General features: G+C 40.8%; 1 protein-coding gene across 2 annotated transcripts; it reads right to left on the reverse strand.

Moving 5' to 3' along the window:
- Positions 1-7093: 7093 nt before the first annotated feature.
- Positions 7094-111582, reverse strand: FYB2 (FYN binding protein 2). 2 transcript variants are annotated; one of them, XM_060206269.1, is made up of 20 exons: positions 111272-111582; positions 70857-71574; positions 64090-64251; positions 61365-61398; positions 48928-49028; positions 41809-41843; positions 41055-41086; positions 37699-37801; positions 34095-34251; positions 27196-27301; positions 27068-27108; positions 25102-25165; positions 22787-22885; positions 19566-19594; positions 17715-17775; positions 14740-14823; positions 10634-10727; positions 8603-8759; positions 8491-8524; positions 7094-7722 (listed from the first exon to the last, which is right to left on the reverse strand). In XM_060206269.1, exons 1-20 carry the CDS (start codon positions 111491-111493, stop codon positions 7701-7703), a joined length of 2355 nt encoding a protein of 784 aa, XP_060062252.1. In that variant the 5' UTR covers positions 111494-111582; the 3' UTR covers positions 7094-7700. The 2 variants fall into 2 exon arrangements, with proteins under 2 accessions (XP_060062252.1, XP_060062251.1); XM_060206268.1 differs by having other exon boundaries at positions 19566-19597.
- Between the last annotated feature and the right edge of the window lie 32597 nt (positions 111583-144179).

Here is a 144179-nt window from a genome sequence, read left to right on the forward strand (position 1 = left end):
AACCTCATTAACTTTCTCATTTACGAAGTGTGTATATTAACCTACCTCACAGATATGTGTGAGAAACTGTTTGATGGCCCCCGTTTAAATATAGGGTTTATTAGTGTCATACTTAGTGTAAATAAATCTCTTCCCTTTAAGTAATAAGCGTCTTTGATACTGATGAGTATCTTGATTTTAATAAGTCTTATGTTGGTAAGCTATAGTAATTAAATGTTTAAAATCATGGTTTCAAAATTTCAGTGACTTTAAATTTTGAAAATAGATATGATTTGCCTCGTGACAGATATTCAGAACTTAAGTGTTGGCTGAAGCTGCCTTAATGTACCAAAATGCAGATCTCTTTCAAGACTGTCCAAAGTAGCTTTGATTGTACAGTATTTTGGATATTAAATGTAAAGTTGTTGTGGAGCTGTGAACTCTAAAATCATAATGATCTTGATAGTTTTTTTGAAGTAATACTCAGCAAATAAAACTGAAAGTTTTAACAACAAGGAGTTTTTAACTATGATAATCAAACACAATGTAATGATGACTATTCCTTTTTTTTTTAATGTTCTGCACCATCCCTTTTTATCCTATCTTTGTTTGTTTGCTATATTAACCCATTTAAAGAAATTAATTAAATATCAATTTGGAATTTTATTTTATTTTTGCCTCCAGTTGCTAGGGCTTGGTGCCTACACTCTCAAGTCCACTGCTCCTGACGGCGGCCATTTTTTTTTTTTTTTTTTAAGAACAGAGATGTTGAGTGGAGGGACAAAAACACCTGCAAATCTGCTTCACCACATGTGAACTGTCCTTTCTGCAGGTAGAGAGCAGGGCTCAAACCGGGATTCTTGCGCAGGTCCTTACAATTATGTGCACTTAACTGGCTGTGCCACTGCCCAGCCCCTCAATTTGGAATTTCACTTCAAGTTGATGAGATTGGGATTTGTTTCAGGGAGGAGAAAAAAAAAATCCAGACTTCCAAGTGTTTTTATGTTTTAAATGACCATAGATTCAAATTTCAGTTTTGTTAGATATTTTTTGTGAGTGTTAAATGATGGGTATTTGATCTTTTGGCTATTGTGTGGTGAATATGTCTTCTTGAATCACTAACATTTGTAGTTATATGTTTTTCCTTGTACTTTGCACTGTGAAAAACCATAGATAATAAACACAAAAGAGAAAAAAGCAGCTTATTTGAATGCTTATAAGCTTTTTTTTTTTTTCTTTCACAAATTAAAGTCTCTGGTTAATTTGAAAACTGTCTTTGTCTCCAGTCATAAAGCTAACAACACGCACTTTTATACTTACAGAGAAAGCTTTTGTATTGAATAACTGCCCACGATTCTTTGGATATTTCATACGATCTCTGTTCACATTTGCCTTTGTTGTAATTTATAATTTATAACCCAAGGCACAGGTGCTGGCCGATTTTTCTGTAGCTGCCATGAATTAACTACCAAGTTAGTGAAATTTACTTTATTCAGTACAAATTTATTACGTATCAGCCATCTAAATTAGAAGTGCACTGGTGAGCTTCGCTGGCATTTCTGCTCTGAGTCACATAAGACTGAAAACCAAAGTGTTAGTAGGATGGGGTCTGGAAGTAATCTACTCAAAGCTCATTCATGTTGTTGGTAGAATTTTGCTCCATGCTCCTGTTGGACTGAAGCCCTGTTTCTTTTCTGGCTGTTGACTAGGAGTCATTTGTAACTTCTAGAGGACACAGTCATGCACTGCTTCTTTAATGGAAGTATCATGTGTTTATGCTTAAGCTCTCCCCTGTGTCTTGTACCCCTCCATCTGATTGGCTAAGTGCCGTCTTCTGCTTCAGATTTAAAAGAGCTGTGAGATTAAATTGGGTTCACCTGGATAATCTTTATTTCAGGCCAGCTGGTTAGCAACCCTTATCTGTGAAATGTTTTGCCAATTATATTAACATCTCCAGGTATATAACACAAGAGTATGACGATCATGGATTCTGACATGCTGGTTACCAGACTCACAAAATAAGGGCAGACTGAGAAGATCTCTGGTAACTACAGAATTTTACACTGGAGTTTACTAACAGTACAGGATCAGTAAGCAACATACAGGTAACCCTTTGGACTTACAGTGGTTGCTTTTAATGAACTTTTTTAATGTTCTTTTATTTTTCTTTTCTAACTCATTTTATTAGCGGAAATAATGATTTCTGAGACGTGTTATGAGTACAATTTCTTAACTCCCTATGATAGTTTGCGAACCAGTCCCACCACAAACTCAGGCTTTGCTTCACCATTGTGTGCTGGGTCCTCAATGCCTTTTCAACTCCCTCCCACCTCCTTGCTTTGGAATCCATTGCTATATTGCAATAGACCACAATCACTGTTAAGTTTCACATCTGTTTTCCCTTTAAATTTCATCTACTAGTGAGGTCATCCAGCAGTCATCTTCTCCTGGCTTACCTCATTTAACATGAGTCCTATAAGTTTCATCAAAGGTGTAGCAAGAGAGAAAAGCTCATAATTTCTTACATCTGCGTAGTACTCCATTGTGTATAAATGACATAATCATCTTAATCATTCATGTTGTTGGACACTTAGGTTGTTTCCAATTTACGCCATTACAGATTGTGTTGCTGTGAACATAGGTGTACACAGATCTCTTCAGATAGCTAGTTCTGTGTTACTTGGATAAATCCTAGGAGAGAAGTAGCTAATCACATGGTGGGTTAATTTCTAAAATGTTCCAAAGAATCTCCAGGGTGTTTTCCATAAAGGCTGAGCCAATTTACATTCCCACCAACAATAAGAAGGGTTCTTATTCCCCTGTATCCTCACCAACACTTTTGTCTTTTTTTTTTTATTTCTTTATTGGGGGATTGTTTTACAGTTGACAGTAAATACAGTAGTTTATACATGTATAACATTTCTCAGTTTTCCACACAACAGTACAACCCCCACTAGGTCCTCTGTCATCCTATTCCAGGACCTGAATCCCCCACCACCACCCCAGAGTCTTTTACTTTGATGCAGTACACCAACTTTCTCATTTTTTAAAAATATTTATTTATTCCCTTTTGTTGCCCTTGTTGTTTCATTGTTGTAGTTGTTATTGATGTCGTCATTGTTGGACAGGACAGAGAGAAATGAAGAGAGGAGGGGAAAATAGAGGGGGTAGAGAAAGATAGATACCTGCAGACCTGCTTCACTGCTTGTGAAGTGACTCCCCTGCAGGAGGGGAGCTGGAGGGGAGCCGGGGGCTCAAACCAGAATCCTTACACTGGCCCTTGTGCTTTGTGCCACGTGTGCTTAACCGGCTGCTACCGCCTGACTCCTGTCTCACTTCTGTAATGATTTCACGTGGGCATTCTCACAGGTGTGAAGTGGTATCTCCTTGTCTTGCATTTCTTTGATAACCAGTGAATGAGCATTTTTTTTTCATACATCTGTTAGCCATCTGCAAATTCTGTTCATGTCTTCACTCTTTTTTTTAATGAGGTGGTTTGGTTTTTGCTGGCTGAGTTTTGTGATATATATGTTATTAACCCTTTGTATAATGCATGACATGTAAAGGTATTGTCCCATTCATTTTTGTTTTGTTGATGTTCCCTTTGGCTGTGAAGCAGCTTTTCAGTTTGATGAGGCTCCATTTGTTTTGTTTTTGTTTTCCTTGCTGTTGGACTTAAGTCTTTGAAGATGCTCCCAAAGCAAATGTCATGGAGTGTTCTGCCAATGTTTCTTCTGAGTATTTGATGGGTTTTGAGTTACTATCTTATTTTTGAAGAGGTCTTTTGTGCCTAGTGATGTAGTCCTGTTCCAAATTTTCCTAGCAAAAGTTATTGAGTTATTATCCTTTCTTCATTTAATGTGTGGGCCCTCATCATAAATTAGTTGTTTATAGATAAGGATTTATTTCTGGACTCTCAATTCTATCCCATTGATCTGTTTATTTTTGTTCAAATATCACACTTTAAAAAAAAAGATTTATTTATTCCCGTTTGTTGCCCTTGTTTTATTGTCATATTGTTGTTGTCATCATTGTTGGATAGGACAGAGAGAAATGGAGAGAGGAGGGGAAGACAGAGAGGGGGAGAGAAAGAGAGACACCTGCAGACCTGCTTTACGGCTTGTGAAGCGACTCCCCTGCAGGTGGGGGATCCAGGGGCTTGAACCAGGATCCTTACGCCGGTTCTGGTGCTTTGTGCCACCTGTGCTTAACCCACTGCACTCCCCCCCCCCTTTTTAAAGAGAAGCAAACACAGTGAGTGAGAGAAACCACAACATTAAAGTTTCCTTTAGTGTGGTGGACACCAGGCTCAAACCTGGGTTGTACACATGGCCAAGAAGCAAACTGATAGTAAGTAAACTAAGGACCTCCCATGTTTTTTTAAAAAAATTATCATTATTATTATTTTGTGGGGGGTAAAGATAGAAAGTGAGAAGGGGAGAGTCACTTGCTGCATTATTTGACCACTTGTGAAACCTCCCCCCTGCAGGTGGGGACCAGGGGCTTAAACCTGGAAGTTGGCACACTATAAAGTGCACCAGCTTTGCACTTTACCATGTGTACCAACACCCCCTCAAAGTTTTGATTATAATAAGACTTGCATTAAGTGTGTATATTGTACTGGGTAGGATGGCCATTGTCAACATGCTAATCCTTCTAGCCGTGAAATATCTTTGTTTCTTTGCATCATGTCAAAATTTCCTTTTGTAGTGACTCAAGATTTTCAGTGTACAAGTCCTTCACCTCCCTTGCCAAGTTTATTTCTAGATATCCAATTGTTTTCACTGCTGTTTGTAAATGGGATTTATTTATTCTTGTTGTTTAATATTTGCCACTGAATTTCATATATTAATTTTATAGCTTGCCACCTTATGATATTGCTTATCTTCCAGGAGAATTCTGGATTCTTTTGGTTTTCTATATTCCTTTCTTTTAATTGCTTTGACTAAGACTTTCAAGACTTTGCTGAATAGTAATGGTGATGGAGGATAGTCCTATCTTATACCTGGGCTAAGAAGGAAAGTTGTTAGTTTCTCTCCATGGAGTGTGATGTTGGCTCTGGGTTCGTGGTACATAGACTTAGGTAGATTGATTAAGTTTTGATCATGAAAGGATGTTGTAACTTGTCAAATCTTTCTCTCCAGCTACTAAAATAATCATGGTTTTTAGTTTCTGATTGTTGACTATTTATTGACTTAGGCATACTGAAACATACTTATATCTCTGGAATAAACCCTACTAGGTCATGATATGCAATGTTTTTCATACCTTAGCATCTGTGTTCAGAGATATTGGTCTGTCATTTTTCTTTTGTGTTCCTGCTTGCTTTTCATGTCAGGAGTACTCCTATGTCCTCAATTCTTTTGAAAGACCTTGAAAAATATAGATAGTAGCTCCTCCTTATAGCTTTAGAAGAATTCATTTGTAAAACTGTCTGAGCCTGGATTGTTGTTGTTAGGAAGACTTTGTATACACACACACACACACCTATTATTGCTGGAGCTTGGTACATGTACAATGAACCTACCACTCCTGCTGTCCATTTTTCCCTTTTATTTGATAGGATAGAGGAATTGAGAGGAGAGAGAGAAACACCTGCAGCACCACTTGTAAAAGTTCTTTCCTGGAACAGGTGGGGCCAGGTCCTTGAGCATGGTAACAAGTATGCTACTACCAGGCCTCTCGTTTCATTTCTTTGGTCTATTCATATCTTCTAGTGCCTCATGGTTCCTGGGAGATGTATGTTTCTAAGAATTTCCCAGGGGCCGGGTGGTGGCATGCCTGGTTGAGTGCACATCTTACTGTACAAGGTTGGTCCCAGGTTCAAGACCCCAGCCCCTACCTGTGGTGAAGCAGTGTTGCAGGTGTATCTCTCTCCCTTACCCCCTTCCTCTCTATTCTGGCGATCACTATTCAATAAATAAAGATAGTGTAATGATTATGTAAAGAGACTCTCATGCCTGAGGCTCCAAAGTCCCCTGCACTACCAAAGCCAGAGCTGAGCAGTGTTCTGGTATAGAGAAAAAATTTTGCATGTTGGATGACTGTGGTACCTGTTATATCTTCCCTTTCCTGCAACTTAAAAGAAAAATTCACTGTAACTCCATTAAAATATATCAAAGTCAAAACAGAAGATCTCAAAGCACCACTCCTGTACATGATGGGGATCAAATCCAGAGCCTTAGGCATTGCTAGTTCCTACACTCTACCACAAAATCTGCTTTATCTACATTCTAAAGAATTTTCCCCCTTCATTTTCTAAACTGCACAGGCACTGAATGCTTACTGTAGAGAACTTGAAAAGTTCAATGGGGAACATATCTTTCTACCCTGTTGCCCAGAAACAACCATGTCTTAGTCTCCTAGAATCTGTGAAGTGTTGAAGATGTGCAGGAGAGGGTTTGGTCAAGAGAATGCACTGTCATCCTGGAAGGCCAAGTGTTTGACAGAAGAACTCAAAGGGAGGGAAGGAAGGTATTGCTGGAGACTTGGCCTATAAATGAATTTGAATAGGCTGGTGTTAGCCTCAAGTACTTCAAGATTAAAAAGTAGGAACAGTCCTATGCTTGAAATATCACTATGTTTTTAGTCTTTTCATGAAGCTTTACAAATCAGCAATGTGAGAAATTTAGTTTGTATGCTGTGGCTTAAAGGGTGGAAGAAATGTGACTGGTATTAGTGAACTACTTATCCTAAGAACTTAGTCCATATCAATTAATAGTGATTAAGTACTAGTAGACCAAATACCTTGTAATTTAAGGGGGGGGGGCACTGGAGTTTAAAAGCTGAATATGAGACTTGAATTTTAAAAGCAGTGTTTTAAACATCTTCCCAAATGGCCAGATCTTAAAACAACATTTTTTGTAGGAGCTTTTATTTCTACTACATTTCAGATAGATGGTCCTGTGATGCTTCTAATGGGGCTGTAGGTTTAACTTTGTCCACCTGAAATCCTTTGGAAGACTAACTGGAGGGATAATCCCTGGTGAACTCTGTTGGATTCTAACCCAAAAGACATTCTACACACCATTGTTTTGACTCTGGAATCCATTTATTCACAAGTGCCATTTGGAACATTAAGACTGTTTTTTAAAGGACGAGAGCATGAAAGAGCTAAATGTAAATATAATTTATTTGGCAGTGTACATTATAAATTAAATTTTTATTAAATACATATAAATTGTTCAGATAAACTTTCATGTGTAAACAAAATAATCTTATTATGGACAATGGGATTTCTTAAAGTGATTCTAGATGATTTTTAAGAACAAATTTACTTTTCTGAAAACAATTCACAGATGAAACCAATTTTAAAGCACTTGTCTGATTTTTTTTTGAGACTGAACCATAATTAAGACCACCTTAAATCTGAGTGTTTGAAAGGCTTTGGCTACATTATTTACTTTCAGAATTAAATTACACACACTCACACACTAATATTAGATGCGAACCATCTGCACAACCCACTGGGTGCCATGAGGCATGATTTCTTCAGATATGGCTCATTAAATAAGTACTTGAATGCTAACACAGTTTCATCTTCTCTTGAGCTAGCAGAGAAACAGGCATTGAAAGATAACCATTCAGATGTAAAACTAACACCTCAGTGTGGATCTTCTAAATTCCTAAGGAAAGTTTGTTTCCACTATCTCCTTTTGACATGTAAACTAATGTGAGACAGGACTGTTTCTCACTTGTGAATCAGATACCATTTAATCTTCCTAAGGTGACCAACCTTGGTGCCTGAGAAAAAAAAAGAAAAAAAAAGTATATATATATATATATATATATATATATATTCTGAAATACAGAAAAGTACTTTTCTGAGAAATTGGTCCACTAATCACTTTGATGAAATACTGCTGTATAAGCTTTTATGTTAAGACTCCTCCTTAAGGTATCAAAAACAAGCAGAGAGCAGGTTGGTAACTGCCAGGGACAGAAGGAAGGGGAAACACATTTGAAAAAGTTTTTTATTAGGTTATCACTGCTCAGTTTTGCTTATGGTGAGGCAAGGGGTTGGTTGAACCTGGGGCTTTAGAACCTCAGACATGACAGACTTCTTGCCTAACTGTTGTGCTATCTTCTCTGACATTTTTTTTTCCTTTTTATGATAGACACTTGCAGTCCTACTTCACAACTCGTGAAACATCCCCCACTGCAGGAAATGGGAGCACAAACTTGAGTCTTTGTACATGGTAACCTGTGCACTACCACCTGGTCCCTAAATTTCACTTTCTCTAAATCTCAATCCGCTGGCATAAGTTAAGATTTTTTTTTATTATTAACATGAGTGAACCAAAGCACTACTTTGGCATATTTGATGCTAGGGATCAGACTCAGGACGTCATGCAAGTCTGGTGCTATGCTCATATACCACCCATCTAACAAACTTATGTATACCCAAGAGACAACATTTAAAGTATTGCAAATCTAATTTTTAAAACTTTACATGAGGATTATGTATTGAAGAATTCAAATTCATTATTTGAAATATAAAAAGCTACTTACTTGAAATTTAGATGTTCAATTAGCACATATCCATCTGTTGAAACAAAGTTGACTATTACTAATCTGAAGATAGAGAACACTGAAACAAGTGATAGATAAGCAATTAACTTACATTTGCCTTTTGAATTTCGACATATCACTTGATTTTCTTCAGTGACATCAATGACTTGTAGCTGTTCGCCAGTGGTGATTGGCAAATCAAACATTCCATTTCTTGAATTACTAGAACATGTCACTGCTGTGTTGATGACTGTAATCTCTTTGTCATACTGAAATGTGAAGTTATGAATCAGATTTTTTTGCTTCCATTGTTTATCTTACTATACAAACAAGTTATATATTAGTTAAATGATAATTGTTTCAAAATCTTTTATGTATTTATTCGTGGATGAGAAGACGACTGTAACATGGGTCAAAATCAAATAACATAGATGGTAAGTTAAACTTTTCTACCACCAAATCCAGGAGGGAGAAATCACTGCCTAACAGTTCTAAAAAAATGTAGATGTAATGTACTATGTCGTCAGAGAAGTCATGACTTTTTTTTTTTTTAATATTTTCATTTATTTTATATTAATGAGAAAGAGTAGATACAGAGGGAAAGATACTGAGAGAAACAGACCAGAATACTGCTCAGTTCTGGCTTATGGTGGTGCTGGGAATTGGACCTGAGACCTCAGAGCCTCAGGCTTGAAAGGTTTTTGCATAACCATTATTCTATCTCCCCGGCCTGAGAAGTCATGACTTTTCTGACAACCCAATAGTTATTTTTTCCACATCACAATTTCTAAATATCATAACCCTATTCCGGAGTTAGTAGTGATTATGAGACTTACACATATTCAATCCATCTTTTTAACTGAAAACAAACAGATTTGCTAATGAAAGAGTGAGACCCAGAGTATCACATACTGTCAGGGATTGAACTCCAAATCGAAGTCTCTTACATGGGCTGCCACTTTTTGGGTCACACAACTTTGGATGTTTATGGAATGTTAAGTACTCTCACTCTGCTTTCCCAATTGATATGAAGATAATGCTAGCCTCTGGGAGCTCATTAACATGAAGTCTTATGGTAAGCTAAAGGTTTGTTCAGGTATATGTAGAGGAAGAGTAATTTCTTGCTTTTTTGCCTCAAGTGTCATCACTGAGGCTCAGTGCTAGCACTATGAATCCACTGCTCCTGATGGCCATTTTTACATTGTTGTTGGATAGGACAGAGAGAAAGATAGATACCTGCAGACCTGCTTAACTGCTTGTGAAGTGACCCCCCTGGTAGCAGCCAGGGGCTTGAACTGGGAATCTTGTGCTGGTCCTTGCACTTGGTACTATGTGTGCTTAACCCACTGTGCTAATGCCTGACCCCCAGAAGAGTAATTTCTTTAATCATCAAGTCTAACTAGAGAACATGCCAACTCGGTCTTGTGCAAGAAGCCTAACCTTTAGCAATAAAGAATTTTTGAATGAGTAGAATGCATACTTTTTCTTAAACCACTGTTGAGAAAATGGAAGATGCTACTAATAAATTCACAAGGACTCATTCTGTTTCAGGATAAATTCAGATGTAATTGTATTCATGTTTATAATTTTAATAAAGTTAGAAGGGTTGTCCATGCTTTGAAATCAGGGGCAATATTCCATGGACTCTTTTGGACAGCATAAGAAGTTTCAGATGTGCGCCACTTAATCATTCAGTTACTGTTATTTTTTTTCCTTAGTGATTCATTCACTCACTTAACATTAAGGTCCAATTTTATATTAAGAACTGAGAGGTAAGACAAAGTCTCCCCTTTCAAAGGGGGCTGCAGAAGACGGGGCCCTGGCTCACCCAGTAGAGCAAAGAGGTGGATTTGCTATGCAGGCACTGTACCTCAATGGGCTTGAAAGCTTAGTTCCTTCATGTACTAATGGAGTGATTTCTACCTTAAAGGCTTAGAGAAGAATGGATCGCGTTTTAACAGCCTTAAAGAACAAACTAGGAGTTTTCAGAGGGAAGAACATGAACAAAGGCATGACACTATAGACATTCGTTAAAGATCTTGTCTTCATCCCAGAAAGGCAGAGGTACACAGAGTGAAATCTTCAAATACCAAATCCTAACCTTTAGTAGTAGTATATTTTTTTTAATCTTCAGACAACATACCTCAAACCTTTCTCTAAAAAGTTTTTCTTCTCTTTCCATTCTGTTCTTTTTAAGGTTTTGCTTTTTGATTCTGAAGAAGTTCCTAGGAGATAAACTGGAAAGAGAGAAGCAAGTTTGATTAAATGTGCCATAATCAGATTAAGTTTCCAAGTCTGAAAAAAGCATTCTATTTTTAGGATAAACTGAAGTATAATTTCATGCATGGCTATAATTCTATTTCAAACCATAAACACACTTTCATTAGAGCAAGTTATCAAAGCAACTGAACAAACTTTTCTCCATAACAGAAAAAAACATAGAAGCAAGATAACAATTTAGAAAAAATATCATTGGCTAAACAGTTTAACTTAAACAAGAAACTTCTTACTTAGAGGCATACTTAAGGCTTTACCATACAGGTAGCCCAGGTTCAAGCCTGGCCCCTGCCACATTGCAAAAAAGCTTTGGTGCTGTGCTATTTCTGCCTTCCTGTCAAAAACAAACAAAACCAATATGACAAATTAGTGTCATTAATTTGACAAGATCCAACATCCATTTTTGATAAAGCCCTTCAAAATAAAGTCCATATATATATAAGAAAAAAACCCACAACTAATATTGTCCTCAATGGGGAAAAACTGAAAGCTCCCCCCCTAAAATCTGGAACTAGATAAGGATACTCATTCACTATTACCGTTATTATTCAGCATAGTCCTGGAGGCCCTCACCATTGCAATCAAGCAAGAAAGAGCTATGAAAGACTTATCAGTAAGGAAGAAATCAAGCTACCACTATTTGCTGATGAGATGGTAATATGCCTAGAGGATCACAATGACTCCATTAAAACAAACAAAAAACTATAGGAAATAATAAGTTCAGTAAGGTAACAGGATTTACAAAATTAACACCCATACATCTGTGGCATTTCTATATAGAAATGATGACCTAGAGTAAAAGGAATTAAAGAATTTAATCAGATGTACAATCATCTCACAGAGGAGGTGAAAGATCTTCATAGTGACAACTACAGGCTACTCTTAAAAGAAATCAGAAATCACATAAGGAAACGAAAGGGCATTCCTTGTTCTTTGATCAGGAGAATAAACATTCTAAAAATGACCATTCTACCAAAAACAATTACAATTTTAACACCTATCAAGATCCCAATGGCTTTTTCATGGAATTTGAACAACTTGTGCAAAAAATGGTGTGGAACCACAAAAAAACCATCAATAGCCAAAGTAGTTCTGAGAAAAAATGGAGGCATCATGTTCCCCAACTTGAGTTTACACAACCAAGCAACAGTAATTGGAAGTGTGCTACTAGAATAAAAATAGATACTTGGATCAATGGAGCAGAACTGAAAGCCCAGAGATAAGCCCACATATATGACAAAGGGACCAAATCCATTCAGTGAGGGAAAAGAAGGTCTCTTCAGCAAATGCTGCTGGGCATGTAATAAAAAACTAGATCATCATTTAACATCATGCTCCCATCAGATAAAAAATCTGGATACTAGACCAGAAACTCTAAAATACATAGAAGAAAGTATGGGCAAAACGTTGGAGGATCTTAAAGATGTATTGGAAACTCGAGTCCTTGGGCATGTGAAATAAAAATGAGTAAATAAATGTATTAAAACTAAAAAGCCTCTCCACATCAAAAGTATACTACACAAGGATAACTAGGCAGCCCAATAATCAGAACAAATTACATATTAGAGAAGCAACTGATAGCAAACATCTACAAAGAACTAGTACAGCTCAACAAAAGGAAAAAATAAATATCCCAGTAAAACAGTCGGTCAAAGAACTGAATTGACACTTTTGTAAAAAAAAAAAAAAAGAGAGAGAGAAAGAAATATACATATGGCCCACGGACATATGAAGAAATGCTCCACTTAAACATTAAAGAAATTCTAGTTAAAACTGCACTGAGATTCCATCTCACACCTGTGAGAATGGCTTACATCAACAAAACAGGAAATGGTAAATATTGCTGAGGTTGTGGAGAAAAGCAAAACTATTTCTCTGCTGGTGGAAATGCAAACTGATACAGCCACTTTGCGAGACTATATAGAGAGTTCTTAAATAAAAAAAATAGAATTACTTTATTATCCAGCAATACCGCTCTTAGTTATTTACCCAAAGGACATGCAAACTTATCCAAAGGGTCATATGCACCCCTATGTTCATAGCTGCATTATTCCCAATAACCAAAGACTGGAAACAGCCTAAATGCTCATCAACAGCTGACTGACTAAAGAAATTATAGGATATATATATATATTCATATTCTATGGACAACACCACCACCAAGAAAGAAAGAAAGAAATTAGGGAAGAAAGAAAATGGTGATGCTATGTATGGTTTCACTCGTGGAATCTAGAGAAGTAGAATACATCATCCTAAAAAAAAAACCAGTTTGTGAAAACTGGTATTTAGCACTGAGAGCATAAGTGCACAGAACTGGTGGTGGATGAGGTGTGGAAATAACCCTCTAACAGTCTTTTAACCTACTATTAATCACAAAAAGGTTAATTTATAACAATAAGGAAATCAGTATAGCTACTGAAAACAATAATTTGGGGACAAAGCATAATTAACTTCTCACTTTATTGGGGGGTGTTTAATGACATAGTATAGCTCACATTTTATTTTCAAAAATAAACTTTATAAATATTCTCACTTATCTTGGGTTTGTCATTCAAGAGAGATTAGAGCATTGCTCAGCTCTGACATAACATGTTCCTGTTGGGAATTGAATCTGAGGCCTCAGGCTCTAGCACTGAATTCTTTCCTTGGCTGCTAATTTGCTTGTAAGATAAAATCCATTTCCCTGGCATGTGAAGGCTATTTAGAATATGTTAGGGGTTGGTTTCTATGGGATACCCTTCCCCAACATTTATAAAGTTTCTTAGTTATTTAATAAAGGCAACATATCCTTCTGACCTGGTTAAAAAAAAAAAATATATATATATATATCATGTATAAAAACATTAAGGGAAGGGCCATTCTATGCCATGTGAAATTAAAGTTATTAATGACTGATGTCTGATTTCTTTTGGGGTGCTTTGGTAGACTTTGCTAGGCAAGTTGCCAAAAACATTTCAACCCCACAGTGTTCCCAGTTCAGTGACTATTTAGATAAGAGATTTTGTTAAAATATCATATCTCGCACAGGTTCTAGCAGTTGAGAATAGTGGAGCAAACAGCACTAAGCAACCAGCTGGAGACGTGAGTCACATGGGTGATGGTTAGATTTTGAGTTGGAAAACATGTTTTAAGTGTTAACATGAGGGACTAGGTTGTGGTACACAGGCAGCTATGTTTAAGCTCCTGGGCCCTATTTAGGCAAGAGAGAAAGCATAATGATTATGCAAAATGTTCATGTCTGAGGCTCCGAAGTTTCAGGTTCGATCCCCTGTATGACTATAAGTCAGAGCCGAGCAATGCTCTGGTATAGAAAAACAAAAACAAAAAAAGGTGTGGAGGGGGAGCAAAAAAAAAAAAAATGCCTCCAGGAACGAACAATAGAACCATATAGACAGAGCTCCAGTGATAACATTGGTGGGGCTGGTGGTGGTGGAAATTCTGACATGAATGTAGTTGTAATGAACTATATTATACTTTAGGGAAGTAAGCTGATGGCACTTAGTTTATCTTTTCTGTGAAGTTACGATGTGTCATCCAAATTCTATCTTAAAATTCTCATAGTCTAAAAGAACGTGAACATCATCATTTGGAAAGGGCTGAACTGAAATCTCCTTGTTCCATGTACCAAAAAGCAGGGAGACAGTAATGATAACTTTGTACTGCATTATACTTAAAAAAAAATTATTAGAGAATAAACCAAAGTATTACTCTGGTATGTGGAATGCTGAGGGTTAAACTTGAGATCCTGTGTTTGAGAGCTTTATTCACTGTATCATCACCACCGCCAATGCCCCAATATTCATATTCTTTATCTTAATTAATCTGTATAATTGTAATATGATGCAGGTGCTGTTACTCTCATTTTGTTAATAAGGAACCTGAATATAAATTTGATGATTTGCCTAATTCCACACACCTAATAAGAGGTATAAACTGCAGCAAGTAAGTAAGGGATAATGTAGTGTCTCCTACCTTTCTGATTCCTCACTGTTTTTCTCCTTACTTTCTTTTGGTATCAAAAACTTGGATTTCCATGTTTTCAGTTTATCTTCATCTCTGAAGAGGAAAAAAAAATTATAAACAAGTCAAGACTGAAGTACTTCTTCAGTCATCAGTACTTTCTGGGACATTGTTTTATAAGTATTAAATTCATCTAGAAGAATATATTTGTGATAATCTGTGATGTGTTGGGCTAGCATCACGGGAGGGAGAGATAACCCAGGAACCAGGTTCGTGGTGGTAGCCATACAAATCTTTATCCATGTGGGTGTCCCAGAGGAGGGCGTGTAGGCACCTGGTTAAAACCACGTGGAGCCAAAAACCAGTGGGTATCCGCCTCCTCCTGCATGCCCCCTCCTCCTCCCCTGGGACCCAGAAAAGCCAAGCCTGCCCTGGAAGTGGCTTCACCATCCATACATAGGAGAGGGGTGGAGAAAAATGGGAGGGGCTGGAAAGGTAAGAGCCTCCCCTAGCAACCTTTGCTAAGGATTCAACTGGCAGGCATTAGCAATACCCTGAGAGGACTTAGGAAGGAGACCTTTAATCATTTGTAAGACAAGGCAGGAGACTGATATGTAAATAAAGGGATGGGCCATTAGCATGGAATGTAGGGTCCTTTGGGGGCCAGGGAGAGGATAGATGTTCCCTCAAGCCCTCCCAAGCTCAACCACATGCTCACAATTTCCCAACATGATGAGGCCTGATAGTAAACATTTTAGATTCTGCAAGTCATGCTATTTCTGTGGCAACAGTTCAATTCTCCTGTTGGGTCTGTATCTATAAAAACCAGCATCAGTCCAAACATAAATGTATATGTATTCCAAATCTATCCAGCACCATACAATCCCTACCGTAGACAGAGTATACAAATAAGCCAGGTTTACAAGAACTTAAATATCTCCCTTTTCTAATTCAGTTCTGCAACTTTACATCAAGACTGCATGTGCTATAGATGTCTTTAGTAGTTGACTGTCCCTCGAGCTAAACTGTGAAAAATTACTCTATCACATGTAAATTGGTCAGATGTTTATAGTTCTGATTAGGTAAATATAAAATACTCTTGCATTAGTTAACTAATTTCATTCAAATATTGATGGATCAAATATCTAAAAATTTATAGAGAAATGTAGCAAGTGAGTTAATGTGTTTGAAGGGCATAAATTGATTCCTGTGTCAAACATTAGAAAATTCATATTTTTATAAAGTATAAATGGAACTTTTATAAAAATTTATTAAATTTGACACGAATGATATTTCAGAACATGTCAAGGCAGAGATATCAGCTATTTTCTCTGACTAGCAAGTAGAAGATAGAAGTGACACTAGAATACAGAATACTAAAACAGACTTCCAGATAGGTACATGACTTAACGATGCCATTGTAGAATGATAGGGAAATAAGGACTTTTATTGTTACTTTTTGAGTAGAAAATAGAAACTGAAAGGGAAGGTAGTGGATAGAAAGGGAGAGAGTATGTGAGACACCTTTACCACTACTTCACTGCTTGTGAAACTTTCCAGATGCAGGTGAAAACTAGGGGCTTGAACGTAGGTCCTTGAGCATTGTAAGACGTATGTTCTCCCAGGTGTACCACCACAGGGCCCCAAAGGCAAAGACTTTTAATCATATGAGGACATTCTTCCATATGGAAGAAATACATAGTTGGAACTCTTAAGTACAAAAATCTCTTACTAACAGACCTAAGTTTCAAGTGCAAAATGTAAAATGTATATAGTTTTAGACAAAAATATGGGAGAGTATCATCTGTTCTTCAGACAAAGAATTTTATGAAAGATAGAGCAATGATCACAAAGAGTAAATTGGTAAGTTCAAATATATTAAAATTAAGAATCTACTCACATGATCCCTAGAGAGAAAGGGAAAGGGGAGATACACGGTGGGCAAAGATATCTGCAATAAATCTAAGTGACACAGGTGTGGTGCATAGAATATATAAGAAGACATGAGCCAGTAAGAAAAGGGACTACTCACTTATTAGAAGAAGAGGCAAAATCTACTCCTACTTTATGGTTCCTGTTTATTAAACATTTTTTTCCTGTTTTCCATCTTACTGCTTTTCAGGCCACCAAGTTGCAGATGTTACTATGATTCCATCCTGACTTCCTTGGGTAGATGCCCTCATCAGTGCTTCCTGGAATCTCACCTTCCCAGAACCCTTCCCCACTAGGGAAAGATAGAAACAGGCTGGGGGTATGGATTGACCTGCCAATGCCCATGTCCAGCGGAGAAGCAATTACAGAAATCAGACCTCCCACTTTCTTCACAACAAAAAGGATTTTGGTTCATACTCCCACAGGGGTCAATGATAGGGGAAGTAAACCAGAGGTCCCCATACCCTATTCCACCAGGACCTGAAGCATTTGTCACCAGGAATCTTGTTTTTATACCATGACTTAAAGGGAAATGAATTTGGAAAACACCAGGGGAATCCAGGAATGGGTCTGCTTATCTCAGAAAGAAGAGGGAAAAAAAAAAAGGAAAATACTTGGAAACAGGAATAGGTATAGGGCTCAACTAGAAAGAATGTGAAGGCACGACCATTGAAAAAATGGGAATATATACATAGATACAGTTATAGAATCAATCTGTATCAGTGACCTTGGGAGAACTGCAGTTTCCAGTGGAATGGATGGGAGACAGAACATTGATGGAAGGAATTGTGTGAAATTAGACCCCTATTATCTTACACTTTTGTAAATCAGTATTAAATCACTAATAAAAAATTTAAATGACTCAAAAGATAGGAACAGACCTCACAAAATGACACCATTTTTAATGTTAAATCCCAAATGAAAGAGCATTTTCACATCTGTGTCAGATGATACTTTTTATAGAAGTATTAGTACGTTCTTCTGCCATATTTAACAGTATATTAGGATAAGGGTTAAATATCAACAGGAATAACTAGTGAGATGTATTGACTTACTTTGACTCTTTTTCATTTGTGTCAACATCATCATAGATAGTAACATCCTGAGACCTAAGATCTAGGGTCAAAAAAAAAAAAAAGGTAGATATGCTTCATGCAATTATTGGCTTTACAAATCACACACATTTACATAACTATCCAAGTATAATCCCAAACCAGTTTTTTAAAGATTTAATTATTGTGACAGAGAGAAAAACAGAAGCCGGAGCACTAATCCACTCTGGAATATGGGGATGCCAGAACTAAACTTAGGGCCTTCTGGCATAAAAGCTAAACAGACTTTTATCACAATCTGATCATGAAATACAAATCAATTGAAAGGATTGGGGAAAAAATGTAAAGTTGCTCCATTTGGGAAGAAATTAAGCCTAAGAGTTAAAAAAAAATGAGGTAGAGGCATAATCACTAAGGCACTGGACTCTGAAGCACGTGGTTTGAACCCTCGCATCACATGTTCGAGAGTGATGCTCTCATACTCTCTCTTCCCCTTTTGTTAATACTGGGTTGTTGAAAAAGTCATATTTTTCTGTTCTATGCAAAATTCATCATGATATTTCTGATGACCCAATAGATAAATCAAAACATGACAAACTAGCACAATGACCTAGTATCTCAAACATGTATATTTTTTATCAATTAAATTTCATTCAGGTTTTTCAAAATATATAAATTGCTAACATGATCATTTTAAGGCTAGATTTGTATCATTACTGTAGATTTGTGTAATTCAACTATGATAAGTGACAACTTTTTACTTCTAGGGGAAAAATAGTAAAACTATTAATTTTGATTTTTCTACTATGTTCACACCATTGGTAACAATACTCGTACACTAGATTGAATCTCATTTATTGCATAACTATAATTACACACTTTCAGTTTAGGACGGTAACATTCCTTGGGACTTACTCAATCCAACTTCAATTCAGAAATTTGAGTAGGAGGTCAATGCATTGCCTATTCTAAGTAGGTATTTAAATTTTTTTATTTTGCATAGATCACAGATACCTTGAGATCTGTGATTTTACCAAGTTTACATAATCTTTATTATTTAATTAAACAAACCCATGTTTGTGGAATATAAGGCTCACATAAACTGCTGAGTCACTGAAATCAAAGCAGTCACCATGGTTAGGGCCCATAAAAACCAACAAACATCAAAACACATAGCCTTATACTCTCACTTAACTGAATATGTAGTGAGTGCAGACTGTGTCTGATGCTCTGCTCATTTGTAGACAATTGCTTTTACAGCAAAGAAAACAGTATTTCAATGATCTATCCTTGGTGTAGCTAGTATGTGGGCTACAACATGATCATCTTCAGCTTATTATAATTTAATTGTGACTGGACAGTCAAGTATACCAAGTGACCAAGCAGTATAGTGTAGAATGCCCATGCTTCATAATCAGAGACTTGAATACAAATGCCAGCTCAGTAAAGCATGGATAGGGGTCCTAGAATCTTCTTAAAAATAGCTATCATTTCTCTTAAGATTTTTTAAGAGATCTGACACAATAGTAGGCACATGTGAAATGCTACTCTACTACTCAGTTTTGCCAAACTAATACAGTTGTATAAAAATGTCTTCTTTGAATAACAATAATAATAGTAACAACAACAACAACAACAACTATAAGCAAATAAGGGCAACAAAAGGGGAAAAAAGAGCCTCCAGGAGCAGTGGATTCATAGTGCAGGCAATGAGCCCCAGCAATAATCATGGAGGCAAAAAAAAAAAGTCTTTAATTTTGATGTGTGATTAAATGTGAAATGTATGAAGGATTACACCTCTTTCTCTGAAAAATGTCCATGGTGAGTGAGTGTGTGCCAGCAATAATCACTTACCTAAATTGGGCAGCGAAATGGAAAATCCACTGCTGATTGACAAAAGGACATAAAAGGGTTAACATATTTTGAAAGATTATCCAGTACTTCTCAAATAACACATGACTAATATCGTGAGATATATGCCTCTAGGTAAAGGTAGGAAATTTTTGCATTTTTGTTGGTAATCACTTTCTGTTAACCTTTTCAAAGTGAACTTACTGGGGGCTGTGTGGTAGTGCATTGGGTTAAGCACATATGGTATGAAGCTCATCCTGGTTTAAGCCCCTGGCTCCACACCTGCAGAGGGGGTTGCTTGAAATGGTGAAGTGGTGAAGCAGGTCTGTAGGTGTCTATCTTTCTCCCCCTGCCTCAATCTATCTTCCCATCCTCTCTGTCCTAGCCAATAAAAAAAACGGAAAAAATGAATGGTCTCCAGGAGCAGTGGATTAATAATACTGGCACCAAGCTCCAGCAATAGCCCTGGAGGCAAATTAACAACAACAACAAAAACTCTGTCTCCAGGGATTACACATACACTGTCTTCTTCCTAGAAAGTCTCAGAGCTTCCCAGGTTTCAAGGATGCCAATTGATACATTTAGTAGGGGATGAGCATTGTGAAGAGAATGACCCTCTGGAGATACTGTCACCTGCCTGTGTATATCTTTAAGCCTAAGGTATGACTTGTGGGTAAAAATGGAAGATAACCAAGTTGCTAAGAGAGAATTCGTTTGGTTCAGGTAGAATTGGCTTTCTCATTATACAGTTAGGAGGATCATATGGGAAGTATAGTGTATAATAAAATATCTAAAATATGCAAATAATGTTATGGGAATACAGAGGAGAAACATATTTCAATTTTGGGTAGGGAGATTAAAAGTTTCCCATAAGGGGAAATAATTGGTAAACTTAAAAATTATATATATATAATATATAAATTATATATATATAACTATATATATAATATATAAATATATATATATATATTTACAATTGTATGTTTTGGGTGTACAGAAGCAGATCTGCAGGTGTCTTTTTCTCTTCCTCAGCTCTCAATTTCTGTTCTACCCAAACCATTGCTAAACCAATAAAAATAAATAAATAAATGTAAAAAAAAAAGCCATCAGAAGTGGTGGATCCTTAATGCCAGCACTGAGCCCCAGACATACAGAGATAACCCTGGTGGCAGTAAAAGAAAAAAAACAAAGTTTACTTGTCATGGAAAATTAATGATTATAAAAGTCATAGAGTCATTAAATGTAAGGAAGAACAATAAAACCAAATTTTTCATTTAAGAGCACCTACCTCCTAAATCTGGACATTTTAAAGGAACTGTAGATAGCTTAGCATGTGTGTTTCTTTTTCTTTTTTCTTCCTCAGAAGTATCTAGCATATGAAATGCACAGTCTGCCTTTGTACAGAGAGAGGTTTTGTTGACTGTTTGGCTAAACTCCCCCTTCCTCCGTTTTAAGACTACAATTGTAAATATATTCTGTGGGACCTCTTGGTAGATCTATTAATAATCCAACACACATCTGTTGGTATGCTTCTAGTTCTGCTTCTGGGATCTAGTTCTGCTTCTGTTACATTGTTTGACGTTTTTGTCTATTTACATGATCTTTCTGTTACATTGGTTTGGTCTCACTCCCCCCGCCTCCAGGAGATTTGGTTTAGCCCTTGCTAGTTTCCCACTCCTCCTTTCTCCCCACCCCCATCCTATGTATTTTCTGAGTTCCTGCTGCTGCTGCCTGAGGATAAAGACGGAGGAACACATTGCCCGCCCGTAGGAGCCGGCTCGCTGCTGCGTGATGAGGGGCGTTGGGCGTGGGCTCCCTCCACGCTGCTTGGCCACCAGGAGCAGGGTGGCAGACATGGCTGCACCTTCTGCATGGCCAGCCCACCCACCCTCCTGCTATGAAGTCTGGGCAGATCCCAGACCACCTGGAGACCGTGGGCTCCCTGCCAGGACTGGGCCCCCTGGCCAAGATCCCCAGCTCGGCTCTGAAGGCAGAGAGAGGAGCTAGAATACACAGAGATCCCTGCAGAGATCACAACCTGCAATTCCTGGAGCTGAAGTTGGGCAAGAAGCTACTGCCGGACAACTCACTCCCCATATGGCTAAGACAGTACAGATCTCAACTCGTGTTTAAAATGACATGTCTTCGTAACAAAAGTTTTTCTCATTGTGTATTGAAGACCATGTTTGTGTGTTTGAAGTTTGGCAAACATTAACTTTAAGTAAGTTAATTACAGCTGTCAAGTTCTCTACAGAAGAACAGAATTCCAGCGGCTGACCTTCCTCATGCAACAATTCACTCCCCGGCAATTCTTCAATGGACATCTGCTTTGAACTGGCACTTCTATCGGACTTAATGGTACACAACCCTACAGTAGCTTTCCTTTATGCTGCTGGGTTTCTCAAAGACTGACTGCAGCCAGCTGCCTTGGGACTCTATAGGCCATACCCTCCCTCCATGCTAGGTAATGCCCACAGAGGTAGGAAAGGCTCGACAAGGCAAGAAAAGCCCACAGAGGCAGGAAAGTTCCTTTAGCTTGATAAAGCCTTGCCCACAGAGGCAAGAAACGCCCCCCTCAGGCCTTCCCTTGGCAGCACACTGGTTCTTGTTGCTCGCTTACTTGTTCCTCCATGTTTGTGCCAGTTTCTTTTTTGAAAATGCCTGTATGATATAGGTTTCTGTTCACCCCATGCTCCTGATACTATGGTCAATTAGTTAAAAAGAAAAGGGCCTGATGCTGCCGCTGGAGGAGAAAGATGGAGGAGCACATTGTGTGGTGATTAGGTGTTGGACTGTTTGCCTGCTCGTGAAAAAGATTAAACTGTGTTCTCAGCTCAGCCGTGTATTTCTGGTCATCTGTTACCCTCCTGTGAAGCTAGCCCATGGCGAAAACAACACACATCTGTACTTAAACTCACATAATTGACATTTTATAATTGAAAAGAAAGAAGAACACAATTCCACACATGGGCAAGTTGGTATACTACTCCCCTGCCATCACAAAATGCAGATCTGTAGCTGTCTGTTATAGAGAAGTATCTCCAGAGACATTGTAAACAAGAGGAAATTGATCTAACAGGTGTAAAAAGGAAATGACTTGCTCATGGATTTAGTCCCTATCCTGTTCACTATTTCTGAGAGTCAGATAAAGAGCATCTAACTGCATAACTACTGGATCCTCATTGTTAATCCTCTTTGGGGGAAAGCAAAAAGTGGCCTTATACCTTATATTTTCTTTTGACTTGGTTTTCTTCACTTTAAATTTATCCTTTTCTTTCTTGAAGAATCTGTGCAATCTGTTTAGTGCTTCTTTTCCATCTAAACTGAGAGAAATCAGAAGATATAAATAACATGATACTCAAGAAAGCATCATTGATAGAAGGGTATTGTAATAAACAGGATCAGAATATCTGGCTTTTTTTTTTTTTCTAGAGGGTTTCCAAAACACTCTCAGTGAACAAGAAAAATGCCTTATCAGTTTATGTTTTCTTCTTTTGGTGTTGCTAGGACGTTGAGCATACAAGTTCTTCAATAGTAATGAATAATGCCCATTTGAACAAAAACATTTTTTTCAATTTCATATCATATTTTCTTAGAGGGTCTTACAAAAGTTGACATAAGACAAAGTGCATGTCAGAAGGTAACAGGAAGAAGACACATGGATAGCATCAGGTGAAAGAAAAGCAAAACAATGAAAAACAGTCACATGCTGAAATGTCCTTCTAGTCTAAAAATTAAAATAATGATTCTCCCCACTAGGGAAAGAGAAAGGCAGGCTGGGAGTATGGATTGACTTGCCAACACCTATGTTTAGTGGGGAAGTAATTACTGAAGCCAGACCTTCCACCTTCTGCATCTCATAATGACCCTGGGTCCATACTCCCAGAGGGTTAAAAAACAGGAAAGCTTTCAAAGGGCGTGGGGGGGATGGGATAGGGAGTTCTGGTGGTGGGAACTATGTGGAATTGTACCCCTCTTATCCTATGGTCTTGTCAATTATCTCCATTTTATAAATTAAAAAAAAATTAAAATAATGATTCTACTGAAAAAGTCCCAACTCACTGGACCTACAGTTAGTAATATTCTAATATTCCATCAACTCTATATTTCTATCAAATGCAAACTTAAGCAATCTTAAGATTTATCTCTAACCCATTATCTCACACACAGCACCCAATATATGAGCTAGATATATATGATCAGCAGTGTTAAGCCCCCATTTTTTTTCATAAAAGGAGTCTTTAAAAAAGACTATCACTTTATTGGAGAAATGGTGACTTAAAAGACTAATATCACAAGTGTACTATCTCACTTCTCCCCCATGATAAGTGTTAATACTTGTGGACCTTCCACCAATTAGTCTGGGTCCCTCCACCCAGAACACTGGCTTCTCCACCCCCCACCCCCACACCCACTTCACTCAGAGCCCTTTGATGTGCTCTAACAGACCATATCAAATTGAATTTTACCCTGTATATTCCCTTTGTTCTGAAGTCTCACCTGTATGTGAGATAATCTGGTACTTGCTCTCTTTCTAACTTATTCAAGGGTGCTATTTTAGGGGAAATTACCAGAAAATGTTATTGGAAGAATATTATAAAGTGTTCATGACAGAAGCCTTCTTCTGTTCCTATAATGATTTCTAGTTCTGGAAAATTCATCCTTCTTACTCATGTTGATTTGAGGCAAATATGCCTCTGAATGGTCCCTTTCACCCATACTCTTATAAGAGGTTAGTATTCTTTAATCAGGTAGGAGAGGGCTTACTACCTACTGCTTCATGCTTTGTTGCTATTGTTGTTGTTGAGACATAATTAACATATTACTTACGAGTACACAATACAATGCTTTGATATTTATACATATTGTAGAATGATGACTATAACAGATATTGTTCTTTTATTAATTTTATTTTTTTGTTATTGGATAGAGAGAGAAATTGAGAGAGAAGGGGGAGATAGAGAGGAAGGAAGAAAGACTAAGAGACGCCTGCAGACCTGCTTTACCACCTGTGAAATGACTCCCCTGCAGGTGGGGAGCCGGGGGCTCAAACCGGGATCCTAACTGGTCCTTGGGCTTTGCACCACCTGCGCTTAACCCACTGCGCTACCGCCCGACTCCCAACACATATTATTCTTGATCACACACTGAATTATTAGATACTAGATTAAACTCAAGTATTAGACACTATCTTATTAACTGTCAAAGATACAGAATAAATCACCCCTATTGATTTCTTCTTGGAAAAGCAATTACAGAACTGAGGCCAGTTTACTTAATGTTTACATCTCATTTCTCACTTATTCCCTAACATCATATCCAAATCCTCTATTCTGGGAAATGGACATTTTCTCAAAAGAGAAAGTGATGTGACTTCACATGGTTAGTACATGATGGCTCACAATCACAAGTATTCTGTTGCTGACAATGTATCATTACAACAGCTGATCTCTGCTCTCTGCAAATTCTTCGGAGATGGGAGCAAAGAGAGGCATTATTTCCTAGACTAACAGAAAACATCATTGAGAGAGAGACTCACTCTATCTTTGGGTAGTTGCCTTTTGTTTTGTAGACATCTTCATACATCTCTCCACTATTTTCTTCTGAAATTAAAAAAAAAATTCAAAAGTGAGTGAGGCGGGCAGTGGTGTACCGTGTTAAACACACATAGTACTATGCACAAGGACCTGGGTTCCAGCCTCCTTCTCCTACTTGCAGGGGGTACACTTCACACATGGTGAAGTATATGTGCTGTTGAAGTGAGCATGACAAATGGTGAAGTGGGTCTGCTGGTCTCTTTCTCCTCCCTCCCCTCTCAATTTCCTTCTGTCCTATCCAATAAAATGGGGAAAAATGTCCACCAGGAGTAGTGGATTTGTAGTGCTGGCACCAAGCCCCAGTGATAACCCTAGAGTAAAAAAAAAAATTTTTTTTTTTTAGCTAAGTAAATTGCTCTTTTGTTCAGTAAGTAACTTTAACTGAAACATATGCATGTGCTTTACATGATAAAAGTAGCATTCTGGGGTCGGGCGGTGGCGCAGTGGGTTAAGCACATGTAGCGCAAAGCGCAAGGACCGGCGTAAGGATCCCGGTTCGAGCCCCCGGCTCCCCACCTGCAAGGGAGTCGCTTCACGAGCGGTGAAGCAGGTCTGCAGGTGTCTATCTTTCTCTCCCCTTCTCTGTCTTCCCCTCCTCTCTCCATTTCTCTCTGTCCTATCCAACAACGAATTGCGTCAACAAGGGCAATAATAATAGCCACAACGAAGCTACAACAAGGGCAACAAAAGGGGGGAAAAATGGCCTCCAGGAGCGGTGGATTCATGGTGCAGGCACCGAGCCCAGCAATAACCCTGGAGGAGAAAAAAAAAAAAGTAGCATTCACGGCGCTTTCTCTTAGTGTTGCACTTGGTGCTCCTATGTGATGCCAAGGACTCAAATCTGCATCCTCACACATGGTAAGGTCTGCACTCTAACTGGTGAGCTGTCTGCCAGCCTCAGAAGACTAGGTTTAATAATCTCTAGGCTTGTTGCTATACCTAAAATCTGCCTTTCTAAAAAAAAAAAAAAGGCAAAAAGCAACCAGTAACAGCATTTCATTATCCCACTGCCATTATTTTTTTATTCACTGATTCAACAAATATTTTTGAGTAAGATGTATCTGGCACTATACTACATAAATAGAAAAATCATAAGCATAAAACAGGTGACAATCAAGAAGGGAGGATGCTTATTAAAGAATTATAAACAAAGCCACAGTTGGAAGAAGTGCTATGCATGGGGGGGGGGTTGTGATGGCACTGTGAGGTTGTACACCAAGAGAAACCTTCTCTGGGGGAGCGCTGAGTGGCTGAGAATCAAGGTTTAAGAGTCACTTAGGCAAAGCTGCACAGGGCAGGAAAGACCCTTCCATAGGAGTAACACCTGCAAATGCCTTGCAATGGGAGTTTGGCAAGTCAGATAAGCTACAAGTCAAAAAGATCTCCAAGGTGGTGGTTGAGTCTAGGGTGAAGAAACCGAAATGCTTTTAAGTAAAAATATTCATAGAATCAAACTTGCATGGGAAGAGAACAGGGAATTAAAAAAAAAAAAAGCAATTTCACAGTGAAGTTGCTTTCCTGCCACTTTTATCAACGTTTTCACCCACACAACTCTAGGTGCTTTGATTAGCACAGACTTGGGAGCACTTCTCATCGCTCACTGTCACCCCACCCAGTGAGTATCAGAAATATACCCACATTCTGCCTGAGGAAATGATTCATCTGGACTTGTCCATCTGACATTCCTGGTTCGATTCCTGGCAGGCATTGCATGTACCAGAGTTGTGCTGTGTGTGTGTGTGTGTGTGTGTGTGTGTGTGTGTGTGTGTGTGTAAATTCCTATTTAATAAATCTTTAATACACACACACACACACACAGAGGCGGGGGAGAGAATGTTACCACTAAACCAGCCACAGAAGCATGAAGTATTATGACTGACAGCATCAGGAATGTCTTCCTATGCTTACCATTATCTGAGGTGAGTGAATGAGAGAAGTCTGACTTGGATCTGTGGGGAGAAAAGAGAAAGACCATGAACCTGCTCTGGCGTTCTTTCTAGTAAAGGTTACTGCTAACGGGCTAGAGAGGCACTTACCCTTCTCTCCCAGGGTAGTCTACATCATCATAAGTCTCCTCTGAGATGGGACTTGGCTTACAAGGCCCTTGACCCCCAGTTACTGCCAGGGCATCTGCATACCCACCTGTAGGGAAGACAGAGAATCCTCCGATGAGCATCTCACAAACTGCTGTCAGACATTTAAACATAACTGCTGAGGGAGGTAAGAGCAGGAAAAAGGCAGCTTAAATATGCTAGAACAGGATCATAATCTTTGTGTGTTTGATGCATTGGCAAGCCACTTCATCTCAGAACTGGGGTTCTTGGGAGTTGCAGTGATGATAGTAACAACTACTTTTATGTGTGACAAAGATTAATATCTTCAATGAAGGGCACTAGTTACCTAGTTAACCTCTCTCTGTTCTAATGGTTCTTACTCTTCTTTTCTGAAGTCAAATGCTGAAGTTCCTCAGGGTACAGTCCCAAGGAATCTTTCTTCACATCTGGATGACTTTACTCAGATTTTTTTTCCATTTAAGTAATTTTTTGTTGTTGTTCGTTTTTTGCCTCCAGGGTTATTGCTAGGGCTCAGTGCCTGCACTACAATTCCACTGCTCCTGGAGGCTGTTTTCCCCATTTTGTTGCCTTTGCTGTTTATCATTTTATTATTATTATTATTATCATTATTATTATTATTACAGTTGTTGGATAGGATGGAGAGAGGAGGAGAAGACAGAAAGGGGGAGAGAAAGACACCTGCAGACCTGCTTCACTGCCTGTGTGTGACCCCCCCCTGCAGGTGGGGAGCCTGGGGCTCGAACTGGGATCATTACACTGGTCCTTGTGCTTCATGTGTGCTTAACCTGTTGTGTTACCACCAGACCCCCCTTTTTAAATTTTTTAATGTCATCTTTATTTATTTGATAAAGACAGCCAAAAATCCAAAGGGGAGATAAAGAGGGAGAGAGACACCTGCAGCACTGCTTCACCACTAGCAAAGTTTTCCTCCTGCAGGTAGGGACTGGGGCTTGAACCTGGGTCCTTGTGCATTGTAACAGCCATCACTCAGCTCCCACTAAATTTTATTAAAAAAGATTCAGGCTAGGGAGACAGGGTAGAGGTTAGCACACAAGGTTTTTGTACCGCTGAGGTCCCAGAGGATATACTAGAAATGAACAGTACCCACATTTCTCTCATGAAAATAAATAATAAAATCTATGTTTAAAATATTTTTATGAGAGAATGAAACTTCCAAAACAAATCACTGCTTAGCTCTGGAATGTGACGTGCTGGGGATCAAACCTGATAGCTGGTGCTTGCAAGTCCTGTGTTCTATCATCTCTGGCCCTTAAATGAAACTTTTAAATCAAATTGACTGAGCAAATGCATTCATTATTTGCAAATGACTAAATTAAAGGATGGTCAGGGAAGCAGTTCTGCTGCAGAATGGCTACTTAACATGCATGAGATCTTGGATTCAATTCAAGTACTACATGGAAACAGCAAGAAGAATTTCATGGATGGTGAAGCTGCACTTTCTTCCCTCTCTTACTTTTTGATCTTCCTCACTATTTCATCCTCAAAAAAAAAAAAAAAAAAAGTTGGACCAGGTAGGTAACTCAGTGTAATACATATGCTTGAGACCTCTCAACAGTACAGTGATGGCAAACGCAGGAGAGACAGTGATATTTTGAAAATGCAGAGGGGTTGTTTGCACAAGTACCTCGCCTGCTAAATAAACCAGCAGGTGCTGGTCTCTCTCTTTTTCTTTAAGTATTTTATTTATTTTTGAGAGAGATGCAGAGAGAGAAAGACACAGAGAAACACCAAAGCACTGCTCAGTTCTGGCTTATGGTGGTGCGGGGGACTGAACCTGGGATTTTGGAGCCTCAGGTATGACAGTCTCTTTGCATAACCACTATGCTATCTACCCCCACCCAACTGGTCTCTTCCATAGAGCTGTATAACTATGCTTGTCATAACTATCTACTGACTGACCATCTTTCTACTGGTTGGCACAGATTAGTATTTAGAGTGTGGGTAATTCAGAATGCTATTTTAGACATGAACTTTAGAAATAAGTAGCTATATATCTGAGGAATAGACAGTAATCAAACTGAGTTGTGAAAAAGTACAGGCAAGCAATAAAAGTTTAATAACTTTAATAAGAAGTCAGTTAGTATGGAGGCCCCAAACATCTCAGTGAATTCCATCTCCTAGATGCACAAGGCCTACTTTTGTCTATGGAGTTATTAGTCAATTTATCTAGCAGAAAATAAACTTGCTGGATAGATAGTTGCTTCATTCTTAGGCCAGGAAAAATTTTTCTTTCTTAATCCTTCCTCTTGGCTAAGGAAAATGTAAATGCTTCTGACTTTATTTAAAAAGCATAGACAGCTTCCAGATGTACATCTCTCACTTAGGAAGTCTCTCATAAAGTTGTGATAATCTCTCAGACTTCATACCATTTTCACTCGGTTGTCTAAACATAACGTGTTCCACAACTCACAATTTCTCTTTGGAAGCATGCTCTCTGTGGTCTTCCCCTCTCAATAAAAGGCAGCAACTCTGTTCTTTTCCTCACTCTGGTCCAAAAACCATGACTCCATTCTTATATCTGACCTCCAGTCTATAGCCACTTATCAGCTCTACTCTGAAATTATATCCCAAACCCAAACACATCTTGACAACTCTGCTGCTAACCTACCATCATCTCTCATGGAGAGTACTATAACAAGCTCTTCACAGGTCTCCTCATTCATCTTTCTGCAATCTTTTTTCAAGACAACAGTTGGAATGATTCTTTAAAACGGAAGTCAGATCACTGTTCTCCAATTCCCTCGTTGATTTTCAAGTCTCTAAATGCTAAATCCCTTGCAGTGGTGTACGAGAACTCCTGCACCGTGTCTAGTCTCTTATTATCTCTCCAGTTCACCTTCTAGTAGTACACTGGCCTTTAGTCACCCCCCTCCAGCCACACTGGCCCCTTGCTATTCCACCAATACATTCAGTAGGCAGCATGCTGCCTTAAGCTACTTCTACTTTTCTTCTTGCCCTAGGATATTCTTTTCTTTCTTTCTTTCTTTCTTTCTTTCTTTCTTTCTTTCTTTCTTTCTTTATTTCTTTCTTTCTTTTTTTTTTTTGCCTCCAGGTTTATGGCTGGGGCTCAGTGCCTGCACTATGAATCCACTGCTCCTGGAGGCAACCTCTTCCCCTTTTTTGTGGCTCTTGTTTATTGTTGCTGTTATTATTGCTGCCATTATTGTTGGATAGGACAGAGAGAAATTGAGAGAGGAGGGGAAGACAGAGAGGGGGAGAGAAAGATACCTGCAGACCTGCTTCATTGGTTATGAAGTGATTCCCTGCAGGTGGGGAGCCGGGGGCTTGAACAAGGATCACCATGCTGGTCCTAGTGTTTCATGCCATGTGTGCTTAATCCTCTGTACTACCGCCTGGCCCCCTGCACTATGACATTCTTACCTTTCATGTACATATGAACTTTCCCCTCAACTTACTTTGATCGTTGAGGTCATCTATGAACACTCCACTCACTCCACCTGCCTTCTTGATCGTCTTTCCTCGCTTTGTATCTTTTCAATGACTAACATTTTTACATAAATGTCACTGCTTATATCTGTAGCCATTTAGTTAAAAAGAAAAGGGGGAATTGTCGTATGCTTTACATTGGTTTGTTCTAGCCCTCCCCCGCCAAGAGAATTGGATGAGTCCTGTTAATTTCGCGGGCCTGCTTGGCCCCGCCCCAAAAGGAACCCCAGGAGAGGGTTCCTGAGTTCGAGAGTGACAGAGTTCCTGAGTTCGAGAGTTTCAGGGTTACAGAGTAAGAGAGAGTTCCAGTGTGCCAGAGTTTCAGAGGGTTCCCGAGTACGAGAGTTCGAGAGTTCCTGAGTTCGAGAGTAAGGGAGAGGGTTCCTGAGTTCCAGAGAAAAAGAAAGAGTGCTTGCGCCGCCGCCAAGAGACAGCCGAGTTCTGTTTGGTGATTAGTTTGTCTTAGTTTGTGAATCGTTGTTCCTGAATAAAGAAATACAGCTGCCCTGCCCAGCCGTTGTCTCCGCGTCTCTGTTACCCGCCGTGAAGCAAGCCAGCCCGGCCAGAGCCTCCCGAAATTTTAACAACATTTCATGTACATATGAACTTTCCCCTCAACTTACTTTGATCGTTGAGGTCATCTATGAACACTCCACTCACTCCACCTGCCTTCTTGATTGTCTTTCCTCGCTTTGTATCTTTTCAATGACTAACATTTTACATAAATGTCACTGCTTATATACTGTCTCTCTCTGATTAGAATGTATCCTTCACAAGGACACTAGTTATTGCATTTCATTTAGCTAGAACAGTACTGGACACATAATAGACACTGGAATGTATTTTGATTTTGAATGAGTCTCTGAAAGTCTATATCCTATGTCTTACCAATCATCCTACTAGATTGTAAATTTTAATTGAAGTTATAAGAAAACACCAGAGTACAGCTCAATAAATATTCCAAATTTAACATTTTATGTTTACTAGTAGTTTTATTTCCAATTAAAATGCCTTGTATATAAATAAAAATAAATTGAACATAAAAATCCTAGTATATTTCCATTTTGATCATCTCCCCAAAGTATGTGTTATAATGTCCAATTTTAGTTCCCTTGCTCAGGATTTGACATTACTATTGCTTATTCAGCGGATACTTTCTCCAGTCATCTGCCCAAAGTTCTGTGTTTGGGAATTTTTTTTTTTTTTACATCAAACTGAAAAGCTTCTGCTTGATCAAGGAAACAGTAACTAGGGATAAGAGCCAAGATACACACACACACACACACACACACACACACACACACACACACACACACACACACTACATTCAACTAAATAAATGACCCCATCAAAAAAAAATGGGGAGAAGAACTGAACACACTTCACTAAAGAGAACTTACAGATGGCTGCGAAGGATATGAAAAAGATATTTCTTTATCAGGTAAATGCAATCTGAGTCAACTCTGGGCATAGTAAATCATTATCAGGTACATGCAGACTGTGAGAGTAGCATATATGAGAAAGGCCAGAAAGGGGAGGCTGAGCCAAGATGGCGACTTGCAAGCAGCAGCTGGTGTGAGCTCCAATAAGCAGCAGCTTGTGACCAGGGATTTTCTGGAAAGGGTAGGATACTAGGCATCAGCAGGAGGGTGAATAAGGGGTCTTAAGGGTGAGACCACTCTTGGGTTAGAAAACAGAGGCAAGGCGGGGGGGGGGGAGAGAAAGGAAATCTTTTGATTATTTCTGAAGCTCACCCCTTCCCACCACCCCAGAACCAGCCCCCAGGGGCTGGACAGCCACTCCTGGAAGGCTCCCCAATGAGCTATTTTCTTTACGAAGATTCCTGGCTCACCAGGGGTGTCATTCCAAGCCTTTTCCTTCTTGTTTTCCTTCTCTCTTTAAGTGGCTGGAGCTCTGTTTGAGTGACAAAATACCTGACCAATCAGAGCCTCACCCCTGCCTGAGAAAGACTACCTGGAGGGATTTTTTTTTTTTTTTTGGATACTTCTTACAATTGGCTGTTTTTGCTCAGGCTGCCTGCAGCCAATCCAGTCCAAGCTGCAGACTGTCAGGGCTTTTTACTCTATTCTATTTTATTATTGCTATTATTATATTCGTGTGTCCCTTTTGCCCCCTTCTTCTTCAGGTTGACCAAAATTAACTGTTGTTTTCTCCATTGCAGGTGACCAACTGTCCTCTCCAGTGAGAGGAACTTGTTTCTCTCTACCTCTTCCCTATACTCTTCTTTCTCCCTTCTCCTAGCTAATTAAAAAAACAAAACAACAACAAAAAAAACCTCTTTCCTTTCACTGCTCTTTTTTTTCCTTGTTCTTGTCTTCTTTTCTTTTTCCTTCTTTTGATTTCTTTTTTTTAATATTTATTTTATTTATTTATTCTCTTTTGTTGCCCTTGTTGTTTTATTGTTGTAGTTATTATTGTTGTTGTTGTTGTTGGATAGGACAGAGAGAAATGGAGAGAGGAGGGGAAGACAGAGAGGAGGAGAGAAAGCTAGACACCTGCAGACCTGCTTCACCGCCTGTGAAGCGACTCCCCTGCAGGTGGGGAGCCGGGGTTCGAACTGGGATCCTTATGCCAGTCCTTGTGCTTTGCGCCACCTGCGCTTAACCCGCTGCGCTACAGCCCGACTGCCCCTTCTTTTGATTTCTGAATTCACTGCTACTCATTTGTAAATTATTTGGGGGAAGAAATCTGACTGAGTGGACTTTCTCTCTCTCTCTCTCTGTGTGTGTCTTCTCTCCTCTTGCTATCCCCAGAATTTACAGTGGACAGTAGATTTGCATAATTGTCTATTCTTGCTTTTTCCTTTTTTCCTTTCTCTTTCTTTTTCCTTTGGATTTGGTTGCTATTTTGTCTTGGACTGGAGGTGTAGTTTGGCTAACTGGTATTGGCTGAACTGTACCAATCCTTGCTTAAGTTACTACTGTTGTAATTTCTGAGGCTGGGTGACTACATTTGTCATAAAGGTATTTAATACAGTGTGGCTTGTACTCAAAACAGAACAAATGAAGAACGACAGAAAAGAAAAATAAAAAACACATGGAGTTGTGCTGGCACTGAGATGTCCCAACTATTATCCTGAAAGTAGGGGGTAGGGAGAAGGAATAAAGATATTACAAGCAGAGGAAAGAGATCAAACAAATTTCTAGGGGACCTTAAGTATATAACCCACTTTGCAAACAGATTCAAGCAGGAAAAGATAGGGATAAATACTTAAATAGACTGGAAATGTATGAAAGAGGTCTTGAGACTCACCTATGATTGCAAGTGTCTTCTTCCCATCACTGTGATTGTAACATATGTGACATCACTGGTTTGTCCGATAGTTTTGAAATAGTTTGAATGGTAAAAAGATCCAGAAAGTAACAACTTACAGTGGCCTTGGGAGTGCTTGGCCATCTTGGGGTCCTGGGGGCAGGCCCTTGTGTGGATGGCTTTCGTCACAGCATCCTGCTTCCCATCCAACGTATGGCTGCCTCCATGGATATTGGTCATCTGGTCTTTTCCAGGTGTTTCTTCAGAGACACTGACCTAAACACATGCAATAGGGACAACACTGCAGGCCCTGATTGTGTTGTTGAGTATTTTACTTACTTATGCTGCTCCTCAATCATTCTTGGTGGACTGCAACTTATTTTCCTTCACACTGTCTTACTAGACACCATGTCTTTTGTCCACCTCCTCATGATCTGTGAATGCTCAGCATAGAGTCAGACCCACAGTAAGCAGTTAGGGCATAGTGGATGGAGCACTAACAACAGGGAGGGCTCATCAGACCTTTTTTCTTGTTTCATCTTCATGACAACCCAGCTAGGAAAATATCAAGTTTTCTTGATAAAAAAAAAAAAAAGTTTGGAAAAGTTAAGCTACTGACTTCTGGCTACACATTTAGTAATCTGAGAAGCAGGACTTGAACCCAGAGATCTGTGCTCTTGGCCGCCAAGGGATGGTGTATTCCTTTTGTCTGATATTTTGTCTTCCTGCATGCCTTCCCGCCCTCCCTCCCTCTCTCTCTCCCCCTCCATTCCTTCCTCTTCTTTCTTTTATTGCCATCAGGGTTAATGTTGGGGCTTAGTGCCAACACTACAAATCCCAGTGGTGATTTTTCCCTTTTTCCCCTTTCTATTTTTACTTAATAGGACAAATAGAAATTGAGAGGGTGAGGGAAATAGAGGAGAGAGAAAGACACCTGCATACCTGCTTCATCACTCATGAAGCCCTCCCCCAACCCACACAGGTGGGGAATGAAGGCTTGAACCCAGGTCCCTATGTCTGGTAATGTGTACACTCAGCTGGGTGCAAACCCCCCCCCCCCCAGCTTCTGTTTCCTCTCACTTCTTTCCATACTCCCTCCAGAATTTGCCAAGCATATACCACAAGTGAGAGATATAGCATTTTAAGATTTGGAAATAGATGTGGCTTATACATAAGCTATTCATGGAAGCTATGTACACAAATAATTAGATATGATTTGTGGAGAGTTACTTACAGCAGTGAATTCTGCTTATTGTATAGAAACAAGAGGTCAGTTCTTGACTAGGAGACCAGGGTGGGGAAGATTTCAAAAGTAGGTTTAACAAAACTGTATTTTAATAAGTAAAAGATGGATAGAGACTATAAGAAAGAGTATCTGGTGGTCCTGGAGGTGGTACAGTGGATAAAGCATTGGAATCTCAAGCATGAGGTCCTGAGTTCAATTCACATGTACCGGAGTGATGTCTGGTTTCCTATCTCTCTCTCTCTCTCTCTCTTCCTATCCCTCTCATTGATAAATAAAATATTTAAAAAAAGAAAGAGAATATGGTAGACAAATCAGCATGATCAAAGTCATGGAATATTTGCAGAAGTGTTAATGTTAAGAGCAACATGGAAATTATGCACAAGGGAAGAAGTGAGGGAAGGAAGGAAAGGAAACTAAAGATGAGGCTGAATAAATGTCCTATCATAGAGACGACATGTTAGTGTGCTCACACTTATAACAGGGGCATGGGAAACTGTGCACCTGTGACAATTTTTAAACCAAGAAAGTGGTCTAAAAAATAGGACTCTTCTTTAGAAAGAGTCTTGCAGGCAAGGTAGAGTATGAGTCAGTTTTCATAGTCACAGGGGGCTCTGTAGGAGAGACAGCTCATCAGATTTGTATTTTAGAAAGACTGGAATAAAAGAGATAATTAGCAGATAATTAGAACCCTTCTGAGCATGTAAGTGTTTCATCAAATGACATCAGGAGAGGAGTGTACTGTTTTTTCCCCTCAACAGAGGGGACATTAGGGTTGACTTTAATGATATATTTGAAAGTATTTGGAAAAACAACAACAACATTATTATAGAAAAGGCATGGATCATCCTGATTCTTGATAGGATACGGGCAAAGAAGAACAAGAGGAGTGGAATCCTTTTAAGTCCCACAGCAAAGAATAAAGTAAACAGGGTGGGGGGATTCTAAGAAAAGTAATAAAGCCAGTGTCTCACACAAATGCCCAAGGAGCCACCTTCCTTTAGCGTAATTCCTGATGAAGTAGAACATTGCTTCACGAAGGGCTGACTTACAGGTCTAGATTGACTCACAATGGATTCTATATCCACTAATCTATACTTGACATTTGAACCCCAAAGCACTGCCCAGATAAGCCAGTCACCCCATTTACTGAACATAGTCCATATTGGAAAGCAGACTATGCTTCTCTGGTGGTAACTTGGCACCATGCCTAATTCTTACCAGACTGCCAGCATTGAGACAGTGCACATGACTGCTTGCAGCTATGTAGTCAATATCTTTAACCACGTTCCTCTGCTGCTTTTGTTTTAAGCCCTTGAATAATCCTTTGACCTCATCATACCCATTTTTGGCCTTACACTGCCCCCTCCCGACTTTACTTAACGGCTGCTTTCCTGACTCTGGTTTTTGTCTTTCTTAATAACCTCATCTCTGGAATTATAATGCATCATGAATACACTGGAAACACCCAGCCTTATCCAGTTTACTGGTTGGATTACCACAGACATATTGTTTGGTGTATCCAAGTCCAGCAGATGGCACTGGTACAATCTGATTCAGGACAGGCACATCTCAAACCAGTATCTACAACATTTTTTTTCTTTTATGCATGGATGGTATCTATAAAGCCTCAGCCACACCAACTGTTTTGAAGAAGAAAGGATCAGATAGATGTGAACACACACATACAGCAGACATGCCACATATCAATAAGTGGCAACAGTACATTGCATTTTTATGGTAGCACAAAACTTATGCACCATTTGCTTGAACTTTAACTGATCTTTATCATCCCAACTGAGATAGAATTAGGATAGAGGTGTGAATGGTAACTGGATAAAGACCATTATTCTGACTTTGCTGATAAGATGAGGGAGCTCAGGAATGTAGAATATTCTAAGCAAGGCTTAAGAGCACATACTTTAAGGAGACCCACCCTCAGGGTCATACAAGTGTGGATTTAGCATCTGAGTAAGAGTTTCTTTTTTTAATTTTTTAATAAATATTTTTATTTATTTATTATTGGCTAGAGACAGAGAGAAACTGAGAGAGGAGGGGGAGGTTGAGAGGGAGACACAGAGAGACACCTGTAGTCCTGCTTCAGCATTCTTGAAGCTTCCCCTCTGCATGTGGGGCCCAGGGGCTTCAACCTGGGTCCCTGCACATTGTAATGTGTGTGCTTAACCAAGTGCACCACCACATAGCCTCAGTAAAAGTTTCTTTATTGTTTCTCCTGGGTGCCTAGCTGAATTCATGCCAGTCCCAACCTTGCCTCTGAGGCCTACACTTCATGATTAATAAATGGAAAACTTGAAGTGAGTTCAGTGTGATCACAATGTTCATACCTTTGGTAAAATACCCAGCATCCACTGCAACCTCTGATTCTGGAGTACCTGTTTCAATCTCTAAAAATTCATTTCATGAGCTGATCCTTGAACTCTACTTAGTTGTTTCTGTAAGTAACTTTAAGACGCAGGTACCTTGGTAGGATGCTTTGAATGTGAATCCTTTTCCATTTTTTGAAGTTTCCAGTCATGTGACTCCTTTTCCTTCATTCTTTTATCTTTATCTTCATGTTTAAAGCTAAAAGAAAAAAAAAGAAAATATACCAGGGGCAAAGTGAAGCTTAAAGTAATTATAAAAAAAAATTAAATAGAGGTACACACACACACACACACACACACACACACACACACACACACACACACACACACACAGATGTGGTGGCCAGAATTAGGTTAACCATTATGGTTTTTCCAAGTTTCTATCTTAACAATTCTCATTTGTCCCCATTTCCTGTAGAAAAAAAAACATAAGTTCTATCATGATCTGGAATATACCTTTCTTTCCAACCATCACCCTCTGCTCCTTTCCTCAACATTTGTTCTAGAGTTTCATAATTCTCCACATCTATCATTCTATATGAAGTAATCCCTAACTTACTTAACATTTTATCTGCCAGACATAGTTTTCATATAATTGGTGAAAAATCATGATTTGTATAAACTATCTTACTTCTGAGAACTCCATGGACTCTTCCAAAAAAATTATACTTTCTTATCTGCTTCCCAAATACTTTTATGTTTTACTCTAAGGAACTGTCTATAAGTGTATCTCTAGTTCCACGCTTTCATCTTGCCAAGAGGCAGCCCTTTCTCATATGTGTATCCCAGTGCTAACGCCGAGGCGTTCATGGTAGCAACAGCACAGTACCTGGCACAGAATGGTTCTTAGCCAGTACTATCTGAGGAAATGAATGAATGGCATGAACCGGTAGAAGACAATGATTACAGCGAAGGAATAGAAGTGAGAGGCAAGGCGAATAGTGTCATGAAAAAACCTACAACCAAGGACAGAGTGCTGAGCAGTATCAATATCCGTGTGAAAATGTCTGTTCCTGGCACTGTTATGGGCTGGATAAATCGATAGCCACATTTCTATGGAAGAACCAAGGAGAAAGAGTTCTCAGAGAAAAACAGAAGAGATGGGTCATAAGGGAAGGAGAAAATGCTGTTCTGAACTAATTTAGAAAGAGTTTTAAGGAATTTCATAATTCATCTAATGACGGAGCACTCTTGTCCATGATGAAGGCTGTATACTGGTTCCTCGGTGTAATGACTGCTGGGTTCAAATCCCCATTCTTGTTTCTTCTAAAATTCCAACGTGAATCCTTCTAAAAATCACAGTTTGGGGGGCCAGGTGGTGGTGCACCTGGTTGAGTACACCTGTTATTATACACATGGGCCCAGTTTTGAGCCCCTAGTCCCCACCTGCAGGGGAAAGCTTCACAAGTGGTGAAGCAGTGTTGCAAGTATCTCTCTGTCTCTCTTCCTCTCTATCTCCACACCCTCTCAATTTCTGGCTGTCTCTATCCAATAATTAAATAAAATAATAAAAATTTTAACAAAAGAAAATGAAAAAAAAACCCCACATTTTCTATAATGAAAACAACAATTACAGAGGGTTCACTATGTAAACTCTCATTTAAAAAAATGTTTAGTTTTATTAGAGACCAAAACACCAGCAGTTCAGCATATGTGGTAACAGGGAAGGAGCACAGTGTTCCTACAAGTCCTACACTCTGCTCACTGAGCTACCTTCTTTCTGCATCAACATTTTTCATTACATTTAATGTTCATGGTGACTATAGAGGTTAGTATGGTGATATATATTTTTAGTTACTCAATGCATGACTTCCCCATCACTACCCTGTAGCATTTAAAACAATACTAGGCACACAGCAGTCACATGCCAAATATTCAACTCAACGTGCAGTGAGTATTTATTCTACTCATATACTTCTAGAGTCTGAGGTATGAAAAATCATGGAATATATTGCCTGCTTTTGATTCAAGATGGGAGTAAAGGTCAGAATGATTTGGAAAGAGGGATGGAGAATGAACAGGGAATTAACAGTATAATCATTGTTTCATAACCATGCAATAAAAAACAAAAAGGCAAGGCTCCAGTCATGCCTCTTTGAAGAGTAAAACTTGAACTGAATCTGGAAAGACAAGAAGTAGGAATTAATCAGGAGGAAATGGCAGAATGTTTGTCCCAGGTATAAGGAATAAAGGACAAACAGGAATTTGAGCAGAGGGACAAAGGAAACCCACTTAGCTAAAGTAGGATTTCCCCTGGAATACAGTACTTATAATTTTGGTCTCTTCTAGACAATTTTAATATGTGGTGTTTCAAAGCTTGCTGGCCATGTTCATTCTACTGCATTAATAATTTGGGGAGGGGGGCAGAGATATTTATAAGCTATGGATGCAAGAAGTATGGGAGGTACTAGGAAAATGAGGAAGACAAAGTGAACCCTGCCCACAGGAACTTAAAGATAAGAAGGTGGAGAGCAAGGTGAGGATGAACTGATATGTTGCAAACATGGCATGCAGAGACATTAGTCTAATCATGTCTATCTTGCACTGGTACCACAGAGAAGGGATTGGTCACTTCTCTATGAAAGAGGAGAATCAAGGTAAGCTTCTCAGAGGAGGGGATATTTGATGGTCAGTAGAAGTTGACTAGAATTCACCTCAAGTTGAGGTGAATTAAATGAGCAAAGACACAGAGACTTGAAATAACATAGCACATTGCAGGAACCAAATTCTTCGAGGACTCACGGGATTGCTTTATGCTTGTTTGAGTGTGTGACCCTTAACAATCCAGGAAGCCTTCAAGGTAGTGGCCAGACCTCCACCACTGTAATAGACCAGTGGTTAGCCAATGGTGGCACATGTTGAGAGCTCAGTGTTTACCGAATGCAATATGGGCTACAATGAGGGCAGATGAAAACATGGTACAGGGTCTCAGACACCATTTCTGTACAAGTACCTTGCAAGGTGCCAGGAGACTGAAGCAGGTCAAACATGAACATATTTGGCTCATAAGGAAAAACCGTTATTTTTTAATTAATTAATTTGATACAGACAAAAAGAAGCAGGAAATAAGGCAAGAAAAAGAGATACTTGTAGCACTACTTCATTTTTATTATTGCCAGCAGGATTATTGCTGGTGCTCAGTGCCAGCAATACACATCTGGTGGCTATTTGTTCCTTTTTTTAAATACTTATTTCTATTACAACAGAGAGAAATAGAGAGTGGAGGAGGAGACAAAGACGGGGAGAGAGAAGGACAGATACCTACAGGCCTACTTCATCACTCATGAAGTGCCCCCTTGTATGTTGGGAGGGGGAGGCTTAACAGGTCCTTGCATGTGGGGACAAGTGTGCTCAACCAGGTAGGCCACCACCCAGCCCCACTTTAGTTTTCTATCAGTATTTTTATTAGAAGGCTAGTGGTTAAAGATCTTAATTTTGAAGATAAAACTCACCTATGTTCTTGGTGAAGAAAACTCTTCCAAGGCTGAAAGAGAAAAATAGACATTGGGGGAAAAAAAAAACAGAAAACAATCCCTGTGCTCTGAACACTGAGCTACATCTTTTGACCCAGTGTCTAGAAGTACTATTTATATTTGCCTACTTTCAATGCTCACAATGTCAGATGTGGTTACTTCTATTATCTCTGCTTTACAGGTGAGGATCGAAATTACACAAGTAGGAGTTAGGACAGAGGCCAGCAGTGATTCTGCCTAGGTCCTGAGTTGCTATGCTGTTTCCAAGTTGGTGCCTAGCAAATGTTTCCATCAGAAACCTAGACAACTGCCTGGCCTCATGAAAGCCCCGGCTACAAAAAATCAACTTGTACTAAGAACTCCTCTCTCTGAAGGGACAGCTATTGGAGGCCAGTTGATGCATCTGTGGACAGATTAGGAATACATTCATCACTCCATCCTCATACTATTTTCTATCTCAGAAACTTAGCAGCTAAAGACTGGTAAAGCCTCAGAAATCAAGAGAAACGAAACACAAATGGCCTCTCTCCAACTTTTGTTTTCATTATTTACTGTGTTTATTTAAATAGGGATAGATTAAATCTTGGTGGACTGATTTTTAATTTTTGTATGTTTTATAGTTTAAAAGTTTTCTGTCTTTTCTATTTTTTTAAATATATACATTTCTTTGAAATCACTTTACATTCAGCTCTGTACACAATCCTAAAGATGATAAAAAGGGAATACACAGTACCTTCTGGGGTTCATCGATTTCAACTTCATAAATTGCTAAAGGAAACAGAAAAAAATATTTCAAGGCAGCGTATCCACTCATTTTTCATAGTAGCCAAGATTAAAACAATTATGCAAAATTAGTTTTCTTTCTCTTGAGAGCACTGATCTTTATGAGGTTCTGTCTATGTGGTTTGGGAAATTGTTGGGTCACTGATCAAGGTTTTAGTTTCTGTGGGGATTTCCAGGATGGAATGTACAGTCAGTGAAAACATATGAGACAGCTTTCAGTTTTGGTAAACAAATCCAGACTTTGCACTTGAGAAAAAGCCTTGGAATTTAGTGGTAGCCATGAGGGGGCAAACTGAAAAGAACAGAGAAAGGGGGGGGGAAAAAGTCATCGAAAACCTAACTCCTACTTCAGCAAAATGAACTACATGTGTCATGCTTAGAAGTGTTTTGTTCCACAAGTATTTCCTTAAATACAGCTTGAAAAGAAGAGACCATCAACCCTTCCAATATCAATTTCTTTTTCAACTGAAAATCAGAGTCTCTTCCATTTGAGGTTTTTAAAGAATTAGCAAACATATCTCTCTCTCTCTCTCTCTCTTTTCCTTGCCATAGGTAGAAGGAGGGTATATTATTCTTTCTTAGAAATGGAGGGAAAAAGCCAGTAAACTGTGATCACACATACAACTGATAATGTATTCATGGTTTGATTTTTTTTTTTTTTAAAGTCAAACTCAGGGGAGTCAGGCAGTAGCGCAGCGGGTTAAGTGAAGGTGGCGCAAAGTGCAAGGAGTTGGGTAAGGATCGCAGTTCAAGCCCCCGGCTCCCCACCTGGCAGGAAATCACTTCACAAGTGGTGAAGCAGGTCTGCATATGTCTATCTTTCTCTCCCCGTTTCTGTCTTCCCCATCTCTCTACATTTCTTTCTGTCCAATCCAACAACAATGACATTAATAACAACAACAATAATAACAACAACAATAAAATAACAAGGGAAACAAAAGGGAATAAATAAATAAATATTTTAAAAATATATTTTAAAAAAACTCAGGTAGTCTTCAGTGATCTTCAGATACTAATATGAAGACACGATCACTTTCTGCAGCCCCTCACCTTTTACCATATACTGACTGTGTGAACTCGGATATGTCATTTCTTCTACACCAGAAGTTAGATGATTATATTAACATTATATTAAAAAGTAGTTAACCCTCTTATACTTAAAGATAGCAGACACTATAGTAAGTCCTTCCCCCACCCAATGAGCAGGGGAAGGGAGAGAGTTCAAAATCTTGCTCTGCTATTTATGATATTCCATTTGTTTTCACCTTTCTTAACTTAATGTGGTACTGTGGAATTAAACCTATAACATTAGACATGTAAAATACAGACTCTAACTGCAATATCTCACTGGCCCAATATGTGAAGCAAAAGAAAAAAAAGAAAAAAAATCACTTCCATGGCCTCAGCGCTATATGACTCCCCAGTTTCTGGACTAATTTTTTTTCATTTATTCCAGATAGAGCAAGACAGAGAGACAATATAGCACCGCTCTAGCACCCATGAAGTTTCTGCTAGGTGCAGTGGCTGCTCCCATGTGGTGTCAGGATTTGAACTCAGGACCTCAAGCTTGGTAAGCAGTATACCTTGCAAGTAACCATCTCCTGGTCCTTGATGTTTAAATGCATAACCTCAGTTCTTTTTTTTTTTTTTTTTTTTTTTTCTTCTTATTGTCAGTACAGGTACACAGACAGGTATGGGCTTGATTTGACTGACAGCTCTTAGGAAGTCCTGGCCCAGCATTTTAAGTGAGATAAAGTTTGCATTTAGCATGAAGTCATACTATCTGTCCTATACAAATCTGTCCTTTTACAGTCAGGAGTTTTGACTCACCTGAGGAAAGCTGACATCTCTCAATACTTCTGTTGCACTGCTGACACATTTTCCCCGTCTTTATATTTTACTTTATTTTATTTATTTTTGACTAGTGGCAACTGCAAGCATTTTTCAGCTGGGATATGACTGAGCTGAGTCATTTGCTGAGTAGGGGATTAGCAACCATCTCCATGAAATAGGAAGGCTAGTTTTCTTTTTTTTTCATTTTTTTATTAGTGATTTAATCATTATTAACAACACTGTAAGATAACAGGGGTGCAATTCCATATAGTTCCCACCATCAGAGTTCTATGTCTCATCCCCTGCATTGGAAGCTCAGTTCTTAAACTGATTGCCACTCATAACCAGAGAAATAAAGTAACATACTCAAGGTAACTCAATTGGAAAATGAGTCTTACACTTCATTTAGACATGAGTGCACTCATTTAAATGGAATATTACCTAGGGGCACAGATGGACCTCCTCAGCTTGAAGGTTATTTCCTAGGCTGCCCAGCCCCCCTTAGGCAAGTCCTTGGCTTAGCAAACACAATTTCAAAGGCATTATGTCTATTTTAGGTATATTCCAAGGGGCCCATGACTTTCCTAATTACTGCCTGAGCACGACAGCTAACAAGCAGGTCCTAGAACCCCACCTCTCCAGAGCCCTGTCCCACTAGGGAAAGATAGACACAGGCTGTGAGTATGGACTAACCTGCCAATGCCCATGTAATTGTGGAGAAGCAATTACAGAAGCAAGACTTTCTACCTTCTGTACCCCATAATGATCCTGAGTCCATGCTCCCAGAGGGATAAAGAATAGGAAAGTTTCCAATGGTGGGGATGGGATACAGAACTGTAGTGGTGGGAACTGTAGCCCTCTTATCCTTTGGTGTTATCAATATATCAAACATTTTTATTTATAAAATGGTAATATGGACAAAACCATAGGATAAGAGGGGTACAATTTCATACAGTTCCCACCATCAAAACTGCATCTGTGGTCCGGAAGGTGGCACAGTGGATGGAGCTTGGACTCTTAAGCATGAGGTTCTGGGGTTGATCCTGGGTAGCACATGTGCCAGGGTGATGTCTGGTTCTTTCTTTCTCTCCTCCTATCTTTCTCATAAATAAATAAAATATTTTTAAAAATCCACATCCCATCCCCTTGTTATTGGTAGAAACAGAGGGTGTGTGTGGAAAGAGAGAGAAAGAGAGAGAGAGAGAGAGAGAGAACTGCAGCTCTACTTGCGAAGCTTTCCCCTGGGGACCAGGGACTTGAACCCAAGTCCTTGCACATTATAGTGTATATGCTTAACCAGATGTGCCACCACCTGGCCCTGGTTAACTAATTTTTTAAAAATATCAAGTTAACTTTATAGCCTTGAATTAAATAATGCTTGGTCGTGCCATATAGTTCTTTTACCTACCTGAGTCCTATTTGTTAAGATTTTTGTCTGGGTTTGGTACTGGGGTAAAGGCTAGCTTCATAAAATGTAGGTTTCCTCCCTCTCTCAATTTTCTAGAGGATATTATTTAGAACTGGTATTGAATCTTTTGTGAACACCTGGTATAATTCTCCAGTGAAATCACTAAATCTTAAATAAAGGTTTGTTTTTTTAGTTTTAAATTATGCATTCAATTTCCTTAATAGTTATGGTTAGTCAAGTGATTTCTATTGAGTGAGTTGCCCTAGTCTGTGCTTTTGGAGGAACTGTTCTATTTTTATCTAGGTTGTCAGAATTAGATATATAGAATTGTTCATAATATATTCCCTAATTATCCTTTTGATGTCTTCAGGATTTGTGATGATCTATTTCACTCTTGTTATTGTTAGTGTGTATCTTCTTTGTCAGTCTGTCAAGAGAGTTGTCATTTTATTAATCTTTTCAATATTAAACTCTTGGTTTCTATTTTCTCTATTGTTTCTATTTCAAATTATTTCTATTGTTTATTTGGTTCTATTTTTTCTGGTTTCAATTTCATTTATTTCATTTCTAATCTTTATTATTTATTTTCTTCTTTTTATTTTGGACCTACTTGGCTCTCTTATTTCTATGTGCTTCAGATAGATAAGATCTTAGATATGAAACTCTTCTTTTTTTTAATGGAAGAAACTAGTGCTCAATATTTCTTAAGCTCTGTACCAAAATGTCTGATGAAATTTCGTTCAGTTCAATATATTCTTTTATTTCCCTTGAAACTTGACCCATGGACAAGCGATTTAGAAATACATTTCATTTCTAAGTGTTTAGAGAGTTTCCTGTTAACTTCTGGTTACTGATTTCTAATTTGATTACACTGTGACCAGAAAACATTTAGTATGACTCTATATCTTTAAAGTTTGTTGATGTCTGTCTTTCTGGGGCAATGGGAAGAAACTACAGCATTAAAGCTTCCTTCAGTAAGGTTGGGCCAAGCTGGGACCAAAGCAGCACATAATATGGCAAAATAATACACTATCCAAATGAGCTGTGTTACTTGCCCCACAAGCTCTCTCTTCACAGTGTGGCCTATAGCAGCACCAGCATCTCCAAGAACTTGCAGTAAATGAAAAATATCAGACCTCACCCCAGAGTTACTGAATCATGGAGGGAAATTTGACAGACTCCTAACTCAGCCCATGAACTTCCCAAGTATGTTTTTCTAGGTAAGTGATTTATCTCAGCCTTGGGTTCCTTGCCTATACAGTAAAGAGGTCAGACTAGATAATCTCTCTCCACTTCCTTTCAGGAAGTGAAACATCTTTGAATAAAAAGCAGCAAAATATTGTGGAACGATCATGGTTCCTAGAGACAAAGTTTATTTCACATTATAGTTTTATCAAGTTGTGTGACATGTGACTGTGCAACTTAATCTCTCTGATGTTCAGTTTCCTGTCTCTAAAAGTGGGTTAGTTGCATGTGGGGGGAAGAGGGTCGCTTCACAGGCGGTGAAGCAGGTCTGTAGGTGTCTATCTTTCTCTCCCCCGTCTTCCCCTCCTCTCTAGATTTCTCTCTGTCCTATCCAACAAAAAGTAACATCAACAACAACAATAATAACCACAGCAAGGCTACAACAACAAGGGCAACAGAAGGGGGGAAGATGGCCTCCAGGAGCAGTGGATTCATGGTGTGGGAACTGAGCCCCAACAATAACCCAGGAGGCAAAAATAAAAAAAAATACTATGTGAAAGGAGCTGGTTCAAGTCCCCAACCCCTACCTCCTGTGGGAACTTCACAAGCACTGAAGAAATACTGCAAGTGTTTCTATTTCTCCCTCCCTCTTTATCTCCCCTTTCACTTTTAATTTCACTGTCTACCCAATAAAATAAAAAGTAAATAAAGTATTTTAAAAATTACTGGTGTATTGCACCAAATTTAAAGGCTCTGGGGTGAGGGAAGAGGGCTCAGGTCCTCGAACATGATGGCAGAGGAGGACCTAGTGGGGGTTGAATTGTAATATGAAAAACTGAGAAATGTTACTCATGTACAAACTATTGTATTTTACTGTTGACTGTAAACCATTAATCCCCCAATAAAGAAATTAAAAAAAAACATTAGGGGCTAGCAATGGTACACCTGGCAGAACAGATGTTACCATGCCTAGGGATCCAAGGTATCAAACCCCAGGTCCTCACCTGAGCGGACAAGGATGCTTCATGAGCAGTGGAGCAGAGCTACTGCAGGTGTCTCCATCCCTCTATTTCTGTCTTTATCAAAAAAGCACAAATTTTCATTCCACATTCATCCCTGTTTCTGACTTAATTTCACTTAATATGATTTCTTCAAGCTCCGAGATGGGCTGAAAATAGTAAAAGTGCCATTTTTAATACCCAAGTAGTATTCCACTGTGTATATAGACCACAACTTGCTCAGCCGCTCATCTGTTGTTGGACACCTGAGTTGCTTTCAGGTTTTGGCTATTACAAATATGGGATGAATATGGGATGGTCTCACTCACAGGCAGAAGTTGAAAAACAAGATCAGAAGAGAAAACACTAAGCAGAACTTGGACTGGAGTTGGTGCATTGCACCCAAGTAAAAGACTCTGGGTTGGTTGAAGGCTCCCGAGGGTTCAGGTCCTGGAACAGGATGGCAGAGGACCTAGTGGGGGTTGTATTGTTGTGTGGAAAACTGTGAAATATTATGCAATTACAAACTATTATATTTATTATTGCCCGGAAAACGTTAATCCCCAATAAAGAAAATATTTTTTAAAAGTACAATTTTTGGTATATTGCACCCAAGTAAAAGACTCTGGGGTTGGGGGGGTAGGGTCCAGGTCCTGGAACGTAATGGCAGAGGAGGAAGCAGTAGGGAGTTAAATTGTTATGTGGAAAACTGGGAAATGTTATGTATGTACAAACTACTGTATTTTACTGTCGACTGTAAACCATTAATCCCCCAATAAAGAAATTGTATTTTAAAAAAAGAACAATTAAAGGCCACTAGTAGGGGTGGATTTGTTGTGCAGGCAACAAACCTCAGCTATAATCTTAGTGGCAAAGTAATAAAATGAAATGAATAAAAAAAATCAAAACTTATATCAACAAAGTTGTACACAGAGGATCTGATATCGAACTCTCAGCTTAGTAAATCCAAGAGCTTGTCTCAGTACTACTATTCATGCCTTTTCAAGAAAATTGACAGATCTCACAGAAAGAACCAAAGTCACAGACATTTGCAGAAATGCTATGAGTCTTAGTTTCTTTATCTTCTCCCTGATGGGGTAGGGAGCTCTCTTTTTCACAGAAGGTTTGAATTTCATCAGCAATGCCAGAGACAGGGAGACTTAGCTGTGAACCAGTGGTCAGATCTCTTAAATGAATTCTCTGCTGTTATTCAGGCCAAACACAGGGACCTAACTGGCTTGGTCTGTTATCTCCCTCTCCACACACAGTTACCCACAGTTACCAGGGGACTTCAAGAAAGACACCACAAGGAAGGAGATGAAGTTTCTATAGGAGGAAAAAGAAGAACAGTGAATTGCCATATCTTTATTTTTCTCCTCCACCTATCTACAAAAGTCAAAGAAGCTCAGTAGATCTGTAAAGGGAAGAATAGAAGTAACAGAAAGAAGGCAGCATGAGTAGTTGTGAGAGACCTTTGATGCCCAACTGGATTTGTACTTTTAAGAGACCAGACAAGAAGCAATAAGATGGAAGAAATGCAGAGCTGTGAATTTTTAAACTTACAGCTAGCTAGAGGGAAAATGCCATTTTTGAACATTTTTCATTCCACACAGGGATACAGTATTAATTGGCTTAGCAGACTTACACTCTGCAATTTCTTCTGTGGCACACAGGTTAATGGAGTTGCCAGAGTGTCTCAGATATGAAATTGTTGCCTCATAATTATGTGGTTCTTCAGATTCAGCACTGAGAAGCAAGGAGAATAAAGGTGACTTAAAATATTTCTTTAAAAACTTCTAAACATTTTATAACTTAAACATTTTTTTAATTTATTTTCTCTTTTGTTGCCCTTTTTTATTGTTGTAGTAGTTATTGTTGTTGATGTCATCATTGTTGGATAGGACACAGAAAAATGGAGAGAGGAGGGGAAGACAGAGAGGGGGAGAGAACAGGAGTCACCTGCAGACCTGCTTCATCAGCTGTGAAGCGACTCTCCTGCAGGTGGGGAGCCAGGGGCTCAAACCTGGATCCTTCCGCTGGTCCTTGTGCTTCGCGCCACGTGCGCTTAACCTGCTGCACTACCACCCAACTCCCAAAACTTTTTTTTTAATTTTTAAATTAAAATTTAAAATTATTTTTTAAAACCTTTTAATTAAAAAGTTTAAAAAAAATTTTTCCCTCACTAGAGAAGAGATGTAAGTAGACTTGACCAACGTGGTAACCTAAACATTTATAAAAGACATGCAATCTCCTGCTCTGAAGACATAGGGATTCTGGATGACATAGAACGAGGTAGGAAAGTATACAAAGAACATATAACTCATCTAGAAATCTGTAAGGTAAAATCCCTGAGTGCCATTACAGACAAGACTCACAAATGAAACTGTAACAACTGCAGTCAAGGGAATAAAACAGAAATTGGGGGCAGATCAAGAACGATATTAACTGGGCAGCTGAGGATTTAATATGAGACAGAAGTAAAGTTTGAGCCATAGCCTCTGGAATGAGAAGGTGGAATGGAGCCATCAGCATAATTTTCAAAGTCACAAATCACTACCCCATTAGAAAACCAAATAATAAAAAATACAGGGCTAGTCAACCTGACTTCACTGGGCACACAACCCCACCAATGTGTCCTGGAGCCCTGCTTCCCCAGAGCCCACCCCACTAGTCAAAGAGAGAGACAGGCTGGGAGTATGCATCTATCTGTCAACACCCATCTTTAGCGGGGAAGCAATTACAGAAGCCAGACCTTCCACCTTCTGCACTCCATAATGACCCTGGGTCCATATTCCCAGAGGGATAAAGAATAGGAAAGCTACCAAGGGAAGGGATTGGATACAGAATTCTGGTGGTAGGGAGTCGGGCGGTAGTGCAGTGGGTTAAGCACAGAGTTCTGGTGTTGGGAATTGTGTGGGATTGTACCCCTATTATTATATAGTCACATCAATATTTCCATTTTATAAATAAAAATAAAAAATAGGGGTCTGGTAAGGTGGTGCACCTAGTTGAGTGCTCGTGTTACAATGCATAAGGACCCATGTTCGAGCTCCAACTCCTCACCTCAGGGGAAAAGGCTTTACAAGCAGTGAAGCAATGCTGCGGGTGTCTCTTGGTCTTGTTCCCTATCTTCCCCTTCTCTCTTGATTTCTGTCTCTATCAAATAAGTAAATAAACGCAGTATTTAAAAAAAAAAAGTATCTGTGTCCTCTGTCAGGGGACAAAGAAGTAGGGTTTTTTGTTTGTTTGTTTGTTACAAAGACCCTTATTTCCATCTGTTCTATTCTGACCTTTAGGTTCCTGATTATTGAATACTTTGTCATGCTTTAGATCTTACTACTTTTCAGCCACCAAGTTGCAGATGCTACCATGATGCCATCCTGGCTTCCCTGGGCAGATGATCTCACTAATGTGTCTGTCCCGATGCCTCACTCCCCCCACAGTCCTGCCTCACTAAGGAAAGCCCATGGTTCTCATCTGGACTGGCATGAGTGAAGCTTCATGACTGGTGAAGCAGTATTGCAGGTATCTCTTTCCTATCTGTCTGTCTATCTATCTATCTATCTCACCTTTCCTTTTCAATTTCTGTCCTAGCAAAATTAAAATAATCATCACATTGAGACAGTAAAAAAATTAATAGATAAAAAAGCATAGCATGTAGATGATCTCTTAACTAGATTAACCTCCAACAACATCATGCATACAGATGATGAGTAACAAAGAGTTAATATCTAATACTAAGTACCCATCCAAAAGGAAAAAAAAAAGTCCACAGAACAAAAGGAAATGCTAAACATCATAGAAAAGAAAAACGAATTGAATATCCTATAAAATTTAACTTGACACCTCACAGTAAACAAGGAAATGGAATTAAGACACTGAGAATTTGGCTCACACTCATTAGCTTAACAAGAAATCCCAATGATGTCTCAGTTGGCAAGAATATGGCAAGAACACTTTAAACCAGTTTGAGAGTATAAATTAGGTCAAACATTTTGGAGGATAATTTTTCTATAATTAATAAATTAAACTTGCTGATTGTTTAGCAACTCTACTTCTACATAAAAATCCTAAGGAAAAAAATTCTTATATTCATTTGTAAGTACCTGAGAATGGTTTCTATGTAATTATTTCAAAGACTGAACATTTAAAACAACCTATTTGTCCCTCCATACTTGAATAAGCTGACAGGTTCATAGGATAAAATACAACATGTAATATAAGTAGCTAAAATTACTTCTACACAACCACATAGAAAATAATATCAGTTTTGAAAAAAAAGACAAGTTGTAAAAGGATAATGTAAGATGTCCTTTATACAAAAATGGAAAGCCTTGTTTAACAGATACATGATATTTAGTTAGAGTGTAAGAAATGAACTAAAAAGACACAGTCCGACATTCATAGCAGTTGCCTCTGGAAAGGGACAAAAGAGAAATGGGATTGGGGAGTGAAATAAAGAGAACTCAAACTCTATCTATATTAAAAAGAAGATCACTACTTCATAGGAATTGCAACTAGGCAAAATGAGATCAATTCACCCATAATCTTCCCACCTTACTGTAACTGAGGTTTTCCTGGTTTTCTTCATTTGTACGTGCATTTATATCATTATTATAGACAAAGAAAAGGGTGGGTATTATATCTTCCCCACTGTATTTACTGTCATATAAGCACATTCCACTCAACTGTTTTTCTTCCTTTGACCACTGTAGATATTTTGAACCCTCTCCCCATTCTCTTCAATATTTCAAAAGAATATAAATAACTCATTTTACTGAAAAGGGGGGGAGAAGTCTAATGCATCAATAATCTCTCTCAGTATTTTGTTCACCTCCCACTGTATGAAGTAATTGAGAGAAACTTTCTTAAATTATAGACTGTCATTTATCTCACGCTCCAGTAGCCTAACAATCTCATTGAGTCTATGGTAAATTAACTTTATTAATAAGAAATAATTTGTGGAAAAATTGAAAGAAGATGTCTAATCAATTTCTTGGACAACTTTTGACAAAAATGAATAAATATCTACTTTAGATGATCAGAAAGAATTTCAACTAACAGTAATAAAAGATATCTTTCAGATCAATTGTCTTTGTAGAGAGGAAGTTACAGGATTAATATTAAAAGAGAAAAAAGATACTGTAGATATATTTAAACTTTTTTCTTTTTCTACCTGAGAATGTCTTTTATTTTTTCCTGGTCTATTTAAAACCTGATATGAGATCCAACTTGATTTAATACAGTAGGAATCAATACAGAGAACTGGGATTACAAGGAAGAGGTAGTTATGATTTAAATATATCTATCCTTCAATTTCTGTTCCCACGCTTATTAATTGGTCTACTCTCTGTCTCAAAGACTGTAGACATTATTAAGAAGCAACACAAAACTGCAGACAGAATTGGAGCTTCAGGTCAAACATATTCGAATTTGAACCCTTTATCTTCTAATTTCTAATTTAAAGTATTGGGTACTTTAATCTCTAGCTTCTTTTGAGAATTTTACTCTATAATATGGTAATAATAAAATTTACTTTAAGAGGACCTCATGTATATTAAATGAAATATTTTCCCTCTGCATATAGGCACTTCAGAAAGCATGCTAGTGATATTAGTATTCTAAGAAGGTAGAAATTATAATATTTTCACATTTTATTTGGGGGGCTTTACAGTATAGCTGTCTATAGAAGGGCATGATTTCCCAGCTTCCAGTGACAGGTATCTGTTAAATACTCTCACCCCCAACCTAGGACACCAACCCCCTGCCAAGTCCCTCTCTTCCAGTCCTTCCTAGAATCCCATACTTTGGATACCAAAATATACTGCTTTGCAGTATACCAAAGCCAGTCCAAGATCCATCCTATGTTCTCCCTTTCTAACACTTGCCTCCCAAGTTCCACCTACATGTGGGGTCATCCAGTATTCATCCCTCAATTCCTGACTCATCCACCCAACACTTTTTCTGCAAGTTCCATCCAAGGTAAGGCAGATACAGAGATTTTAGAGACTTTGGTCTATTACCAACATTGGTCATATGCAGTAGTGAATCTGGCAGAGCTTAACCTATGGGATGAGTTCTCCTGGTAAGTCTCTCCCTCTCCAGAGAGATTTAGCATAATAGGGGAATGCATAAATCTCACAAGGTTAGCGGCCATGTGAGTCTTCCCTGCCCCACAAAATTCATCTTCCTGCCTGAGCTGCCTGCTCCACACTATATCCCTGCAGGGTATTACTAATTCTGCCAGTTGAATCCTTAGCAATGGTTGCTAGAGAGGACCCACCTTTCCAGCCCCTCCCATTTTTCTCCACCCCTCTCCTATCTATGTATGGATTGTGAAACCACTTCCAGGGCAGGCTTGGCTCTTCAGGTTGGGGACAGAAAAGGCGGGGGGCATGCAGGGGAGGCAGACCTGGCCATTGTGTTTTTTGGCTACATGTGGTTTTAACCAGGTGCCTACACACCCAACTCTGGGGTGCCCACATGAATAAAGATTTGCATTGCTACTGCCATGAACTGGTTTCTGGGTTATCTCTCCCTCTGGAAACGCTAGCCCGACAGTCATATTGTTCTGTCCATTTTTCTCTCACTTTTCCTATGTATTTTCTTTCTTCTTTTGCTGCGGTTTGCATTACTTGTTCTACAACTACAGATCACCTCATTTAGAGATGGAGTTCCTTTGCTTTTTTTTTTTTTTTTCAAGTAGGACTTTTTTTTTTCAGTAATTCTTGCAAGGCAGAATTGTTGATAGTTTATTTCTTTAATTTCTGTATGATTGGGAAGATTTTAGTTTCACTTCCATACATGAAGGATAGTTTGGCAGGATACAGTATTTTTGGCTGGAAATTTTTTTTTTTTAAATGTGAATATGTTGTTCCTCTCCCTTCTTGCCCCTAGGACTTGTGATGAAAAATCTAATAAAAACCTGATGGTTCTCTCTCTGTATGTCAAATTAAACCTGCAATATTTTTTCTTGTCCTTGCTTTTGGATAGTTTTATTATGTGTCATGGTGTGGGCCATTCTGGATTTTGAAATTTGGGTATTCAGTTAGCTTTTTAAAAGTCTATATTTTGCATTTACCCAGGTATGGAAATATTTTTGCTGTGATTTCTTTGAGTATGTTTTCTGCTCTCTTCTTTGTACTCACACATCCCAATAACTTTCACATTAGTTTTTGTGATGGAGTCTGATATTCTGCATAAAACTGCTTCATTTTTCATTTTTCATGAACTTTTCCTCTCCAACAGATTTTTGCACTCAGACAGTGTGGGTTTTTTTTTTAATCTTCTAGCCCTGATATTGTCTTGATAAGCTGATTTATTATACTTACTAGGCCTCTGATGTAAGCCTCAATTACATCCCAAGCATCCTTCATATCCTGTAGCTCTATTTGGAGTTTTCTCTGTGAATTTTGTAGCAATTAGATGAAATGATCTCTAAGATCCTGAATTTGGGTGTTTGTTATGTTTAGATTCTTGAATTGACTTCATAATGAGTTTTCTGAATTCAAACTCACATTGTCATCAAATCTCTGTGTCATCTATGAACAGTTGAATTTTTTTTCATCCATGGTTTGGCTAAGTGTGGTTTCTGCTATTCAATCAGCAGGTGGTGCTGTGGTTATGTTGTTTATATGTTGTGTGTGTGGGGGGGGGTAGGGGGTATGGGGAGGAATCTCCCATATAACCCTGGGTAGGTTTAGATAGAGTAAGTTCTTGATGCCTTGTTTCAGAATGTACTAGGTCTTTGGCAGTCCTCTGCCACAGTCTGGGTAGGCCACTCAGTTTTAATTTGTGACTGGTTTTCTAACCTTCTTGGATCTAGCCTATGTTCTGCTGTATGTTTGTACCAAAATGGTGTTGGCTGCCAATTGCTGGCTGCTAACTCCCAGTTCAAGCTGTTTTTGTCTTAAGAGTTTGTCCCATATCCCTTACCACATTCACCAGCACCCACCTCTGGCTCAGTGAATTCCTTCATGATACACATTTACATGTATGTATTTATATGCATATACATGTGTATATATGCATGTATCTATGTGCAAGCCTAGCCGTATTACCATGTTTCATAACTTTACTAAATCTACAATGGCTTCTAAACAATAATAAACACAATGCCTCCGATGTTGTTCAACAATGAGTATTAGGAATATATATTTTTTTGATTCATAAATTTAGAAGCTGATATTTCTAAACAGGAACACAAAACTAAGATGATTAATTTTATGTGTTATGTCCAATTTAAATATCGTTTCTGGGTGTATCTGTGATGCTATTTTTGGATGATGTTAACATTTGAGTCAGCACAATTAGTAGACTTCAATGTTAGCAGGCATTATACAAGTCCATGAGAACTGAATAGTACTAAACATAGTGGTGGGAAGACTTCTCTGCTACTTTCCTCTCTCACAAATTTAACTGGGGCATCTGATCTTGGATTCCCTGCTCTTGGGTCAAGATTTACACATTCCTCTCATGCCAATGGATTTGAATTAAATTATACTTCTGACTTTCTTGGTTATCTGATGGCACAAGATTCAGCTTCTCAGTCTCCATAATCAATTGAGTCAACAGTCTTTATACAAATATTATATAACCCAACAACTATGGACAATTACAGTTTGACAGAGGGACCCAGAACATTAAAAAAGTGCTCAGTTGGGTTTAAATGTATAGAAAAATGAAAGTAAGTACTACATATTGCCATGCACAAAAGTAAACTACAGATGGGTTAAAAACTTGAACATTAGACCAGAGAACATTAAATACATAGCAAAAAATGCTGGTGGAACCCTCAGTAACATTTACTTCAGAAGTGGTTTTTAAGAATTGAGTCCAACAGCAAGGAAACAAAGCAAAACATACAAACAACATCAACAAACCAACAGGATTGCATAAAATCTACTCCAAAATATCCAACAGATGAGTGGCTAAGAAAGTTGTCATATATATACACGATGGAATAATACTCAGCTATTGAGAATGATAAAGTCACCTTCTTCACATCATCTTGGATGGAGCTTAAAAGAACCATGTTAAGTGAGATGAGTCAGAAGGCAAAGAATGAATATGGGATGGTCTCACTTATAGGCAGAACTTAAAAACAAGAACAGAAAGGGGAAACACAAAATAAAACTTGGGCTCGGTTTGGTATATTACACAAAGCAAATGATTCAAGGGAAGAAGGAAAGAAGAGAGGAGTGGGAGTAAGGGGGCTTTCAGGACCTGGAACATGATGATGTAAAAGGTCCTAAGTCGGTGAGAATGTTTTACAGACACTTATCATGATAAGATAAAAAAACTGTACCCATATATCCACAACTATACTAAAAGCCATTAATCTCCCAATAAAAAATTATTTCAAGACACCAAGGACAGCTCAAAATCAGAAAGACCGTTATTGTAATTAATTACCTGGAGACAATAAGAGGGGAAATAGTATTGTAATAGGTGCTAAAAACGTGCTATGCATACAAAATTTTAACTAGATTAACCTCCAGCAATATACTTACAGATGAACTATAACAAAGAGTTAATATCTCAACTATACAGGGTACTCCTCCAATAGGAAGAAGACAAACCCACGGAAAGCTTAACAAAAAGATTTGCTAGACATCACAGAAGAGAAAAATCGAATATCTTGCAAAAGTTAACTCAATGCTTCACAATAAACATGGAAATTGAATAAAAAGTGAAAGGAACCAAGGATTAACAAAAGTATATGATGAGCTAAAAGAACTCAGCAGAACAACTAAAAACATGGGGAGAGGCTATGAACAGAATCTTTATCAAAGAGGATATACAGATGACTGAAACAGAAAATGAAAGATTCATATGAAAAAAATTCTATGAATTTATTTCAGATAATTGCAAATAAAGCCAACAAGATGCTATTCGGCACCTGTGAGAATGTCACATATCAGAAAGAACAGAAACAATAAATAGCGGTGAGAATGTGGGGAAAAGAAACACTTCTACACAGCTGGTAGGAATGTAAATTGATTCAACTCCTGTGGAGAGTGCCTGGAGATAGCTCATAATATTAAAATTACATCTATCATTCAATGGACCTAGTCCCTGTCATAGGGTCTGTTATAAAGAACACAAGATAACTGATCCAAAAAGATCTGGTAACTTCTAAGTTCACAGCAGCACATTTTGTAATAGTGCAAAGATGGAAGCAACCCAGATTCTCAGTGAGAAATGAATGGTTAAGAGAGTTGTGTTATATATATCTTCTAATATATATATTAGAATACTTACTCAGCTATTAAAACTGAAACCATCTCCTTTGACCCAACACACCTTGGGTAAGACTTGAAGGAATCATCTTTAGTGAAATCAACCAGAAAAGGAAAATGAATACCAGACAATCTTACTTATAGGTGGAACTTAAACAAGGAATGAAAAGCAAAACACAGGATGAAAAGTTGGACTAGATGTAAGGGGAAGTTGCATGACCAGTGAAGTAGGGCTGCAGCTGTCTCTCTCCCTCTGTCACTCCCTTCCTCTCAATTTTTCTCTGTCTATCCAATTAAAAAGAAAATGGATCAGTGGATTCATCATGTAGGCACCAAGTCCCAGGAATAATACTTGAGCTAAAACTTCCTATTGCAGAAGTTTCAGGAAAAAAAATTCCTTCTCTTTTCCCTTATTTAGGGAGATTCAGTTCAGCACAGTAGAACTTCAGGGTCACCATCATGAGGATCCTGCTTTGCTACTTACTGGTCAGTCAAAACAGGTCTGTGCCAGTCTTCCTGATCTGAAACATGTTGACTCAAGGAATTTAAAAAGTAATCTCTAATGGTTTTGGTCTGAAGGATAGATGAACAATTAAAAGCATGTGTTGGTTTTTGTTATTTAGAACTCAGCCTTAACTTTAGGAAGTTGTACTCTTTTTTTTTTTTTTTTTTCCTCCAGGGTTATTGCTGGGCTCGGTGCCTGCACCATGAATCCACCGCTCCTGGAGGCCATTTTTCCCCCTTTTTGTTGCCCTAGTTGTTGCAGCCTCGTTGTGGTTATTATTGCCATTGTTGACGTTGCTTTGTTGTTGGATAGGACAGAGAGAAATGGAGAGCGGAGGGGAAGACAGAGAGAGAGGGGAGAGAAAGATAGACACGTGCAGACCTGCTTCACCGCCGAACGGGGATCCTTACGCCGGTCCCTGCACTTTGCGCCACGCACGTGCGCTTAACCCACTGCGCCACCGCCCGACTCCCAGGAAGTTGTACTCTTGTACTGAAAACCAATAATGTCCCAACCACTGAAAATATCTTAATATTAGTGATGATAGAAATAACAAATCATCTAGAAGTTGCCTTAAATTATTTTCTCATTTTCACATTCCATGCTTTACATTGACTGCTGGCTTTCCTACCAAATCTGTCTTGATATATCATATCATATCATATCATATCATATCACATTATACCAGAACACTTCTCAGCCCTGATTTATGGTAGTACAGGAGACTGAACCTGGGACTTTGGAGCCCCAGGCATGAGAGTCTCTTTACATAAACATTATGGTATCTACCCCTGCTTGAATAAATTTATTTATCCTTATTTTCACCACCTCGTCTATGTCAAGTTAGTTAACTTCTCTGTGACTTGGTTTCCTTACCTATAAAATGGACTATCCTCTACTACTAAGGATTTTTTTTACAAATGGAATCATACAAAGAGCTTACAACTCACCCAACAGGAATGCGGGATGATCATCTACTGGCTACGGAAGAAGGGCAAACGCTAGAAGAAGAATCTACCACTTACCTAGGTATTTATCGGGACCACTGACAAATGTGTGGCCCACTGCAGATTAAAAACAAACTCAATCAAGGATCTTGTATACCAATACTGTAAAATTTGATTGCCATCCTACTCTGCTCTCAGCCTGGGCTTGTGGCTTCCTTTGATAAATAGGTTGTTAGCAAACAAGACATAGCAGAGACTTGAAGAATGCTTGTGCCATCCACCTTGCTTTGCTTGACTGCTGTTATTGCAAAGAGGACTTCCTGGGTTAGCTTGCTCAAAAATGATTGATAGTGCTAACTCAATTCTTCCTATTTGTCCCGGACATGGCAATCCTGTTTTAACCAACTGAAAACTGACTCTCAGATACATAAGCAACCCCAGTCAATATTAGCAAAACTGCCTAGATAGTATTTGGTTAACTGCTAACATATGAGCAAGCTCAGCCCAGTCCCCATCAGCTGAACCACATACTCATTCATGGAGAATGTTGTGAAGTTTTGCTATTTGTTATACAGTATTAATGGAGCAATAGACACTAGTGAATTTTCTGCGAAGACTTCTCTAACCTTATTTAGAAAAACAACCACTACCTCAATCATGTAATCTGTGAATCTTGTATTTTCCTCTATTCTAATATAATCTATAGTTATAAACATTTAGTGAATACATAGGCTGTATAGTTAATGGTTTTCATATTTGACTCTCAATCAAATATTGACCATTTTGAAGACAGGAACATCTTTGTGAGAAAGGTGAGACTTCACAGTCAATATAGTTTGGATATACTTATTGGTACTACCACTATGGAAAACAACATGGCAGTTCCCCTACTATACTCTCCATCAATCCCACCAATAGCTATTGGTGTGAAGGAATTGAACAAGATCACAGAGAAGTATCCGTAGACTGAAGCAGTTGTTTAGAATATCCAAGATGGGAAGAACCTAAATGTTGACCCTTTAATGAGTGGAAAAACAGTCTGACATATATCTCAGCATTACACAGCCACCATGTAGAAGGAAGCACTGCTGTTCATGAAAACATGGATTGACATTTAGAGCAATCTAAGATAAATCAGACAATAGACAAATACTGAATGATCTCAGTTACATGGGGAATCCACAGACTGAACTTAGAATATATAATGGTGTTTTTTAGGGGGTGAAGGATGGTGGCATGGGGCAATTTTTGTTTAAAAGTACCAGGTTTCAATTAATTGATACATTCTGGAAATCTACTGTGCATTATAGTGCATAGAGTGAAAAATATTGTATGCGAAACTTCAAAGTTTCTTTTTTTGCCACTAGTGTTATTGCTGAAGCTGGGTGCCCACCCTGATGAACCCACCACTATTCCCTCCCCAAGGTGGTTTTCCTTTTTTTTTTTTTTTATTTTTTTATCCTTTTCTTTCTTTTCTTAAATAGGACAGGGAGAAATCAAGAGGGGAAAGGGAGACAGAAAAAGAGACACCTGCAGACCTGCTTCATCACTTGTGAGGCATATACCCTGCAGGTGCAGAGCAGGGGCTCAAACCCAGATTCTTATGTATGATAACTGGATGTGCTACTGCCTGGCTTCCTAATTTCAAAATTTCTAAGAAACTCGACCTTAACTATTTTAAGCACAGACAATAATATGAAGTGATAATGGTGTTAGCTTACCTATTGTCATAGTCATACTGCAATGTATAGATGTATTAAATCAAAATATGCACATGTCATACACACATATTACATGTATATCAATTATACATTAACTAAAAAAATAAGTTTGGGAAAACCTGGGTTGGAATTATGGGTTTTCAAGTAATTCTGAAATCAAGCTATAAAATGAGGACAGTGGTAACGACTTTGCAGCTTTTTGGAGCCAATTGACAACCACTAGCTCAATGATGGTAGCCCAAAGCCTCAGTATTTGACTGACTGAATTAATGAACTGGCATTTCATGGCTGACTGCTATATTCGGTGTATCCCACAAAGAAGGCTCTTTGTTTCATTACCAATTCCTAACACCACCGCAACTGAACAGGGCATTCCATAGCTTCTCATTCAACACATTACCATGGAAATGGATGCTTCCCTTTAGTGAAACCACCTGTATAAGGAATAAAAGTATCTCTGAGGATCATCTTTGCAATTTAACAGCATAGTAGCCAAGTGCAGTTTATGTAATCTCTGGATTAAAACAAAAGCTGCACTTCGTTACTGATGAATCTATTCTTCTTGCAATCCTGAGGAATTCACATTCTTGAGCTTACTGCCTACATTTGAGCAGACTTAGCAGTCTTGTTGATGGGGTACATTCCCTCACAAGTAAACACACACTCACCTCTCTGGAGGCAGGGAAGACTTTTCCACAGCAGCTGCAAAAGCAAGAAGCAGAGTGATAGAAGCAGCATTAGTAGCAGTGGTAGTAGTTTGAGAAGGTAAGTCATGCTCATGCAAGAATCTAGCCCCCAAGACAAAATATGGAGCAACGACTGTGACCCAACCTCGCCCCTCCTCCATGCTCACTCCTGGTACCCAGGGAAATGGCCCCTGCATTGCTACACCCACCCAGATTTTATGACTCTTATATATGAACACAACCTCTTGTTTTAGACTTTGAGCTCTTCAGGGACAGGAATTTATATGGAGTTAGCTCTTAATATTACATACCTGTTACAGAGCTAAACAAAGAGTACAGCTCTCAATGCATGTTTGGAAAATAATATTGCCTTTGCTTAACAACACCTAGTGGTGTTCCAAGCACTATATTTTTTTATAATTTTTATTTGCTATTCATAGCTTGTTACAAGATTGTAAGATTACACTGTATGATTTTATACCACACCTATCACCAAAGTTCTGTATCCCCCCACCTTCCCAAAAATAATCACCACAGTTCTCACAAGCCTTACATGTAGTTTGTTTGCTTGTATATATATTTTGCTAAGTTCATGTAAATCAAATATCTAGATTCCACCTGAGTGAAACCACCTGGTAGTTGTCTTTCTTCTCTTGCCTTATTCTCTAAACATAATGATCTCCAGCTCCACCCATCTTGTCCCAAAGGACACAATATCATCTTTTTTTTTATTGCAGGGCGGTATTCCATGGAATATATATCCCATAACTTTTTCTTTTTCTTCCTTTTTTTTTAACCAGAGCACTACTCAGCTCTGGCTTATGGTGGTGCGAGGGATTGAACCTGGGACTTTGGAGCCTCAGGCATGAGAGTCTCTTTGCGTAACCATTATGTTATCTACCCTACCCTATCATAACTTCTTTAGACAGTCATCTGATGATGGACATTTAGGATGCTTCTAGTTTTTGGCTACTATCAAGCACTGTTCAAACTTTCTTCCTGCCACATCTCATTTATTCTCACAATAGTCCTATCTGGTTAAGTGGAAGCCCCATTTGCAGGTAAGGAGACTGAGGCAGAGAGAATAACATCCCCAAAGTTCAATAGCTACTGAGTGGACAACCTAAGACATTTTATTGTGACTTTCATTTTATTGTGAAAGATTTTCATTTTATTGTGAAAGATTTTCACTGTGGGGGCCGAGTGGTGGCACACCTGGCTGAGTGCACATGTTACAAGGCGCCAAGGAACCAGGTTTGAGCCCCTGGTCCCCATCTGCAGAGGGAAGGCTTTGCCAGTGGTGAAGTAGTGTTGCAGGTGTCTCTCAGTCTTTCTCCCTCTCTGTCACACCCTTCCCTCTTGGATTTCTGGATGTCTCATCCAGTAAATAAAGATAATTAAAAAATCAAATATCTTTAAAAAACAAAGATTTGCACTGTGCTCTCTGACAATCATTTTCTTCAGAAAGATGGCTTGAGATCTCTGTTATTTACTGCTTATGAAAGTCATTCTTCACCTTCTCTGATATGGATGCGGTGGTTATACTATTGATGTGACCTTGATTTATTCATGTTCACTTTTCTTTCAGAATAAACTTTCAGACTTACTGTAGTGGTTCTTAAAAAGAAAAAAAAAAAAAAACTAAACAGGAACTAAACAGGTAAAATCTCAGCCCTTCAACCAGCAAGCTGTTCTAACAAGTTCTCTAGGCAATTCCAACACACATTTACTTTTAAGAACCAATTGGACATTTAACCGTGAGGTTTTTCTGAAGCTATTAAATGAATAGTTGAAGATTCAATTAGTTCTCTTAGGCAGGTACTCATGATCTACAGGTGCTTGTGGCTACAGGAAAGTAGAAGTTAGCACAGCACCACACGGCATCACAAAGTGCATGCTCACCTCCTGTTTCTATAGAGCAAATAAGTAAACGTGTTTAAATATCAACAATATCAGATTGAGGTGGACATAGAGAGGAGGGGGGCATTCCTTAACAGAGAAGAAGGCTCTGGGGATGTATCTCAGTGGTAAAATACACGGTTTAAAATGTAGGAAGTCCTACCTTTGATGCCCCACACCCAGAAAGAAAAAAAATAAAAAATAAAAAGGAGAGTTAGAAGACACAGAACAGCCCAAATGAAGCCTGCAAGGATGTTTCAGTTACTGGTAGGATAGGGTGGGGGTGGGGCAGAGTGGGAGACTTTCAATTAATCATGGAAGGCAGATCAGAGTCCTGAGGGACACCCATAAAGATCCATAGTTCAAGTTTACACTGACTTTCCTCCCTGTGCATTGCCCCTCCCCCACCCCCAGCCTCCTGCCCATCTACTGCAGTGGTTGTGTTGACAGCACATGTTTTGTAAGAAGCACAAAGGCTTTACTGCCTTCCCTGCTAGGCTGCTTTTCATTTTCTTCCTCTTGGACAGATTCCCAGTGATCAAATGCAGTGCTCTCAGGGGAAGTGGGCTGGCCCAGGAGAGATAAGGGGCCAATGCTCGTAGATCTGTCATTTCATGGGCAAGCTGCCACAGCCCTTGTGTGAGAATAAGCAGTGATGGCTGTCCAGCCCAATGGAAAGGCAGTTCTGCATTGTCACCTGGGAGAGGAAGGAGATATGGGAGAGGAGGGGCATGGGGCATGCAGGCACTCCTTCCCCAAGGCCTAAGGGGCCAGTTGAGATGGGGGTGGGGACTGGGCATTCCCTTACCTTCTCTGGGAGTCTTGGGAAGAGTAGCCCACTGCCTCTGGAAGGCACAGAGGTTCACCACTGGGGGCTTGGGTGGCTTGGCAGGAGGAGGACCCAGGGATTCCACAGAAGGCAATGGCTTTGTTTTGGGAAGCTGATGATGCCTGACAGCTGGCTGCTTTTCTAAACACAAAGAGTTCAAAAATTAGATTATTACAACCCTCCCCTCCCCCTTTTTTCCCCTAAGCATTAATCACAGAGCCTATTTGCAAGGAAATGAATGGTGACTATTTTCCAAAATGATTCTTGAAATAATTATGATGGGCAAATAAAAATGGAGTTTGAGGACTTGAATTGGTACCTGGGCACCTGCGAATATAGTATCCAAAAATTTCTCAGGAGAATCTCAACTTTATACATTTTACCCTTTTCTATGCATAAGCTAAAAGTCAAAGATTACATATGGCAATCATGTCTCCTACGCTTAAAAACAAGTACACTATCTAATAGAGTTCCTTGATTTTTGGATTCTATTATACAGTTGATTCCTTGGTGTAAAGAAGTGTTCAGAATAGTCATTTAGTCAATAGCCAAACCCACTGGAGACTTAAAACCTAATGTAACTGCAGTTTCACTTTCAAAAGTTAAAAAGTGTTAAGGATTAATCTTGAATTTCTTGGTCATTGTCATTGAGATAATGTGTATGATAAGATCTCCCTGCCTTCCCATGATATAGGTGGTTTTACTTGAAAAAAAAACTTTCAATTTTATTATTGATTTAATATTGATTTACAAAATTACATGTCAGCAAGAGTATAATTCCACACCACCAGAGTTCTGAATCCCCAATCCCTTCACTGCAAGCCACATCAGTTCTCCTAAGGTTGCAGACAGGGGTTAACTATAATCTCTACAACTATCTGTCTACATTTGTACGTAACTTCTCCCCTTTTCTTCCAGGTTCAGTCCTCTCTTCCCCTCCAAGACACTCATGACACCACATCCAAATGTCCCTCCCATTTCCTCCTCTCTCCCTGGTTCCTGATGGAGCCAGGGTTCAGAACCCTCTTACCCTCTTCCTCCTATCACTTCTCCCCCACTGGAGTTATAGATCAAAATTCTTTTTGGGGATGCAGAAGATAGGAGTTCTGGCTTCTGTAATTGCTTCTCTGCTGGACATGGGCATTGGCAGGTTGATCCATACCCCTGGCCTGTTTCTACCTTTCCCAAGTGGAATAGAGGACTCTCTTTTTCTGACTATAAAAACTTTCCCTTGTATACAATTCCTGGGTACCCCTTTCTACTTGCTAGATTAGATGCTTTCCAATTCATTAACTGCTTGAGAAAGTAAATTAAAAGTTCAAATTTATATTGATGTACCTGGTTTTTTTTTTAAAAAAATTATGTATTTATTTAGGATAAAGATAATGAAGTTGAGAGGAAGAGGGAGTAGGGAGAGAGGTAAGAAGTGAGACACTTTCAGTCCTGTGTCACCATTTGTGAAGCTTCCCTGCAGATGGAGACTAGGGGCTTGAACCTGGGTCTTTGAACACCATAATATGTGTATTGAGCCAGGTGCACCACTGCCAAGGCCCAAGACTTAGTTTTTTATGAATGATAAAATTGAAGAACTTGGCTTGTGTCTCAGATATATCTGTGAGATGTTCCTCAAACTCTGCTGACTTCTGCAAACAAGGAGGGGGTTTTCCCTCTTACCCTATTCTCAGGGTTTATGCCATTAAGTTCCAAAGTCTCAGGGTTGGGTGGTGGCACATCTGATTGAGTGCACTTGTAGCAATGTAAAAGGACCCAGGTTTGAGACCCTGGTCCCCATCTGCAGTGAGAAGGCATTACAAGTGGTAAAGTAGTGTTGCAGGCGTCTTTCTGTCTCTTTCCTTCTGTATTTTTCCCTTCCCTATTTATTTCTGGCTGTCTCTATCCAATAAATAAATAAAGATAATAAAAAAATCAAAAACGAAGATCCAAAGTTTCTCTCTACTAAGGTTTTAAGCTGAAAGAGTAGAAATTGCTGTCTTTAATTAATGAGGAGATCGACAAATCCCTGATTAAGGAGGAGAATGACAAATCCCTGATTAAGTTCCTAATATTTATCAGGCCCTATGATACAGAATTCACAGTTTTTCTCATTTAATCCTCTGATTTCTAGGTAGGTATTTTGACTTTTCTCCTTTCCATCTATCTTTCTCCCACTCATCTTTCCTTCCTTCCTTCCCTGTTCCTTTATTGGCAACTTTACTATATTCCAGGAATTTAGCTGAGGACAGATTTAAGAATGAGAACTCTTCTGGCCTCAGGAGTTTTCATTCTAATAGTAGCAGCTTTTAGATAAACACGAAAATAGTTATAGAGGTCTAGGTGGAAGAAAACCGGATAAAAAGTATATGAATTGCAGGTGGTGAAATAGTAGTTTTCAAAAGAAGAGAAAGAAAAGATTTATCAGGGAACAATACCTTTGAACTTATAAAACAGCTTTCTAGGGAAAAGGACAAGTATAATATCCCCCCAAAATAACAGTCTGTTAAAAACAAACAAACAAAAAACCCCAGAAGTCCAGTTATCTGCTGGCTAAGGATTATTTAGCTGGGAAAGAGAATCAGGAGATGGGCCAGGTGGTGGTGCACCTGGTTAAGCACACACACTACACTGCAAAGCCCCAGGTTCAAGCCCATGGTCCCCACTTATAGGGTGGGAGCTTCATGAGAGGTGAAGCAGAGCTGAACATGTCTCTGTCTCTCTCTCTCACTCCCTCTTTGCCCCCCCCCAATTACTCTCTATCTCTATCCAATAATAAATAAATAAATATAGAAAGGAGTTAAGTCAAAATATAAGGAGGGGGCAGGAGAAGCAAGTCATGAAATAATAGTAAGTAGTTTAGGTGCTATTCTAAATGCAAAGAGAAATTGTATGGATTGTCATTAGGGGATCCAAGCATCCCCTCATATATTCATTCATTCATTCACTCATTCATCACTCATTCATTCATTCTATATTTTTTGGACCTATACAATCTGGCCTTGTTGTTCTAGGTGCTAGTGACATAGTGGTAAAGAAGAAAAGTTCTATACTTCTGTGATTCATATTACACTGAAGCAAACAAATAAATGGAAGAGGATAAAGAGTGATGAGATATGTGTGTGGCTTCTGTAGACAGTGGTCCACCAGGTCCACTGAGACAGAACATGTGACACTGAGCAGACTCTAAAGTGAGAAAGTGAGACACCAAGACCTGAGGAAGTGTTTTCCATGCAGAGATTACCTAGGGCAAAGACCCCTGGGTGGGTGGAACCAACTTAGTATTTTTAAGGTACACCAAAGAAGACTGGTGTGATGAAAGAAAGGGTAAGACAGATAGATCAAGACCAAATCACATGAGTCATGGGAATATTGTTGGAGATGAAAATGAGCACAGGCAGTGATGTGGTCTGGTTTACACTTTAGACGACCATTCTGCATCCTGGGGCTGGGGCTAGGGAGGAAACAACCCAGGTGCCCAACAACAGATGGATGGCTGAAAAAGCTGTTGTATATATATACAACGGAATACTACACAGCTATTAAGAATAATGAACCTACCTTCTCTGATCCATCTTGAATGGAGCTAGAAGGAATTATGTTAAGTGAGCTAAGTCAGAAAGACAAAGACAAATATGGATGATCCCACTCATAAACAGAAGTTGAGAAAGAAGAACAGAAAGGGAAACTCAAAGCAAGATATGACTGAGTTTGGAGTAGGGCACCAAAGTAAAAATCTCTGAGTTGAGGGTGAGGGAAGATGTACTGTTTCACTGGGACAGGGCGGGGGGGATGATGGGATGGGCCACAGTCTTTTGGTGGTGGGAATGGTGTTTATGTACAAACTTATTAACTTATAGTCATATAAAATCACTATTTTATTAGTATGAGAGGGGGTGAAAATTCATTGATGTCTCAAACTTTTTAATGCACAGACTATAGCCTGAGTCTTTGAAATGTTGATTCTCTTAAAGCTTAGACTAGGGAGAACAGACACAACTGGTGGTGTCTATAAGACACAGCTATATACAAATAATGTCAAAGAACATAAATTATGGTGTTGTTGTGTATGATACAGCAAATCCTAACAAAGGGATTTTCAAAGTTAACCCAATTGCCAAATAATTTGATTACAGCAATAATTATATCTATTGCCTTCTTAAACCCTAAGACAGCAAGAACCTCCCACTTCCTCTATAGAGCCTATATTTCCCCCAGTCCTGGAACCTCTAGGGTAGGGTTCACTTTTCTGCATGTCTCTCTCAATTCATACCAAATAATATTGCATCTCCTGATCCCAACCTAATCAACGCAACAAGTACCACCTCAGCATACTTCACTTCTGTGTCCAGAGACATCAGGCGTGGAATGTCAACCCTTCAGCCTCATTACTCGGGTGAGACCTTTCCTTTAATAGGATTCTCTAATTCCATTTCAGGTGGTTAACTTCCTAACAAAGTTACAAAACCTACATATAGATCAGGTCCCATGAGATAGAGCTGATGTTCACATGTATCCATAAATTAGGCAAAATATATACCTGAAAGCAAAAGTACACAATACTATGCAGTGAGTCAGTATATGCAGCAAGCAAGTAGAAAGGCCTAAAAAAAAAAAAAAACCACCATAAAGTTCATAATGAAATAGTATCTGCTTAGACTTAGATACCCTCCTCATCTACTTCCTATTATACTTCCCTCAGTCACTCCAAAGCTACTCTTATCAAAGTTAAGGACTGAAAAAACTGAAGGGAGGCTGGACAACATACTCTATGTTCCACCTGAGGAAGATGGGTCCTGAAATTGGGGCAGCTTGGAATGTTCCTACTCATGACCACAGAATGTGAGCTCAGATCTACAGGGATGCAGAGGTCACATAGGCTCCTAAGCTGAATATGGACTCCAGATCAGATCAAATCAATAGGGTTTATAGTGAACAATATTTATACACCTTTCCCATATTTGGGAGTTACTCTCTTCCCTGACCCAGATTTCTGGGCCTTTTTCCAGCCATGACATCATCTTTCCAGACAATAAATCAGATCCACCTGTATATCAGATGTCAGGCTCAGAAATAAACAAAAAACTAGTATAGCCACAGGCTCTTTGAATGTAGCTAAAATAGGCCAACTAATTATGTATAAAACAGACCCCAAAATTTTCATCTGCAATATTCTAGCCTTTAGGTTCATGGTTAGTCAACAATTTGTTTGGCTTTATATGTTAACTCGTTTTTCAGCCACCAGGTTTCAGATGCTAACATGATGCCAACCAGACTTCCCTGGGCAGGCGACCCGACCAATGTGTCCTGGAGCCTCGCTTACCCAGAGCCCCACCCCACTAGGGAATGAGAGAGACAGGCTGGGAGTATGGATTGACTTGTCAATGACCATGTTCAGCAGGGAAGCAATTACAGAACCCAGACCGTCCACCTTCTGTATTCCATAATGACCCTGGGTCCATACTTCCAGAAGGATAAAGAATAGGAAAGCTATCAGGGGAGGGGATGGGATAGAGAGTTCTGGTGGTGGGAACTGTGTGGAGTTGTACCCCTCTTATCCAATGGTTTTTGTCAGTGTTTCCTTTTTATAAATAAAAATTTAAAAAATGAAAAATATATAAGAGGGTCAGAAGGTGGAAGCAGGACAACAGTTGGGTCATATTGGTTAAAGCAAGGAATGATTGTAGGATGAATAAGGGCAGAATGCATAGTAGACAAAAGTGAAAGGATTCCAAACACATTCTGGGGCTAGAAACAAAGAGTTTTCTGATGGATTGGATGCAGAGAGCGAGGACAAAGGAGTAAAGCATACATCTAAACATATTTATTTCTTTTTTTCTTTCTTTCTTTCTTCTTTTCTTTTCTTTTTTTTTTTATCTTGAAATGGGGCCTTGCACATGTGTAATCTTACTGCCCTTGGTTGGTTTTTCACTCAAACATATGGAGAGACACTGCAGCATCAGAGCAACTTCTAATGCCACAGAACCTCCCATGATGCTGGGTAGGGGCTGAGCCTAGGCTACGTGCTCAGGGGCAAGGCTTACGACCGACTTGGTCAACTCTCTCTCTGGTCCAAACGGAATTCTTAGATTTGGAGGATAAACCACTAGAAAGATGACTGTGCTATTTACCAAGATAGAGAAAAATTAGTAGTGGATCTGATTTATAGGAGGACTAGACTTTAATAAATTAAGCAAATTGCTCCAATCCATGCTTTTTGAAAGAAATAGACTTAGTATTCAAATCCAACTTTCCTCATACTGCTTAACATAATTCCAGGAGATTAACATGTAATCCAAATGAGAAATTACAATTTGGCAGATGGGACTAGAATACCTATTTATTTATTTTTAAATTATTATTTATTTTCCGTTTTGTTGTCCTTGTTGTTTTGTTGTTGTAGTTATTGTTGTTATTGATGTCATCATTGTTGGATAGGACAGAAAGAAATCAAGAGAGGAGGGGAAGACAGAGAGGGGGAGAGAAAGACAGATAGATACCTGCAGACCTGCTTCACCACCTGTGAAGTGACTTCCCCTGCAGATGGGGTGCCAGGGGCTCAAACCAGGATGCTTACACTGGTCCTTGCGCCGGTCCTTAACCCACTGTGCTACTGCCTGACTCCCTAGAAAACCTATTTATATTAGTCTGAAGCAAATGTTCATTTGATCCTACGTGACCATACCCTATCAGCAGGCTCTAAATCAGAAAAAGAAAGTGACTTTCCTCAGGCCTGTGGAGAGCCTATTTCTTACCAGGGACTTCAATGATGAGCTCACTCTCATAGATAGGTTGACAGATCCTTGCATCTGAGTTCTTATCAGGACCAAGGTGAGAAAGCAGAGAAGTGGAATCTTCAGAGGGAACAAGTGATTTTTGTTTGGCCATCCAAGGCCTCTGGGAAGAAAGGGTCTGGGCTCCTTTTATTTCCCAATGTTTCCTGGGCTCCTCTGCAATAACCCCCACATTTTTTTGCTCTTCCAGATGAAATGCCTTCCTTCCACCACTGGCCACAAGAAAGACTGAAGACACCTCACTTTTCTGAGATGAAACCTTCTCCCAGTTCCAGAGTTTATCTCTGAAGTCGTTGGCCACTATTACTTTCTCCTCATCTCCTGTCTTAGCATTTGACTGATTTACACTCAACAGCAGAGAAGTCTTCTGTGAATTCCCTGCAGGATCCAGAGATATTCCTGGAGGTTCTGAGGAATTAGAACATTTCTGCCTCTCACTTTGTTGGGTCACCTTCATTTTCTGAGATGTAAGAGACTGAGACATCTTGCTAGGACAATATGGCAGGCGCCAATGGTTGGATGAGAGGGGTGTCCCACTGACCAAGGTTCCGGTTGATTGTGTGCTTCCAGTGTTACCCTTTGCAGAAATGCCTGCTGGGAATTTAATAGGTCTTGAAAGAGATGGTACATCCAGGTGTTGAAATTTGGCTCGAAGTTCCTGGAAATTTCTTAACCCTTCCTAAAGCAGAAAACAAAAATATTAATAGGGATAAACATTGTGATTAGCTGACTTTTCTGTGCATTGTCAGGGGCTTTTGGCATTGATTTTAAACCATCTTCATCTACTGGGTACAATTAGACAGCAGTCCTATTGCCTATGTGAGATGGAATGTAATCAGTTATTTCCTCTGCGATACTCTCCATTTGTGATTAATTTCTCCACAGCATATAAAGTCTTAACAGATGCTGATATCCTTTGATATAAACATTTGATGACTCCTCTCTCCCAATATAAATAAATTCTATATCCTTTATTTTGATATTCTTTAGTATGGTATTCAAGGTTCTTAATAATATGGTGCAATCATGACCTTAAAGAAAATGGAGTCATGATCTCCCAGCCCAACTACCTTTGAACCAAACTGATTTATTGAAGAGTCTTTCTACAACTATGTACTTAACCACCACCCCAACTTTGTCTATGTACTTGCCCTCAACTGCTTGCAAGCTGCTCTCTTGTAATATTAACACTCAGTTTCTCTACCAGGAGTTCCCCCCATATGACAGCTAGAGCTCATTTCTTCTCTTTCTCCTTAAGTAGCTTTTTGTAACTTGACTGTTGAACCCATGGATCTCTAAACCCTGGTATATTTAAAAGGGTAGTCTGTAGAACCAGACAGACCTGTGTTCAGATTCCAACTCTTCTCTCTTACCTAGGCAAAAACTTTGGGAAACTGAAATGATCTCTAAGTAGATAAAAATAATTGGCCAAGTGGTAGAATTGTAAGTTACCACATGTGAAGTGTCTGTCACAGTTCCTGATATATAGTAAGTCTATGCCTGGGGCCAGGGGGTGGCACGCCTAGTTGTACACACATGTTACAATGTGCAAGGACTGGGTTTGAACCTCTGATCCCCACCTGCAGGGGGAAAGCTTTGCAAGTGGTGAAGCAGGGCTGCAGGTGTCTCTCTGTCTCTCTCCCTCTCTATCTCCCCCTTCCCTCTTGATTTCTGGCTGCTTATATCCAATAACTAAAGATAATAAAATTTAAAAAACACTATAAGATTAAATGATTCTATTACATGTTTACACTGTTTTGCACGTCTTGTTCTTCCTTCTAAAATCACATAAAATCCAGGATATGAAAACAGTGGAACCTGAGCCTTGGCATATGCTCAGGATTATGTGTTGGGTTGTGCTGAGCAGGTAGGATTACCCTTGACTGTAGTTCAAGTCTCTTCCCTCAGCTTCCACCCCATTTTTCCCCCCACTAGATCTAATTTATTTTCCTAGGAGGCAGGAAGAGTTGCAGTTGAGTTCAGCTAAACACCCAATGGGGCCATTTCAAAATTAAGAACCACTATCTTCTGATAATGTTGAAGGTTTACATTTTGTGTGTAACTCCATGATGGTGACTTCCCATTTTGCCTGCTGAGTGGTGAGCTTACCGTATTTATAGTTGACTCACACCTGCCAGCTGAAGATTGAGGAGGGAAGTGAAACTGAACAAATACTGAAACAGGTGTCTGGGAGATTTTTTTTTTTTTTTGGAAGCATGCTCTCCTTTCATCTCATCACCACCCCTTGTCTCCCTTCCTCACAAATATATACATATACACACCACCCACTGATTTCTCTACAAATTGCTAAGGTTACCTTTTACATTACAAATAGCACAATTCAACATAATTTCTCCTTCCCTTAATATGGGTGGGGGCACAGGGATATGGGAGGCAGTGGTACAGGTGTAGGGGATGGGCAGAGGTGCTCAGTAGACCAAGGCATGGCTTTTTAGATAGTGGCTTCCTTTATAGATGTGTGGGAGCTAGTAGTTAGTAGTTTTTGAGGAATATGATGCTTACTTTTAGCTCCCCACTATCTAAAAATCACACAAACTCCAGTGTTAGCACTTGATAGACTTAGACAGACTCTGTAGAGAAGACTACATAAGTAAACCCTCACAGGAAATGACAGACTGACGACCTCCAAATCAAAGTCCTGTGCAAAGATCATTCTTTCAGTAGGAAGCAAACCCGATTGTAATCAGAACACTACTTTCAACTGTGTCTACTGTATGTGCTAAACACATGTTTTAGGTAGTCAGGGGCTCTGATATTTACTATATTCTAATGTCAAATAAGTAATTAAGCAGATACACTTGAAAATATTAGACAAGTGTTTGGCAAGTGTTAAAGATCTAATAAGTAACTAGGTACCTTTCCTTGAATTTTAGAGGTACCCTTATTTCTTTGGTTTCAGTCACCTATCAAATGAAGGGGGGGGTTTGGTCTAGGTAATTTTTAAAGCCCCTAATAGTACTAGCATTTGGGCTTTATTTTTATTCCTATGGGAAACAGATATGATATGTTCTAATTCACCAACCATACCTGACTGTTGAGGTATAAGGCAAGTTGCATTCGAATGAGCCGAGAGGTCTCTACAGAGACATAACAGTATAGCCATGCCTCATTTTCCTTGAACCTACTGCTATTCAGTATCTACATGCTACTGATCTAAAACCTTTAAAACACCACATATTGGTTTGTCAGAAAAGACATGACATATTTTTCTATGCAAAAATGCACCATGACTTACCTGACAACTGAGTGTGTGTGGAGATAGGAGAGAGAAAGAGAGAGGGGGAGGGGGAGGGGAAGGGGAGAGAGAGGGAGAGGGGAGGGAGGGAGAGGCGGGGGGGACTAGAGCACTGCTAGGCTCTGACATATGGTGGTGGTGATGACTGAACTTAAGACTTGAAGGTCCTCAAGCCTGCAAGTCTGATATACTACCACTGCACAACCTCCAGTGACTTGATCATGTCCTAAGTTCACACTCATCTATTCATTTTTTTATTTAGTTAATTTATTTATTTTCCCTTTTGTTGCCCTTGTTTTATTGTTGTAGTTGTTATTGATATTATTGATGTCGCTGTTAGATAGGACAGAGAGAAATGGAGAGAGGAAGGGAAGACAGAGAGGGGAGAAAAATATAGATACCTGCAGACCTGCTTCACTGCTTGTGAAGTGACTCCCCTGCAGGTGGGGATCCAGGGGCTCAAGCCGGGATCCTTGCGATGGTCCTTGCACTTTGCACCACCTGCGCTTAACCCGCTGCGCTACTGCCCGACTCCTCACTCATCTCTTCTTTATGACACTGCCTCTCCCTTCAAGTCTTCCTCACTTGTAGTGTGTTTGTTGTCCTTCTGTATATACTCTGGGCCCTTCTAATCCACCACTTACCCAGCTATTAGATAAATTTGATTTAAAACACAAATCTGGTAATAATAAGCATGTGCTTAAAATACTTAAGCTTGGCTTCCCCAAAGCTTTTGAATTAAGATAAAACTTGTTCGCACAACACATAAGGCCCTTCCCAAACCCAGCCCTGGTAATTTCCTGACACAATATTGTTCCTCTCCCTAATAAGCTTTCTTCTTTCTGATCTCCCTGTATGTCTTACATTTCCCCAAATCTATTTTGTTCTTCCATGTCTCTGTGCCTTTGGATGTGCTGTTTCCTCTACTTGAAATCCCTGTCCTTCTTGGCAATTTCAAGCAACAGCAAATTCCTGCTTGTTATTTTGTATCACCTCAAAATATTTCCCATTATGTGTCAGGAACTAGGGTGTCCAAGACAATTCCTCATGGTTGGGTGCTCACAGAACAAGCAAGGTAGACACAAACTGTTCACTTACAAATTTTATTTTGGATGGATACAGAAAGAAGTTAAGAGGGAAGGAGGAGATAGACAGGAGTAGCGAGAAACACACCTGCCAACACTGCTTCACCACTAATAAAGTTTTCCCCTTGCAGGTAGGGACTGGAGGCTTGAACCCATGTCCTTATGCACTGTAATGTGTATATTCAATCAGATACATAACCACCTGCCCCCTCATTTCATGCCTTATAGGAAGTAGTGAAGTATACATCCTGATGTCAGCTACGAGGACAGAGTTAAGAGGCTCAAGGTACAAACCAGTCTTGCCAGAGACTCTTCACCTCAGATGGTTAGAGTAAAGAACAGTTGAAAAGGCTGTTCCAAGAGAAAGAAGGTAAGAAAGAAGGCATGGCGATATGAGACAGCATGATGGATATGGAAGGAATGAGTAATTCTGTATTTGTGAAGAGTCTTGATGGTCAGTATGTGATGCTAGAGGTAAAATTAGAAGTCTCCTTAAAGTAGCTGGGTTTAATCTTCAGAGTGGATGAGGAACTGCTGATGAGTTCTGCACAAGGCAATTTCATGAAAATTAAAGACCAGAAAGTGGGGTCAGATAGTGGCTCACCCAGTTGAGCATGCAAATTAGCATGGACAAAGAGTCTGGTTTCAAGTCCCTGGTCCCTACCTGCAGGTGGGAAACTTCCTGAGCTGTGAAGCAGTGCTGCATGTGTCACTCTTTCTCCCTATCTTTCCTTACCCTCTCAATTTCTCTCTAGCCTACTAAATAAATAAATAAATATTGCTGTTTCTTTTTAAAAGAGACCAAAACCCAATTAGACTCATACAATGGTCCAGTAGGTATACTGATAGAGTGAACTTAGGTAATGTTGGCAGAAATAGAAAGGGCAACAGATAAGAGTCTAAGAGGGTCATGGTGCCCTATAAGCACTATATGTGTGTCTGAAAACTGGTACTTTTGTAAAACAATGTTAAAACATTAATACACAATTAAAACAAGGGACCAGGTGGTTGCGCACCTGGTTGAGTGCACATGTCACAATGTGCAAGGACCCAGGTTCAAGCCCCCAGTCCCCACCTGCAGGGGGAAAGCTCTGTGAGTGGTGAAGCAGTGTTGCGGGTGTCTCTCTGTCTCTCTCCCTATCACCTCTCCCTTCTCAACTTCTGGATGTCTCTATCCAATAAATAAATGAAGATAATAAAAAAAATAAAATGAAAAACAAGCACATGTGTGGAGAGTAGTATGGACTAGACCTGAAAACTGACTGACTTTGAGGGAAAAGTGAGTAAAGATTCTAGAATAAGACCTATGTTTCTACATTGAAAGTAGTACCAGAAACAAGACAGGCATGGAGATAAAAGTATTGGGAAAGGGCATCCAGGCAATGGCACACCACCACTGCACGCTCATGCTGTTAGGTGCTAGGGCCCAGCTTCAACCACATGCAGGGTGGAATCTTCATGAGTAATGAAGCAGGGTTGCAGGTATCTCTCTCTCTTTCTCTCTCTCTCTCTCCCAATTTCCCCCTCCATTTTCAACTTCTCTATCCTATCAAGTAACAAAAACAAGAGTATTGGTGAAAGATGGTAAGCCCAATTTTGCATGTGATAAGTTGCAGTTTTAGGGAAGTCGTCTGACAGAAAGCTAAGTATGTAAATCTTTGTGAGATCTGAAATTTGGGTGGGGAGTTTTCAGTTTATTGGTGTGTAGAGAGATTTTTTTAAAATTATTTTTATTTGATAGAGACACTCAGAAATTTAAAGGGTTTGGGAGCAAGAGAGGGAGAGAGACAGAGTGATACCTGCAACACTGCTTCACCACTTGCAAAGTTTTTCCCCTATAAGTGGGGCCTGGGGGCTTGAATCTGGGTCCTTGCACACTGCAATATGTGCACTCAACCAGGTGTACCACCACACCAGCCCCGAGCAGAGATTAAGAAGATAGCCCTTACAGTGAAGTGTCAAATTGTTCAAATTCTAATTGTAAGTATACTAGATTTAGGGCCCTGAAAAAACAAAACAACAACAAAAAATATATAATCTCCTTATTCGTGTTGTTTTATCTGGGATATTATTTACATTCCACTATGTAAGCTTGTTGTATGGGCAGAGTAAATCCTCTGTCTACTTCCCAATCCCTGTTTACCAAAACCTGTTTATGTTACTATGGCTGGTAAATGCAATTTTGTAGATATGATTAAGATAAAGATCTTCAAGAAGGAAGATTATCCTGGATTATTGGAGTGGCTTCAGATTACTCAAAAGTATGCATTGGATCAACCTTCCCATGGTGCATCCCGTGAGTACCCATTCATTGGGGAAACTGACGATCCTTCCTAGCCGACTGAATCCACATGGGTCCCAGTCACTTTCAAAGCCAGCAACAAGCAGCTCCTGACAGCTTTCAAGCTGTTGGTCCTGCTCTTCGAGTCCTCCAACTTAATGTTGAGGGCTGTCCTTTGCCAAACGCGTTCTTATTGGTCAATTGGCGATACAGCATCTGGCAGATGTCATTTGCCTACAAGAAACATATAGCAGTCGATGAAGCTGCTCGAGTCACCATCAGTGGATTTGATTTAATATGCTATAATCTCCATCCTAAACACGGCCGAGCCATCTATGCCAAATCGTATCTTGCGGACGTTTACCATACGGCCTCTTTGACCTTCTACGACTCCATTACTATTGGAACTATTCAGCTCGTCAATGTATATAAGCCTCCCAGTGCCTCATGGGATAATGAGGTCCTGCCTAGCCCGAATCACCCAGCTGTTTACGTTGGAGACTTTAATAGTCATCACCAAGACTGGGGATATTCCTCCACTCGTGCTGACGGCTCTATCTTAGCCGACTGGGCTTCAGCGAATGACCTCTCCCTATTATACGATCCCAAACAGCCAGGCTCTTTTCACAGTGCTAGATGGAATAAAGACTCGTCACCCGACCTGTGCTGGATTAGCACAGTCAACGGCCAAGCCTTTCCCGCTACGAGACAAGTTCTCAAGATCTTCCCGCACAGTCATCACCGCCCAGCTATCATCCACATTGGTCTCCAGCTCCCATTGATTCTGTGCTTGGAGAAACTAAGATGGAACTTTCGGAAAGCAAACTGGTGTCTGTTCAGTGATCTTACCAACAAATCTATTCCTGCAATTCCAATTAACTCTATCCCCTCTGAAGATTCCTACAGGCGCTTCCGCCAAGCCATCTTCAAAGCAGCTTCCCAAGCCATTCCTCGTGGGAGACGTGCTAACTATATGCCTTGTCTTGATGCTGAATGCGAGCAACTACTAAAGCAGTATGATGAGTCGGGCGACCCAGATGTAGCTGACCATCTCATTGCCTCCCTGGATGCAGCACGCCAAGCCTGCTGGCAACAACTCACAGAAAGTTTGAACTTCACACACTCAAGTAGGAAGGCCTGGAAGCTTCTTTATAGTCTGGGTGCCGGTAGCCAACCCTCTCCTGTCTCCCATCCTCCCGTATCTCCAAACTCAGTGGCCAGTCACCTAATTCAAGTTGGACATGCTAAGATCGACCCAGTCTGGAAAAGAGAAATTTCCCATGAGTGGTCATCCCACTTCCGTTTATCTTGTCCATCTCTAAAACTCTCTCCCTTTACACTGTCTGAACTGGAAGACGCTTTGAGGAGGGTTAAACCGGGAACAGCTGCTGGCTATGATAACATCACCCCAGAACTCATTCTTAACCTGGGCCCCACGGCAAAGAAGTGGCTACAGACTATGACCCACATAGTCAACAACTGCCACCTCTCCAGATTCAAAGGAGGTCTTGAAACTTTACATCAGGCTCAACCTGACTCTGTTGACTGGCTATGGAGGAAGGGTAAATGCTAGAGGAAGACTACATTCCTGTCCCACATCTTGGAATCTGAATCTATGCCCAAAATTTGGCGTCGTGCGAAGATAATAGCAGTTTTGAAACCAAAGAAAGACCCAACACTGGCCGCCAGCTATAGACCAATTTCTCTCCTCTCCGTGTGTTACAAACTCGAGAGGCTGCTTATGTAATGAATTTCTCCTCTTACAGAGAAATTCCTATCACCCGCCCAAGCTGGTTTCCGCCCAGGAAGATCTACCTGCGAACAAGTCCTGGCCCTCTCAACTAACATTGAAAATGGATTCCAGAAGAATTTAAAGACGGGTGCTGTCTTTGTTGTTCTCACAGCAGCCTATGACATGGTCTGGCACTGTGGTCTCCTAGTCAAGATCTCAAGATGCCTGCCTCCATGGGTGGCCAACACTATATCGTTTCTTCTCCAAAACAGAAGATTCCGGGTACATCTGGGTGACAAGTCTAGCAGATGGAGACTAGTCTCAAGTGGCCTCCCCCAGAGCTCTGTTCTGGCTCCTACGCTATTTAATATTTACATCAATGACCTCCCAGAAACTTCTTCAAGGAAGTTCATCTATGCCGATGACATCTGCTGTGCAACTCAGGCATCCAAGTTCGACATCCTCGAGGAAACACTCACGAAAGACATGTCTCTGATATCTGATTACTGTAAAAAATGGCGACTAATCCCTAGCACTGCAAAAACGGTATCATCTGTTTTCCATCTACACCATGCCTCGGCCTCGCGTGAGCTTAATGTGCAGCTTGACGATATGAGAATCCGGCATGAAGCCCAGCCAGTCTATCTTGGCGTTACTCTCGATTGCACCCTGTCATTTCACGAACATCTCATAAAAACTGCAGCAAAGGTGGGCGCGAGGAATAACATCATTGCAAGACTGGCCAGCTCCTCATGGGGCACGAGCGCTTCCACACTACGATCATCATCTCTGGCATATGCTATTCCACTGCAGAATACTGTGCCCAGTATGGTTCTGTAGCCCCCATGTCCACTTGGTCGATTCCAAATTATATTCCACCATGAGGATAATTTCTGGAACCATCCATTCCACCCCAGTTCCATGGCTGCCAGTTCTTAGCAACATCGCCCCGCCAGATATTCGTCGGGATGCGGCATCATCTAAGTTCATTTCCCACGTCTACGCTCTACCGGACCTGCCAATATACGCGGATATCTTTGCCCACCCTGTCCAACGCTTGATGTCTCGTCACCCAATCTGGTCCCCTACACCTACACTGAACTTCTCTGTTCCAGACTCTTGGAAACAGAGTTGGCAGTCAGCTGAGGTAAAGAACAAACACCTCATCACAGACCCCTGCAAGCGTCAACCCGGCTTTGACCTGGCATGTTATGATTGGGCCCTCCTCAATCGCTATCGAACAGGCCATGGCTGGTGCACCGCTATGTTCCATCGTTGGGGAGCCAGAGACGACCCGAACTGCCCCTGCGGCTCCAGACAGACTATGACCCACATAGTCAACGACTGCCACCTCTCCAGATTCAAAGGAGGTCTCGAAACTTTACATCAGGCTCAACCTGACGCTGTTGACTGGCCACGGAAGAAGGGCAAATGTTAGAAGAACTCAAAAGTACTGTAAGAGCAGAGGAGGAGATTCACAGCACTGAATTAAGAGAATTAGAAGGTTGGTGTTAAAGATGTTCCCTGATGATCTTGAAAATGGAAGAGGGGCCCAGAAGCCAAGGAATGCAGGTAGCTTCCACAATCTGGAAAAGGCAACAGATTCTTCCCTAGGGCCTACAAAATGAATACCAGGCTGCCAACACCTTGATTTTAGATAACTGATCTCCAGAAGTTCAGTTACTTTGTGCCACTTCAAGTTATAAAATTGTGCTAAATAATGGGCCAAAATGACATGAGGAAATGAATACAGTTGTACGAAGGATTAATTCAATAACTAGACATAAAGCATTTAGAAGCCATATCAGCCACTTACTAGTTGAAAGCTTATTATCAGATGGTTGTTGAGGGCTTAAGACTGAATTGGCTAAAGTAAGAGAGTGTGTGGTGAGATTAGAGTGATGGGTAGAAATCAATAAAAAATACTGTGAAGAAAGAGGTCTGTGGGTCATTAGGAGAAAAACAAAGAAGGGGTGGGCTCTATCAATGAGGAAAATGGCAAACAATAGTAAGGAGAGCAGAGTTCTGAATGACAGATGGAAGCATTCTTGGTGATCTCTGTCAATTCAAAAACCCTTTCATGGAAAATGCAAAATAATGTCCTGATGGAAACATGACTGCAGTGAACTCCTGAATGAATGAGAGGCTCTCCACTTTTCCAAGCTTTGGGTCCATGATTGCTCAACAATCTGTTTGGCTTTGTATGTTAACTCTCTTTTCAGTCACCAGGTTCCAGGTGTCATCAGGATGCCGGCCAGACTTCCCTGGATTGAAGACACCACCAATGTGTCCTGGAGCTCAGCTTCCCCAGAGACCCATCCTACTAGGGAAAGAGAGAGGCAGACTGGGAGTATGGACCGACCAGTCAACGCCCATGTTCAGCGAGGAAGCAATTACAGAAGCCAGACCTTCTACCTTCTGCAACCCTCAATGACCCTGGGTCCATGCTCCCAGAGGGATAGAGAATGGGAAAGCTATCAGGGGGAGGGGGTGGGATATGGAGATTGGGCGGTGGGAATTGTGTGGAGTTGTACCCCTCCTACCCTATGGTTTTGTTAATTAATCCTTTCTTTAATAAAAAAAAAATAAATAAATAAAAAATAAAAAGTAACTTCTTTCAGGAAGCCTGCATGGGAGAGGCAGAAGAGGAGAGTCACTAGGTGATTTGGAGTCTGAGGAACTTAAATGCCCTTTAATCGTGATCTAGAAAATGTCATTACTATGTTTTGCAGGTGCTCTTTCATCCAGAACTCTGCTTAGCAGAGGACTCCATGGGAGGTATGAGGAATGAGGACTCAGGAGAGAGCAGGCCCTGTGGGGAACAGCTTTTTTGTTTTGTTTTGTTTTTTTCCTTTCTTTTTTTTTTTTTCGCCCCCAGGGTCACTGCTGGGGCTCAATGCCTGCACCAGGAATCCACCGCTCCCCCCCCACCTCCCACCCGTCTTGTTGCGGTTATTATTGTTATTATTATCGGTTATTATTGCCAATGCCACTCGTTGCCGGACAGGGCAGAGAGAAATGGAGAGAGGAGGGGAAGACAGAGAGAGGGGGAGAGAAAGACAGACACCTGCAGACCCGCTCCACCGCCCATGAAGCGACTCCCCTGCAGGTAGGGAGCCAGGAATCGGGATCCCGATGCCAGTCCCTGCGCTTGGCGCCACGTGCGTTTAACCCGCTGCGCTAGATCCCAGGGGAACAGCTTTAACAGAGGGTTTGTGCCATTCAGTGGGCAGCATCATGTTTCCCACCGAAACAGTCTCCTGTGAACATTTTCGCTGGAGTACACAAATGTATCCCCAACCCATCTAGGATACTCCTTAGCCTATTCTGTTTAAATCAGCAATGACAATGAAAAAAAATACAACAAAAGCTCTTCTTTTTCTTGCTTTATTTTGTATCACCTACCAGTACTCAATATACTATTTTCATTCATCAGAATATAAACTCTTTGAGGATTGGTAATTTGTTGGTATTTATTCACTACTGTAGCACCAGTGCCCAGAAGTATACTGGACTTACACACGGTGCTTAATAAGACATTGACAAATGAATGAATCTTTTGATTTCCAAGATTTTCAGCATCCCTTCAAGGCAGGGACAATATCTTATTTTTCTTGGTACTCACAGTAATAGCTTTGAGGGTTCACAGAGTGATGAAAAATGAATCCCTAAATTAAGTTTTTAGAAAAATTAACATTTTCACATCATTCATCAGCTGTAACTTTTTTCAGCTGCTTCCTGCAGGCAGCTTAGAATGCAGATAGAAACAAATGACCCCACTGCTATACAATTAGAAGACAACCTTAAAAATAGTCCTGGAAAGCAGTCTTGGGACGTTAGATCTGGACTGAACAAACTTCCAATGTCTCACTTGGAATGCAAGACCAAAACAATTCCAGAGATATTGTGAGAACAACCCAAGATAAAAGACTGTGGTGTCTTCTAAACAAAGGAGGTTTATATCTCTGTGATATACAAAACAGCCAGGGAGGTAGTCACTGTTTAGGAGAAACAAAGACTTCACTATTTCAGAAAACTAGGTAGGCCAGTGTAAAACAGTTACAAGTCTGAAACTTGGTTCTATAAACACTGAATTATTATATTGTTATGAGTATTTAGCCAAACTAGGAGGACTGCTTCATCAAATAGACACCTCTCATTCAAGATGTTGTAGAAGTCTAAGGAGTAAGAAAAAATATATAGACTCTGTCTATTTGACAGAGAACTTATGTGGCATTAAAGTATGCCACACACTAGTCTAAGCATATAACCCAACTAAGTCTTAAGGCAAATGTAGTGCATTTCCAGGATACAAGTGAAATTCAAGAGCCTATGAAACTTGTCCATGGTCCTATCAAGAAAGGGTCAAAGTTGCGGTAGAAACTCACATGGTCTTGGTCTAGAATCCATGCTCTATCCCAGATTCTTTAACCTCAAAATCTGCTGCCTAAATTTAGTTGGAATGTTTTTTAAAGTAAATAAACCTATAGCTCATCAAATGAGTACAAACATTCTAATACTAGTTTTTTAAAAAAAAAAAAAAACTTTGTTAGGTTCATAAAACTGACAGCTATAAATTTTTTTCTATCATCCTCATTACCACCCTTACATATGTTATCGCAATCTCCACAATAACCCCATGAAACAGGTGTAATATTGACCCCCCCATTTTACAGGTGGGCTAACAGATATACAGAGGTTGATTGAGTAGCTTGCCTCAGTTTAGAGCTGCAAGCAGTAAAGAAATGTGCATCCAAGTCTGCTTGGCTCTAGGACTGCTTTGCACTACTATGCTAATAATATACCTTACTTATAAATTTAGCTCCAACTTAAATGCATTTGATATCTCATAATCCATTTTGTGCATGTCATCCATACTTCAGAATTATGTTGAAATGTACATCTAATCACATATTTTAAACAGCCAAAAAATAATAATCCCAGGAATATAATTTGCATTTGCTTTGAAAGCACTCCCTCAGAGTTTACGATTCATTTTGTGATGAGCACAACACTGGGTCTAATACAGTCAGGGGATTTGGGAATCATGAACAACTTACATGGTTATTTGGATCATGTATTTTGTATCTTCAAGGTACTTCTGCTTCAATGTCACTCAAAAGATTCCATGATATACATGGAAGCAGATAATAAAATATAATTTAGTGTTATGTCCTTCTCATTTGCTATCTATAAGTAGATAGCAAATGAGAATCTTATGTCAAATTCCATACCATGACTTCTGATTTACAGAATAGAGTACAGAGAGCTGTTGCACCCTCTCTGGAGTTTACACTGCTCTGTAGAAGGTTGCTGTGTAATCTTCTCCTGGCAGCTATCACACTACACCGTAAGCTGCAGGCAACAAGAACTGCAGGTGCTCAGTAGGTTAGCAGTGAACCAGGAAGTATCAAAACAAACAAACAAACAAACATATGTTTCAAAAGGAAAAGACCTGGAGTTTTGTATGTATGTGTGCTCATGTGTTTATGTGCCAGGGATCCAACCCAGGAACTCATACAAATGAAACACACACACACACACACACACACACACACACACACACACACACACACACACACACACACACACACGTAGAGAAAAGATATTACATGAATGCCAGTTTTTGGTCTTTGAAAAAGTTGAAGTAGTTGGCAAATTGCCAACTATTGCTTTCAATGCAGGAAAAGTGATGGTAACAGTTTAGTGGCTATACTGAGCATTCTTTTCATATGAAGAAAATTCAAGAGCCTTAAAAAAATGTAAGCTCAAAATCCAAAGCACTGAAATGGCAGCAGAAGCCAAGATATTATGAGGCCAGGGAAAGAGGCAGTAATAGCTGTCAAATCCTTACCTAAGATGAAAAGAAATACAAGCCGATTAAAAATAGCATCCAAGTCATCTTTCATGAAGAAAGTGCTTTGATTCAAACTTCACTAATACATGAGCTATTATACTGGCAAAATAGTCTGCATTCCTGCTACCAGTGATTAATTCTGAAGTTTCCCTGGGGAGGTGGGGTGGGGAGGTGGGGAAAGATAGGAACAACAGAGCATATAATTGTTGTTTGAAATCCTCCCAACTGTCTTCTGAACAGATACAGGACAGCAAAATTAAATCTTTCTTCTTAAAGATTTAAGGGTCAATAATAATTGCACATCCATCACCTGTCAGGTGATGCACATCTTTTTGCATCTGTAAAATGAGACTCTTAAACAGACTGCGAAGACTCAGTTAAGTGTGCACAAAAGCTGGTCAGTACACTGGGTGGAAACTCCCTGCTCTAGGTGCAGCCTCACAGACTGCATGCTACTAAGAAGGGGTTGAGAATTCTCCATGCAGCCAGTAAAATCCCTCCTCCCTATGTGGTGACAGTGCCTAGTAATGACTGGTGACTTGAAAAGCAGCCCCCAGAGTCCTGCCTAATCATAATGAATTTGCTTCCAAGGATCCAACCCAGGAACTCATACACACGAAACACACACACACACACACACACACACACACACACACACGTAGAGAAAAGATATTACATGAATGTCAATTTTTGGTCTTTGAAAAAGAGTCGCCATTATCATTGCCTAAGTCCCCAAAACCTTAATAGTGGACAACAGTGGGTTCAATCCCCAGCACCACCACAAGCCAGACTTGAGTAGTATTCTGCTCAAAAAAAATTTTTTTTTCTAAAACAAACAAGAAATAGTGGGCAGCAGTTAGTCCATGACTCACCTTTCCCCCCAAAATATAGGTCATCATGCCTCTGATCCTTGTTTATACTGATTATTATCAGAAAACCAATTCAGTCCATTAACAAGTCTCCCACAGGCCTCTGTGACATACCCAGTGATGTCTTAATTCTTACCCTTCTTCACTTCAACCATTCCACTAAGGTCTCTGAAATTCAAAGGTGAGCAAAATTCCTCATGTTCTCAGTTTCTTCCAGAATCTCCCCTCCATCTCTTTGCTCTAACTCAGACTGATGTATTCCCTGGAAATATAGCTTCCCAGACTTTTACTTTCACACTCCTTTATGTCTGGACCAAGAAGATATACAGTATCTTCTTAGTTCCTTATTGACACTTTCAGATTTTTTTTCTTCCTCAGACATTCCAACTCCTAATAACAGTATATCAAAGTCACTGCTTTCTTTGAATCTATCTACAATTTATCAAATCACTTCATTGCTTAAAGATTTTAGCACTTGACTCCCACCCATCCCTTCATTGCTACTCCCATGACAATAGCAAATTGGAGAACATATAGGTAATCATTTTAATACCCAAATTTCATCTCTGATGAGGTCTACCCTCACTCACTATTAACCTACTTCAGCAACTAATATACACTTTAGACTTTATCATTACTAATCCTTGGACCTTCTCAGTATATGAATTTCAAGTGCCCCTATTTTGATTGCCATCTCCTGTCTCATCCATTTGCTTATTGTCACTTTAACTTTCGGGTCACACTAATCCCTAGGCCTCAATACGTCTTCCCTGCAGGGAATATTATTCTCTCTGTTATCATTTAAAAGATTTCCAGATTAGATCCCATGGGGGCTCATGATGCTCATTCTCAGGAATATGCCAACTCTAATATCTATGCATGTAAGCCTAGAATTCCAATCCTTCTCCATAACTAGAGAATATCCAGGATAACCCCTCTTTCCATTAAGAATTGAAAGTATCTGTTGGAGTAGGAGCATATAGAAACTTGGAGGCCACGATCAGGATGAGGATACTAGTTAGTAGATACTGAGAAACCTCTGAAGAAGAGACAAACACATTAGATAATAAAGTCTCACCCCAGGTATTGTCTACCCAAGCCTCCTGGCCTCTCCCAGCTTGGGGCCCTATATTTCTCTCTCTGCTTGCTTGTGTCTCAGTACTTTATGCCTTCTGCCTTATCATAGCCATTTATTGGTATGTCTCCCTCACCAAACTTCATCTTTTTACAATCACAGGATCTCCAATGGATAACTGAGCAAGCTAACAAAATCTATGGAAAACATTCAATTCCTGTTTAATGAGGACACTTACATTAACAATTACCTAAACCAGACCCATGTACAATTATAGTAAAAAAAAAAATGCTGTTAATCTGGTTTGACCTATTCAGGGAATCTTTCCCAAAGAAGGTAAGATTGAAGAATCAGTGGCGTTTACTTGGAAAGAAACATGGGCTATGAAAGCCTTTTAGGCTAACAGAGCAGTCCAGGGGAAGGTAAGGAGGCAGGTAGGCCAATTATATTTTCAGCTGAACACATCAGAGCACAGAGCTGGTAGGGTGGGGAGAAGACAAGTCATTATTCTCCTCTATGGCCATTCTCATTTAGGAGCTTCCAAAAAAACACCTTCCCTCAACGAAGTTACAAGGAATATCAGTTGCCTTTGAAGAGCAGTGATGGGGTGAAGAAATTTTGGTGCAGAGTCTTTTGATGGATTGAATAGCATTATCACTTGGTCATTTTCTTGTCCATATCCTTTTCAGGATGACCTTTCTGACCACCCCTCACTAATTACTGAGGCTTTAAAACTTTTGTCCAAGAATTTTGTCAATAACACTTTGGTACCAAGACAAATATTCATTTCCCCAGAAGCTGACATGGAAACTTGGGGTTAGCCATACCTCCACAGCCCCTTTCTATTTCCACCTCCCCTTTGTAGGAGCTCAGGCTCAATTTCTTCCTTTCTTTGAAAAATTGCCTAGATTCTTTAGGATTTAGTTTCAGCATATATAAAAACAACACTTATTTAAGTCTATAATCCTTATACAAAACCCTTAGGTCAGATGCATTTTGGAATTCAGGAATTTTCCAGTTTTAGAAAGTGAATGTATTACAAATTCTGTATACATAAATCCTAGTGTGGTCTGAGGCAGTATGCTGTGATCAAACATGGCACTGTTTCTATAATAAAGCATATTAATGTTCATTGGATGTCGGATAAATACAGACCATAAATGTCTCATGTTGGTTTAGGAAGGCTTTTGATACTAAAACAGTTGTGAAAAAAAAAGCTGAAGCTTTTTTTAGAGCTAATTGGATTTTGGAAATGTGCTTAATGGATCATGGACTTGGTTTTATTCACTTCCTAGAGTTCTTTCAAGACTTAAAGAAGAAAAAAAAACACAACAAGTATCTTAGCTCCAAGCAAAATAAATGGGAGCTGTTACTGTAGTTATTCCTGTCTAGCCAGTCATCTTCTAAGAAGACATTTTTTAATAAATTGTGTCTGTGAAAGACACACACACACAGAGACACAGAGAGAGAGATAGAGATTACAGCACCACTACTCTGACACTCTATGGTGCTACGGATCAAAATAGAATTGTATATGTACAAACAGGTACTCAACCACGGAGCCACTTTCCTGGCCTTTCTTAGACTTTCTAACTAGTGACCCGACCAGCTTCACACAAACATCTCTTCATTGATCTCATGGCCCTAAAATACAGTTCTGGTAATGCTGTTCCATTTTCTGAGAGATTAGCAATGCTTCTTACTTAGATTATCAGTTATGGTACCAATTGCCTTACCTCTAATTTGTTCTCACATCAACTCCTGGAGTTTCTCTCAAGTGTTTTTCTTTTCTTGCACCATAGCGGCTGCTACCAAGAATACCTTTGCCAGATTACACTGTCCAAATCCTACTTGTCCTTTTAGGCAGAGTTTTAAAACTTCCTTCTCCAAGACATCCTTTATCACTGAATTATTTAACCCTGTTACCCCTTTTCCTCAGATGAATTCTGGCAATGGTTGTCAAATCTGGCTGTGCATTACAAATGTTCTGAGAATTCCTGAACCTGCTTGACCGAAGCAGAATATCTAATGAGTTCTTATTGTATGAATCACCTTGAGTTCCACTGTCTAGTCAGCTCAGCACCAGGTCCAAGGATTAGATGGGAAACCATTCTCACCTATAAGTGAGAAATAATCTCATGTCTCTTACCACTTTCCATGTCCTATTACAATTCATCAAGTAGCTGTCAGCTCTTTCCCACTAGTCTGTGAGCTCCTCAATGGCAGTCAGAAAAATAAACTCATCTTTGTGGAGTTTATAGGCTCAATCACTCTGCTTTATTCCTAGTAAATTATCAATAAATATTTGCTAAATTAATACTGAATGAAAGGAGTTCTGGAGTGATAACAAGAGGAGATGTCTATATATTAATATATAGACACTATTAATTATTAATAACGTCTATATAATTATAATAATTGTAATATATTTATATTCATATTAATTTTTTAATTTATAAAATGGAAACACCAACAAGACCATAGGATAAGAGGGGTATAATTCCCATCACCACAACTCCATATCCCAACCCCTCCCTTGATATATATCATTTCCTCTAGTGATTTCATATTGGCTTATAGAATTATGGGATTTCATGGGGCATCAGAGAGTTAGGACACTAGGTTGGGTGTCTTCATGCATGGCCACGTGAGCAAAGTTGGTTAGAGCCCCCATCACTACACACAAGACGCTATGGTAATGGGAGAAATTTTGGTTCTGTGGTATTTCCCCTTTTCTCTGTTTCTCTATCTCTATCTGAATGAAAAAAAAAAAAAAGAAGTGACCTGGAAGTATAAAATAGCTAACAAACAAGACCCCAGCTCTATAAATAAATAAAACAAAAAGTTTTCATGGGCATAATTTCATACCTATATATGTGTACATACAGTTCCTTTCACCCATGAAAGTACCTGTGTAGTGGAGACATTCTTTTGTAGGCTTTTCTTAGAGACTTAAAGATTAAATTGATATTAAAAATGTATTTGAAGCGCAGCTCTGATAATGTCACTCATTCAAATCTTTCAAAGTTTCCCTTTTTGTGCGATGTCAAGCTATATACTCTTAGTCACACACATAAGGCCACCAATCATTTCTTACCTTCATCTCTAGTTTAACTTTCTGCCTTTAACTCAGTCCAGGTAGTGAAAGCTGGCCTCAAACGGAGCAGGTGCGCTACCCAGATGAGCTATCCTGCTGTCCCTACCTTAACTTGCCTCTGCATTTGTTCATGCTATTCCCCTGGCATGGGATATTTTGCTCAAATGTATTGACATGGGCAGGGCAAAAGTGAAAAATGGACAGTGACTGAATCCTGAAAGAACTTGCACCTGAAGGAAACTCAGTACACACTTGCACTTACATAGCTCAAAAAGACATTCAAAGACAAATGCTAAGTTTGAGATTCAGCAACATCTGAAGTGCCTCATTCCAGACACATGCTATTATAGATTTATAAGGTGCACAACCCAGGGTTTTTGGTTGTTTGTTTTTTTACACAGTTCTACATTTTTAACTACATTTTAATTATTTTTTGTTTTATTTATTTACTATTGAATAGAGATAGAGAGAAATTGAGAAAGAAGGGGGTAACAGAGAGCAAAAGAGACAGAGAGACACCTGCAGCCCTGCTTCATCACTCATGAAGCTTTTCCCCTATAGGTGGGGTCCAGGGGCTTGAACCTGGGTCCTTGTGCACTGCAATGTGTGCATTTAGCCAGGTGCTCTACCCCCTGGCCCCCACAACCCAATTTATTTTTTATTTTTTTTAAGAATTTTTTTGTAATTTTATTTATTTATCTTCCCTTTTGTTGCCCTTGTTGTCTTTTTTTTTTTTTATTGTTGTTGTAGTTGATGTCGTCGTTGTTGGATAGGACAGAGAGAAATGGAGAGAGGAGGGGAAGACAGAGAGGAGGAGAGAAAGACAGACACCTGCAGATCTGCTTCACCGCCTGTGAAGCGACTCCCCTGCAGGTGGGGAGCCGGGGTTCGAACTGGGATCCTCATGCCGGTCCTTGCGCTTAGCGCCACCTGCGCTTAACCCGCTGCGCTACCGCCCGGCTCCCCCACAACCCAATTTTGAACCTGTCCCCCACTCCATTGAAGAAAGCTTTAGCGGAAAACTGAGAAATATTACACAGGTCCCAACTACTGTATTTTACTGTTGACTATAAGTCATTAAGCCCCCCGATAAAGAAAGATAGAAAGCTTTATTACTATGGGTTTCTTTCCCCCTCTCTGTGACTCTGTCTTGGCCTTTCTATCTAAAAAAAGTCATCCCAGAACTGACTCCCTCCATCCCCCACTCACCCCAAAATAACTAGTGTAGAAACCCTAGAGCATATGAAAAACAAAGGGAGATAAATGTGTAATTCAAACCAGTGAGGTTTATGACATCTCTTAGGAAATCAGAAACATGTACACACACACACACACACACACACACACACACACAAACACAGCCCCCACCACCAAGGAAACCACAGTGGACTTGAGGTTGTACCCAGATAATAAAATGTTGCTGGCTAATTACATCTTGTGGTGGATGTAAGGGTCTCAGAAGAGAAACTGGTATATATCCTCAAATATCAGCTTCAAAATGCAGCTCCTAGCAAAGGGGTAATGGTCAAGTTTGACTTAGTTAGCAGACTAGGAATAAAAGCCTAAAGCCAGAATGTGTGACCTCTGCAAAAAACCAATGCTCAAAGTGCCCCAACACTGGCCTCTCCAGTGCATTCCCCATGCCCATTTGACCCTACAACATGAGGCAGAAAGAGAGATGTTCACTAGAAACTGGCTGCTAGCAGTTTTTTGGGGAAAAAAATCGACCATAGCTCAGACTTAGCTGAAAGGGTTTCCTACTTCCTGTGCTGCCCTCCCGCACCCCAGACAGAACCGGCCTTCAGTGTCCTCTGGGATTATGACAGCTCTACTTCAAGTGCATTTGTTGAATGCTGGAGAGAGGTGTGGACTAACTTGTTTGAATCATTTTATGACTTGCAGCTTATAGCACATGATATAATGCCCTGTGCCAATATGACCCATTTCTTAGGCTTGCTTTTTATATTAGTGTCCCAGTGACATGAAGACATAGTCACAGAGGTCAAAGACTTCTAAATGTGACCATGACTGATTTTACAGGTATTAAATGCTCTTGCTTTTCAAATAATCTGAGACAGCAGCTCCAGTCTGGCTTTGCACTGACTCAATACCTATTTTCTCTAATCATTTAAGATCTGGCATGTCAGTTTTCTTTTTTCTTTTTCTTTTTTTTCTTTTTGCCTCCAGGGTTATTGCTGGGGCTAGGTTCCTGTACCATGAATCCACTGCTCTTGGAGGCCATTTTCCCCCCTTTTGTTGTCCTTGTTTTATAGTTGTTGTTATTATCATTGTTGTTATTAATGTCGTTATTGTTGGATAGTACAGAGAGAAATTGAGAGAGAAGAAGACAGAGAGGGGGAGAGAAAAAGAGAGGCATCTGGAGACCTGCTTCACCACTGTGTAGCTGACCGACCCCCTCCCCCCCCCCCACGCAGGTGGAGAGCCTGGGGCTTGAACGGGGATCCTCATGCCAGTTGGGTTGGTCCTTATGCTTAGCGGCACATTTGCTTAATCCTCTGCACTACTGCCCAACCCCCAGTTCTCATTTTTTATCATTGTCCCTTCACCACATCATTTACTCAGTTTGTACCACTGCAATGGGTACTTTCAGAAATAACTTACAAATTCCCCCAAACAGCCTGGAAGAGATGGAAGTTTAGCTTGAAGATCAAAAGCTATGCTGTAAATTTTGGAGTCTGAGCATCTGTGTTTGGATCCTGGTCCTTTCCAGTTTAAAGTGTCCTAAGTGGTGGAACAGTGTCACTGGTGTCTCTGTCTCTCTCTTCTCTCCACTTCTCACTCAAAAATAAAGGAAAGGGGGCCAGGCGGTGGTGCACCAGGTTAATTAAGCACATATAATGCAAAGCGCAGACCCACACAAGGATCCCAGTTCAAGCCCCCCAGTTTGCCACCTGCAGGGGGCTAGCTTCATAAGCAGTGAAGCAGGTCTGCAGGTGTCTATCTTTCTCTCTGCCTCTCTATCTCCCCCTCCTCTCTCAATTTCTCTCTGTCCTATCCAACAACAATATCAGCAACAACAACAACTGTAACAGCAGCAGCAACAACAATGGGAAAATATGGCCTCCAGAAGCAGTGGATTTGTAGTGTAGGCACCAAGCCCCAGTGATAACCCTGGAGGCAAAAGGAAAAGAAGAAAAGAAGAAAACAGCTTATGTCCACTAACCTCAGTTGATCAGTAAATAGCACCAGTAGCTGTATCTATTCTACTCTTGACTTAAACTGATATGACCTGGTAAGTGTTCAGCAGACTGTCTGACTCACAGTATAGTTTTAATATTTGCTATTGTTAGTAGTAGTAATTAGTAGGTGTAGTATCTAAAAAAAAAAAGCTGACATTATTACTAAGTGCAAGTTGGAATTTAAAATAGGTTTGAGGGGTCGGGCGGTGGCACAGTGGGTTAAGCGCATGTGGCACAAAGCGTAGGGACCAGTGTAAGGATCCGGTTCGAGCCCCCGGCTCCCCACCTACAGGGGAGTCGCTTCACAGGCGGTGAAGCAGGTCTGCGGGTGTCTATCTTTCTCTCCCCCTCTGTCTTCCCCTCCTCTCTCCATTTCTCTCTGTCCTATCCAACAACGAACAACATCAACAATGGCAATAATAATAACCACAGCGAGGCTACAACAACAAGGGCAACAAAAGGGGAAAAAATGGCCTCCAGAAGCGGTGGATTCATGGTGCAGGCACCGAGCCCAGCAATAACCCTGGAGGGAAAAATAAAATAAAATAAAATAAAATAAAATAAAATAAAATAAAATAAAATAAAATGGGTTTGAGCCCAAAAGTCAAACTAATTTTAGTCTGTTGCCTAAGGTTAGATCCTTTTCCACAATTTTTTTTGTTAATGCTTCCAGAGTGCTGCAGGGAAGGTGTGGTTGACTCCTGTGTACAGATGAAGAAACAAGCTGGAGGGGCCCTGTCACTGTCTGTGGTTGAAGAGTTAATCTAATTAATGGTTGACCTTGACCTTCTGACCTCAGCCCTTTTAGTGTCTCCCCGTGCTAACTATATGCCTTGTCTTGATACTGAATGCGAGCAACTACTAAAGCAGTATGATGAGTCGGGCGACCCAGATGTGGCTGACCATCTCATTGCCTCCCTGGATGCAGCACGTCAAGCCGGCTGGCAACAACTCACGGAAAGTCTGAACTTCACACACTCAAGTAGGAAGGCCTGGAAGCTTCTTTATAGTCTGGGTGCCGGTAGCCAACCCCCTCCCGTCTCCCATCCTCCTGTATCTCCAAACTCAGTGGCCAGTCACCTAAATCAAGTTAGATGTGCTAAGATTAACCCAGTCTGGAAAAGAGAAATTTCCCATGAGTGGTCATCCCACTTCCGTTTATCTTGTCCATCTCCAAAACTCTCTCCCTTTACACTGTCTGAACTGGAAGACGCTTTGAAGAGGGTTAAACCGGGAACAGCTGCTGGCTATGATAACATCACCCCAGAACTCATTCTTAACTTGGACCCCACGGCAAAGAAGTGGCTCACTTCATTCCTGTCCCACATCTTGGAATCTGAATCTATGCCCAAAATTTGGCGTCGTGCGAAGATAATAGCAGTTTTGAAACCAAAGAAAGACCCAACACTGGCTGCCAGCTATAGACCAATTTCTCTCCTCTCCGTGTGTTACAAGCTCCTTGAGAGGCTGCTTCTGTCACGTATTTCTCCTCTTACAGAGAAATTCCTATCACCCGCCCAAGCTGGTTTCCGCCCAGGAAGATCTACCTGCGAACAAGCCCTGGCCCTCTCAACTTACATTGAAAATGGATTCCAGAAGAATTTAAAGGCGGGTGCTGTCTTTGTTGATCTCACAGCAGCCTATCACATGGTCTGGCACCGTGGTCTCCTAGTCAAGATCTCAAGATGCCTGCCTCCATGGGTGGCCAACACTATATCGTTTCTTCTCCAAAACAGAAGATTCCGGGTACATCTGGGTGACAAGTCTAGCAGATGGAGACTAGTCTCAAGTGGCCTCCTGCAGGGCTCTGTTCTGGCTCCTACGCTATTTAATATTTACATCAATGACCTCCCAGAAACTTCTTCAAGGAAGTTCATCTACGCCGATGACATCTGCTGTGCAACTCAGGCATCCAAGTTCGACATCCTCGAGGAAGCACTCACGAAAGACATGTCTCTGATATCTAATTACTGTAAAAAATGGCGACTAATCCCTAGCACTGCAAAAACGGTATCATCTGTTTTCCATCTACACCATGCCTCGGCCTCGTGTGAGCTTAGTGTGCAGCTTGGTGATACGAGAATCCGGCATGAAGCCCAGCCAGTCTATCTTGGTGTTACTCTCGATTGCACCCTGTCATTTCACGAACATCTCATAAAAACTGCAGCAAAGGTGGGCGCGAGGAATGACATCTTTGCAAGACTGGCCAGCTCCTCATGGGGCGCGAGCGCTTCCACACTACGATCATCATCTCTGGCATTATGCTATTCCACTGCAGAATACTGTGCCCAGTATGGTTCTGTAGCCCCATGTCCACTTGGTCGATTCCAAATTATATTCCACCATGAGGATAATTTCTGGAATCATCCATTCCACCCCGGTTCCATGGCTGCCAGTTCTTAGCAACATCGCCCCGCCAGATATTCGTCGGGATGCGGCATCATATAAGTTCATTTCTCACGTCTACGCTCGACTGGACCTGCCAATATACGCGGATATCTTCGCCCACCCTGCCCAACGCTTGACGTCTCGTCACCCAATCTGGTCCCCTACGCCTACACTGAACTTCTCAGTTCCAGACTCTTGGAAACAGAGTTGGCAGTCAGCTGAGGTAAAGAACAAACACCTCATCACAGACCCCTGCAAGCGTCAACCCGGCTTTGACCTAGCACGTTATGATTGGGCCCTCCTCAATCGCTACCGAACAGGCCATGGCCAGTGCACTGCTATGTTCCATCGCTGGGGAGCCAGAGACGACCCGAACTGCCCCTGCGGCTCCAGACAGACTATGACCCACATAGTCAACGACTGCCACCTCTCCAGATTCAAAGGAGGTCTCGAAACTTTACATCAGGCTCAACCTGACGCTGTTGACTGGCTACGGAAGAAGGGCAAACGCTAGAAGAAGAAGAAGAAGTGTCTCCCCCCCACCCCCAACTAGAGCACTACTTAACTCTGGTTTAGGGTAGTGCAGGGGATTGAACTAGGGACTTTGGAGCCTCAGGCATCAGAGTCTCTTTGCATAACTATTATGCTATCTATCCAATGTCCTAGATTTTTCTAAGTTCACTGTAGTCTATAAATTTTTGCTACCAATAGTCAAGAAATGCAACTAAACAAGAACAATGAAAAACAACAAGGGCAGCAAAAAAGGAAAATAAATAAATATAAAAAAAAGAAACGCAACTGAAGAGCATTTTCAAGGGTGGAGGTGAGAATAGGGGCTGGCACTTGCTCATCTGGTTAAGTGCACATTACCTGTGTAAGTACCAAGAGTGAAGCCTTCGCTTCCCATTTGCAGAGGTGAAGCTACACAAGTGGTGAAGCAGGCCTCTCTCCCTTTCTATATGCCCCTCCCCTCCCAATTTCTCCGTCCTATCAAATAGTAAAAATATGTAAGAGAGAGAGAAAGAAAAAAAAGAAAAATATGGCTAGTAGTAGATTTGTAGTGTTACTGAGCCCCTGTGTTAATACTGGTGGCAAAGAAAGAAAGAAATAAATAAAGAAAGAAAGAAAGAAAGAAAGAAAGAAAGAAAGAAAGAAAGAAGAAAGAAAAAAAAGCATTTGCAAGGCCCTTTATCTGGGGACACAATTTCTTTATCCAAAATTGATGTGTGACAATCTGTGTTTTCTAAATATGCATTCTGCTAATCCACTCACTAAACCTCGGGATCTTCTTTACTCAAAGAACCAGCTATGCCAGAGCCCCTTGTGAGAAGTTTACTGCAGCAATTAGTTCCATCCCAATCCCTGACAAAGACTCCTGGCACTGACTCCCGACTCCCTTCACCTTGGGAGGGTGGCAGCTGTGTGGGGCCAAACACAAATCCAGCAGCTCAGCTGTTCCTTGGCCCTGTGCAGTGAAGGATGGACTGGTGGCTTTCCTACTCACTGGAGGCATGCTTTGAGGCAGGCACTTGACATCTCCACCCTACCTGTGAAGCAGACATGCCGATTTACAGTGGAGAGTTAGCTACTGTTCTTTGTATGAACAAGAGGCTGGATAATAGCAATCTTTGTCTACTCGATTCCTGCCACTCTCATTCATTAGTTTATTCATAAACAAATGTTAATTCTCTTCATCAGACCTGAGCCCAAGATATCAAGTTGCTCAAGACTACTGTGTGGACAGTGTGTTTTAGACTTAACACAGCTCAGTGGCTCCACTATAAATGAAAAGCAGTGGAAAAGCATTCTCTGTCTTCATGGGATTTATAAGCAAATGGGTTATATTTAAAGATTAACAGAAGCTCACCTTCTGCACTCCTTAATGACCCTGGGTCCATACTCCTACAGGGTTAAAGAATAAAAAAGCTATCGGGGAGGGGATGGGATACAGAGCTCTGGTGGTGGGTATTGTAGCCCTCTTATCCTATGGTCTTGTTAGTGTCTCCATTTTATGAATAAATACATTAAAATAAAAAATGTAGGTAAAAAAAGATTAACGGAAGCCATGCACTCATTTATGTATTAAACAACTGCTTACTACCCATCACTAAGTACTGACCAAGGAATATGAAAATGCTCTGCAAACCTAACTAGTGTATAAGCAGCATAGTTTCTTCCCATTTTCTCCTCTAAAAGCTTCTTGTTCGAGAAGTTTCTAGTCATACCTCTTCTATTTCATTCATAGCATTGAATATACCCCTCTCTTCTTTTTTATTATCTTTTATTAGTTTTATTATATATTATATTTTATTATTATTTTTGCAGCTTTTCCCCCCACAGGTGGGGACCAGGGGCTCAAACCTGGGTCCTTGCACATTGTACCATGTGTGCTCAACCAGGTGTGCCACCTCTTGGCCCCTTCTTTTTTAATTTTTTTTCCTTTATTGGGGGATAACCCCATTCTTCTTTTTAAAAATATTTATTTATTTACTTATTATTGGATAGAAATAGAGAGAAATTGAGCGAGGAGGAGGAGATAGGGAGGGAAAGAGACAGACACCTACAGTCCCACTTCACCACTTGTGAAGCTTTTCCCCAGAAGGTGGGGACCAGGGGCTAGAACCTAGGACCCCATTTACCACAGTGTGTGTGCGTTTAACCAGGTGAGTCGCCTCCTGGCCCCAATCACACTCCTCTCTTTCCCTCATTTACCCTTGGGGTTTCTAACAGTCCCCGGAGCTGAGAAGACAGTAAACATTTGTTAAAGGAATGAATGCACTCCTGCTTTGACACACATCTCATCCTTTGTCTGAATGTTCTTTTGTCTTATTATTGTCTGAAAAATGTTTGTCTTGCTTCAGTTCTAACCCCTTGAGGAAGACTTCCAGCAGGTATGCAGTGAACAGTGTGACTCTTGTATAATCCCAAACTCTGTACTTCTCTAAACTGCAGTGTTCAAAATACTGCTACTGTTTTCTTCACTTTGTTTCTCCCTCCCCGAGCCAAGTACACAATGGAGTTAAGAATATGAACTTTAGGGGTTGGGTGGTGGGGCACCTGGCTGGGCACACATGTCACAATATGCAAGAACCTGGTTTCGAGCCCCTGGTCCCCATCTGCAGGGGGAAAGCTTTGCAAGTGGTGAAGCAGCATTACAGGTGTCTCTCTGTCACTCCCTCTGTATCATCCCTTCCCTCTTGATTTCTGGCTGTCTCTATCCAGTAAATAAAATAAAGGTAGTAGAATTTTTTTTTTTAAAGAATATGAACTTTGGTATAAAGTATAAGGATCCTGGTTTGAGCTTCCGGCTCCCCACCTGTGGGGGGGGGGGTCACTTCACAAGTGGTGAAGCAGGTCTACAGATGTCTATCACTCTTTGTTCATTTCCCCCTCCTCTTTCAATCTCTCTCTGTCCTACCCAACAACAACAGTCACAAATGGAAAAGATGACTGCTAGGAGTAGTAGATTTCTAGTGCAGGCACTAAGCCATAGTGATAACACTGGAGTTAAAAAAAAAAAAGAATATGAACTTTGGGGTAGAAAAGTCTTAGGCTGAAATCATCTTTCTTTGATGGCCTGGATTGTGGTGTAGTGGGTAGAGCACTGGATGTAAAAACATGAGGTTCCAAGTTTGATTCCTGGCATCACATGTGCTAGCATGATGCACTGGTTCTCTCTCTCTCTCACTTGAGTTAATAAATCTTACAAGAAAAAAAAAAGAAATCATATCTCTGTTCCTGTCACTTAAATGAAGCTATTTTAGTTATCTAATTCTCTATTTGCTGCTGAGTAAAATGAGGGCACAACTATTCATAACATAGCACTGCATACATCAGCACTGGATGGGTACTGGCAAAAAGGAAGCCTGCAGAAAGGATGTATTTATGAAGTTACTTGTGCCACACTGGAGAATTAATTCAGGAAGTAGGGCATGTGTAGCACTGTTTCACATTTCTATCTTGTTATTATTGTTATTGAAAGAAAAGAGAGAAATATAGATTGGAGGCACTCCACCATCCATGAAATCCCATGTGGTACTGGGACTTGAATCCAGGATTTAGCTTATGGTAAGCTTCTTGCTCTATTGGGTAAACTATCTCCCACTACCTAGAAAAGGTATTTTGATGAGGATGGTTGTAATGTGAATAAGAAAAAACGATAATGATGAGAAAGAAGATAACTACTGTAATAGTGATTTGGACAATCACAAATGATTGTGGCAAGAAGTACTTGCTCAGGGAACATGTATAGAATTAAATGACCTGATGGTTTCAGATGGGAAAATTGCATTCATCCTGACAGATGGCAGACAACAATGCCAAAAGCAAACACACATCCACACTCTAGACTTAAGAGCAGTTTTACTTAACCTCAAGTCACATACCTCTCCTGAAGATGTCTCCTAACTCACTGTTAGATAAATAGGAACAATACCAAAGGAAAATTCTAACAAAAAGGACAAAAATGACAAAGTAATTTGATGGAGATGGCCTTGAATGAATCTGCTGAGTGCTGGATGGGATTTTGTTATTTAGCTCAAAGGCAATGATAGCTGGAGGCAATAATTGAAGAACAGAAAGAGGCAGGCTCTGCTAACTAAAATGCAGGAATTAACATGAGCTGAAAATTGTCTCTGTGAGAACTGACATGAGGGATAATAAGATAAGGCTAGCAACAAGAAAAAGATCATAGGTGACCGCTTAGCATTGAGAAAAGATGAAAACTAAGAGCATGGCCATATAGCTATTTGATTCTTAAGGCATGAGACTGGGCCCCTGAGAAAAAATGTGTAAGCTTTGGACTCAGCTGTTAAATTGAAAATACAAACAATAGGGGCAATTAGGTAGCTCACTTGCTGAGTGTGCCGCTTGGCTCTGTGCACAACCCAGGTTTGAGCCTGGTCTCCACCACACTGAAGGAATCCTTGGTATCTTTCAGTCTCTTTCTTTGTCTGGCTTTATCGTAAAAAAAGAAATAAACAAATTGGGGCCAGATGATGGCTCTGAAGGCCTAAATTCAAACCTTTAGTTCCAACCTATGTGTGTGGGGAGTGGGCAGACACATAAGGGAGAGCTTTATATTGTAGGTGTCTCTCCTCCTCTCTTTTTCTAAAAATCCTTTATTTATTTACTAGATAGAGACTGTTGTTAAAATTTGTAAAGGCTCTGGCCGGGCTGGCTTGCTTCACAGTGGTGAACAGAGACGTGGAGACAACGGCTGGGCAGGGAAGCTGTATTTCTTTATTCAGGAACAACGATTCATAAACTAAGACAAACTAATCACCAAACAGAACTCTGCTGTCTCTTTGCGGTGGCGCAAGCACTCTCTCTTACTCTGGAACTCAGGAACGTTCCAACTCTGGAACTCTGGAACTCTCGTACTGGGGAACCCCCTGAAACTCTTCCACTGTGGAACTCTCTCTTACTCTGTAACTCTGAAACTCTCGAACTCAGGAACTCAGGAACTCTCTGACTCAGGAACCCTCTCTCCAGGTTCCTTGGGCGGGGCCAAGCAGGCCCGCGAAATTAACAGGCCTGATCCAATTCTCTTGGGGGGGGGAGGGCTAGAACAAACCAATGTAAAGCATACGACAATTCCCCCTTTTCTTTTTAACTAAATGACTATAGTATCAAGGGTGTGGGGTGAACAGAAACATATATAACAAAAACCAGAATGTTGCCAAGTGAAGGCCTGAGGGGGCCATATCTGAAAAAAAAAACATTTCTTGCCTCTGGGGGGCTACTTGCCTCGATGGGCAATTGCATGGGGGCGGGGAACGGCCTAGAGTCCCACAGGCAGCTGGCTGCAACTTACTTACTATGAAACAAAACTTGTTATTAGCATATCTACTGCACGATCCAACGTTTCTAATAGAAAGGAGTCTCCACCACACTGAAGGAATCCTTGGTATCTTTCAGTCTCTTTCTTTGCCTGGCTTTATCGTAAAAAAAGAAATAAACAAATTGGGGCCAGATGATGGCTCTGAAGGCCTAAATTCAAACCTTTAGTTCCAACCTATGTGTGTGGGGAGTGGGCAGACACATAAGGGAGAGCTTTATATTGTAGGTGTCTCTCCTCCTCTCTTTTTCTAAAAATCCTTTATTTATTTACTAGATAGAGACAGAGCAATTTAGAGGGGAGGGGAAGAGATTGAGAAACAGAGAGAAAGACCTGCAACTTTGTTTCACCACTTACGAAGCTTTCCCCCTGCAGGTAGGGATTAAGGACTTGAACCTAGGTCCTTACACACTGTTCTTTTTCTTTTTCTATCTCTCATCCTCTATTACAAAAGGATGCTGGAAATAGTGGAGTTGTGCAGACACCATGCCTAGTGATAAAGCAAAACATAAATAATATTGATGGAACCAGGAGACAACCTACTTTATAGAGCATGTGCTTACAGTAGGTGAGACCCCAAACTTGTACCTGGACAGCACATGGGAGGACCACAACATACAGAGCTAGAAGTGGGGTGGAAAGGTGCTGTTCTGTCCACTTCCACTTCATCTCTCTCTCTCTCTCTCTCTCTGTCTCTCGCTCTCTCTCTTTCTCTCTCTCTCTCTCTCTCTCTCTCTCTCACACACACACACACACACACACATACACACATCCCAACTTCACAAAAATGGAAAGCCAGCCCCCAGAGTAATGTTGACTACATATGCACAACGATCTGGGAAACAAACACACACAGGTACAGGGCTTGAATACCTGCTATGTCACCCTGATCTTACTGAAAGTCAAGTTTGAGTTCAGTGTCAGAGTCTCAATTTGTTCACTGTCAGGATGGTGCGCCTTCTGAGTCTAAAGGTTCTGGGTAAGACTTAGAAACCTTTGATTCTAGCTTGAAACTAACCTCAGAGTAGATAGTTAATACATTCAGGCTAACTACCTGAGCATGCTTACGTGAAATTAGCTAACTACAACAACACAGGAATCAGTTACTTCTCACGAAAGTTATCATGGCCTGTCGACCAATCAGAAGCATGGAATTTATTTTTCTACTAAACAGCAAACAATTTTATCCATTCTTTTTATGCAATTCTTAGGAATATCAAATTAAATATGAGGATACATAAAGCAGAATAATGGGGTGAGGGGCAGATGGTAGTGCAGTGGGTTAAGCACACATAGTGTGAAACTCAAGGATTGACATAAGAATCTTGGATTGAACCCCCCGGCTCTCCACTTGCAGAGGGGTCGCTTCACAGTCAGTGAAGCAGGTCTGCAGGCATCTATTCTTTCTCTTCCTGCCTCTGTCTTCCCCTCCTCTCTTGATTTCTCTCTGTCCTGTCCAACAATAATGACAGTAATAACAACAACAATAATAACAAGAACAATGATAAACAGCAAGGGCAATAAAAGGGAAAAATAGCCTCCAGGAGCAGTGGATTCGTAGTGCAGGCACCCAGCCCCAGCAATAACCCTGGAGACAAAAAAAAAAAAAAAAAAGCAGGATAATGGATATAAATAGGATGTGGTGGCACACCCACTAGAGCACATATGTTACCAGGTGCAAGAATCCAGGCACAAAGCCCCAGTCATCACCTGCACACGGGAAAGCTTCACAAGCCCGGAAGCACTGAACATTTTTCTCTCTTCCCCTCCACCTCCCTCATACTTCTTAATTTCCACCTCTTTCAAAACCAGATTTTTTTTTTTAAAGTAGGATGCAACATCGGTTCAAAACATTATCTTGAAATACATAAACATGATGCAGATGTGAGCCACAAAAATACTTCCAGACTGAAAGTGCAGCTGAGCCTTGGAATGGACTAACTAGTGTGGAGCAGTTCTCTTGGGATTTCAGGGTAGAACAAAGAATCTGCTCCAAGGAAGGGATTCAAAACAAACAGGGGGCCAGGTGGTAGAACACCAGATTAAGCTCACATAGTATGAAGTGCAAGGATCTGCACAAGCATCCTGGTTCAGGTCCCCGGCTCCTCACCTGCAGGGGGGTTGCTTCACAAGAGGTAAAGCAGATCTGCAAGTGTCTTTCTCTCCCCCTCTCTTTCCCCTCTTCTCTCAATTCTCTCTGTCCTTTCCAATAAAAAAAGGGAAAAAATGGCTGTCAAGAGCAGTGGATTCGTAGTGCAGGCATAGAGCTCCAGTGATAACCCTGAAGGCAAACAAACAACAAACAAAACCAATTGATTAATGAATTGATTAATGATTAATTCTGGGTGGGGGCTTGGGAGAGAAAGAGGGTGTGACTTAAATAAAGCAGGATTCACTACAACTATTCTAATCAATTCTAGTAAACTCTACTGCAAACTTTTAAAAGCTGTCATTATTTACTTATTTTATGAGAGAAAGAGAGAGATCAAAGCACTATTCTGGCTTATGTGGTACTGAGGGTCAAAGCCAGGGCCTCAGATGAGGGTTAAGATTAGGGTTAGAGCTTGGTTCTTTAAAATAAATATTTTTTCCCCTAAATATTTATTTATTCCCTTTTATTGCCCTTATCTTTTTTATTGTTATAGTTATTCTTGTTGTCATCATTGTTGAATAGGACAGAGAGAAATGGAGAGGGGAGGAGAAGACAGAGAGAAGGAGAGAAAGACAGACACCTGCAGACCTGCTTCACCACTTGTGAAGCGACCCCCCTGCAGATGGGGAGCTGGGGGCTCAAACCAGGATCCTTATGCCGGTCCTTGCACTTTGTATCACGTGCGCTTAACCGCTGTGCTACCGCCCAACTTCCAATAAATCTTATAAAACTAAAAGTCAACATAAATTTATCTTCAGTACTAGTAAACAGAGCTATAGGCAGATCTATATCCTACAAATAAAAAATACCTATATATCTTCACCCATTTTATTTATTTGAATACAGATAGAAATCAAGAAGGAAGGGGAAGATAGAGAGACAGAGACACCTGCAGTCCTGCTTCACCACTTGTGAAGCTTTCCCCCTGCATGGGGTTTGAACCCTGGTCCTTGCACACTGTAATGTGTGTGCTTAACCAGGTGCACCACCACCTGGCCCCTTTATCTTTTATTTTTTTTTTATTAATATTATATCACTAATAAAAATTTAAAATACCCTGGAGCTTTGGAGCCTCATGTATAAGAGTCTCTTTACATAACTTTTATATTATTTACCCTCGATTTTTATTTTTTTATAAGAAAGAGAATCAGCTTTGGAATATGAAGTATTGGAGAGAAAACCTGGGACCTTATACACAAAAGTCTGATTTTCTACCAATGATCTATATCCCTGGATTCTTTCCTTACAGAAGCTCACATGCTAATTTGAGGTGAGCTACTTCCTAGCTCATAAAAGGGTGAGGCTGCAGGACTCAGAGTGGTTTGAATTCTAATGTTTTCTCTGCTCAGATTTAGGATTGGAGGACTTTAGATTTTGAAGTACTGTTGATGTCAACAATTATGCATATTTGCACAGAATTTTATTATTTCTAATAGTACTTCCAATCACTTTATGTCACACCTGTAGACAACATATCACAAAGGTGCTATTAGATAAATTCAGATAAGTGAATCTTGAAGATACTTAACTTTCTCAAGGCCACAAAACAAGTAGATGCCAGATTAGATTCAAACTCAAGTTTTCTGAGGTAAAAAAAAACAAAAAAACAAGTATCTCTTCCCAATAAAGCACAGACTGTAATCATGACAGAAAGGAAACTCAAGGTTAAGAATGAAGAATCTGGTGTCGAATATTGTGCTTTTATCCTTACTCTGCCCTCCCTTTCACCATGAGGACAGAAGAGAACACATACAGGGAAGAGTAATAAGTACACCTTGAGTTCTTTTTTCCTACAGTAAGATTCAAAATTGTCTACACTTTCTCAAGTATATTATTCACAATGTTTCTAATTTGTCACAATAGAAAGCTGGATAAATTTAACTTCATTGGAGCTTACTGCTCTGAGCCAACTTTTTCAGCTACAAAAGGGAGTTGGTGGGAGATTGAAAGATAGCACAGTATCGAAGCGTGATGGGGGCTGGACAAGAACCCAGGTTAAGGGATTTGGGCGGTAGCGCAGTGGGTTAAGCACAGGTGGTGCAAAGTGCAAGGACTGGCCTAAGGATCCCAGTTCAAGCTGCCAGCTCTTCACCTGCAGGGGAGTCACTTCACAGGCAGTGAAGCAGGACTGCAGGTGTCTATCTTTCTTTCCTCCTCTCTGAATTCCCCATCTCTCTCCATTTCTCTGTCCTTTCCAACAATGACATCAATAATGAAAACAATAATAATAACAACAGCAATTAAAAAAACACTGAAAAGGGGGTCAAGCGGTGGCACAGTGGGTTAAGCGCACGTGGCGCAAAGGCAGGGACTGGCGTAAGGATCCCGGTTCGAGCCCCCGGCTCCCCACCTGCAGGGGAGTCGCTTCACAGGCAGTGAAGCAGGTCTGCAGGTGTCTATCTTTCTCTCCCCCTCTCTCTCTGTCTTCCCCTCCTCTCTCCATTTCTCTCTGTCCTATCCAACAATGAACAACATCAACAATGGTAATGATGGTAACCACGAGGCTACAACAACAAGGGCAGCAAAGAGGGGGAAAATGGCCTTCAGGAACGGTGGATTCATGGTGCAGGCACGGAGCCCAGCAATAACCCTGGAGGAAAAAAAAAACATAGAAAAAAAAAGAACCTAGGTTATGTGCATAAGAAGTAGCAGATACAGTATCCCAGTGAACTATTTTTGTACCCCAATTTGATTATCTTTAAAAATCACCCCAAGACTTTTCTAATTCAAATCTTCCAGATAAGCAAAAATATAGAAGTCTTTATTTAACTAGGGGAATATTGATCCTTGTCCCAAGATGATCACTACCTGTTTTCTCATGCTCAGTTAGAACTGACACTTCTAAGATTTCTTCTCAGAAGGACTCAACACGGCTGCCACTTTCTGAAGAGGTCAACGAAACAACATGGTGCAAAAGTCCTCTTAGGTTGATGGAGGAAGGGTGCCATATTGAGCCTCCACATTAACTTTCTTAATCTGCTTAGTAAAACCCAAGTATGAATTTATCTAGTCTGCCTAGATTGAGTGGTTGATGTAGAAGTCTACTGTCTTCTGGTTCTGGAGAATGGATCTTGTCACCTCTGTGTGCATCTCCATGTCTATATCCCTCCTACCTATAAAGACACCTGCTGTATTAGACCGGGCCTCCCCTAACCACCTCGCTTTATCTCGATCACCTCCAAAGACCTTCTCTTAAAATAAGGTTACATTTTGAGATACCAGGGCCTGAGATTCCACACATGAATTTGGGAATAAGGAACACAACTCCACCCATAGCAATCCATTTATCATTTTTACTACTTATGTATTAGTTTGCAGAATGACCTGCTGTCTGAGCTCAGGAACTGCTCAAGCTTTTTGATGGTATAACTTAAGTAAACCCCAATTGAATACTAAGGGGTAGATGCTTTTATCTCTTTTTTCCAAAAGGCAGGTACCTGGGAAATACCAAGATTAAGCAACTTGCTCAAAGTCCAACAGCTGCTAAAATCACGTGGAACCAGAAACTGAAACCAGTCAGAGTACTTCAGAATTTCTGCTTTTAAGCACCAGATTGTGCTAATTCTGAGTGAAACCTTGTAGTCTAGACCTGGGTCTTTTTGAAGAATTGGGATCTTGCAAGATGAAGAAGGACCAAGTGTGACCAAAGTCCTGGAGGGTGGGGAGAATTTCCTTAGGGAGCTACAATAAAAGATTTTTGAAAGTACACATTTATTTCATATGAGATATAGTTACACATGGGGTAGGGACATGTAAATCTTATGCTCTATCAGTTAAGCTATTTTCCTGAGCATTGAGCCAATTCTTAAGAGGAAAAAAAAAACCAGCATTCTGGAAAGAAGAGCATGAAGAAGTGGAAATGACAGGCTGAGCACTGGGCTGTGGGGTTGGGAAGTGGAAGCTGGAATACACAGGGCAGGTCTCAGTGCATACTGAGTTTTTAAGTCAGGGCTTGGGCTCTATCTTCTACCTCCTAGCAATGGAGAACAACAGAAAGGGGATGGCATGGTCAGATCTACCTTTTAGAATCATCTCCCCAAGAGCAGTCTGGAGAACTCTCAGAAGACTAGAAGTAGACCTTCTCTATGACCCTGTAATTCCTCTCCTGGGGATATATCCTAAGGAACCAAACTAACCAATCCAAAAAGATTTGTGTATACCTATGTTCATAGCAGGACAATTTGTAATAGCCAAAACCTGGAAGCAACTCAGGTGTCCAACAATAGATGACTGGCCAAGTAAGTTGTTTTATACATACACAATGGAATACTACTTAGCTATTAAAAATAATCAATTCCCCTTCTTCATTCCATCCTGGATGAAGCTTGAAGAAATCATGTTAAGTGAGATAGGTCAGAAACAAAAGGATGAATATGGGATGATCTCACTCATAGACAGGATTTGAAGAACAAGAACAGAAGGGAAAACACTAAGCAGAACTTGGACTGGAGTTGGTGTATCGCACCAAAGTAAAAGACTCTGGAGTGGAGAGTAGGGCTCAGATCTTGGAACAAAATCACAGAGGACCTAATGGGGGCTGAACTATTATGTGGAAAACTAGGACATGTTATGCATGTACAAGCTATTGTATTTTACTGTCAACTGTAAACCATTAATCCCCCAACAAAGAAATAAAATTAAAAAATCATCATCTCCCCAGTGGAGAAATGTGGATGCAAAGATGGAGAAGATTTGACTTGTGGGGAGGTGACTAAAGGCTAAAGACAGGGGCCTGTGCTATTGACATGGACATCAGTCCAGAAACTGTGAAAGGCACAATGTTTCACCATCAGGTGCATAACATCACAGGTCAAGAGGACACTGCAGTGCATTTGCTCTACAAAAACAAAACCCATGCGGTAGAATGTAATGTAGCCAGCCTTTTGGAACTGTGAATCACTAGTCAGTCTTCTCTTTTTTTCCCCCCCTTTTTCCAGAAATTTTCTTGGAAATCACAAGTTTTGCTTGGATGATTTTAATCTCCAGTGTGCTCCACTCTCCTGAAAATAGACTCACTAACATTTTGGACCTGCGAATAAGCCCACTCAGAAGAGAACACCCGGCTCTGGCACCACACAGGAATGCCACAGGGAACACCATAGCTGAATCATATGGTTCCGTGATATATCATTGAAATAACAAAGGATAAAAAGTTGGTCAGGTGGTGGTGCATCTGGTTAAGCGCACACATGTCATAAGCGCAGGTTCAAGTCCCTGGTGCCCACTGGCAGGGGAAAAGCTTCATGGGTGATAAAGCAGGGCTGCAGGTGCTTATCTCTCCCTCTCTATCTCCTCCTCCTCCTTTCAATTTCTGTCTCTATCCAATAATAAAAATAAGAATATTATTTTTTAAATAAAAAGGATATAGACAGGGAGGGAGTGAGGAAGGCAGAGAGACAGAGACAACGAGAGACAGAGAGAGCCCATAGCACCAAAGCATCCTTCCAGGTGGTGGGCTGAGCTCAAGCCTGGGGTCATGCACATGGCAAAGCAGAACACGGTGCAAGCGAGCTATTTCACCAACCCTTCTATAGATCTTAGTCATCTCCTACCTCCTAGCAATGGGGAACAACAGAAGTTGATTTTTGCCCCTTGAGTATAAAATATTGAATAATCTCATGAAATACTATTAATTCACACTCTCCTTTGTATATTTTTCCCTGCATTGCCTAGTGTTCTACCTGTTTTCTTGATGTAATTTTTGCCAGTGGTGCCTTATTTATACTGCTAAGCACTTTGTATTTGTTGTAAAGTAATCTAAGCTCATGCTCCAGTTTTGTTATTTACTAGCTGTGTGACACTGAGCAAGTGATAAGACTGGCATTCCTCCACCTATAAAGATGGGATAAATGGCATCACCCTTACTAGTGTTGTCATGTAGACAAGGAGAAAAAAAAATGAAGCTGGTATCTCTCCTGGTCTAACGTAGAGGAGAAAAGAAAAAAAAAAAAATCTTTCCACCACTTTATTATTTTGTTTATTTATTACCAAAGTACTGTTCCTCTCTGCCTTCTGGTGGTGGATTCAACCTGGGACCTCAGAGTCTCATGAATGAGAATCTCTTTGCATAACCATTATCTAGCCCCACCTGCTGATCTCTCTTGATTTTGTTTGTTTTTATCCCAGGGGCTTCACTGCTCTGGACCAATAAAAACAATAGGAGGGGACCAGGTGATGGGATACCCAGTTGATCATGCACATAAGATCATGTCCAAGGACCTGTGTTTGAACCCGTTCCCCATCTGCAAGGGGGGAAGCAGGTCTACCTCTCCCCCACCTCTTCACCTCTTAATTTCTCTCTGTTCTATCAAAGAAAACAACAGAAAGAAAAAAAAGGGAAAAGGTGGCCACTGGGAGTGGTGGATTCAAAGTTCTGGTGATCCCCAGTGATAACCCTGGCTGCGATAAAAAAATAATCAAAACAGAAGGAAAGGAAAGAGATCACAACACTGAAACTTCCTTCACTGCTAAGGGAGCTGAGTGCAAATTTGAGTCACACTTCGGTGAAGCAAACTCACTATCCAGATGAGGTATCCTGCCAGGCCCCCCACCCCCGTTTCTTTTTCTTAAGCCCACACTAAGTTTACTCAGTTTGACACCCCCTCTCCCAAGGAAGAGCTCCTCAAATGTTGTTAAACTACAAGGTGGAGGGAGAACTCAGAATAGAGAGGCCAGGAGCAATTCCTGTGTGCCCTGATTTGCTTTTCTAAAGCTCAGCCAGTGAGACTGCAATGATCCATCAAACAAAGACAGCCATCTCTCCTGGGGCAAAGGGCAGCTTTTTTTTTTTTTTTTTTTTGCACAGGGAGCAACTGATCAGGTGCTCAGACTTGATTTAAATCCAAACCTCTGGGAGGGAAGCTACACTGGTCACAGGAGCAAAGAACCTGATTTTTAACTGTATAATGAAGAAGAGAGGAATACAAAATATAATCCCCCTCTTTTTGGAAAGAAACTGAGTTGTTATAAGGAGAGAGTGGGGAATTGAAAGGAGAAAGAGGAAGTAGCTAGGTCAGGCTGAGGCATTCTCTAGCTACACAAACAGGAGGCTTCCAACCCAGAAAGGAACTGCAGCTGGTGGTGTGTGTTTGCCCACAGGTCTGCTCTCTCAAGTCCCAAAACCTCACTAATCATCTACTAGGAATACGATTGATCAGGAGAACAAACGGACTCAGTCCAGGTCACAGAACACACAAGGGCTTTTTGGTCAATTGTCACCAAAAACACGCTCTGCAAATTCTGTAACTAGAAAGTGTACGATTCACAAAGAGGATTCAGACACTGTCCAAGAAGGCACTTCCATCAAGACTGAGGATGGAGTGGTTTATAACTTGGGTTCCTTATGTCCCCATTCTTCAGTCTCCTGTCCTCTTATCCTCTAAGGGGGCACAGGACACAGTATGCACTTCAGTCCTGCCTGGCTGCAAGCAAAGTCAGTGCACCATGGTAACAAGTTGATTCCTCTCCTGGAGGAAGGTTACCCAGGGTTTTTCCTCCTGCTGGGAGGAAAGCAAGTTACACTGGAGATTCCACAAGCAAACTTACCCCTTCCATGATTTTCTTCCTAGGCAGAGTCAGGGAGACAAATCCGGCTTCCCAGAGCAGAATCCTGGGACCAAGCGTTTGCTGTGCTCCAGTTCTGTAGGCATTGGCCCCAAACACACCTGAACGCTGGCTCCTCACCTGCCCCACCTGGGCGGCTGCGGCTCCTCCCTCTCCCGGAGCCGGTGCCTTCTGGGTGCCCTCTGAGCACACGCGGGTCTCCATCAGCAGTTTCAGGGAGCTGGCACCTGCAGGAGGGAAGTGACCCTCTTCTCTCCAAATATCCCTACCCTTCTCAGCTAGCAGATTGCCCCAGTTCACCTGGTGCCTGAGAGTCAGGCTGAATAGTGTGACTATCTCTTTCCTCCCTCCCCTTGGCGGATGGTTACTTCACACAGCATATTTCTTACCCAGAAAAAGTCCCAGAGTCTACAAAGCAAGCAGAAACCAGGGGAGAGGAAACAAACCGCTACAGTGGAACTACTATGGAGCACCGATTTTATTTAGGCCAGGCCCCCAAGTATTTGGATACATTTTTATATCCTACCTACATACCTACCCCCCACTCCCAACTGCCCTGGAAGTGCTACTGTTCTTTTAAAAGGTGGTTCAATACAGGCTCAGAAAGATCCTATAACCTGCCTATGGTGGCTCAGATAATAAATAGAAGCATCAAGGTGTAACTCTGGGTATAGATGACTCTAAAGGAATTTGTAGGTTTTGTTTCTCCAACAGCTGCTGCTGGAAACTGAATCCTTAGCCCCCGCCCAGTTCTTAAGCACTCGCAGCTGCCCTGGGGGTTGCTCCACCCCCAAGAAGGCAAGTGCTGTGTGCTCTTGTTTCAGCTTCAACAATGTTTCCTTGCTTTGTTAAGGTCAAAACCTTCTCCTGCCCCCATCTGGGAGAAGCAATGGAGGCTCACCTGGTGCTTATTTTCATTGCACAGAAAGTTCTCACTATAAAGCTAAGGTCACTGCTGCTGGAGAATCTACTGTAACTAGGAGCTTCAAGACAAGACAGGAGTTTCCTGCTCTAGAGCCTGGGAACCTCAATTTAAATGTACCTCTTTCTTGGGGGGTGTGATGGGAGGGTGCAGTGCTTTAATAATTAATGACTAACAGGAAGCTATGTTTTTTTGTTTGTTTGTTTTAACATCATGACAGCATACACACATTTTCTCAAAAGCAACCATTCTTACCATATGGTTAGGCTAATATTTCTTATTCTCTTCTGAACCATGATGTGCCATTGAATGAAAAAAAAAAAAAGAAAAGAAAGAAAAAACAAAAAAGAAAATGGAACAATTATGTGGCAAAACATATAGACCTGGACTTCTAGTAGTGCTCTTAGTGCAGTATACAGATATGTTGATTTTTCAATGATACACGACTGAAACTTATGATGCAATCTTACTTCAATTAAAAAATTAAAAATCAATAGCACAACCCACCACATTGACTTCATGACTCAGTTTGATCCAAGTTGTTCTGTGGAGTCTGCTCATAATCACAAGGGGCAATTCAAGCCTCTGCCTCCTGGTATTCACCCAGGCCAAAACAATGCCTTGTGTTGCTTTGTAAATAATATGATGAATCCTCTGAAGCTTTCAGGGGCTCTTCCACCTACAGCCCAGTGTCAAACTCCCTTTGCTCTAAATGCAAGAGCTCCCCCTGGTGACTTCAGTCAGGTATATAAAGGTGGAAGGGATTAGATTGGGTCAGAAGGCCTTCCTACACCTCAAAGCAATTACAGAAGCCAGGACTCCCACCTTCTGCACCCCAAAAAGGTACAGAAGGGCTAAACAATAGGGGAAGTAAGTCAGACAGCTCTGTACCCCCATCCCACAGGACTTGAAGAGTTTGTCACCAGGAATTTTTTTTTTTAATATGATGACTGTAAGGGTTACAAATCTGGAAAACACCAAAGGAGGCCTGGTACTGTTTCTCTTACCTGAGAAAGAGGAGGAAAAAAAAGACACCTGAAAGTAGTAATAGTTATAAGGGTGACTTAAAAAGGAAGTGAAAGCAGGAGTGTTAAAAAATGGGGAAAAACACATATACAGAGATATAGATAAATAGTTATAGAATCAACCTATATCTGTGACCTTGGGAGAACTACTGTGATTTTCAATGGAGAGGATGGGGAGACAGAATTCTGGTGGTGGGAATCATAAGGAATTATACTCCTGTTATCTTACAATTTTGTAAATCGATATTAAATGACTGGAAAACAAAACAAACAAACAATAACAACAACAACGAAAAGCCTAGAGGCATGAGATGCTACAACAGCTTAGAGCTACAAGCTACTTTGTGACCTGCTGCTGGTTTTAGGCCAGGATGGCTACCTGTGATCACTGAATCATCAACAAGGAAATGCCTGCCTAGCCAAGTGTTTACTTCTGCTGGAAACAGGTTCCTAGACTTAAAAAAAATGAATCTTTTTTTTTTTAATTAGTGATAACATGGGTATAATTCTGCACCATTCCCACCATCAGAGTTCTGTGTCCTATTCCTTCCATTGAAAACATCAGTAGTTCTCTCAAGGTCACAGATACAGGTTGACTCATTTCTATAGCTTTCTTTTTTAATTTTTTTTAAAAAGGAAACATTGACAAAACCATAGGATAAGAGGGGTACAACTCCACATAATTCCCAACACCAGAACTCTGTATCCCATCCCCTCCTCTGATAGCTTTCCTATTCTTTAACCCTCTGGGAGTATGGACCCAAGGTCATTGTGGGCTGCAGAAGGTGGAAGGTCTGGCTTCTGTAATTGCTTCCCCGCTGAACATGGGCATTGACAAGTTGATCCATACTCCCAGCCTGTCTCTCTCTTTCCCTAGTGGGGCAGGGCTCTGGGGAAGCAGAGCTCCAGGATACATTGGTGGGGTTGTCTGTCCAGGGAAGTCTGGTTGGCATCATGCTAGTATCTGGAACCTGGTGGCTGAAAAGAGAGTTAACATACAAAGCCAAACAGATTGTTGACCAATCATGGACCTAAAGGCTGGAATAGTGCAGATGAAGAGTTAGGGGGGGGGGTTCCTCCATTTTGTAAATAGCAAGTAGGCATATTTTAGTTTTATTCCAAAGGGTCTATAGCTTTCTATGCACACTTATATATATATATATATATTTACCCATTTTTTTCCTGTGGTCCTGCCTTCTCTCTTTCTAAGTTACACATACACGTATTGGTACCTTTTAAAAATGTAATCTTTTTTAGTCCTATTATCACCCTAATTTTCTAGCTGAGGAAACAGAAACATAGAGTTAAGACATTGTTTCAGGGAAACACAGAAGAAGGAAGAGAAATGAGACCTTCCTATCTAGAATGTCTGGTTCTTGAGAACACATTTGCAACTGTAGCTGATTACTTCTATATAACCTTGGCAATATATGGCATCATGAACCTGAGATCTGGAAGTGTTCTCTGAACTTGTCCTGAATTCAGAGAGAAAACTTAGCAGATTCTTTGGACTAAAGCTTTTAAAAATTTCTATCAGGAAGCCTAACCTTTAGTTTGATTCTCTTGGTAATGAGAAGTCATAATTCCCAAAGAGGTCCCCTACATCCCTTGGAATACTAAACAGTAGATATCAGTAATTTTTTAAAGGGCTTTTTCTATTCTTTTGCTTACCTGGGACCTTGCACATGAACAATTTCCCTGCTCCCATTTATCTTTTTAATTTTAAACAGAACAAAAGGCAGAAGGGGGTTAGAGATAGAAAGAGTCACCATCACAGGACCGCTTCACTATTTTCAGAGCCTCTGCCAACACTGTGCATAGTGCTCCCATCTGACTCTGGGGGCTCAACTTTGGATCCCCAACCATGAAAAAATGTGGGCTGTAGCACGCGAGCTATTACTGACGCCCAAGATATTCCTGATGTTTCTAAGTCTCACTTTCAGACTCAGCTACTCTTTGTATTTTCAGCATCTCTTCATGCCTCAGTTCCTCTCCCATCCTCAAGCCATTGCTAAGTTCTGCTTTACGGTGGTGCAAGACATTGAACCTGGGCCTTCCGGTGACGCAGGCCTGGCATTTCATTCATTGTATTAATCACTCTAATACTGCCATTGTTTCCTGTTTATTTCTGAATAAAATAACAATTTCTGTGAGAGGGAGAGTAGGAGGGAAGTCAGAGCAGTACTTCATCAGAGGTGGTCCTGGGGATCACACCTGGGGTTTCATGAATTTGGGTTCCCTGCTATTAGCTGCTAAGATGGCCTTCCTGGATGCTCAGTCTTTCATTTACTTGCAAACACACTGCTGACACTTCATACCATAAGTAAAGATTTGTAGCAAAAAAAAAAAAAAAAAGAAAGGAAAAATTTAAAAAGGGAAGATTTAAAAGATCCGAGAATGGGAAAATGATGTGCATTCCCCTCTTTGCAGGGTAAACTTTGAGCGCTCGGTGTTACATGATGACAAGGATGGGGCACATAGATTGATTGTCAGAATTAGGATGGCACTGCTAGAGAAACATATTATTAATATTAAAATCATTATTGGCCACATGAATCATTTCTGAGGATTCCTAGTGTAACATGTAATTTATTTATGTATAATTTATGTCCTGACATCTTTCAAAAGGGAGAAAAGAGGAAAGGAACTCAAATTTACTGAAGTCTACCACAGAACAAAATACACAGTCCGCATGTATTTTCCAATTCTTATGACAATGTTGTGAGATAGAGGTTGTCCCTAGCTGACAAGTAGAGAAAATGGAAAGATAAAGATGAGTATGGGATGATCTCAGTCATCAGCAGAAGTTGACTAAGAAGATCTGAAAGGGAAACTAAAAGCAGGACCTGATCAAATTGTAAGTAGGGCACCAAAGTAAAAACCCTGTGGTGAGTGGTAGACATGCAGCTTCCTGGAACAGTGGGGGGTGGGAATGGGTGGGAGGGATGGGTCACAGTCTTTTGGTGGTGGGAATGGTGTTTATGTACACTCCTAGCAAAATGTAGACATATAAATCAGTAGTTAATCAATATGAGAGGGGGAAAATCAATTGTATGTCTCAAAGTTTTTCAAAACACAAACTGAATCTTTTTAATATATAGGCTGTGTATTTGATATGCAGACTCTCTCAAAAGCTTAGACCAAGTAAATTAGAAGCATCCAATAGCACAGCTATATACAAGATACTGGATACTGTACAGCAAACCATAACAAAAGGACTTTTCAAAGTTAACCCAATTACCAAATAATGTGATGATAACATTAACTATCGATTGTCTTTTTGAACCCTAAGACAGCAGGAACCTTACATCTCCACTATAGAGCCCCTACTTCCCCTAGTCCTGGAACCCTTGGATAGGGCCCACTTTCCCATATGCCTCTCCCAATCCATACCAAATAATATTGCATCCGCTGATCACAACCTAACCAATGCAACGATTGCCACCTCAACATGCTTCACCTCAGACTGTGTCCAGAGACTTCACGTGTGGAATGACAACCCTTCAGCTTCATTACTCGGGTGAGACCTTTCCTTTTATAGTACACTCTAATTTCATCTCAGGTGGTTCACTTTCTAACAAAGTCCCATAACCTAGATATACACCAGTTTCTGTGAGAGAGAGCTTATGTGCACACGTATCCATAAACTACTGCAAAATATATACCTGAAAGCAGAAGTACACTAGAGTTTGCAGTGAGTACCCCCCTAACACTTCCTCTCCACTATTCCAAGCTTTGGGCCCATGATTGCTCAACAATTTGTTTGGCCTCATATGTTAACTCTCTTTTCAGTCACCAGGTTCCAGATGCCACCAGGATGCTGGCCAGGCTTCCCTGGATTGAAGACCCCACCAATGTGTCCTGGAGCTCAGCTTCCCCAGAGACCCACCCTACTAGGGAAAGAGAGAGGCAGACTGGGAGTATGGACTGACCAGTCAACGCCCATGTTCAGCGGGGAAGCAATTACAGAAGCCAGACCTTCTACCTTCTGCAACCCACAATGACCCTGGGTCCATGCTCCCAGAGGGCTAGAGAATGGGAAAGCTATCAGGGGAGGGGGTGGGTTATGGAGATTGGGTGGCGGGAATTGTATGGAGTTATACCCCTCCTACCTTATAGTTTTGTTAATTAATCCTTTCTTAAATAAAATAAAAAATAAATAAATAAAATTTAAAAAAAAGAAAAAAGAAAACGAGGACGGTCATAGCAAATGCCCTGGCTCGGCTCAGAGTAAAGGTCTGATTCTCTAATCACACTCTGCCTAATCTCATCTACTGCTCTCCCTTCCATTCCATGCTACTCCAAGAAGGACTTGTGGGGATAAGACAAGTTGGTGAAAAAAAATGAAAGTAGTAGTCATGAAGAGGACATGACAGGGCAAGTGGGAAGGAACACCAAGCTAGATAGACAGTGCAGAAATACAGAGTGGCTGCTGTGAGCTACACAATACTCAAAGATACATTATTTAAGAATAAACTCCTGGGAGCCAGGCGGTAGCGCAGTGGGTTAAGCGCATGTGGTGCAAAGCGCGAGGACTTGTATAAGGATCCTGGTTCGAGCCCCCGGCTCCCCACCTGCAGGGGAGTTGCTTCACAAGCGGTGAAGCAGGTCTGCAGGTGTCTCTCTTTCTCTCCCCCTCTCTGTCTTCCCCTCCTCTCTCCATTTCTCTCTGTCCTATCCAACAACAACGACATCAATAACAACAATAAAACAACAAGAGCAACAAAAGGGAAAATAAATATTTAAAATTTAAAAAAAAAGAATAAATTCCTAAAATTATCTTAGGAAGTACTCCGGTTAAGCAAAAGCCCCATTTCCTTTAGTTTAAATATTGTTTATACAGCTTGTGAGAACTGTATAATCCACCTGATTTCCCTTTGTGCTTCTGTATCTGAACATCTTAATAGTCTCTCATCATAGATATGGGATGCATTGGATCGACCTTCCCGTGATGCATCCCGTGAGTACCCATTCATTGGGGAAACTGACGATCCTTCCTAGCCGACTGAATCCACATGGATCCCAGTCACTTTCAAAGCCATTAACTGGCTACAGAAGAAGGGAAAATGCTAGAAGAAGAATCATAGATATGAGGGTTTTCTTGACGGATGCTAGACAGCATGATGGACACAAGCCAGGCAAGTTGCTTTCTCTCCAACAGCATATTAGTAAGAATCTGAGCACCTAATTTGTGCCAGGTCCTGTGCTTGGGGTTGGAGATATACTAGTCCTTAATGTCCTCTCTCCCCCCCCCCCCCAGAGTTATTTGCTGGGGCTTGTTGCCTCACTAAGAATCCACTGCTCCTGGCAGCCTTTTCTTCTGTTGTTGTCATTGGATAGGGCAGAGAGAAATTGACAGCAGAGGAAAAAATAGAGAGGAGAAGAGAAAGATAGGCACCTACAGACCTGCTTCACCACTTCCGAAGCAATGTTCCTGCAGGTGAGGAGCTGGGGAGGGGGCTAAAACTGGGATCCTTGCATGGGTCCTTGCACTTCACACTATGTGTGCTTAACTGGTATGCTATTGTCTGGATCTCTTTTATGTCCTTTTAAGGAAATTCCCTTCTCCCCTAAGAGCAGTCACATTATGTATACATCACTCAGATGAGTTACCAATATTTTTCTGATAATATTTATCTTGTTGAGATCAAAGGAGAACCATTCTGCTGTGGGAAGAGATGGGAGTGGTGTGAACACAGAAGGTAATCTTTCCTGATATCAACCATTCCCAAGTACCAGCATCCAGAAATTTCCAGAAGGATATTTCAGACTGGGAACCCTCTATCTATCTTTGTTTTATTTTCTTCTTTGGGGCTGAGCTTAAAGGCACGATCCTACCACATGGCTACAATGTTGGATGGTTCAGAGTGCCTGGAAATATACTACAAATGTTCATAGACAATTGGTACGTGTCTTATGGTTCAAAACGTAGCAAGCAGGTTTCATATGAAAGCTCCATGAAAGTAGATAAAAGATTATGGCATTTCTCTCAGCATTACTTGATTAGAATGTTGGTGAGAAAAAAAAAATTCTGACTTGTGTAGAGTTTGAATGCGTCCCCATGTCTGCCTGGTTTCCTTCCAACATGGCAAAGACATGCATGTGAGGCTCACTGTTGCATCTAATCTGTCCCGGTAAGAGTATTTGTGAGTTGCTTTAATGGTGGCCTTTTTGGTCAATACCAGGCCATCCCACCATCTGAGGCTTTAGTCAGGGAATCCTTGGATTCCCACAAAGATATGATGGGCCTAGACCTCTAATAGATTCCTCTCTCCACCATCACTGGTCACTTCCATCAGGAACATCATCATAAGCCCTCTTGCGAGCCTCTCTAGGATCTTGCCCTCACTGTAGAGCAGCAACGGCAGGGACTACCTCACTCTCCAAAGGGAGGTTGGGTCAACCTACTCTGCCATTTGAGGAAGACTGGTCCTAAAGTGAGTGCAGCCTAGAATGTATGAACTGCAAACTTAGATTGACAGGGACTCAGAGGTCACACAGGCTCCTGTGCTAAATATGAATATATATGGGCCCTAGGTCAGATCAATGGGGTCTATACTTAATAGTATTTATATATTTTCCTCATATCTGGGAGGTAGTCCAGCTTTCTAGTCCTATTCTCAACTCTGACAACATTTTCCCAGACAATATTTTTAGTCCACCTGCATGTAGCTATCAGACTGAGGCAAAAATTACTAAAGTCATGGGCTCCTTGAAACATGCCTAAAATATACTTCCTACCTTCTTCCCACACAAAGAGCCTAGTTTCATCTGCTCTCTTCCTACCTTTATGTTCTTGTTTATTAAAACATTTGTCCTGCTTTATATCTTACAACCTTTCAGCCACTAAGGCGCCGATGCTATCATGATTACATCCTGACCTCCCTGGATAGATGACCTCACCAATGTGCCCTAGCGTCTTACCTCTCCAGAGCTCTACCCACTAGGGAAAGTTAGAAACAGGCTGGATGTGTGGATTGACCTACCAACACCCATTTTCAGCAGAGAAGCAATTACAGAAACCAGAACTCCCACCTTCTGCACCTCATAAGGACTTGTGGTCCGTACTCCCAGAGGGATAAAGAATAGGGAGGGATACTTCCAATGGAGGGGATGGGACACAAAATTCTGGTGGTGGGAACTGTATGGAATTGCACTTCTGTTATCTTACAATCTTGCTAAGCATTATTAAATCTCTAATAAAAATAAAAAATAAAAAGAATGTGTGTGAGTGTGTATGAGTGGCTCTGTGATGGAAGGATGTCGCTGCAGCCACCCATGATTCCATGCTGGAATAATCAGGCTGAAAAGTGAGGGAATGAATACAAACTACTGTTTAATATTAGAAGTGTTTCATGTCATTATTTAGAAGTTCAGTAGTGCGTCTGTGATGAGAGATGTGCTGTAGGAATTTAACTCGTTTATATCAATTGCTCTGTGATAAAGTGGATTTTGAATTATGTCCTTCCTCTTCTTTCCATTTCTTTTCTGTATTTTTTTAAACTTTATTTATTTTATTTCATAGAGACACAGAGAGATCAAGATGGAAGGGGAGATAGAGGAGAGAGAGACGGAGAGACACTTGCAGCCCTGTCTTGCCACTCGTGAAGCTTTTCCCCTACAGGTGGTATTTTCTTTTCCTTTTTTTTTTTTGTCTTCTCTGGAGCTTCACTGCTCTGGGGTTTTTCTTTTTTTGGAAAGAGACAGAGAGAGTGAAAGAGAAATCGCAGCACCAGAGCCCCCTTCAATGTAGTGGGAGTTGGGCTCGAACCTGGGTCACACACACAGCAAAGCAACACACTCTTCAAGTGAGCTATTTCACCAGGCCCATGTTTCTTTTAAAGTTTCCAAGAACCTACTGATGATGCTAAGTGAGGATGTGCTGTACAAGTTAGGATCACTTATAGACATAGTTTCTCTGCCTTTTTTTTTATAAGGAGCCATTATTTCTAGTTCTATTTGTTCAATTTTTATTACCTTTATTTATTTGATAGAGACAGCCAGAAATTGATAGGAAGGGGAATACAGAGGAGAGAGACAAAGAGATATCTGCAACCCTGATTCACCACTCATGAAGCTTTCCCCCTGCAGGTGAGGGCCAAGGGCTTGAACCCGGGTCCTTTGTGCACTGTAATAAGAGTACTTAACCAGGTAAGCCACCACCTGGCCTGATTTTATTTTTCTTGGGTGTGGTCCAATAAATATTGAAATATTCTCATTTTTCAGACTGTCTTAATGATAAATTTGGGTATGTGACTAGATTTTGGTCGATGGAATGTGAGGAGAAATAACAGATGCTGCTTCCAGGTCTGCCCAGTTGTCCTATTTCTCTGTCTTTGCAGCAATCTTGGAAACCATGTGCTTATGACAATAGTATCACATGGTAGGACAAGTTTGATCTTTGAGTTCCCATTCTCAGAAAAAGCAGTGCATATATCTGCACAACAGTCATTAGATTATGACATCAATCTTTTCTGTGTAAAGCTACAAAAACATGAAAATTGTCACTGCAGCATAACCTATCTGATTATGACTAATTCAATACACTGTGAACTAAAGTAAAAATGGCAGTGGAGTGGTAGGAAAAGCAAAATAAATAGGAAAGGATAGATAAGGAGATGAGTAAACTAATCCTGATTTGGGCTTAGCCAGTTTTTTTTTTTTTTTTTTGACATTTGAATTAGAGATCGGATTGCCATGCAATGACATTATAAATGATATTATAAACCCTATATATATTGAGTACATAATTTATACCAGGCACAATTCACAGTGCTTTGTGCACATACACTTTTATACCAGTCAATTTTCTTAATCCTGGAAAATAAGTGTTATTACTGCCATTTTATAGATAAGAACACTAAGGTTCAGAGAGATGAAGAGACTTTTTCCTACACCACAGAATCCAGTAAAAGTAGAACATGGTCCAAACTAAGATCTGATGAGAAAAGCCAAGTGCTACTGAGCACAATACTAAAAATGCTGGCCAAAGAGAAGCTTATAATGTTGAAGGGAGGGATGGTGTCAACTAATTAGAAGAGGCTTCCTTCCTTCCTTCCTTCCTTCCTTCTTTCCTTTATTCTTTTGTTCCTTTCTCTCTCTTTCTTTTTTCTTTTCTTTTCTTTTCTTTTCCAATTACTGGGGCTTGGTGCCAGCACTATGAACCCACTGATCCTGGTGGCCATTTATCTTTTATTTTTTATTAGATAGGACACAGAGAAATTTGGAGAGAATGGGGAGATAGGAGGTGAGAGAGACACCTACAGACCTGCTTCACCAGTCATGAAGTGGACCCCCTGCAAGTGGGGAGCAGGGGCTCGAACCTGGGTTCTTGTGCTTGGTGGTATGTGTGCTTAACCGGGTACACCATTGCCTGGCCCCTGAGAAGGATTTCTAGCAGCATCTAGGAGATGAATTTCAACACCTAGGGGAAAAAAATCTGTATAGAAAGAGTCTCAGGACATCAGGTAAGAAGACAAAGGCTTAAGGGCCCGGAGAGCAAAAAGAATGAACATCAAGAATAAAATCAAATAGCCTTGAGTCACTGAATGTGTTTACAAAGCTCATATCAAAATTTTTTATTAATGCTTTCCTTGAAAGATTTGATGGTTTGTGGTCTAACATTCAAATCTTTGATTCATTTGGAGTCAACTTTTGCTAGGTAAACAAAGGCAATGGACCTACATCAAAGACCAACGGAGCGACATCAAACTGAAAAGCTTCAGCACAGGAATAGAATCATCACCGAAACAGACAGACACCTTTAGAAATGTGTCCTAGAGCTCCGTTTCCCCAGAGCCCCACCCCACTAGGGAAAGACAGAGGCAGGCTGGGAGTATGGATTGACTTGTCAACGCCCATGTTCAGCGGGGAAGCAATTGCAGAAGCCAGACCGTCCACTTTCTGCATTCCATAATGACCATGGGTCCATGCTCCCAGAGGGATAAAGAATAGGAAAGCTATCAGGGGAAGGGATGGGATACGGAGAGCTGGTGGTAGGAATTGTTTGGAGTTGTACCCCTCTTACCCTATGTTTTTGTCAATGTTTCCTTTTTAGAAAGAAAGAAAGAAAGAAAGAAAAAAAGAAAGAAAGAAAGAAAGAAAGAAAGAAAGAAAGAAAGAAAGAAAGAAAGAAAGAAAGGGAGATGTTTCTTTATATGCCACACATCAAACTAAGGGCTAACAACCAAAATATGTACAGAACTCACCAAACTCATAAATTTAAAAAAAAAATTAATGAAGAGAAGACATGGACAGGATCTTCATTAAAGAGATCCAGAGGTCCAACAGATGAGAAAAAAATGCTCATAGTCACTGATTATCATAAAAATGCAAATAAAGATAATAGTGAGATATCACTTTATACCTGTGAGAATGTCATAAACTTGAAAGTCAAAAAACAATAAATGTTGGTAAGGATGTGAGGAAAAAGATAGCCTTCTTCATAGTTGGTGTGCATGTAACTTAGTCCAACCCCTGTGGAGAACTATCAGAAGATTTCTCAGAACACTAGAAATGGACCTACTCTATGACCCAGCATTTTCTCTCTCTCTCTCTCCCTCTCTCTCTCTCTCTCTCTCTCTCTCTCTCTCTCTCTCAGGTTTATCCAAAGGAAATAAAAACACCCATCTAAGGAGCTCTAAGTACACCTATATTCATAGCAGCACAATTCATAATAGTCCAAACTCTTACTCTCTCTCCCCTCCCCCTTTCCTCTCCAGAGTGTGAAGAGATACTTCACTGTAGAAACAAGTCTTGGTCTTGGTCCTAAAATAATCAAGGATGGAACAGTCAGAGGGAGAAAACACTTAATGAAAAGACATGGTTTCCACATTCAAGTCTCCCAAGGGGGTTGAGTCTTCCAGAAGCAAGGGATGTGCTACCCTAGTTACTCTTAGTCTAAGCCTTCAGACCCTGCTCAGTGACTCCCAGTGGCCAAATCAGATAGAAGCCTGAGACATGTACCCTGCAGAGTCAGATGGTGTGTGTGTGTGTGTGTGTGTGTGTGTGTGTGTGTGTGTGTGTGTGTGTGTGTCAGAGAGCGTGCGCGCACGTGAGAGAGAGAGAGAGAGGGAGGAGATAGATTATAGATAGACAGACAGATGATAGTAGATATCAGAGTCTTGTGTATACATGATTTCATCTCTCTAGGCCACTTTTTCATCTAGATAGACAAGACAGCACTGGAAATTCCTCCATTACACCTCCCAGATGCTAACAAGTCTCGAACCTGGACTGTGTACATGGAAAGGTAGACACCCTGTCTGATGAGCTATCTCTCTAGCCCTCAGATACCCATTAAGGAGGTGGGTGTTAAAACTTCACCTCTGCTTTCACGAGTTACTGTCTGATATTTTGTCATCCTGAAAGCATTCCTATGGACTGTCCATCCTTTCTGCCACACTGTCTATTTTCTCTAGCTATATTAGCAGAGTGGCCAGCAGCCCAGGCTTCATCCTGCCAAGAACTGGTACAACAGCTTGTGGGAGGGTGGGATGCAGCCAGGTCCATCACCACAATTCCTGTTTGACAAAATCTCAGTCAACTCTAAATGAGAGTAGTGAGGGTGTTGGACTGGACAGGCAATTTGGCTTTTATTCAGTTGCCAAATGAGAGTCTTTTGTCACTGAAACAAAGAACTTCCTAGGGTGGGGGATGGTGTGTGTGTCAAAGAACACACATGTTCTCTCCCTGTCTCTCAAAACAGAGGTTGCTGTTTTAAGCCAGGTGGAACTGGGTATGGAGGTCAGTGTGTTTACTCAAAGGCATTTATCAGGGTGACATTTAATCACCTATATAAATATTTGTTGAATTGAATGATCTCATTTGATGTTCACGGCCACTTAGCAAAGCCCGCAGGACACATAATCATTCTTCCCCATTTTACAGATGCGAGAACGGCTCGGGAAAGGATCGCATCAAGGTTGTGACATATAGGGGAGGAGGCAGGAAGTGGAAAGTTTGAAGAGCAAGTAACTTTGAAAACCTGGAAGCTCCATGTTTGATCTGGCTACTCAGCACTCCAAGATTTGTCTTTTTTTTCTTGGCTTCAACCCACATTCTGTCCATGCCCATATTAATATCCCCAACCCTTCATTCATTCAACAAATATTTATCTGATCTGTATTAGAGGCTAGGTTAGGCCAAGACGTACAGTGAAAAACACAAGACAGTGTTTTCATTAGTGTGGAGCCTGATATATTAATACTTAGAGATTCAACCATTAAGCAACTGGATGATTACTCATATCCATAAATGCTACAAGGGGACATAGGGGGTAAAATAATAAGCAACTCTGCTTTATCCATAGTGGTCAGGAGTCTAGGTCATTCATTCACTCAATAAGTATTTACTTAGCTCCTACTCAATGTCTTGAATATGGAACACTTCTGTGCGCTGAAGATTTACAGCGACCCAGATACACATCTACTTGCTAAGATGGCTCACTTGGGCATTCTATAAACACTTCAACTCAACAATGTCATAACTGAATCAATGGCCTGACCTCCTGAATCTACTCAAGTGACATCAGGTTCATCCATTTCCCCAGCAGAAACCTGCTTATTAGAACACGAACACACACACACACACACACACACACACACACACACACACACACACACACACACATTTAGAGATTCATTAATTTAATGAGAGAGAGAGAGAGAGAAAGAAAGAGAGAGAGAGAGAGGGAATGAGGTTCCAGAGCACCACACAGATCTTCCATATACAGTGGCAGGAATCAAACTTAGTACCTCATACATACAAGTCCTGTGCTCTACCAGGGAGCCATCTCCCTCATCACTTTATTAATTTCTTTGTTTTGGTATATGGATGGAGGAAGAGAAAGGGGGCAGGGAGAGAGAGAGGGGGAGGAAGAGAGAGAGCGAGAGAGCTCGAGCAGAACACTGCTCAGCTCTGGCATCTGCTGTGCTGGAAACCAAACTTGGAATCTCACCATGCAAGTCTTGTGCTCTGCTGCTGAGTTATCGTCTTGATTCAAGTGTTCTGAAGTTCCATGCCAGGATCACACACTGAGCATCCGGGCTTCAGTTTACTTCATCAATGAACCTTTGGTCTTCTGTTTCTATGTCTCCCCCGACAGAAACAGTGGGGCACTGGAGGCTAGGCATTTGCTCTTACTCATTCTTATGTTCTGTGTCCAGTTGAGTGATAGACACACAATAAGGGGTTTCTCAATAAATGTGCTACTTTTTAGGTGGACTATATTCTTTTTCTTACTTTATTGCTAAGATACTTTACAACCACTAAACCAGCCTTCATTTATAGTCCAGCCCACAAGGGATCGTGGTGATCTGACAGATGTTTTGAGCAGGCAGGGAGAAGGTGGGCTGCTCAGTCCTCTCCACTGCTTTCGTAGCACTGATCTCTGGTCATTGCCAGACCCCTTCCAAATGCCTACTTGTATTCGCATAGCTTTCAGAGGATGGAAATAAGCATCATGCTCTGGGCATCAGCAGGCTGTGTGCTGGCATCATACACAAGGATGCATTTTAGTACCTAGTCTAATACCCAAATCTTCCACTCTGGGCACAAATGTGCAGCCTCCATTTCATCTGCAAATTGCACTAGACTTTGGGAAGAACTGTAAATTGGTCTGGCTCTGGCTGAAGTCACATATCAGACCTGAAGAGCAAGAAGATAATGAATCCTTCACCATTCTCCTATGGGTCCCAGCCAGCAAGCTCAGTGTTTTGGATTCTGCAACTGTTCTAATCGTGATGATCTCACTCCACACCCAGTGTCCTCACCATCTGTCAGTAACACCGATGCCATGCAGGATGTGAATGTGTATAAACCTGAACAAGGTGTTTTGGAAGTCAGCTAGGAACAGTAGATAAAGCTTTCAAGAAAGCCCCCCCCCCTTTGGCCACAGGAGGAAAATAACATTGATAAAGTTCTATGAATACAACTTAGTAAAATAAAATATAAAATTCATTTATGACAAGCAAACATAGTTGTCTGTTATGTATTCTGTAAAGCAACAAGTCTTAACTGCTGGATGGGGAAGATGAAGTGGTGATTCAGTCAAGGTCCAATTAAGAAAAGAGAAATTAGGGCAGGGATAGATAGCATAAAAGTTATGCAAAGGAACTTTCATGCCTGAGGCTCCAAAATCCTAGGTTCAGTTCCCCCAACCACCATAAGCCAGAGCTGACCAGTGCTCTGGTAAAAAAAAAAAGTTAACCCAATTGCCAAATAATTTGATTATAGCAATAACTATCTATTATCTTCGTAAACCCTAAGACATCAGGAACCTGCTTCTTCTTCTATAGAGCCTATATTTCCCCCAGTCCTGGAACTTCTAGGACTTCACTTTGCTGCATGCCTCTCTCAATTCATACCAAATAATATTGCATCTCCTGAACCCAACCTAATCAATGCAATGAGTACCACCTCGGCATGCTTCACTTCAGACTATGTCCAGAGACGTCAGGTGTGGAATGTCAACCCTTCAGCCTCATCACTCGGGCGACACCTTTCCTTTCATCAGATTCTTCAATTCCATTTCAGGTGGTCAAATTCCTAACAAAGTCCCAAAACCTAGATATAGACCAGGTCCCATGAGATAGAGTTTATGTTCACATGTATCCATGAATTAGGGCAAAACCGTGGCCCAGGAGGTGGCGTAGTGGATAAAGCATCGGGCTCTCAAGCATGGGGTCCTGAGTTCAATCCCCAGCAGCACATGTACCAGAGTGATGTCTGGCTCTCTCTCCTCTTATGTTTCTCATTAATAAATTAACAAAATATTTTAAAAATTAGGGCAAAATATATACCTGAAAGCAAAAGTGCACAGTACTCTGCAGTGAGTCAGTATATGCAGCAAGCAAGTAGAAAGACATTAAAAGATACCAAAAAGTTTATAATGAAATAGTGTCTACTTAGACTTAGATACCCTCCTCATCTACTTTCTGTTACACTCCCCTCACTCCAAAGCTAACCTAATCAAAGCAAGGACTGCAAAAGCTGAATAAGGGCAAGAGACTGGTATACTTTAATGATGACTCTTTAGTCACTATCAGGACACTCCATCAGCTGGGGCCCTAGTCAGGGCGTCCTGAGATTCCCAAAGAGACATGATGGGCCTAGACCTCGAATAAATCCCTCTCTCCATTGTTACTGGTCATTTCTATCAGGAACAACACAATAGACCCCTCTGTGGACCCCCATAGGACCTTGTCCTCAACGTGGATCAACAATGGCAGAGAATGTTCCATCCTCCGAAGGGAGGCTGGACAACATACTCTATGTTCCACCTGAGGAAGATGGGTCCTGAAATTGGGGCAGCTTGGAACATTCCCACTCATGACCACAGAATGTGAGCTCAGATATACAGGGATGCAGAGGTCACATAGGCTCATAAGTTGAATATGGGCTCCAGATCAGATCAAATCAATGGGGTTTACAGTGAACAATATTTATACACCTTTCCCATATTTGGGAGCTACTATCTTCCCTGATCCAGCTTTCTGGTCCTTTTTCCAGCCATGACATCACCTTCCCAGACAATAAGTTGGATCCACCTGCATATCAGATGTCAGGCTCAGAAATAAATAAACAAAAAACTAGTATAGCCACAGTATATACTCTTTGAATATAACTAAAATAGGCCTACTAACTATAAAACAGAGACCCCAAAATCTTTATCTGCAATATTCTAGCCTTTAGGTTCATGATTAGTCAACAATTTGGTTTTATATGTTAACTCGTTTTTCAGCCACCAGGTTCCAGATGCTAATGTAATGCTAGCCAGGCTTCCCTGGGTAGAAGACTCCACCAATGTGTCCTGGAGCCCCACTTCCCCAGAACTATGCCCCAATAAGGAAAGAGAGAGATAGGCTGGGACTAGGGATTGACTTGTCAATGCCCATGTTCAGCAAGGAAGCAATTACAGAAGCCAGACCTTCCACCTTCTGCACCCCATAATGACCCTGAGTCCATTTTCCCAGAGGGATAAAGAATAGGAAAGCTATCAGGGGAGGGGTGGGGATAGGGAGTTCTGGTGGTGGGAACTGTGTGGAATTGTACCTCTCTTATTCTATGTTTTTTTGTCAGTGTTTCCTTTTTATAAATAAAGATTTAAAAAAGGGGGGGAGAGAGAAATTACTCTACACTCTTGAAGGGTAGGGGAAGTTTAACACAGAGAATTGGTTACACATGGATGGAAGGACTAAAGACTGATGGAAAAAGAGGATAAGGAGGAAACTTGGATAGTAGCAGCATCTGGAAGTCACTATGCAGGAGGGTGGTGTTTCCAGAAGTTGGAATCATTCAGAGGAAATTAAAACTTGTGAGGAAAGAAATAGTTACTGGTACTTTTCCCATATTTGGGAGCTACTCTCTTCCGTGATCCAGCTTTCTGGTCTTTTTTCCAACTATGACACCATCTCCCCAGACAATAACTTAGGTCACCTGCATATTAGATTTCAGGCACAAGTAAAATCTAATAATGTCATGGACCCCTTGGAATATACCTAAAATAGACCTAGCAGCTTTTTCCAAAATGGAAACCTCAAATCTTCACCTGGAATATTCCAGCCTTTAGGTTCATGATTAGTCAACAATTTGTTCTGCTTTTTATCTTAACTCTTCCCAGCCACCAGGTTCCACATGCTATCATGATGCCAACCTGACTTCACTGGACAGACAACCTTACCAATGTGTCCCGGAACCCCACCTCCCCTACTAGGGAGAGACAGAAACAGTTCCCTACCCTACTAGGGAGAGATAGAAACAGGATGGAAGTATGGATCAACCCACCAACACCCATATTCAGTGGGGAAGCAATGACAGAAGCCAGACCTCCCTCCTTCTATACCCCATAATGGCCCTGGGTCCATACTCCCAGAGGGATAAAGAATGGGAAAGCTATTAAGGGAGGGGACTGGATACGGAGTTCTGGTGGTGGGAATTATGTGGAGTTGTGCCCCTCTTATCCTATGGTCTTGTCAATATTTCCATTTTATAAATTAAAAAAAAATAGTTACTAGTACAAACACACACTGAGGCTTTGGGGACAGAGGGGAGAGGAAGAAACTAGACTAACCAATTCTTTAGTTTCCTAGCAAAACTTCCCAGTGGCCAAAGCCAGGCAGGAACCAGCTAACACAGAAACCAGAGACATGCAACCTGCGTGATCAGATATTCCATCACAGCTGAGAGCGTGGAGGAGTGAAAACTGGATCCATGGACATTACAAGTAGTAAAAATATTACAGGATAAGAGGAACAGTAAGTACTACAACAGTTATGGTCAAAGCTGCAAGACCAAAACAGAAAGCAACACAGTTTTTATTTATCTATTATCTTGTGGAACAGAAGTGTGAGGAAGACTTTGGAGAGGAGAGGTGCTAGGTCTTGAGTGTGTATAGAGTAAGAAATGACGGGCCAAGTGGTGGTGCACATGGTTATTACCATGATGAAGGAGCCAGGTTCAAGCCCCTACTCTCCATCTGCAGTAGGGGGGGCACTTCATGAGTGGTGTCTGCAGGTGTCTCTCCCCCTATCTTTAAATATATATGTATATGTATATATATACATATATATATTGCTGGATAGAGACAGAAATTGAGAGTGAAGGGGGACATAGGGAGAGAGACACCTGAAGCTCTGCTTCACCACTTGTGAAGCTTTCTCCCTGCAGGTGGAGACCAGGGACTTGAACCTGGGTCCTTGTGCACTGTCATGTGGGCACTTAATCAGGTACACCACCACCTGGCCCCTCTATCTCCCTCTCTCCCCTCAACTTTTCTCTGTTCTATCCAACTAAAAATAGGAAAGAAAACAAGGCAAACAAGGCTGCTGGGAGCAGTGGATTTTTAGTGTCAGCACTGAGCCCCAGTGATAAGAGGCAAGAAAAAACACAAAACAAAGAAAGAAATGAGAGGAGAAGGGAAGGCACTGCAGGAGAGGTAATGGCATGGGGGCGAGGACCTGGCATCCTAGGACTGCACACGTGTGGGGAGGAAAGCAGCCTGAGTGAGGCAACATCAGGATGTAGGGGGAACTGAAGGCTGAAGAACACATGCAGTGTTCGGACTTCCCCTTTAGTCTAGGAGAAATGAGCTACAGGATAATTGAAAGAGGGTGGTCAGAAGACTGTACTCGTAAAATACAAATATACTATTTCATCTTCTCCTGAACAAGTGAAAACTTATCTACCCTCCCGAGTTTTCACTCATTTACTTGAAATATTTTTCAATAATTTACTTAAAATATTTTTTGACTTATCCCTTGACAATTGTCCTCAGATGCTAAAACACTTTATTGAAAAGAAAATTATTTGCTTTGGAAGGTAGATTCTTTCTTTTCTTCTTTTTTTTTTTTAACTTTACAGGGCATTGGAAAATCAAATTAGATGCATGCTGTGGATCTAATTTGTTGATCAAGCCGCCCTTTTGGGGTTAAAACTGAGGTGTAATTAATGCAACTTGGGCTATGACTACATCACTGAAATATGAAGATTACCTCTCTAGGTGACTGCCCAGAAGAACAGAACTCATTTGGAAATCTAAATAGTCTGTTTAAAAATCAGTCTCATTATTTTATGATAAAGAATCATATGATTTACTTTAGGCATGAGAAGTAGATGAAAGGAAAAATCCTTCCCATTTGTGTGGCATCCTAGGCTTTTTAAAAAGCTTGCACAAAATCAAAGGCAGGTACAAAGAAATAAAGAGGAGGAAAGAAAGCAGAAGAGCAAGGAGGTAAATTATTCTTAAGAGACCTTCCCCGCCCCCACCACCACACTGTACTGTCAAGAGAGACAGGAAGTCAATACCTGAGAATATTTCAAGGAGTCAATACCCGAGGATATTTTAGGGAACTCATTGTCAGAGGTAAGGAAGTCGAAAACCATTATGTTGTTAACTTACAGATTTTTATAAGGTTGGGTGACCAGTTTGAATGATCACAAAATAACATTTACTATCTATTCCTCTACTGTGTTTTAAAGAAAAGAAACACACCGATTGCTGCACTTTTTGTAGCTTATCTAGCACCCTTCCTCCTACCTACCTTTTCTTGCTTAGAAACATCTTTAAAATGTGTGTGCTTTTATTCCTTACCCCCATGGGATTTAGAAGCCATTGCAAACCCCTGTGATATAAAATAAGCTGACCCCACCCCCAGCTCCAGGTATTGCTTCTGATTGGTAGGTCATCAGTACAGGCTTCCCAACTCAGTCATGTGATTGGTTCAGGGTTGAGCATGTGATTTAAGGCAGACTAAATAGAAGTCCAAAGAATTCTTTTTTTTTTTAAATATTTATTTTATTTATTTATTCCCTTTTGTTGCCCTTGTTGTTTTATTGTTGTAGCTATTATTGTTGTTGTCGTTGTTGGATAGGACAGAGAGAAATGGAGAGAGGAGGGGAAGACAGAGAGGAGGAGAGAAAGATAGACACCTGCAGACCTGCTTCACCGCCTGTGAAGCGACTCCCCTGCAGGTGGGGAGCCGGGGTTCAAACCGGGATCCTTATGCCGGTCCTTCAAAGAATTCTTTCTTAGAATGCTGGGAAAATATATTCTCTGGTTTTCAAAAAGGCCAGAAATACAAGAATATTGACAGTAGTATTTGACCATTAAGAGGGTGAGAATTAATAAGAAGGTGGGATGTTGGGCTGCTGGGTGGAATAAATGAGGCACAGGCTTAAGTAACACTAAGAACTTCTAGCTCTGAGAACCAAATCAATCAATAAATAAGTTTCCATTTGTTCTGCCAGTTGGACCTGGGTCTTATTTTTCTTGCAACAAAAAATCAACAGGAAAAACAAACAGAAGAAACCAAACCAGTATGAGTTTCTTTCTTTCTTTCTTTCTTTCTTTCTTTCTTTCTTTCTTTCTTTCTTTCTTTCTTTTTCTTCTTCTTCTTCTTCTTCTTCTTCTTCTTCTTTTTTTTTTTTTTTTTGCTTCTGCTCCTGCTAGGGATTAAAGTCAGAAACTTATCTACAAAATCTTATGCTTTACTACTGAGCTACAGACTTGGCTTTTACAGAAATGCTTTTTTTTCTTTTTCCCTCCAGGGTTATTGCTGGGCTCGGTGCCTACACCATGAATCCACCGCGGCTGGAAGCCATTTTTCGCCCTTTTGTTGCCCTTTTGTCCCCCTTTTGTTGTAGCCTCCTTGTGGCTATTATTATTACCATTGTTTATGTTGTTCCTTGTTGGATAGGACAGAGAGAAATGGAGAGAGGAGAGGAAGACAGAGAGGGGGAGAGAAAGACAGACACCTGCAGACCTGCTTCACCGCCTGTGACTGTGATTCCCCTGCAGGTGGGGAGCCGGGAGCTCGAACCGGGATCCTTACTCCAGTCCTTGCGCTTTGCGCCATGTGCACTTAACCCACTGCGCCACTGCCCGACCCCCTAGAAATGCTTTTTTAAAAAATATTTATTTTCCCTTTTTGTTGCCCTTGTTTTTTGTTGTAGTTATTATTATTGTCGTTGTTGCTGGATAGGGCAGAGAGAAATGGAGAGAGGAGGGGAAGACAGAGGGGGAGAGACACTGCAGGCCTGCTTCACCACCTGGGAAGGGTCTCCCCTGCAGGTGGGGAGCCGGGGGCTATACCAGGAATCCTTACTCAGATCCTTGCGCTTTGCACCACGTGCACTTAACTTGCTGTGCTACCACTTAACTCCCAGAAATGCTTTTTAACCTGCATTCATGAGCCCTTAGTCTCTGTTGAATGTTTCTACATGCAGCGTTTCATGGAGTTTCCAAACATCATCCCTGTTCTTAATTGTAGAGACTGCGACTTAGGAGAAATGAACTAATCTGCTTTAAAAGTTGAACCAGAACACTGGCTACTATAACAAAGAATTCCTAAATTTCATCTGCTTGCTATTTCCTTAGGTTCTTGTTCACAGTACAGGTTGATGAGAGTCAGTGGCTCTTCTGAACAAGTGTCTTTTTTTTTAATTTTTAATTTATGAAAAGGAAACATTGACTAAACCATAGGATAAGAGGGCTACAACTCCACACAATTCCCAACACCAGAACTCTCCCTTGATAGCTTTCCTATTCTTTGACCCTCTGGGAGTATGGACCCAGTGTCATTGTGGGATGCAGAAGGTGGGAAGGTCTGGCTTCTGTATCTGCTTCCCTGCTGAACATGGGTGTTGACAGGCTGGTCCATACTCCCAGCCTGCCTCTCTCTTTCCCTAGTGGGGAAGGACTCTGCAGAATCGGAGCTCTAGGACACATGGGTGGGGTTGTCTGTCCAGGGAAGTCTGGTCGGCATCATGCTAGCATCTGGAACCCTATCCAGAGAATCCCAGGTCACAAGCAGCAGCTTGTTGGAGCTCACGCCAGCCACTGCTTCCAAGTCGCCATCTTCGAATAAGTATCTTTTAACCAATGACCCATGGATTTGGTTCACTCCCTTTGTGTGACTCTGACATCTGGAATTGTTTCAACTCTATCAATATCAAATGTATATCCAGAGAAGAAGGGTGTATGAAAAATCACTAGGGAAATCTCAGGGATAAGACTTGGAAATGCTGTATTACTGTTACCCACATCCTATTGACCAAAATTGGGGCATACAATTTCCAATTACAAGGGAGGTGGGACAGAGTCCTGATACCTGCCGACAAGATGAGCATCGACTTCTCACCCTTGTGAAGAGATAGCTTCATATGCTGCCTGCCATTATAGACTGTTTAAGTGAGACCAGACTTCCAAGCTAGAGACTGCCATTTGTTTATGAGCTTCTATTTCTCCTATTCCTCTTCTCTTTCTAATGCCCTTCCACCCTCTACACATAATGTTTCATTAATCCCCACAGTACGTAGTTCCCCCTGCTTATGTAAAGGTCAATCTGTATTTTTCTTCAGTAGCTATTTAAGGAAAGAAGAAACTCACAGCCTCCCTGACATTTGGCTGAATTACAGAAGCTGTCGCTACCTCAGAGAAGCAGTTGCCACAGGATGATGAACCGGAGAAACCGATAATTTCCTTATCCTCAAAAAAGATAGACTTTATAAGGAGGAAGGCTCTGGAATGCATACATGACTGTGAGGAGTAAATCAAATCTCTCTTTGTACTTAGGGGAGAAGGAATTTTTTTTTTCCCCAAATGTTACCACAGCAGCACCATTTACAAAATCTGCAGTCCTGCCTCACAGCCACCAGGGGGAGAGCTAGGCCCATCCTTACACACACACACACACACACACACACACACACACACACACACACACACACACACACACACACACACACACACACACACACACACACACACACACACACACACACACACACACACACACATTTAGAGGAGGCTTCTAGCCTCAAGGAAGAAGCCAAAGAAATAAAAAAATAAAAAAAAAAAGACTATGATTCCCCCCCCAAACCGGACCAATTTATAAATTATTTGTGAGTCCAATAAAAGGCAATTATCAACATTTCCTACTATTTCAAGAGTAATATATTCTATGTTAGGAAAAGATTCAATTTATTCCATGGTTGTGATTCAGACAATGGAAACTAGAAGCAACCATAACCAAAAAAAGAAAAAAAACAAGCAATCCTGTGTAAATCTCTATCTTTAAAACTCAGATCAGAGGATGATAGATTTGGGGGAGATGGCTGAAGGGGTGCATATGCAAGTACTGCCAGTGTAACTCCTATTTCTTCCCCAGTACTAGGGTAGTAAGAATCAACCTGTCCAAACAACTGAATAGTAAGCATTATAGAATTACTTTAGTAAGCATAGATTGATTATTTCCAGTTCCACATATACCATACAATGGAGCTGAGACGCTCCTATTTTTATCAACCAGTTTGTTATGCCAAACCAGCCCTCCTAGCTTCAGCTCCCCCAGCAAGCCCACAAACAACACACTTGCTACATAGTAGCATTGTGTAAGCAAGAAATGAGTGGTCCTGGAATTCAGAGAAACTGGAGGAAAAGGATAAGTGAGACATGGAAAAAAAATAACCTAACCCTTCTGATCTTCTGTTTCTGGAATACTCATCTCACACTGAATGAACATAATGATGGAATGAGGTCGGGGCCAGGTAAGTGCACACATTACAGTGCACAAGGACCTGGGTTCAAGCCTCTGGTCCCCAATCTGCAGGGGGAAAGCTTCATGAGTGATGAAGCAGAGCTGCAGGGGTTTCTCTCCCCTCTCAATTTCTGTCTCTAATATATATATATTTTTTTCAAAAGAAATAGGGCCAATGAAATAGCTCACTTGGATAGTGGGCTGCTTTGCATGTGCCTGACCCAGGTACAAGTTTGACCCCCATAGTACTGAAGAAGCTTTGGCGCCTCTCTGTATCTGAAAAGAAGAGAAAAGAAAAGAAGATGAGGGAGTCGGGTGGTAGCACAGCGGGTTAAGCGCATGTGGCGCAAAGAGCAAGGACTGGCTTAAGGATCCTGGTTCGAGCCCCCAGCTCCCCATCTGCAGGGGAGTCGCTTCACAGGTGGTGAAGCAGGTCTGCAGGTGTCTGTCTTTCTCTCCCCCTCTCTGTCTTCCCCTCCTCTCTCCATTTCTCTCTGGTCTATCCAATAATGACAACATCAATAAGTACAACAATGAAACAACAAGGACAACAAAAAGGAATACATAAATAAAATAAATATTTTTTAAAAAGATGAAATGAAGCACATTAGCAGCTGTTACATCACCTGTGGGTCACTAAACACAAGCTTAGTGCTTTGAAAGTCTGTCTTCCCAAAGAGTGCAACAGCTAGATTTGAGCTGATTCTAGTTCTGTGTTTTTTGTTTGTTTTTTTTTAATATATATAATTTTTGATTACCGGAGACAGAGAGAAATTGAGTGGGGAGGGAGAGACAGAGAGGGAAATAGAGAGAAACACCTGCAGTCCCGTTTCACCACTCCTGAAGCTTTCCCCTGCAAGTGGAGACTAGGGGCTTGAACCTTGGTCCTTGCACACTGGAATGTGTAAGCCTAACCTGGTGCACTACCACCTCGCCCCAGTTTTGTGTTTTCACAATTCCTGAGTCCACGGGCCTGACTTGGTGAGGATTTGGAAGTTCCGGCAGAAAGAAGGAGTGAGTGTTGTTTTCTACCTGGGTGTGAGAGCCCTCTCCCTGGATCCCTGAGTTCTGAAACAGGCAGTCTATTCATGCAGGTGTGTGTTCTCCTGAGAACCTGGACACTCAGTTGAGCTGAAAAGTGCTTCCTCAAGGACAGAGAACAAAGCAGCAGGGAGTGGGGCATGCAACACATGCAACAAGGTCTCTATCAGCAACAAAGATGATCCACACACCATATTCCTAACCACATGAAAAGAACAACAGGATCTGGTAAATATGAAAGTTTGTTAGTGAGTATCTGGGGAACTTAGATGTGCCAGGTATAGAGCTGGCAAAGAGATAGGCTGCAGGCATCTTGCAGATGGCCAGAATTCTGGGGTCAGGACAGTGCTTCCAAGCTGAAAGAACACTGGTGATCTTAAAAGGAACATTCTCTAAGCCACAGAACTGCTACCTATTTGCAGAGTGTCTTTTTTTTTTTTAATTGATTTAATAATGATCGACAAGACCACAGGGTACGAGGGGTACAATTCCACACAATTCCCACCACCAGAGTTCCATATCCTATCCCCTTCATTGGAAGCTTTCCTAATTCTTTATCCCCCTGGGAGCAAGCCCTTCTTTATTTTTATTTTAATTTTATTTTTTTAATTAATTTTATTTATTTATTCCCTTTTGTTGCCCTTGTATTTTTTTTATTGTTGTAGCTATTATTATTGTTGTCGTTGTTGGATAGGACAGAGAGAAATGGAGAGAGGAGGGGAAGACAGAGAGGAGGAGAGAAAGATAGACACCTGCAGACCTGCTTCACCGCCTGTGAAGCGACTCCCCTGCAGGTGGGGAGCTAGGGTTCGAACCGGGATCCTTATGCCGGTCCTTGCTCTTTGCGCCACCTGCGCTTAACCCGCTGCGCTACAGTCCGACTCCCAAGGGAGCAAGCCCTTCTATTCTTCCCTTTCTCTTGATCTGAATCTTATTTGCAAACATTCTCCAGTCCCAGACTTCATGCTCACCACTGCTACTTATTGGCAACTCTTCCCTCTGCACTCATCCTCCACCTCGCCCAATCTTTCTCTGTACCCTGGGGAGTTGATCTGTACAGATGGCACCAGCCAGGCTTCCATGTTGCCTGGGTCAGACCGCAAAACTAAAACACCCAGCACTCTCCTCATGGCCCTGGGCTCACTCAGCTCTGGTCATATCCTTGCCTCTGCTTATCTCTCCAGCCATCTGATAATGACATCTGCCCTCTAACCTCTGGGTACCTTATCATCCTTTATCAGTTCCCTCAGCCCTGGACCAGACTGAGATGCCCCATCATTGACATCTCTTCTTCTCAACTACCTAAGGCAAATTCTGTTTCCTACCATGGACTAATACATTATTCTTCTGTAAGTATTTGTTGAAACAAAATAACTTGTTTTAGAAGAGAGATTATAAGGTCACATGAAATATGATGTTGCCAAAGTTAAAAGTGGAATTAAAGGCCAAGAGCTAGCTCACATAGGAGAGCACACATTTTCCCTGGGTTTGAGTCTATGGCACCACAAATACAAAGGGAAGATCCATAATGGTGGGTTTGAGATGTGGTTTCTCTCCTTCCCTCCCTCCCTTTCTTCCTTCCTCCCTTCCTTCCTTCTTTTTTTCCAGCTTGCTTGCTTCCACCAGCACACTGCTCAGCTCTAGCTTATGGTGGTGGCAGGGACTGAACTTGGGACCTCAGAGTCTCAGGTACAAAAGTCTTTTGCTTAACCCCTATGCTGCCTCCCTCCAAAATTCCATTCCCCCATTTCTATCTGCGTTTGAAAAGGGAACAAAAATGTCTACTGGGAGCAGTGGAATCATGCAGGTACAAATCTTGGGTGAGCCCCAAGTGGAAAAAAAAAAGTAGAATTAGGAAGCATGTGAACAAAGGTATTTGTCCGAACTAAGGATGAAACTAAGAAAAGTGCATAGCATCACCTCATAAGTTGATTATTGGCAGGCCACAAACATAGCCGCTAGTTATCTGAGTGTCCACAGATGAAGTAGCATCTATTAATTTCAGACTCTATAAATACAAATAAGATAATCACAGTGCATACATATAATTATGTGGAGATGGGAGTTTTAGCAGCTTTCTTTTAGCTGATGCAGAGAAACTGACACAGGGAGCACCAGAAGGGGACAGAATAAATGGAGGGTGTTACACTAAAGATGTCTTTGGCCTTCACAGAGAGCAGGATGCCTAAGGACTCAGTCAGCAGTACCCCAGAGTGTGGCCATGCCCCACTGAAGACACCTGGACACAGTGCACTTTCAGAAGCCTCAGTGGGAGGGCTTGTTGGATTCTCCAGCCTCCTATTACACCATTAAGAAGCTGAGCTAAACCCATTCCCTGCTACCCTCGAGTAGAGATTACTGTGGGATAAAAAAGTGAGAAACAATTACCATTATCTTACATGGAAACTCTTTTTTTTTAAGATTATATTTATTTATTAATGAGAAAGACAGGAGGAGAGAGAGAAAGAACCAGACATCACTCTGGTACATGTGCTGCTGGGGACTGAACTCAGGACCTCATGCTTGAGAGTCTGATGCTTTACCAACTGCACCACTTCCTGGACCACTGGAAACTCTTTTTGAAGTGTTGAAAATAACCTACCTAGCTCTATCAGATAACACATAACGCCTAAGACAGGGCTGGAAATATAACTCACCTGGATTGTGGACCTGCTTTGTCATGCACAGGACTCAAGTTTGAGCCCAGCCGCCACTACACTGGAGGAAGCTTCAGTGCCTCAGTTCCCTTCTCCATCTCTCTGTTTCTCTTTTCCTATTTGAAACAGTTGACTCAGAGCAGTGAAGCTCCTGTGATGAGAAAAAGCAGAAAAAACAACAGTAACATACAGTAAAAGCAGGAGTGATATGATGCACACCCAGCCTGGAGTACAAAGTTCTTCTGCTGGAAGGAACGGGTTTTTGTCACTCTGTGCTGAAAATGCCGCTGTCTCCACAATGGCTGTGGCAATACCAAACCATGAAATGCCATTTTTACATTCCCTTTTTTTCTTGTCTTAAAAGCATAATGTCTTTTTGGAGATCTTTCTAGAAGCAGACAGTGGGCAAGGAAGGTGCTACAACCCAGTTTTGCTTTTCACGAAGAGATCCATGTGACTGTTCTATTGATTCTGGTCCTTTGAAGCCCCCGGGCATCTCTGTCATGGCAAAATCCTTGCTAATCTATGGTAATCCTTGGTAATTCTGAGGACAGGCCCATAAAGCAGGATTGAAACAGCAGAAGGGATATAATCTGGGATCGAACAGCAGCTACTTGGGTCTTGCGAGGTCATTGAGTCCCAAGCAAACCAGAGAGTGAGCTGGAGGATGCAAGATAGATGCTTGACACCATCTGATGCTGGGAATAGAGCACGATTCCTGTCTGCTTCCAATTTATCCAGTACAATTAAGTGAGCTACAGATGGAGACCCTGAAGGACTCACGTGGTGCACGGTTAGGGAAGCTAAGCACTATTGTTTTGCTGTCTAGACATCACATTCCTTCGTAGGCTGGACAGCCATCAGTGAAGAATTTTCCACAGAGTTTAGCAGTGGGTGTGACCCTTGATAAATTGCTAGATTATGGAGGCTACTTCTGCATATGCAAAAGTCAGCCAATCAGATCAACCTTTTGGAGCTGAAACAAGAGACACATGATGTAGTGGGTTAAATCTCTGGAGACTAAGCTCTCAAAACAGACAATTTTTTTATGATTATGATTATTTCTGGAGCTGCTGACCTGTTTTCTAATATTTTCAGTGGGACTTGGGCTCCTGGTTAACTGGGAGGAGAGAGATCCTTCAAACCAACATAGGGAACTGTACCAACTGTGACAAAGTGGCCACAGCATATTGGGATAGCCAGAAATGGCTGTGTACTCACATGGCTCAGTGAGCTGTAGGTTGGATAATCTACAGTGAGGCCTAGATTTGAAAAAAAAAAATTTTTTTTTTAAAGGCAGTGGGACAAGAAAAGATAACACTTCTCTCCAGGGACCCAGCAGACTAGAAAGTATTTTCTTGTGTGGAGTCGCAAGGATGACTCGGAGCATCATGGCATTACCCTGCCTCTGAAATCCAGGAGGTTGTGATGAGAAGTGCAGGCAGCCTTGACCTCCTAGTCCAGATAGAATCTCTCAAGACAGGTCTCACCTCCCAGACACTATCTGAGATCTTTTGTTCCAGTGGGAATCTGAGCAATGAACTGAATTCTTCTCCCTGTGCCATCTAGGGAGGCCTACAAGAGGTAGGCTGCTGAAGTCTCTCTCCTGCCTCATGAAGTAAGAGGCTGTTCAGCCCAGAGGCCTCTTCTCTAGCCAGAAGAGAGTGAGCACTTGGGCTGTGCTGCCAGACACAGGCTGAATTATTCTGCAAGAGCAATTGGAATCTACCTTGGCTGAAGTAAGTGAGGTTGTAAAATCACTTCCCTGAGGCACTCTAGCACCCAATTTGGAGATGAGTGGGGATTTACATGATTCAACGGAATGTTTCTTTCTGGTATCAGGACTCAGTCAGTCGTGAAGGAGGAATTTGTGAGCAAAGCTTACCGACTGTGGCTTGAGCTTCATTCTTGTCCAGAGGGGCTGTGAAGGTGGAAAGAAAAAAAAAAAGGGCTAAATCTTTAGGGAGGTTAAAATAAATGAGGCTTGCAGCCCAAGAAGTGGCAAAATAGATGAAGTATTGGACCCTCAAGTATGGGGTCTTGAGTTCAATCCCCAGTGTTGCATGTGCCTCAGTGATGCACTGGTTCTCTCACTCATATACAATTTATCAGTCTTAATGTATAAAATAAAATATGCTTAGGGGTGGGATGCATGTGATTCACTGGTTCTCTATTTTGAGAATCACGATGGAAGAGTGAAGAAAACTATTTATTTAAAATTATTTTATTTATAAAATGGAAATATTAACAAGACTATAGTATAGGAGGGGTACAACTCCACAAAATTCCCACTTGCAAAACTCTGTATCCCATCCCCTCCCTAGTGGGGCAGGGCTCTGGGGAGGCAGGGCTCCAGGACACATTGGTGGGGTTGTCTGCCCAGGGAAGTCAGATTGTCATTATGGTAGCATCTGGTGGCTGAAAAAGAGTTAAGATAAAAAGCAGAACAAATTGTTGACTAGTCATGAACCTAAAGGCTAGAATATTGCAGATAAAGATTTGGGGTCTCTGTTTTGGAAAAAAGATAGTAGGTCTATTTTAGGTATATTCCAAGGGATCTACGACTTTAGTAGTTTTTGTCTGAGCCTGACAGCTAACATATAGGTGGCCCCAGATAATTGTCTGGGGAGATGGTGTCATAGTTGGAAAAAGGACCAGAAAGCTGGATCAGGCAAGACAGTAGCTCCCAAACATGGGGAAAGTACATAAATATTGTTAACTGTAAACCCTGTCGATTTGATCTGGAGCCCATATTCCACACAGGAGCCTATATAACCTCTGCAGCCCTGAAGGCATGAGCCCACATTCTGTGGTCACAGCTTTTACTCTGAGCCATGTATGTAAGGTTGACTCAGTATTTATTAAGGAAAGGTACTGAGATTGGTCATCTATAGAACATGCCCTCAGTAGATCCTTACAACAACTCTGACTTTTATAGACAAAGACACTGAGGCTTAGGGAAACCAGATGATGAGCCCAAGGTCACACAGCCTGCAAGCTGATCAGCTAATACCTTGCTAAAGGTTTTCACCTTGGAGACGTACCTAGAATTCAAACTTGTGCTTATCATTGTCAAATTCACACCATCACAGTGGACACAAAGTGAGCTGGTATGTTGGGCACTGACAATCCATGCAGGATCTCTGTAAAAACCCCACCTCTCCAGAGCCCTGCCCCACTAGGGAAAGACAGAAACAGGCTGGGGGTATGGATCAACCTGCCAATGCCTATGCTCAGCAGAGAAGCAATTATAGAAGCCAGACCTTCCACCTTCTGCACCCCATAATGATCCTGGGTCCATACTCCCATAGGGATTAAAGAATAGGAAAGCTTTCAAGGGAGGGGCTGGTATGGCCTCCTGGAGGCCATTTTTCTCCTTTGGTTGCCCTTGCCATTATAGCCTTGTTGTGGTTATTATTGTTATTGTTGATGTCGTTCGTTGTTGGATAGGACAGAGAGAAATGGAGAGAGGAGGGGAAGACAGAGAGGGGGAGAGAAAGACAGACACCTGCAGACCTGCTTCACCGCCAGTGAAGCAACACCCCTGCAGGTGGGGAGCTGGGCTCGAACTGGGATCCTTACACCGGTCCTTGTGCTTTGTGCCACGTGCGCTTATCCTGCTCTGCTACTGCCCGACCCCCTGGTTTGCACTGCTTCTAAGCCTACAATCATTTACTTCATGGTTGTCTCTCAGAAACCATGCCACCAAACAGATCTGTGTAAAACTCTGACCTTTTGACCCCAATCTAGATCTTCTCCAGAAACCTTCCCTCACACTAAGACAACTGAATTTTTAATTGGCATGTAATATCACTTGGATCAAATCTGACTTCAGGGCAAAAGGAAGCACAAAAGGAAAGGATCTAGGGACTTTATGTAAGTTCATATCCAACTTTTAGTTCCCTTGTTTAGCTTCCTCCTCAGGGACCAAACTCACTGGGTCTAGAGAAGAATGCATCCCACCATCCTGCTACTGAGGTGGTGTGTTGTTGTTTGTTTATTTGTTGTTTTTACCAGAGCAGTGCTCAGCTCTGGCTTATGATGGTACAGGGAATTGTATCTGAGACCTCAGATCCTCAGGCATGAAAAGTCTTTGCATCACCGTTAGGCAGTCTCTCCCACCCTGATACTGAGTTGTGAGAAAGAAACAAATGCTCAGGGTTTTTTTTTTCTTCATGAAATTTACAGTTTACAAATTCCCTTTATGTT

The sequence above is a fragment of the Erinaceus europaeus genome, chromosome 13, assembly GCF_950295315.1.
Source record: "Erinaceus europaeus chromosome 13, mEriEur2.1, whole genome shotgun sequence".
Classification (NCBI taxonomy): domain Eukaryota; kingdom Metazoa; phylum Chordata; class Mammalia; order Eulipotyphla; family Erinaceidae; genus Erinaceus; species Erinaceus europaeus.

What these genes read in the sequence shown, in the direction of transcription:
- FYB2 (XM_060206268.1), bottom strand. Translation starts at nt 111,493, where the DNA reads ATGGAGACCCGCGTGTGCTCAGAGGGCACCCAGAAGGCACCGGCTCCG. An exon ending in TTTCTTCACCAAGAACATAG is followed by an intron (nt 37,802 to 41,054) that starts GTGAGTTTTATC and finishes TTTTTCTTTTAG; the next exon opens with CTTTAAACATGAAGATAAAG. An exon ending in CAAGCACTCCCAAGGCCACT is followed by an intron (nt 27,302 to 34,094) that starts GTAAGTTGTTAC and finishes TCTTCCCTACAG; the next exon opens with GTGGGTATGCAGATGCCCTG.